This window comes from Cupressus sempervirens, chromosome 6, assembly GCF_028749045.1.
Source record: "Cupressus sempervirens isolate cs-2001-9-10 chromosome 6, ASM2874904v1, whole genome shotgun sequence".
Classification (NCBI taxonomy): Eukaryota; Viridiplantae; Streptophyta; class Pinopsida; order Cupressales; family Cupressaceae; genus Cupressus; species Cupressus sempervirens.
The window spans coordinates 302,662,836-302,807,014 of NC_143123.1; the positions used below are offsets into that span (position 1 = coordinate 302,662,836).

The window sequence follows — 144,179 nt, forward strand, 5'->3', positions numbered from 1 at the left end:
AGAATTAATTAAATCAACCTAAAATCATATATTTAAGGGGATAGGACATTGTTGAAAAAAATTGATTAATTGTATATTATCTTTGATATTACACAAAATGTCATATCATTGTCAGTCAGTGTATGTCGATCTCACTTGGGCATTGGAGATAGTTTCTTGTGGTTGCCAAGCATTTCAAAGTTTCCCTAGTTTAGAAGTCAGTATCTATTGATTTAACTCAGTTGTTAGAAGAAAGTTTGTAGAAGTTGAGTGTTAACCAAGCTCACTCAATTAATGAAGGAAATATTGGATGGAACTAGTGTTGACCAAGCTCACTTGGTTACCAAAGGAACTTTGTGAATATGTAGTGTAAACCGAGTTCACTTGGTTAACATAGGAAAATCACTTTGAGTTAGTATCTACTAAGTAGAGTTAGCTAACAAAATATTTTCTTTTTTTGGCATATTGAGTTCAATTGAATTGTTTGTTAGTTCTAGCCGACTGAGGAGATGAATATTAATTATTCTAATTGTATTTAAGCTAACTTGACAATGTGTAAGATATAAATATAAGGTCAAGTTGAGGATTGAATGTATGGAACATAATCGAAGATTTGATAATGCTTAGAGGAAGAAAATTAGAAGGATAAGCATAATATCCTTATTGAGCTACAAAGAAACATTTGATTGGGAAGGATCAAGTATACAAGCCAAAATTAAGATCTGTATTCAACAATTCAATTGCACTAAAAATTAGGTCATATCATTATTACTTTCTAATCATTGTAGCAGTGATCTAAATCTCTTAACAGACTTGTCTTAACAAATATTTGTAAATCCTCTAACAAGGTGGCATTTCTAGATTGAATTTTCTAAAGACCTCTAACAAGGCCACTCCTAATAGGGTGATTAAATCCTCTAATAGGATCACACCTAACAGTGTGTTTTGTAACCTTTAATAGGGTTGGCTCTAAATAGGGCTCACTTTAGAAGAGTAAAAATCAATAACTAGTTGAAATTGGTGGTTTTTCCCAAATTGGGTTTCCATGCTAAATCTTGGTGTCAATTGTGTTCATGCTATTTCTTTTATGTGCATGAAACTAGGTTAAGTAAGATTAATCACAAATAATATCTTAAAGATTTTAATGTTAAGTAGATAATGAGTTATTTCAGTGTTTACTAAGTTACAATATTTTCTAGTGTAAACTGAGTGCATGTGTGTTTGTCGAGTTACATCATAATATGGTTTAATTAGAGTTTTGATTTGTATTGACATCTAAGGGATCTAGGATTCATTTTAGTGGTAACTGATTCACCCCTCCCTTCTTAGTTAATCCTCTTATATTTCCAACAAACATAAAAAAACCAAGTTGAAGATGATGGTATTGTATATCATGAAAGACAAGTATCCACCAAAGGGCTTATAATCTAGAATATTACCTATAAGGTGATTGTATTCTACATTATTAAGGATGAGTTTATCTCTAGTGGATAATATTTGAGAGTAATAATCGTTGAAAAAAGAAATATATTTTGATTTCCTTATCAAGCACATCTTTGTTTATCCAAGCTATGTGGATCTAGAAAATTGTAATTATATTTTTTTCCTATTGTTTTGAGTGTTAGAATGTTAATTCTAGGCATTGATAACCAACATGAATATTGAATGTAAATAATATGCTATGATACAAATGGTTAGCTATTATGGATTTTGTCATAAGTTTTCCCAAAGCTCACAATAATCATGGTGACATTGTAGTGGTTATAGAGAAATTAATAAAGATAACACACTCCAAGAGAGTTTATAAAAGATATAGATTTCATAGAATACCTAAAATAATAATTTGTTAATAAGGACACACTATTAGCATCTAGATTCTTGACCACTATGTTATTAGTTGTTGGTTCCAAATTCAACTTATCATGACCTACTACTAGGAATTGATGAGCTAACTGGAGGGGTTAATTAAATTCTAATGTTATATTATAAAAAAAAGACCTTCTAATCTTACTTGATGATTAAAAATTATAGATATCAATCTATTCAATACAAAACTAAATATTTTTCTTTGAATCATCATTGGATCGTAATTTTGTACTAGCCTCTGTGGTAAAAGGTTTACTACAATATCTCATTTGGAAATTTTACAACAAATTTTGGTAGCTTCTTTTGAGAAATGAAGGCTCCATTGTTATTTTCAAATTTGTTACAAGTCATAATGTTGGGGCATAAATCTGATTATATCTATTCAATTATGTAGCTATTTGTTCTTGAACTAATTTTTGTCAACACATACAAGGAGAATTCACTAGCTTAAAGAATTATTTATGGAAAGTATTGCAGTTGTACAAATGATAGAAATACATCTCCTCTTTGAAGCTAACACTAAAAAATGTATTTTTGAATTCCAATTGATGAGTCAAGTTTATGGGATGTTTTTTTTAATGATTTTCTAAGTATAGACTTGAATATCTTATAGTTTTTCATAAACATGATACAATCTTTTATGTTTATAAGTGTTAACTATATGTATTTTTGATGCTTATGGAATATATATATATATATATATATATATATATATATATATATATATATATATATATATATATATATATATATATATATGAATGTCATGGTAAACCTGGTATTTTTCTTCTCTAGTTTTAATGGGTAGACCTCCTGTAGTTGTGTGATAAGGCTATGTCAAAATAGGGAAAAATTATTATGATCTATGCCTTGGATTTTTGTTTTGGATTTTGTTGTGTTAAATTTTTGTAGGAAGAAAAAGTCAAGTGAAGAGTGTAGACTAAAGGATGAGTGGGTCTTTCAAGGTTGGTAATTGTTTCAGAGTTCATTATAGCTCCACTCCTTCCATCACTTTGTGGTTGCTGATTTAGTCCAAGATAATCTAGTTGCTGAGCATTCCTATATTTCTAAAGCATTGAATGTAGCTTATCTTCTTGCATAAATGATGCTGTCACTCCTGAAACTAAAATTTTGTTAGCATGATGTTGATGCTATGGGGGAGTATTGTAGAACATTGATATGATGTATAACTATGTTTTTCATTGATGACAACATAGTAATAAGTTAGTAAAAAATTGGCAGAGCAACAGACTGTAATTTTTGTATTAAGGACAATACATTGTGTATTCACTTATGCATAGTTACTAGCATATAATAAAACATGTATGTGACATGTGGGAAATTACACAAAACCTAAATCGATAGCATATAGATGATATTGATAATTTACAAAGAACCACAAGGAAACAAAGTATTGAGAAAATAGTTTCTATTGTATGATCGATATAACACATTGTATTTGGAATGAAGGGTTGTATAGTTAACTAGAGGTAGTAGAGTAATCACTAATGATGTCAACAAGTGTGTAGGTATGAAAATAACATGTGTGAAAGTTTGTGTATAACTGTAAGCTGACAACATTAATTAAATGTGTATTTCATTTAATTGACTTATAATAAAGTATGGAGCCAACTCAAGGAATTAATGTTGAGTGTGGTATAAAGGAAAGATGTTTTCTAAGTTTTAGATATCATCATTGGAAATTAAAAAGTAGAGAAGACTTACGCATTGAAAATTAGAGGAGCATAGTAATATGCTAATGCATGACCTTAAGGGTTACTATTGATGGGTTCAGAGTTCCAAATCTGATTGCATGATCTGAAGGTGAAGAAGTTTGACGTACTAGATAGAGGAAGAAGCAAAATATTATCTCACATATATTATTTAAAAAGGAATAGTACCAAGATCAATTAGATAGTGGGTTAATTGATTTGATCCTAAAGTTGTTTGGACAGTGGGTTAAGCTACCTTCTACAACTCCTAACAGGGTTGAAATCTACTAACAGGGATATAAAGTTTCCTAACAGGGACTCTTTGCACTAAGTGTTGTAACAGACTCCTAACATGGTCCATCCTCTAATGAGGAATATTTATATTAGTATAGTATTTTGTGGTTGTCATTCCCACTAGGGTTTTCCCTTTGATCAAGGGTTTCCCTAGTCAACATATCTGGTGTAATTGTGTATGCGCATTTCTTTATGATTGCTATTTACTTTGGTTGAATAATTAAGAATTATTCAAGATTCATATATACTAATTCACCCCCCCTTTTAGTTATATTGGTGGTCTAATATTTATAACAATTGATATCAGAGCTTCAAGTCCTTAAAGGGAAGTTTAACAACTTTGGGAAATCCATGGTGAATCTATTCAGAAAAGAAAGTCCTAGATTTGATGGCACAAACTATGATAGCTGGAAGGATAAAATGAAGACTCATATCTTGTGCATGGGTATAGGATATTGGCTTGTAACCAAGACATCTTAAAATATTGTAGAAGAAGAAAATCTTGAAACCTGTACTGAGGAATAGAGAGAAGTGGTTATGTGCAACATAAAGGAAAGAGAAGCAATACTATCAGTGTTACCTGAAAGTGAGTACAGTCAGGTAAAACTACTCAAAACATCTCATGAAATTTGGAAAACTTTAAAGGCTAATTATGAGGGTGATACACATACAAAAAGGGTTAGATTGCAAAAATTTGTATTGCACTTTCTAAGATGCTAGAATGATGGAAGATGAATCTGTAAGAAGCTATGTTGGGAGAATATTTGAGATTGTTGTAGGAATCACATCTTATGATGGAAAGAAGTTTGATGATAAAGTGATATGGAAGATTTTGAAAATTATAACACCACCTTTCAAGATAGTAGCACAAATGATTCAACTAATGATATCCTATACTACTAATTTCACTAGAGAGACATTGCTTGGTAGATTGGAAGTTGTAGAATTTGATCTAAAATAGTCTAGAGAATTGGCAAAAGTTGAGACAACATCTAGTGCACTAAATATCAAACCTAGTTTAACAAGGAACAGAAAAGTGCAGGGAGACATTGCCAGTAGTAGCAAGTCCATTGAAGAAAAGATCCAAGAGGGAGTATCTATTCTTGTGGAAAGAGAAAGATATGGTAAGAATATCTTCAAATGTTAGACATGTAATGAATATGGCCATTATGAATCTAAGTGTCCTAAAAGAGAAAGAAAGTACAAGGGAAGGTTCAAGTCTAGAAGACCTAGAAATTGTTTATATGCTAAAGAAGAAGAGGAATCTAATCAAAACATGAGTGAAGATGAATTAGGGTTTGTAGCTATAAGGGAGGATGATTTTGATAGAGAAATTAGAGAAGAAAATGCATTGATCTCACAAGTTGAAAAGAAAGATTGGATCATTGATAGTGGTTGTTCACATCACATGACTGGTGATATGAGCAAGTTTGTCAAATTTAGAAGCCATGATGGAGGAATTGTTAGAATAGGGAACAACATAGCTTGTCATATTATAGGAATTGGATCTATCACACGAGATGGTAAAACATACACTGATGATGTTTACTTTGTTGATGGACTAAAGTATAACCTATTGAGTGATAGACAACTTATGGAGAAAGGTTACCAATTGTAGTTTGGTAATAACACATTCATTATCAAAAATAAGGAAGGAAAACTACTTGGTACTAGCACAAGAACTAGAGCTAATGTATTTTAGTTAAAATCCACTGAAATAACATATTTGGTAGCTAAGATTGACAACATTGGCTATGACATATAATATTTTGTCACATTAACTTTGATAACATTGTGAAGGCTAGTAATACACTTGCTATAAGAGATTTACCTAAGATCACTAAGCCAACTAATACTATTTCTAAGGAATGTGTTTTGGCTAAGTAGAAGAGAGTCTCATTTCCTAGCAAGAAGTTTTGTACTACACAAAAGCTAGAACTGATTCATACAGATCTGAATGGTCCTGCAAGAACAAGAGGATACTATGGAGAAAGGTACTTTATGATTTTTGTTGATGATTTCACTAGAATGATGTGGGTATATTTTCTTAAAGAAAAATTAGAAGCATTTAAGAAATTCAAGATATTTAAGAACAAAGTTGATAATGAATCTGGAGTCAAAATCAAGAGCTTAAGATCAAATAGAGGAGAATTCACCTCTAGAGAATTCAATATCTATTATGAAGAGCATGGTATTAAGAGACAATTATCTTCACCCCATACACTTGAGTAGAATGAGATTGCTAAAAGATGAAACAAATCAATTGCTAAAGCAACAAGGGCTATGTTATTTGAGAATGATGTACCAAAGACCTTCTAGAGAGAAGCAATCAATATAGAAGTATACACACTAAACAAAGTGCAGATTAGGAAAGGTATGAAAAAAACACCTTATGAGTTATGGTTTGGTCACTCACTATCTATCAAGTACTTTAGGATATTTGGAAGCAAATGTTACACCAAAAGAGATGATGATATTGGTAAGTTTGATTCAAGGAGTGATGAAGGTATGTATCTTGGCTATTCATTAAAAAGTAAAGCTTACATATGTTTCAACTATAGAAAAAAAACTATAGTAGAGTGCACAAATGTTAAAATTGATGAAAAGTTTGGCACCAAGGAAATCAGAATGGATTATAACTCTAATGGAGATGATTACTCTAGAATGACTAATAGAAGTAATGAATTATTTCTCAAGACTAATAATGACTTATAGAATAATGTGCAAATTGAAGATGTAAGAGAAGAACAAAGCACGGTGCTTGAAATAAGAGTTGAAGTAGCAACTCCTACCCCAAATAGGAGCATGATGAGATATCATCCTGTTGACCAGATAATAGGAAGTAAAGAAAATGGAGTAATTGCAAGGAGTAATATTAAAGAAGAACTATGTTTGATATCTCAAGTAGAACCAAGAAGCATAGATGAAGCAATCAAAGATGATCATTGGATAAGAGCAATGGAGGAAGAACTCCAACAAATAATTAAAAATGACACATGGGAATTAGTTCCTAGACCTAAGGACAAAAATGTGATTGGCACAAAATGGGTATTCTAAAATAAAATGAATTAACAAGGAGAAGTAATAAGAAATAAAGCAAGATTTGTATGCAAAAGCTACTCTTAGCAAGAAGGAATTGATTATGAGAAAACATATGCACCTGTAGCAAGGATGGAAGCAATTAGAATGTTCCTAGCATATGTAGCAAACAAGAATTTTAAGGTATATCAGATGGATGTTAAGTCAACATTCTTGAATGGATAACTTGAAGAAGAAGTTTACATTGAACAACCAGAGGGTTTTCCTTTAACAAAAGAGAAGGATATGGTTTACAGACTAAAGGAAGCATTGTATGGATTAAAGCAAGCACCAAGAACTTGGCATGCAAGGTTGGACAAATACTTAGCAAAGCTTGAATTTGCTAAAGGAATAGTAGATAGTAACTTGTACTTAAAGAAAATAGAAGATGGTTTGCTAATAATCATTGTATTTATTGATGACATCATTTTTGGTTGAAATGGTGAAGCTAGTAACAAATTCTTAGAAAACATGAAGAATGAGTTTGAGATGAGCATGATAGGAGAAATAAAAGTTTCGTTGGGATTGCAGATTGTTTAGAACTAAGAGGGTATCTTTATCTCTCAGACCAAGTACTTAAAATATTTGCTAAAAATATTTTGTCTAGAAAATTGTAAATCTGTTGGAACTCTTATGGTAATTGGTCATAAGTTATCAAGCAAGGATGAGACACCTACTGTTGAACAAAAGAAGTACAAATCTATGATTGGAGGATTATAGTATCCGACTCATAGAAAACTAGATATAGCTAATGTAGTTGGAATTATGGCCAAATTTCAAGGTGATCCTAAAGAATATCACTATGCAGTAGTAAAAAGGATATTCATATATCTGAAAGGAACGTCAGATTATGACATTTGGTATGATAGAAGCAATGAATTTACTCTTTTTACTTATACAAATGCTAATTGAGTTGGAGATAGGGATGATAGAAAAAGCACTAGTGGAGGAGCATTTTTCCTTGGAGGAAGAGTAGTTTCTTGGCTCAGCAAGAAGCAAGATTGTACCTCACAAAGTATTGCAAAGGCAGAGTATGTTGCAATAGCAAAGAACTATAATCAAGTCATATGGATGAAGCAGATGATGAAGGATATTGGAATTACATTCACAAAAATTTTTATCATTTACTGTGATAACACAAGTATTATTAACATGTCTAAGAATCCTGTTTCACATTCTAAGACTAAACACATTGCCATAAAATATCACATGTTGAGAGAGAAATTTGCTGAGAAAGAAATCAGACTGGAGTACATTAATACTAAGTAACAAATTGTAGACATTTTCACAAAGCCTTGCCAAAGGATACATTTGAGTACCTGAGAGGTATGCTTGGGGTTATGCCCCTACCTAGCTTAGAATAGAAGATACGAAAAGTGCATCAGTCTAGGGTATATAGAACCATTGTTACATTGGACTATATGCTAATGCTTCCTCAATGGGGGAGTATCTATGATGAACAAAGTCAGTTAAGGACTCTTGGAAATAGGTAATTAGTGTGCAATAGTGTCTTTAGACACTTGTATTGTTTATAAAACTATATGTAAAAGTTGTAAAGCAATAGACAGGCTTGTGATCATGTTGATAGATTATTGTATGTTCAATTTTTGTACCATCTTTGACATTGATGTCAATGGGGGAGAGAGTGACATGAAAAATATTAGAGAGATTTTGTACTATGGGGGAGAAGTGTTGCAATAAAAGATTTTCATGAAGCAAGATTTGAGTGATGAAGAAACTTGTTGGTATTCTTGGAACTAGATGTTTTTCATCTATGTTGCCATCAATACCAAAGGGGGAGATTTTTCGCATGTATGTTGATGCTATGGTGGAGTATTGTAGAACATTGATATGATGTATAACTGTGTTTGTCATTGATGATAACATAGTAATAAGTTAGTAAAAATTTGGCAGAGTAGCAGACTATGATTTTTGAATTAAGGACAATACATTGCATATCTACTTATGTGCAGTTACTAGCATATACTATAGCATGTATGTGACATGTGGGAAATTCTAAAAAACTTGAATTGATAGCATATGGAAGATATTGATAATTTACAGATAACTGTAGGGAAATAGAGCATTGGGAAAACAATTTCTATTGTATGATCGATATAGCACATTGTATTTGGAATGAAGGGTTGCACAGTTAACTAGAGGTAGTACATTGACCACTGATGACATTAGTGAGTGTGTAGGTATGGAAGTCATATGTGTGAAAGTTTTTGTATAACTGTGAGCCAACAACATTAATTAAATGTGTACTTCATTTAATTAACCTATAATAAAGTATGGAGCTGACTCAAGGAATTAATGTTGAGTGTGGTATAAAGGAAAGATGTTTTCCAAGTTTTAGATATCATCATTGGAAATTAAGAAGTAGAGAAGAATTGCAAATTGCAAAGTATAGGAGCAGAGTAATCTGCTAATGTGTGACCTCAAGGGTTACTATTGATGGGTTTAGAGTTCTAGATCTGATTGCATGATTTGAAGGTGAAGAAGTCTGATGTACTAGATAGAGGAAGAAGAAAAATATTATCTAACATCTATTATTATGAAAGGAATAGTACTGAGATCAATTGGATAGTGGGTTCATTGATATGATCTTGAAGTTTTTTGGACAATGGGTTCAGTTGCCTTCTACAACTCCTAATAGGGTTGGATTCTCCTAATAGGGATTCAAAGTCTCCTAAAAGGGATTCTTTGTACTAAGTGTTGTAATAGACACCTAATAGGGTCCATCCTCTAAAAGGGAATATTTAGATTAGTACATTATTTTGTGGGCATCATTCCCACTAGGGTTTTCCCTTTGATCAAGGGTTTCCCTAATCAACATATATGGTGTAATAGTGTATGCACATTTCTTTATGATTGTTATTTACTTTGGTTGAATAATTAAGAATTGTTCAAAATTAATATATAACTGATTCACCAACACACCCCCCCCCTCTCAGTTATATTGGTGGTCTACTATTTCTAACAAAGTTGTTATGCTATGTAATGGAAGAACTAGTTTGTAGGCATTCTATTTTTCCTAGTTTCCTTTAAATAAGTTGGAACTTATGTTTCTAAGAGAGTTAGATGTTTTGATAAATTCATGTTGTAATCCAATAGTAGAGTTAAGCATCTTGATATTCTATATTATGTCCATGTTTTATTAAATGAATACATGACAATTTTTCACTTTAATCTCTAAGTTAAAATTTATTCATACTTCCATAAGGGCCCACACAGAAGGTGAATTCTTTGTTCGTGCTTAAGTAGAATTTATTTAAGTTTCTTTTGAGTTGTTAAGTACTATTGTTTTTATAGTCACTGGTAGTAGAACCATTGATTGTATCCTACAGAATAGGTTTATTTCTAGAGCATTATTTATTTACTATTATGTTTTTCCTTCAAGATGAGAATTAATCTATAAGTTCAGTTTCTAGTATAAGTTTCCTATAGCAACTACTTTTACCTTAGTAGTGATGACTATTGAGAAGAACTAAAGCATAAACTTTGTAGTCACTATCTCAAGTTCATGTTCCTAGATTGATACATTAAATGAGTCTAGCATGATTTTATAAGTAGAAACATGATGAATTTTAGAAATGAATCATTGTTTAAGGATGTCAAATACTTGTGTTACTTGGATATTGTTCTAACTAGTCATTTGTGGTGCCATTTCTAAGGATGGTGTCAATTTAGTTTGAACCAAAAGTCATTAAGTTAGTTTGCATTTTGCTTTATTTTTGCATGCATAGGCATAAGGACCATCTTGGGTGATTCCTATCTAATCTTAATTAGGAAGAACCATTTGAGGTTTTCAATCTAGCACTTGAGGAAACCCAATTAGAAATTCCACAAGAAGAAGAACCATTTGAGAACATGTTTGCTGATGCTAATGACCAATTGCCTTTACCATAGTCATCTAAAGAATATATGTCTTAACTATTCTAGAGCTATTGTCAAGGAAGGAAGAGGCTTGAGAGCCTTGCCTCACAAGTCTAATGGTGGAGGTGTTTCCAAAATGGAGTTATCCAATATGTTGTCAGACTTCAAACAAGACATCATTAACAAAGTTTCTACTCAATTGGATAAAATACAAGCAAGGAGAAAGAAAGATGAATCTGATGTTGGTAGAATATTGTCCACATTATAGGGAGAAGAAAAAGAATTTTTGGTGAAAGTTTGTTGCAAGCCTAGAATCTCAACCTATTTCTACTAAGTTCAAAGCCATTGATGAGAATGGAGAGGTCCTCTACATTTCCTAGCAAAGGGCATGGGCTTCGAGACCAAGTAATCCCCAAGATCCTCTTCAAAATTTTAATAGTAATAATGCATGGCAAAACCAACAACATAGTGGATCTAATGGATATAATAGTTGGAAACAACTTCAACAGGGGTGGCAATAATCACACAATTGGTATAACAAATCAAGCCAACAAGCTTTGATGCCACCACCTCAATAGCAAGCTTTGATGCCTCCTCCTACTGCCAATATTACTTCCCCTAAATAGACTCAGTTTCTTGCTTAACCTACTCCTAATCCCAACAATTCCAAGACAATAATGTAGCAATAGAGCTATGCAATTTCCATAAATAACATCCATTTAAGATCTAGAACAACTCTTCCTCCACACAATAGCCTATTATTACCAAAGTTGAGGACACTTCAGTAGAGCCAACTAAGATACTAATCCAACCTGCTACTTCTATTGCTCCTATAGCACAAGAACCCCCATTTCCTCATAGGTTGAAGGAACACATTGAGTTGGTGGAAAATTAGGTGTAATTGGATTCACTTACCCAATTGAAGCAAATGACAGTAAGGATTCCTTTGTTAGGTGCCATAATAGAAGTACCTACATATACTAAAGCTATCAATGAAGCTTGCATAAAGTAGCCTAGAAGAAAGAGAAAAGATCCTAAAACCATTCATGACCTACGTTAGTTATCTAATCTCATGTTGGATAAACTGAAAACTCTAAAGTATTCTAAACTTGGTAGTCTCGTGGTAACAATCACTATTCATAGAGTTCAAGTCCACAATGCCCTAGTTGACTTAGGTGCTTCCTTGTTAAATATAACTCTTAGGAATATAGTCAAGAATGAGTTGTAGAAGTTGTTAAAAGATGGATTCATCTATCCAATTTTAGATAGTCAATGGGTCTCTCCTCTTTTTTAAGTACCTATTAAAGGAGGAAAGTGGAGAGTTTGTGTCGACTATAATGAGCTTAATAAAAAGGACCACTTTCCCTTACCATTCATAGATCAAGTCCTTGATAAGATTGCTAACTAAAAAGGGCTTTAATTATTCATGGATTTCTAGATTCTTGTTTTACACTAGTCCTAACCAAGTCGCTAGAAGATGCATAAGAGAAGATTAGACTTATGATATCCTCAAGGCATGTCATGATGAACCTTGCAGTGGACATTTTGTTGCCAAAAGGACAACATTGAAGATCTTAACTAAAGGTTACTATTGGCCTAGTTTACATAAGGATGCTACTTAGTACACTAAATAGTGTAACAAATTCCACTGCATGGGATGCCCCACCAAGATAGATGAAATGCACCTGCAACCATAGGTCATTGTTGCACCATTTGATAAATGGGGGATTGATTTTATTGGTTCTATTGATCCATCCTCAAAAGGTAAATCCTATATCCTTGTCTGCACTGATTATGTTACAAATTTGGCTAAGAGGAAACTTATGAAGCACCCAAGAGATGACAATGTTGTGAAGTTCCTTTATGAATTCATCTTCACTAGATTTGGTGTACCAAGGGAGATTCAATCTAACCAAGGCCATTTGATTACTTCTAATCCAATTACTACTCTAATGGAGGAATACAACATCAAACATGGTAAATCTCCACCTTATCACCCTCAAGATAATAGGCAAGTTGAAGTTACCAATCAAGTGTTGGAGTTTATTCTCACTAAAATAGTATCCATTCATAAGAAAGATTATGCTATCTGAATTCCTAAAGCACTTTGGGCTTACCACACCACATGGAAGTCTACAACTAGTTTTACACTATTTTAGCTTGTTTATGGACATATTGCAGTTATACTGATAGAGTTGGAACATAAGACACTAAGCACAAGCCTTGATCTTGGGATGGATCTCACTATTGCACAACAAGAAAGGATACTAAATTTAAATGGTCTTGATGAATGACACAAATCTACCTTGCAAAACATAGAATTGATACAAAACCAACACAAGAAATGGCATGATAAGTATGTTCATGAATTTTTTTTCTATTGGTGACTAGGCACTCCTTTATAACTCTAGGTATCAACATAATCCTAGGAAATTCTAAACCAAATGGTTAGGGCTCTATGAAATTATTGTAGTCTTTCCAACTGGAGTGGTCCAACTCTCCATTATGGATTAGGTTCAGTTCAAATTATTGGTCAATGGTTAAAGGTTAAAATTATATCACAAACCAAAGAGTAAGGAGGATTTCCTACAACAATTCTCTTTTGCTACTAGTGTTGTAGTTCCTCTACCATCTCCTAATGAGATTTTTTCTCATTTGCCTTCCTCACTCTAGTTGTTCTTGTCACTATAATAATAAACACTTTCATAGTGAAAGTTGATTCTCCATAATAAATTTTTGCTTCATTTCTAGTTTACCACCCATCCATCTCATCATTTCTTTCATTTGTGGATAGCAACTATCACCTCACCGGCACTTCCAGTTAGCACACATTCCAAGGCATGCGATATTAATTTGTTTTTCCAATGTTGTTTTTGTATACCTTGTCACTGTTACCAGTGTGGGACCACTTGCACTATTTTAGGTGGGGGAGGGAGCTATATTAGTTTTATCTATATTTATACAATCTTTTTAATTATTCTTTTCCCTTGTCATACTTGCATTTTTTGCCAATGATTTGACATTTTTGAAAATCCTTCTACTGTGTGTTATTTTTCACATGTATAAACTAAGGTGGCAAGATATGTTGTGTAAAATTTCTAAGGGACCTATTTATGAGTAATCATGAAATGATAACATAGAGATTTGCATTTATTTTACTCATAAGTTCTTATTTCTCAAGCTTCATTACTCTAGAAATTTCATCCTATAACCTACTATTTCAAGTTTTCTTGTCCAAATTTGTGGTTGTTTGTTATTCTTTCCTGCAAATTTTTTTGGGTACCTTGCAAATTAGATGATGGGAGGAGACCTAATTCAAAGAGAGCCTACTATGAATAATACATTACTCAAAGACCAGAATTGTAGGTTATATCTTCAATCAAGGGGATGGACAGATTATGTTCAGAAGCTAACTAGTTGGCATGATGACATTGCATTTCAATTTCTCAACTCCTTAAAGAATGAAGTGGCAACAATTAAAGGATTGAAGGTGCCATTTTCTTAGATAGTTTTGGTAGAAGTTATGGGACTACCATTGGAAGGTGAGCAATTTATAGAGAATCTTGACTCAACTTCTACCAGAGCTCAGTTCACTCTACACGAAGATCCAAAGCTTGATATTAATAAGAAACAATGAACTGTTAGACTATCTCTTCTTGAGCTATTTCTAAAATGTGCAATTTTTATCATTAAGTATTTCACTTGTGAAGGGCGATATTCATTTTTGTATGTTGTTCATTTCAAATTCTTGAGTTGTTTAAGGCATGATATAAGAGCTATTAATGTCCTTAGTTTTGTATTTGGCATTTTGTCAAAACAAGCCATACTAGTACAAGAGGGTAGATGAAACTCTATCTCCCACCATTACTTAATTAAGCTAATAGTGGAAAAATCTTTAAAGGAGTAGTTAGATATTTCCTGGGAGGAATTTCTACTACAAGGGTTTAAGGAGCCTATCCCAAGACTAGCTGGGTGTAGAGTAGGTTAGAGGGTTAAAACTGCTAAAGGAATTCAAAATTAGACAATGTTCTTTGTCCAAAAAGAAAAAAAGGAAGCTAAGGTTAGAAGCCCTAATTCCTCTGACTTCACTAATTCTACTAGTTCCTCTACCTTAAAAATTGTTTATGAAGAGGAATTGGAGACTCCTATAGAGAAGGTTGAAGTTTCCCCTGTAGTAGAAATAATTTCCCCAGAGTGTAAGAAAAAAATTAACCCTATTACTAGTTGGAAGGCTAAGGCATCTCCTGCAGCCAAGATCACTTCCAAAAAAAGGAAAGCCCCAGAAAAGGAGGAAACTCCATTAAGGAGAAGTGCTAGGCAAAGAACATAACCAAGGAGATTCTAGATAATGAACCTTAGGTAACCCAAGATTCTAAGATGAAGGAAGAAGAAAATGAAAATATCCAACAAGAGGCTTATTTACAGCCTAAAATTTCTTAGCAAGATGAGCAATGGATTGAAGATATGCAATAGAGCACATTTGAGGAATTTCATGATGAAAAAATGGAGAAGGTTCTTGATAAGCCCAAGAATGCATAAGTCATTACAGTCAAAGATGGCTCTAGCTCAAAGGAGTAGGCTTATATATTTCAAGGACCAACCTCTAGGAATTTTTAGGGAGATGATTCAAGAAGTGATGATTCTAATAGTTATATCAAGGACATAGATTAACCACCATTTTCTCCTACAACAAAATCTCCTATGGTAGAGAAGGATCCCTATGAAGAAAATCTAGTTGTTGATATGGACCTTCTCAATAATGTGGTTGAACAAATTTCAAATGAAGGATTAGAAACATTAGCTTCAGCAGCTCAATAATGCTCTAATCTTGAGAAAGCTATGATTATTTGGATAGATCCTTTAAAACGGACAAGTGCTAACAAGGGTAAGTCATCTGTTCCTCAAGTAGTAGATAATTCACACCATAGTTTGATATTAGATCAATCTAGTCCAACATTTTTGTTAGATGTTATTTTCTTGTTGGCTACACAATTAAATTTTGAGAGGGAAAAATGGAAACAAAAAAGGAAAGAGCTGAATAAAATCATAGATAGTCATTATTAGGAAAAACTTGTTCAAAAGGAAAAGGTAGAATAGTTAAGTGTAAAGCTTGACAAAATTACATCCTTAATCCCTAACTTAATGGGTTGTAGATCCCCATCACCTATCTATGCTTTGTTTCTTAAATAATAATTGTTGAACTATCAAATGACTTGCATTATCTAGGATAGGACTCCCTCATTACAAGAGCCTACCTAGTTTTTCCAAGCTTTCCATAAATGTCCTAAATTCATTAATTTTTTTTAATGTGAACTTTATCTTCACAATCTTGCAGTTCCAGATGACCCAGTTTAGAATCCTTTACTTTATGTTGGGGATATTCAACTTAGAAACTTCATGTCTTGGATATAGAATGAAATTAGTTGGAAAACTCAAGCTAAAGTGTATAGAAATTTGGAAATAGACATTCCCCCATTTTTAAGGCTAAAGCCAAGGATCCTCAAACTCTCTATTATAATTGGTTAAGGATATCCCCTCTAAATTAAGTAGTGAGATCATCTATCCAATGAGGAAGGAAGAATTTAACACATATGAAAAGATGGTGAATACTAAACTACCTGAGGCTAGAAATGCCATACATTGGCATTGGAACAATTTATATAAGGAGATGAGAAAGAGAGAACCACATTCACCTCTCAATTTTGCTATGGCAACCCAACATGCTCCTTGGTACATCTCTTTGGGAAGAGAGAGAGAAATTTTTTGGATTCCATTAACCTTTCACCCTCCATTGCTAATGTCTCCATTACTTGCAAATTCAGAAAGATTGGATGGTTTTATCATTTAGGAGGAAGAGGGAAGGTGTAAGAAACACAAAAAAATAGAAGGATTCTACTAGAGTTTTGCAAAGGGAGGATCTAGACAGTGCATAAATGTTGACTATAGGATGACACCCAAGTTAAAGAATTTATTTTTTGTGGACCTAGCAAATAGCTAAGTTGGTGGAATGATGAGTCAAGTTTATGGGATGTTTTGTTTATGATTTTCTAAGTACAAACTTGAATAACTTATAGTTTTTTGTAAACAAGATACAATATTTTATGTTTATAAGTGTTAACTATATGTATATTTGATGCTTATGGAACTTAAAGACAATACTAAATATATATGTCTAGATTAATGAATGTCATGGTAAACCTGGTATATTTCTTCTCTAGCTTTGATGGGTAGACGTCCTATAGTTATGTGACAAGGCTACATCAAAATAGGGAAAACTATTTTGAAGTTTGTTGTGTTAACCTTTTGTAGGAAGAATAAGTCAAGCAAGGAGCATAGACTTAAGGATGAGTGGGTCTTTTAAGGCAAGTGATTGTTTTAGAGTTTATTATAGCTCTACCCCTTCCATCACTTTGTAGTTGCTATTTAGTCCAAGACAATCTAGTTGCTGAGTGTTCCTATATTTCTAAAGCATGTGGCTTATCTTCTTGCATAAATGATGTTGTCACTCCTAAAACTAAAAGTTGTTATGCTATGTAATAGAGGACCTAGTTTGTAGGCATTCTAGTTTTCCTAGTTTCCTTTAAATAAGTTGGAACTTATGTTTCTAAGAGAGTTAGATGTTTTGAGAAATTCATGTTGTAATCAAACAGTAGAGTAAAGAATCTTGATATTCTATATTGTGCCCATGTTTTATTGAATGAATACATGAAACTTTTTCACTTCAATCTCTGAGTTATAATTCATTCACACTTTTGTTGGGGCCCACAGAGAAGGTGCATTTTCTATTCATGCTTAAGTAGAATTCAGTTAAGTTTCCTTTGAGTTGTTGAGTATTTTTGTTTTTGTAGTCACTAGTAGTAGAACCATTGATTGTATCCTGCAAAATAGGTTTATTTCCAAAGCATTATTTTTTTACTATTATGTTTTTCCTTCAAGATGAGAATTAATTTATAAATTTAGTTTCTAGTATAAGTTTCTTGTAGCAACTACTTTTACCTTAGTAGTGATGACTATTGAGAAAAACCAAAGCATAAAATTTTGTGGTCACTATCTCAAGTTTGCATTCCCAAATTGATACATTAAATGAGTCTAGCATGATGTTCTAAGTAGAAACATGATGAATTTCAACAATGAATCATTATTCAAGGATGTCCAATCCCCATGTTACTAGGATATTGTTCTAACCAGTCACCAATGACAATATTTTTATTAAGAATTATGACATAAGGGTTTAGATCAAGGCTTTTTTATTAATCTAGTGAGGTGAACATCAATGTCTTAGTTCTAGGCTTGTGGAGCTTACTTTTACTAATAAAAATCTTCAATGACTTTCATTAGATGGTTTCTCTTTAAAAATGGCATATATACCTATATACCTTTTTTCAAGTCATTGTTGAAGATAAAAACTCTTTTTTTTACCATTTGACAAAGTTTATAGCCGAACCTTAATAGCAATGACTATAATGGAATCATGACATAATATGAAAGTATTTTCTAATTTTAAAGGTATATACTAGGCGAGAAATTTATGTATATGCACTAGGATTAATATAGTGGCCATTTATGGAAATTTAAATAGTGTGTTCTAGATTTGGACACATTTTTTCATAATAGGGCACATGATTTGAACACTAATGGATAAAATTCACATGTATACAATGTGTGAGAGGCCTCAACAAGAAGTTTCATTTCTTTGAATGACCAAATAACAAGGATGATCTCATCAAGCTCAAAATCCCACATCCCTCAAAGATTTTGGTTATTCCAAAATAGAAAAAAAATCTCCCAATGATTTTTTTTTTTTGTTGCATCTTAGCAACTATAGATGAGCTATAAACACAAGGATGTTTAGAATTTGTAAAGGCTTATAATATCTCTAGTTCTCTTTTAAAGTATGTTGGGTTTTATAATTATTCTTTGATATGGATTCAAGAAAAACCTAAAACTTAATTTTCTACTATGTAGGTATTTGTTGTGGCCTCACAATGCACGCCCCATTTTGACTAGAAATGGGGACCCCATACTTTTTTTTTTCACTTTTGAGATCCCCAGTTTGGGGTTGAAGTTTTTTATGGTTTTGTGGTCTAAGCGTGGATCCTAACTGGAAAACCAAGTTGATAAAAAATAGAGATTTTGAATGGAGAATTTTTTTTGCAAAAAAGAAGGGCACACTAATGCACCTCATCAGGTGTGCTAGTGTGCCAAAACTCAAAAAGAGAGAGACATTTGTGATGTGCAGCTGTGCACCTATGTAGCACAAAAGAATGTGGGGTCTATATAACTCGCTCCACCCCCCTTCTCCTTCACACTTCTTCTAGTATTCATTTCCATTCTCTAGAGCTTTGAAGCCATGTCCCCACACCTCCATAGGTGGACCTTCCTAAAAGATCTATACAAAACTTCAAAACACATTAATCTAACAAATGCACATCAGTGCACCTACCTAGGTGCACTGATGCATACATTTTGCTTCAAAAAATGAAAAAACTTTAAAAATATTAATACATAAAGTGCAAGGGGTGCGCAGTAGCACACCTAAGTAGGTGAGGTACTGACTTGAGAAACCAACAAAGAACTTTGCACTAAGTAAATGGGTGTGTACTAGTACACCCCATGAGGTGCACTAATGTGCACCCATACATTTAAAATATTACTTATAAAAGGTACACTAGGTACAACTGCTGCACCCCCTTCTCTTTGCAATTTAGGGTAAAAATAGTTTTTCTAGTGTTTTTTAATAATTAGGTTTTTAGGTTATTGTGTGAGTCACCTCTAAGGCTTCATCAATCTATATTTCTTCAACTTTGAACTAATGCACATGGTTTTGTGTAGATTCAATGACATCCTCATCATCCTCCCTTCCTAAAAAAATGGCACCAAGATTAGTAGTGTTCAAGTTTCAAGGTGTTCCTACTAAATCACGATTTTAGGATGAGTATTTAGAGATTCAAGACATAGATTTGGGCAAGTTGTTAAAACTATGCAACAAACCAAATGACAGGTCTTAGATGATATCTGCATTGATTTGATTAGGACTTATTAGTACAACATCACACCCAGTGTCAATACAATCCTTAGAATTGATCATGACACTCACAGAGCATTTTGTTCCTAAAGAAAGGGTAGTCAAGAGCATTAAAAGAGAGATCATTCTCAATATTTGACCCAAAAACATTGAAAAAGTGTTTAATCTCCCAAGGGCAGATCAGTTCATTAGACTAACCTATGAGCAAGTAGAGAGATGGTATAGAGAACATATTGATGAGGCTTTACAGAAAAGACTTCTCTAGGAAAGAAAGTGGAAAAAGTAGACATGACAAGAGGATACATGAAGGAAGACATAAGACATTCAATTATAATTTTGAGTAGAGTTATGGGTTTTTCAGTAGTTGGACACTTGAATATTTTTATAGTGCACTTTATCGAGACAATCAAGAAAGCAAAGATGCCAATGGATTAGGCTTCTACCCTCAGTCAAAATTTTGGTGAGTAGCTAATAGTAGTGAAGAATAATAGGAAATTTTATATGACTTCATATTTGGTATACTTTTTAGCTACAAGAGCAATAGATTATCCAGGGCTCTATGAGAGGGGGTAGCATGTAGGATTCAAATGCATGGCCCTATATTGTATACCCTTAGCTGATCAAAAAGAATCTTTCAGAGAAAAGAAAGGAGTACAAGATAGTGAATGATGCTTTCATATTTGCAATAATCTAGTTCATAGAAGGGATTATGTGAAGAGAATATTAGAGAAGGCAGCTACACAAATATCACTAGTCAAGGTTTATTATATCTAGTTCTGGACATTTACATATTTGAGGGTAGTGGGTAGAACTATCAACACTAAGAAGCTCCCTAGGTATCCTAGTGATAGAATTATTCTCCTAGAGATATCCCAACAACACCTATCTACATATGACATAGTTAGAAATTAGCACAGAACATGTTGGGTGTGGCCTATGATGATAGGACCTCTTCAAGTGGATTGAAGATAATACATTTCATCTTTTGAATGTGAATGGGATCAATATCCCTTAGAAGAGTATAATTCTTCATGGCCTTATTTTGAGAACATCAGGAGAGTGCAATACTTAGTTGGTAAAACATTCCAACATGAGGAAGCAATTGAATATTACTAGATGAATGCAACAGATGACTACAATATCCACATAAGAGATTATTGCAGGATGACTTTGTATCTAGTAGAGAGGAATTCAAAGATAAAGATCCCATTAAACATTATGCAACAAGAATCAAAGGAGCTGCTTGACCCATTGTTTAATAGGGATGGGATTGGATGATAGGCCTATCATGAATGTTGAGATAGATAGAGAAGAAAACTCAGAAATCAACCATAGGGTGAGGCACATCATCAAATTGACATAGGATTGGATCAAGAAACCATTCAAACTTGATTCAGTTCCTTAGATAATAGTCTTTCATTCTCAATCCTTCCCACTCAAAGGTTGGGGAGCAAAGGTCATGGTGCCTACATTTATAGCCCACTCACAACTAAGACCAGAAATGGTGCACCAACTTGATAGGCTAGTTGGTTATTATCAAGCACAAAAAGATAAAGACAAAGGCAAAAGGAAGAGGGATTCTCCTCAACAAGCTGAACTAGAAGAGGGTGAAATTTAGGCACCTCCATAGTAGGAAGGGGAAAATATATAAGGGCCAAAGAATGTAGAAGCTACATAAGCCTTGGAGGATCTTGAAGTGCCACCAGTCACACAAAGCCAAGGAGAAGAAAAAATTGAGGTACAAGAGGTTTCCTCACCTCAACAGATAGAGCAAGTCTCCCCCTCTACACCTAAAAGAAGGAATATTAAGACTCTAGTAAAGAGGAGGCAAAATGTGATCAAGAAAATAATTCCTTTCCCATCAATCCCCAAACCTATTCTAGAAGAGGTAGAAGAAAAGGATGGTGAGGATGAAGAGGATAATTGAGTCAGAGGAGTCAGATGGCTAGAGCCACAAAGGAGAAGCTCTATAGTTACATTGCCATCTATCCTTGATGAACCCATTCAAACTACAATATCAAAAGATGAGATGCAACAATGGATAGATGAGCAACATGTGGTAGGCATTGATATCTTTTAGATGTCAGATTTTGACTTTATGCCTATGGGTATTGAGTTGGTTAGGGATAAGATAAGAGACACTCCAACTAATCAACCTCAATAGGACAATTGGAGTCAAATGCCCCCCAAATCACAAGCATCCAAGGTAGTTCCTACATCCCAAGTAAAAGTCACATTCTACATAGACAAGGGATTAGTGATCCCTCTTCCTCTAGGTACAGAAGCCAAATGGGTCCAATCAGAACATGAAGAAGATCCATAACAAGTATCCACTAATGAAGTGTTAGAAGAAGTGTAGATAAGTGAATGACCTCAGCAAACTTCCCAAGGCACAGAGGTGGGAATTGTGGGTTCCATAGATACAAAGACTCCCAGTGTAGATTTATTACAAAGGGAGAAGATTCCAAAAAGGATTGATAAGGGGAAGGGCATTGCCAAGTTAATTCCTTCATCCTCAAAAGGAAAATCCATGGAACAACACATCCCAAGGTGGCTGAAGAAAGAGGTGATAAGAAATAAGAAACAACAATTCATCACTGAAGAGGAGGATATAATGGAGTTGATAGAAGTTCTAAGGAAATATGAATCACCACCAAGGGATGCATGAGCTTTAGCCTCCATCATGAGTGATTAGAGCCATGACTTGTTTTCTCATGTAGCTATCCCTCCTCTACAATCAAATTTTGAAGAATTGACCCCAAGGTATTATTAGATCCCAAAAGTTATGCTTGGGAATCCAAACTTGGAAACTAAAAAGTTGATGATTACAACATGGATGAAGGAGGTATTCAGGAGTTTAGAGTCAGATGGGGAAAAATTGATAACACTTCGGTGAAAAACCAAAATCTTGAAGGGATATTTGAGAAAAGTTGTTGGTCCTTTGGATCCCACAAACCTCGACGAAACCTTAAATGTGAAAATTAATAGAAGAGATAGGGTTGCAGTATAGTTGGACCCATTTTTGAGAGCTTGTTAGTAATGGCAAGAAAGTTTTGAAGAGAAAGGTGTATCAATTATTCAAGGACACCTAAAGTTATTACATGTTTTATAGGATAATGTGGACAAGCTAGCTATTTTGAATCAAGATTTTTGTCTAATGAATGAAGTGCATACTTGGGGGAAAGACTTGCAGGCATTACAAGTAATCAAAGGCCAAAGGTATCAGATGCTAATGGATATATACACAACTAAGAAGTTAGATAAAATAGATCATTGGATTAAAAAAATTGAAAATAGTGATATAGTAATGGAATCATACATGTGAAGATTCATAGGCTCAAGGACCAAGCCCAAGAGAAAATTTTGGAAGCTGAGAAACATTATAGTGATGCATTTCTGGACATTTTTGAGGATGATGCATGGGAAAAGCTAATACTAGTAGATAGTAGTTGTGAAATTTTGGAAAACTTTTTATGAAGTTTCTAATGATGAGGATATCTAACAAGCATTCAAAATGGAAGAAGCTTTATTAGGTCTTGATGGGAAACTTGGAAATTTTGCTGAGACTTGTATCGAAGTGACAACTACAGGCAGAAAGTGAAAGATAAATATAATGCCTTAGATTTTCTAGATGTAGCTCAAATCATTGAGATAATAGAGAAATTCAAGGGAAAATATCTAGACATAGCTCTAGTATAAATGGGAATGAAACCCAAATGTCAAAATTTCAATTTTGACACTTAGTGAAATTTTGCATTTTTTTGGAGCTTGCTTCTGAGGTGCACTACTGCGTTGCTGTACTAGGTGCACTTTTTTAGTAGTGATCTAAGAGATTTTAACGAGCTTAGAGGTGTACTGATAGTTAACTATTAGTTCTAAAATTAGAGCTTTCCATGCATCGAAAAACCATTTTGACGATAGTGTAACTCCTACAGACACCTAGTGAAGTTTGAGCTTCTATTTTTGCCACTTCCAGTCACTCCTACATCAACTAAAGGATTTATTTTTCTTATTTTCTCATGCTTCCTTCTTTTATGACATGTAAAGGCTCATGCATCCAATTAATGATATAAAAATGGATGGACTCCTACTTAGCACTAGTTAGATAGATAGTTTGTACATAAATAGATTTGTTTTATTAGTTTAAGAGAATATGATTGCAAAAAGATATCTCTCTTAGCAAAAATTGAGTGGAATATTTCTTATAAATTCTAGATTATAATATTTAATCAAGGCCACCATTATTTTGCAATAATATATGCTTTTGGTGTTCGCATTTTGAGTGTAGTGATTCTTGCCTAAGTGTGTTATATTTTGTGAATGTATGTTCATGGGATGTAATTGAGCCAAAATTTTATTACGTTGTTTTTGGTTGTGCAATCTTTTAATTCTAGTGTTTTCTATGGTTCTACAAATTCTACTAACATACTTAGTTCAATAAGAGATCATCATATCATTCTTGCATAAATTTTTTCTCCCATGAGCACACTTTCCATGGCCTTGTGATTTGATGAAAAGTGAAACATGTTATGGTTACTGAATTCCCATCAATGATTGCATCAATGGAATTAAGGAAGTGCTGCTCCTATTTTAATTGGTTACCCACCAATATTTTTGAAAGCTTAACTCACAGACATGTTGTTACCATGGTTTTGTCTATCAAGATTTACTTTCATGTTATTTGCTTAAACTTCTTGTCACCCTATCTTCATTATTTTCTTTACTAACCCCTTGGTTAATTTAGGAATTCATATAGTTTCATTGTTATTCTTTTGATAGTACGACGATTCTACACCTTATCCAAAGTTTTCAAACCAGCAAAGGCCTCCTCATGAACATTCAAATTTATCTTCAACTGAGTGGATTCTAGTAAGTTGTAAGACCACCTAGAACCTTGGACTTGATCCTTGGATTAGATTTTCTAAAGAGGAGTTCAAAAGGATTCTTGTCATTAAGCATCGTGAAAAAGGACAACTCAATAGTATTCTATTTGGGGGAAATAATTACATGGATGATGAAAATGAGGTGAGCTATCCATTGGTTAATAGTTTGTCTTCCTTGATATTTTGACTTATACTTTGACTATTTGACTAACCAATGGCCTATGGAAAAAAAAGGAGTTAACAACATAATGGGTCAAAGTAGTAATCTATCAAAGACCCTTGAATCAAAAGTTAAAACTCCCTTATGAGTGCAAGACATGCAATGAATTTGTCTTTCAGATTTTGAGGGTATACTCTTAACCAAAGAGTAGAAAGGGTAAAAACCACATATAATTCGCTCTACCCCTAATTTGAAGAAAATTGCACAAACAAACTAGGGTTTGTGACTCCAAATTATGGCTTCAAAAATCCTTCGAACAAGAAGCAACAGGGAGGCTCTAATACCATGGATAACATGGGACCAAGCCTCCTTAGGAGTCATATGTTGAAGTGTCTTATGAGGCATCTGATTCTAAATGTAGTTGGCACAATTGACTGCCTCTGTCCAAAAACATGAATTGATGGACCTACACTGAATCATGTAGTTTGTCATCTCCCGAAGGGTTCTATTCTTCCTCTTGGCCACACCATTCTGCTAAGGAGTGTAGGGCACTGAAAGCTGATGTTGAAGACCATGCTTAGAATAGAAATCTCTAAAAGCCTGGTTCACATACTCCCCCCCATTATCTGTGTGTATGCACCCAATAAAAAGTCCAAACTACTTCTCTAAAAATGCCTTGAAAACTTGAAATGAGTCAAAGGCATCAGACTTGTACTTAAGAAAGTACACCCATGTGCATCTGGAGAAGTCATCAATGAATGTAAGAACATATCTAGCACCTGAAAAAAAAGGAGTAGAGGTCACTATGAATCAACTCCAAAGGTCCTAAAGCATGAGTGGTTCGTCCATGTGGAAAAGAATCCCTATGTTGCTTGCCAAGTGGACATCCCTGACAAACACCATCTGGATAGGAAATTTGGGGAAGCCCAAGAACAAGTGCCTGTGTGCTCATCTGCTGAAGATATCTAATTGACATGCCCAAAATGTTCATGCCAAAGTATGCTTATTGAATCTACATATGCAACTAAGCATGAACTTGTGTCATCTGAAGACTCAAATCCATCAAATCTATAGAGGCATGATGTAGAGTCAACACTCCTAGTGGCCACGATCATCTCCAAATCATGCAAGTCTCGAATAACCACATCATGTGGTGAGAACTCAACTATCTTCCTAGAGCCAGAGTGGAAAATTTGATAGATAGATAGAAGGTTCATCAAAATATTAGGAACACAAAGTACATACTGTAGAGAACCCTCGACCAAAGCAACAGTGCCAAAACCCAAAACTAAAAGTTGTGACAAGTTCCCAACTGCAATCTATGTGGTGGCACAAGGAGCAAGTGAAGTAAGCAACTTAGGAGTGTTTTTTAAGTGGTGAGAAGTCCTGGAATCAAGAATCCATAAAGGTGCTGAAGTTGTAGCTCATGCAGAAAGAGCATGACCTTTCCCTGCAGATGGAGATGAAGATTGAGGAGCTGAAATGTGATGCTCCTACATGGCTTCCTCTAAAGCCTCTAATCATTTCCAACACCTAGAAACTGAATGTCCATCTTTCCCACAAAAGTTGCAATTCTCACTCAATTTCTTCTTGGTCTTGGAGGTAGAATCACCCGACTTTGAAGAATCTTTACCCTTGGGAGGGTTTTTTGAAGGATTAGCTAGAGGCTTAGGATTAGTGTCTTTCTTCAATTTTCCTTTCTTCTTTGATTTTCCCTTAGAATTTTGAGCAACCAATGGTTGGCTGGAAGAGCCAGATCCATCCACCTGCTGGATCTTTGTTTGTTCCCTACTCAACCTATGAAAAAATGTCTCAAATGTAGGCATCCTATGTTTATCTCAAATGTAGGCATCCTATGTCTATCTCCAAGGGCATCCATGTGGAGTAGAAAGTAGAAGAAAAGACTTGATACTGCCCCTTTAGCTTTGAGAGTATCAAAAATATGCACTCATTATCTATTTTGTTCTTCTCACATCCCTGTAAAACTACACATAGGGATTTGAACTTCATCAGAAAGTCCTCGATGGTGGGAAAGTTGCTTGGTGACAAAGAAATTAATTTTGCATCCAACTAAAGTGCTCAAAACTCATTCACCTATCCAAATAAAGTTTGAAATTTTTGCCAATAAGGTCGTGGAGTAGTCAAACCATCTAGGTGAAATAGAAAACTGTCTGAAATGTTGAGTGCAATCAACCCCCTGGCTTTATCCATCTTGTTCCTGTGCTGTAGAACCTCAAAAGGTTGCATAAGAGCAGGCTAATTCTCATCCAGACAAGACCATAAAACTCTTGACATGAGAAGTCTAGTCATTTGTGCCTTCCAAGTGTGGTAGTTGTGTGGTGTGAGATGGGTTATAGATGAATTCGCCATTGAGAGAAAGAAGAAGATGAAAGTAGAAGGGTCTTAACTGAAGTAAATTATAGAAAAGAAAGACACCCCCCCACAAACGTACAAGAATATCTCCCAAATAGCACAAAAATAACTATGGAAAGCAAAAAAATTGGAAAAGAACTTGGATTCGTGGATGCAGAATAGGAGGAAACAAAAAGCTTCAACTTTGACGACAAAAATGGAAGGTCAAATGAACTCAGCATCTTACAAAACTAGCACCAATGTCTCCATCTCTGAGTTAGCTTTTTGACACTTCTTTTGGATTGGAAAAAGACCTTCGTATGCTCAAGTTATAGCCAAAAAATTGACTGTTGCTCCAAAAATGCACCTTGCTGGAAAATTACAGGCACTAGCTTAAATTTGACGACCATATGGCCGTCACGAGATCGTCCCTTAAAAATGATGTCACCGTCAAAATGATGACATCAGCATGACAAAAAATGACATCAGCACCGGTGTATGGAAAAATGATGTAATCGGTCGAAATGATGACATCAACATGCAAAAAGATGATGTCACCTATCAGGAAATGACATCAGCAAAGGTTGCAGGTGCCATGTATCAGCAAGTGATTTGACTTGGTGCATGAGTGAAGAATGCCAATGGTGGTGCCACCCAAGAGGTAAACCCGATGGTGCCGCTGGCGGAAGTGGGTCTCCAGTGGCGCGTGGGAGGCGCACAGGTAGTGCGTTGACTGCGCTCGGGTGGCGGGGACCTCCGATGGCACTACGGTGGGAGTTGCTGGTGGAGCGGCATGTCTATGGTGGACTGGTGGTGTGTGGGTGGTCCCACAGTGGTGCATTGGTGTTACTATAGTGGCGCCCGAAAATAAATTTATTTTTTTCGCTCTGTTCATCCGTACGGCTACCTGTGAGGCCGAAAAAAATTCCAAAAAAATGCCTAAAGCCAAAAATGAAAAGTTTTATATGAATCTTATCTATAAATGACATTTTACATTCAATGGTAGTGTCCATTTGGGCTGAAAATGCTTCAAAAATTTGCTCTACCCTCAATTTGAAGAAAAAATTCACAAACAAACTAGGGTTTGTGACTCCAAATTATGGCTTCAAAAATCCTTCAAACAAGAAGTAGTAGGGAGGCTCTGATACCATGTAGGAATTGAGAATCCAACTTTGATAATGTGCCAGGATCACCTGCAGTGCAAATAGCTTGCTGAAGAGAAACCAAGGGGGCAAAGAGCTTCACGCAAATACCACACAAGAATATTTCATAATAGGAAATTAGAATTGCTATGTGAAAATGTAAAATGGAATGAATTTACAATGAGTAAGAGACTACTTATAAAGGCCTAATGGAAGCTTGTAGAACAAGCTGGAATGAGGTAGAAGATAAGGTTGACAACTCAGCACACATCCACAAAAGGTGGAAAAGATAAGTATGCTAAAGGGAAAAAACTCCCGTGTTGTCAACAACTAACCTCAACTACATGCATTAACTTAAGCAAGCTTAAGCAATAGAATAAATAATTAACAATTAATTAATTATTTACTCTAACAAATATGCAATGGATTTGTCTTTCAGATTTTGAGGGTATGCTCTTAACCAAAGAGTAGAAGGGGTAAAAACCAAGTTGCTCAACACTTTGAACAACGTAGGAAAAGGGGGGAATATACTCACAAACTAAAATCTATTATAACCTAAATACAATAAAAAAAACATGCAAAAGTAACTATGACAACATGAAGGAAGAGATAGTGAAATAAGTAATTCAAATATTACGCAATTAGCTAATATTTTGATAATACATGGTTTGTCTATCCCTTAGCTACTCCACACTTTAGTTTCTGGCTTCCTTATGTAATAAACTAAACACAACACATAGACCACAACAAATAGTAGAGAGAATAGAAGACATGCTTATGATGAAGAGAGTAAGACATAAAATCTATTGAATGAAGGAAATAAATCCAAGTTCATTTACATTTATTCAATTTTCAACGTTAACACATCAATTCCATGTAATCAATTCTAAACTAAATGAACAACAAAACTTAAAAATGAACTTAGAGTCACACATAATAGTCCCAACTACAGGGGTTTTCCCAAAGTTCCCAATCATATTAACTTCATCAAAGATTACATTTATAGGCCTTCTCAAAATTAGTTACATTGGATGATTTCCTTGCAAAGCATCTCTGAATGGAATAATCTAAAAATAGGACAAGCATGAATCATTGTCTATTGCAGAGACTAACAAAATGCCATGAATGATGACAAAAGAAAGAGGATGGAAAGAACGACAGATGTCTGGAAAAGCATCAAAATATCATGTCTTCTTAGAAGTAATTGATTTATCTCTATAGGATTTCATAGCTTTGGTTACTTTATCTAGCTCTATGAAACTTGGAATGAGGATATTGTTAGCTCAAATCATCAAGTAGTCATGCATTTCTATTAGTTCATCAATTCTGGTCACCCTTGACTAGAATTTCTCCTCTTCCTACTTTATGATTGCATCCTTTGTTGACAATTCTTAGATCTTGGACACTTGGAAGTTGAGCAGGTCAATGACTTCATCAAAAAAATCCAAGAACTTGGATTTCATTCTTTTGATGTCCACTAGCTTGTCATTAGTAGACACGAAGGACTTTGTGTGCAAGATCTTCAAAGAGTGAAATAAGTTTTCAATGATGCACCAAGCAGTGCACATCCTTGAGTTCATTTGTAGATATCATGGAGCTTTTTATGACAAACTCCAAGGATTTCTTCTAGTGGAATAGTGACTCCTTGTGAGTCTTTAGAATCTTGTGAGAAATGGCCACATTGGTCTTCATGTCTATCACTTCTTATAGAAGGGCCAGTTGCTCTCCCAACTTGTCCATTTTTTATAGTTGTTTGATGATTTGAAGCCACTTCCTTGAGCTTATGAGCATCTAATAATAGGCTTCCAAAGTTTTCAACTAGTGGGGGACCTTAAGCCTTCATTTAATCTACCCATTCTCAGCCTACTTGCCCAAATTTCCTTTCTTATTGTAGCTTTAGGAGTAAGTTCTTACTCTCCTCTGCATTTTGGTCAAATTGACTAAAAGAAGTCCTTTTGAATGTAGACTTTATGTAATCCACTAGCTCTCTATTTAAGGCCTTCAATTTCTCCTTCTCCACTTTAAGATCTTCTAGCTTATCCTTGATTTTATCATTAGTTGACTTCTACATGTTTACCATGGAATCATGAACATAGATGCCAAGATCAATTGTCTTGATCTAGAAATCATCCTTTGAAAGCTCATGACATCTACCCTCTTTCTGTGGCTCAATAATCTCAAATAGCTTGTGGCTAGTTGTTGAATCTATTGCTAGTGCAATAATTATCTTCTTCTTCTTTGTCTTCTTGAATGGCTAAGAGGAGGTGACTTGTGTGGTCAAGTCCTTTGATGGGGTTGCATCCTCATATCTCCTTTTCTTCCTATTAATGGTCTCTTCGATCCAAGAATCTATAGAGAGCACATTGATAGTGGATTGTAATGCAATGGGGTCAAACAACTTCCTTGGTATTAATAGAGTTGGCTTTCTCTAGGAAGCAACTGGGAAGGTAACCACCTTGGTTATCGAAAGGGCTAAAGTATTCCACTGTTGAGATGCTTCCTATTCTTTTCCATCCATGGGGTTAGTATCACCATCCAAATTGATGACTTGAATAGGGGAATATGGCTTGGCAACTAATTTTTCTTGTTCCTTCCCCTTATCCTTACCATCATCCTTCTCCCTAGTATTCTTGATGATGGGAAGAGGGCCAAATCCATAGGTAGGGGTGAGTGGCACATTCTTTTTTGAAGGCTAGTCTCCACCTTAGCCAATAGATTGTAATGGCCCCATAGATGTTGATGTAGTGCTTGTAGTGGTTCTAGCTATGGCTGATTGGGCAGATCCAACTGATACTCAACCTATAGAACTAGTGCTTTTGGTCTTTTTATTCCTTTCTCATGTTCACTCCACCCATTTGTTTGTTCTTTTGATTATAACCTAAATGAGAACCTCCATGGTGTTAATGATTGGTTCTACAAGTGGGGTAGATAGAATTGGTGTACCCTTGATCTTCTCATAAGAAGTGGGGTGCATGTAGACTCCATCATCTATAAGGTCAGAAACATTAACATAATCATTATACAATTGTATTTAATAAATGGTTAGCCTTGACCAAAATCTCTCTTGAGTTTGGTACTTGTTGAGACACCCAGACCAAAAATCTTCAATATCTGGATTATGCCTATAGGTATATCCCAAATTTAGATGATCCCTTACAAAATTAACTAGATCATATTAAGGCCTGAAAATCTCATAGTATAAAAACTTAATCTTGGTCTCAAAAATATTTACTAAATAATAAGCATCTAATCTAGAGACACATGAATATGGGCCTACCACTATAGGGAATGGAATCCTAATGATCTTCTTTACATTGGAACATAGGGTGTTAACTTCAAGTATCAATTGACATAGTTCAACTAGGACCACCTTGTCTTTAGGATACTCCAACAACCTCTTAGGGAATCTATCATAAGCTCCTATTCACAAATAGAGAAACTTGAAAACTAGATGAATAAGCATCCAAACTAGCTTATAGATGAAATTGCCTATGGTGAGAATCTCCTTTCTAGGAACCCTTACATTTTTCAACACAACCTTATTGTAAAAGCATCACTAACAACTACATACGCCTCATAGCTCTTTTGTAAATGTAGATGTGGGTATAATTCATAGAATTTGGTGGACTCATCATAATTTGGGATGCTAGGGAGATTGGGCCACAAGTGGTGAGTAGCCAAAGCATAGATCAAATAAGAGGATATGTAGAATTACTTAAATCCTTTGGCCAACTTCAACCATGAGGTGACCTCATCACAGATGATTTGTGCAAATTCTCAACATAAATTTCTTGTACTAGGAAGAAGTGTTGCTCAATGAACTCCAAAATATCCTCTCTTCTTTGAGTGAGTAGTCTAGAACTAGGTTCTTTGCATGTCCTCCCATCTAAGGGCCTTCACCCCAAATAAATATCACAATATTTCTCCTTTGGAGGGATACAAAATACAGAGTGCATCAATGCCTTGTTAATTGATATGAGAATGGACTGGTCAAGAAAAAAAATCTTCTTTATCTTTGGGTTTTATCTATCTATGCACTCCTTCACTAACTCAGGTACATAAACTACCATTGGAAAATTGGCTGCTCCTACTGATATGCTCTCTTTAAGTATCTAAGTGATTGGGTGAATGGGCTGAGAAATAAGCCTCTTATAAAGATCACCCAAATTGTAGAATTTGAAAAATGTATCTGTAAAATATTTTAACTAACTCTCTAAGCCAATTGATTGATCATAACCAATAGCTCTAATTGCAATGCATTGCAATTGCACAAGCTACAGTTCTTGATAAATATCCATTTAAATATACTTGAAGAAACCAATTGTATGCATTTCCCATGAAATAGCTTTAGGAATTAGAGTGTTGGCACCACATGAATGAAATTAAGTTTGGCCAATGATCATAATGACATGATTTGCATTTAATTCCATGAGTAAGAACTATTCAAACTTCCATTCATTTGCACATAAAATACTAAGTTCTTGAAAGCACTCTTACTTTACTTAAAGTAAAGTGATATGACTAAGAATAACTTAATAGTGTAATCACCTAAAGATGGTCATCTAGATTGTTAGCCCTCTTCTTAGCATTTTGGCTAATTTAATTTATCATTTACCTAGACCAAATTGTTAATAATCAATTAATTTGATTATAACCTATGATTTGAGTATTCTATCCTAAGTTCATTATTTGATTAAAAGAACACATCCCATTTTAATTAAATAAAAAGACCCCATTCTTCTAACCCACTTAAAGTGCGCACATAAAGTTCTTTTCTATTTTTGAAATTAAAAGAAAAAACTTATGAGACTTTTGTCTTATATGATAAGTCAACTCATTTTCTATTGGCTAACTTGTGTGTGCACATGGATCCCTCTCCTTTTCAATTTCAACCATTGATCATCCACCCTATAAATCTTGATTTCTACTGTCTGTACGGCTTTAAAAAGAAGAGGGTTTCTCCCCTCAAAGGTTCCACACTCTTGAGTATTGTTATGCTACATGATTTTCATTTGCGTGCTTGAGAAATTTTGTGGAGAGAATCATCCTCTTGTCTTCATTCTTTGCATTCATGGCATTTTGTTTACATGGCATCCTAGCTTAGTTTGCACATAGTGTAGTTATTTTGCAAGTAGCTTAGATCACATAGTCTAATTAGGATAGCTACAGTACTTTCATTTGTATAGCTTCGTTGCATTGTGAATCCCATTTTAGCATAGTTGCATTCTTGCATTGCATGCATCAAGTTCTTTGACACTAGCATTCTTGCTCTTGCTCAAGGAATCTCCCATTTCATGGTTTACTGGCAAGGGCTCTATCTCTAAGGCTCAGCTAAGAGCCATTTTATGCTTATTTGTAAGCTTTTTCACTCCATGACTAGGGAGTCTTAAGCCAACATTCAAGCTTTACAATCTATGGAAAACCTTGGATAGAACGGTTTAGAGAAGTGCACTCTTTTTAGTGTACATTTTTGGCACCCACCATGGGGAAAAACAATAGTTTTGTCCTTATTTTTTCTATTTTCATCACCATTTTCATTTTTTGTTCCACATTTTCTTTTTTTAACAGTCACAATTCTAGGCGATATTTTTTCAATTTCGTACAATAGTTCACATTACTATTGTGCGATACATTTTTTGAAAATAGTGTCACTTGGCTATACTAAATTATATCACCTTTGTATACAAACTTTTTTCACCTAGATTAAGAACATATATAACATACAGAAGTTCTGTCGCATGGATATACTGTGAAGTATCATACGATAGTCTTGCAGTGAAAACTATTGCCTGACAATGATTTGCTTGTTGTTTGAGGTGTCTTGGCTAGTTTTTGATTGTTTTTGGATGGTTGTTGGTTTTTACAGGTCTCTAAATAGTTTTACAGAAGTCCATTTATAGATTTATCTTTTTTTTTTTGGTAGCTAACCCGTGGTGCTACTAGTTGTGGTTGCAAGTTGCCATTTTTGAAAATTTGAAACATTGCTTAAAAGAATGCACGTCAAAGCTCCAAATGCAAAAGGGCTACTAACAATTGTTTACAGGGGTACTTGATGCATAAAAACCAAAAAATTTTTTGTTCTTTTTATTTCATGTGTGGCATTTACTAGTTGTTCATTTTGTAGGCACATTAAAACTTGTAATTGGGATTCCTTGGTGATAGGAGAGTATGCTCTTTACCCTTGCGGTGAATCAAAAATCTTGACCTACCTATGGATTTCAAATGCAAGTGGATAATTTACTCTTCTTGGTGTGTTTGGGTGATGTGATTGGAATAGGAGAGTATGCTCTTCACCCTTGAGGTGAATCAAAAATCTTGACCTCCAAAAGTTGATCTGCTCAATGTTTAGTTAGGATCCTTTAGCGAGCTTACTCTTAGTTAACCTAAGAGGAATGACCCAAGTGGGGACAAGAAAATTACCCAACTCTTCCAACCCACTATAAACTCAAGGCTATCAAGGACACAAAACCTTGGTAGATGTAGTGTTTGTCTTCACTTAGTGTGATCGCTTATGGGATTTTGAACATAGGGAGATCACTAGGCAAGAATGCTTAAGGTGCTCTTGTGGCTACAAGGTCTATTACCCACCACAAGGTGGGGTGTCTCATAATTGGGAGCAAGAGGAACACTATGAGTGAAAGCCCTATCTAGAGACCCTAGGTTAGTATCCACCCTATTTTTTTGCTCAACTTCTTGGTGCAAGGATCAATCCTAGTGGACTACCCAGATCACCCCAAGATTTACACTCACCATATGTGTTCCCTTAGTTGAGCTTATGGGACTTCTATGACAAAGCCAATATCTCTTGCAAGTAACCACTTGGTGTGAGGTGAAGGAGCATCAAGCGTGGGCCAATTTGTTGAGTAATGAACCGTGACCTTAAGGTAGATTGTTGGGCTACTATTTTTGAATGTGTTGACCAATGTTAATGTTCTTGCACATCAAAAAATTGAAATAATATTCATAGAAAGGCTGTTATCATATCACAAGTGTGTGTTGGAAAGGTTTTTTTTACCCTTGTTCAACTATTTGAAGACATGTTAAAACACTTACTATTTGCAAACCTTACTGATAACTAACACAAACTAGAAATACACATTGTCTGATTTGAAAAATCACTTGATTGTCAAGACTAAAACACAAATTTTGGAGTCAAAACTAGTCTTTTCTACAAAAACTAGCACTTTATTGCCTAGTCTCTGAATAGTTATCATGTGACTTTAATTTTCCAAAATTGTATCACCTATCCATTGAGTTATATTTCCCTTGGTACTAAGTTCTATCGTATCACCTTATGCAAACTATCACTTTCAAGAAAGTATCATCCTCCTATTCTAAATAGTATTGCATGATATTTTATGTTATCCCACTATTGCTTGATAATTGAGAAATTATCACCTAAGGTTATTTCTTTCCAAAACAACATTTGCATTCTAGTCTTTCTAGTCTAGGGTGTGTCACTACTATTCCCTGAATTCTAGTTACATATCTGTATCTTAGGAAACTATTCAAGATTGAAAAGATGGGTCTAGTCTATCAGATGTAAGTCTTCAAATGTCACTAATAAATCACTTGTCAAAATCTAGTTACCATTCCTTTTAGCTACTTGCTATTGAGCTTCTTTCTCACTTGCTCAGCTTGAGTCACCAATGCTATAAATTCTTGAGCATTGCTTGATAGGCCATCTATCATACTTTGACAAGTGACTAATCTTGATTGTGAAAGTTTCAATTTTGACTCACTTTTCTCATTCTATTAAACACGGACAAGTCTTTACATGCTGGTTACAACTAGATTTAAAATTGGGAGTGGTAATCATACCCCTTTTGTTTTCAAACAATTAGAAACCCCACCTAGATGTCCTCGTGGACAACCCTGTGTGGAAGACCCTAAGCCAATTGAAACACAAACAACTAATGTTAGGCATAATCTACTTTATAGTTTTGAAAATTCATTTGGAAAATCTTGTGAGATGCCTAAGGGTGAAAATGGTTTGGTCACCATTGTGCACCCCAGTGAAGTCAAACATTGTTTAGAGGAACAAGTGCATGAAAATCAAAGGATCTTTGAAGCCATGTATGCTAGGCAAAAAGGACATCAACAAGCTAAAAACAATAACCATACCCACCATGAAGGGAACAAGGGGACTTGTTCTTAAAATTCTCTTGATGGTAATGATGGAAAAAACACACCACCAAGAACTCCTAGAGTCACCATGGGTGCATGCCCTTCTCATCATGACAGTGATGAAGAAGTAACTAGCAAAGATGTAATAAAGTTCCAACAAGACGATTTTGCTCAAAAATTGATGCTTAGAGCTTTAGAGGAAAATGAAGACCAATACTTTCGATACATGGAAACAAGAGGATGGAAACTTTCCCAAGATTTTGATATAGAGTGCATCATTCCAAAATGGGAACCCACTGAAGCTGAGATATTAAGGGAAGAAATAAAAGAACTAAGGAAACAAATTACAAAACTGCAAGTTTCAAAAGAACCACCTAAGACCTCATTTATGTTCCATTTGATAGGAGTCTCTACATGCCACCATTTCCTAAGGATATATAGGTTACTATGTATGAAAAATACAATGGAAATGGTGATCTACATGATCATGTGAGGCATTTTTATGCTCTTAGCATGGACTTTATGCATGAAGACACCTTTCTTATGAGGTCATTTCCTAGGAGTCTAAGAGGGCAAGCTATGGAATGGTCCACTAAGTTGAGTCCTCCCATTAAGACATTTGATGAGCTTGCACAAAATTTTATTGAAAAATACTCTTATAATATTCAACATCCTATAATAGTGCTAGACTTATGCAATATCAAACGAAAACCAGGAGAGCCTTTTGCAACATATCTTCAATGATAGAGGTCATTATACTCTCAGTATCCCCAACAAGTTCCTAGGGCTGAAAAAATCAATATCTTTGTCAATAATCTTGTACCAGAATTATACTTTGATTTAAGGAAACAACTATTGACATCTTTTAATGTCATGTTTGAGAGTGCATATCATATTGAAGATGTTGCTATCAAAACAGGTGATATTGTCATAAACAAAGATAAGAACAACAATGGAAATGGTAAAGACAAAGGTAAACCTTGGAATAAAAAAAAGTATGTTGTCAATGATGGAGTAGTGGATACTCCTAAGACCAAGGAACCTGTGTTTAACCTTTCCACTTCCATCTACACCACAAAGCAACAAGAAAATGTGAAACCAAAAATATCTGACAAAAGCTCTAAGTTTACTAAGCAATGACATGTTTACACACCAATGGTTGAGCCCTATGAAACGGTCTTAGAATCTTTAATTGCAAATAACTTGATTACTTTGCCAGATAATTCCCACCCCTATGACCCACCTGTCAAACCCCCATGGTGGAGAGAGGATCATATTTGTAGCTATCATCGAAGCAAGGGTCATAATGCTGAAAATTGTTTCAAGCTCAAAGAGGTGATTCAAGATCTTATTGAGGAAGGAAAAGTTGTCACAGATGGTCTCACCAAAAATGCTAATCACAAAGCTTTGAAGTAACCCTTACTAGAATATGAGAAGGGTAAAACCTCCAAAGCTACTAAAAAGAATCATGATGCTAAGATCAGCTATGCTATTATTGACATAGACAATGTCATAGGTATGCTTGAGCCCGTTGAGTATTTATGCATGAAAATTCTAATGATGACAATCGATATGTAGATGAATGACCTAAAGTTGTCTTAAAAATATGTGATGTTTCTCAATACCATAATGACTCTTGACCTAAGGTGGTGCTCTAGGCAACCTATTCTTTTTCATCACAAAGTAAACCACTTAATGTTGTTACTAGGGGGTAATCTAAGGTTGTTCTAAAAGTTTCCCATGATTCCAAGAATGCTTCATCTTTTAAAAAACCAACCACTTCCAAGATCTCAGACTATGACTTTTTCAATCAATTACAACATACCCTAGCTCAAATTTCTATTTTTAAGTTGTTAGAGTTATCTCCCTTGCACAAGGATATCCTTGAAAAAGCTTTACACTCTGCCAATGTTCCCACAGATATTGATGTGGAATGATTCCAAGCTATGGTGAATCATATCTCTTCACCTTATCACCTCACCTTTCTTGAAGAAGATGACCGGGCTCCTAGTCATCCCCACAACCTTTCTCTCCATATCAAAGTCCAAATCTTCCATACTCGTGTTTGTTGAGTCTTGATAGACAATGGTGTAGGGTAAAACATTATCTCCTTTAACATCATCCAGCAGTTGGGCATGTCAGAATTTGCTATTGATCCTAGCCGTAAGATCACCATAAAAGCTTATGACAAAGTTGAAAGACCTTCCAAGGGTCTAATTGTGCTACCAATTAGAGTTGGTCTAGTAGAAAAGGATGTTGTTTTCCAAGTCCTAGATATACCCCTTGCATATAATCTACTGTTGGGATGACCATGGATTCACAACATAAAAGTGGTGCCTTCTACATATCATCAGTGCATCAAGTTCACTTTTAATGGCACTGAAGTAGTTGTCCTTTGTGACAACTCAATGTCCATCAACACATTATCTATTGATGAAACACTAGTTCCCAATAATCACTCTTCTCATGAGCCAACACCATCTCTTACAGAGCGTGAAAAGAAAATGAAAATGACGAGTCTTGGTATGGGAGAATACACTTTAGACTCTATTGTTGCCCTATCAATTTCCTCTCAGTCTTATGGGAAGCCATCCACCAAAAAGAAACCTTCTACATCTACCATGAATCTTTTTGGCACTTTTGTCCAGTCCTCAGTTCCTCTGGAAGTGGAAAAAGAACAAGCTATTAAAGACTGGATATATAGGGGAGAGGAAAATGAAGGGGATGTTACAGTTACCACTCCCATTTCTCCCAAACAATATGGAAAAGGATATAAGATGCTTGCAAATATGGGCTATCAAGGTCATGGGTCTTTAACTAGTAACAAAAAAGATTTAGCTGAACCTTTAAGTCATACCCAAGATCATGATGCTTGAGACACTATTGGCTTAGGATTTGGGCTAGAGAATAATATGCTAAAGTCTACTCAAAATGCACCCATATCTAGTGAACCAAAGGATGATGATCCTCCCTTTATTTCTATAGCTTTGTAGGATGAAGACTTTGTGCCTACAACTTCTCTTCTTTGGGGGAAAGACACTCAAAATACTACAGATGATGTTGAAGCTTCCACTTCTTGATAACTAGAACAAGATGAATATGACCATGAGGACATGAATAGAGGCTTGATTAGACAAAATATTGCTCATCTAATTGCTAGAGATTAGAGTACATACTCTCAAGAGTATGAATGGGAAAGTTTATCGGATGTCTCTTATGAACTCAAAGTTTATCAAAAAGTTTATTCATGCCTATGTAACTCAACCAAATGTAGTCGATGAGTCTAGTGTAGGGTTAGATGAGTTTGGCTCACAATATGCTTTAGTGGATCATGCTAGTTCCTCTAGGACTATTCCTGATTTGGATACCTTTGCAACATTCAATATAGGCTCATCTTTGCATTGTTGGTCTTAGAATGGTTTTGACATTTGAGTATCAACACACTTAACCACTTTCTACATAGAAGCTGAGTACACTATGTATGCCAAGCTACAGTATGTGCCAAGCTAGGATTCCAATAGGTGCTGGGCATTATATAGGTGTCGAGTGATATATAGGTGCTGAGTCACATTTGATGTCGATTAAGTTAGAATGATTTATGTGCCAAGTAAGCTAGAACTATATAGGTACTGAGCAAGATAAAATGTAATAGGTGCCAAGCAAACCAAAATCAAACATGTGCTGAGCACCAGTAATCTAGTATGTGTCGAGTAACACAGAATCAACATATGAGTTTGTGGCTTCAGAAACTCAGATATAAACCATTTTTGAGCTGACATAGAAGGATCTCAAAGGATAATAAGGATAAAAATGAATCTTTTATATTTCCTATGCAATTAACATGCAACCAATAAGAAAAATGGAGAAGGCATGCAACTAATGAGAAAAGTGCAAGGAATGAGTGGGAATTAAAGATTCAATATGGATCATAGATCCATACCTAACCCTAAGTCTTTGTAATCTTTAAAAGGAGGATGAAATTCCCATTATATGAGATGATAAACATCAGAGTATGGAAAAACTATAGAAAAATTCAGTGGGAAGTCTAAAAGACTTAGAGGAATAGAGCAACAATTTTCTAGCCAGTTGATCTGAATAGAACAAGGGCTACAAATAGATATCAGATCAAGTGCCTAAAATCAGCAATTGAAAATTGTAAGAAATCAAGTCAAAGATGTCTAATACTGTCTAGCAATTGTATTTTAATAGTGGTAAATCCTATGTTGATAGGTTAGCTTAACAACTATTTTATAGATCCTTTGAAGAAGTGACTAAATCCTTTAATAGGGTGACACTTCATGTAAGTGTTTTAAATCCTTTAATTAGGTCACTATTGACATAGTGTAAAGCCTTTAATATGGTAGACCATTAGAAATGGTCAAACAATTATTGTTGTAGTGATTTTGTGGGTATCATCCCCACCCCAGTTTTACCTTCTTATTCTTGGAGGGTTTCTAGGTTACCAAACTTTTGGTGTTATGTGTTGATGCATGTGTTTACTTTATGTTTATTTAATATGTTTACATACATGCAGTTTACTTTTAGTTATTTGTTTTAAAGGATTTGAAAAGATTAAAGTGTGGTATTTTTGATTCACCCCCCCCCCCCCCCCCCCCCCCCTTAGAAGTACTCTTCTCATTTGAATATTCCAACAATTGGTATCAGAGCAAGGTTCTCACAAGGAGAAGCCTAACAGCTTAGAGAAAAGATTTGAAGATGGAATTCTTCAAACTTGGGAAGATTATAGAGAATCAAGTGATTGATGTGCAACTTTCCCTACACAAATTGGAGGAAGCCAGAGAAGAATTGAGAAAGTCCTTGAAAAGAAGGAAGGATATAGCCATAGTTGAAAATGACACACACTACAAGGAGATTGACACCACACATGTGTTTTCCAATGGATATTCCAAGGAATTTGATGCAATAATAGCTGAATTGATGAAAAAGAACAGAGCTCAAGTAGAAGAAATTAGAATAGTCAAGCTTGAACAAGAATCACAAGCCATAATGCTTTGTGAAGTAACTGAATAGAAGAAGAGAACCATTGAAGACAAGGTTATGATAGAAGATGACAAGAGAAATCTTACCAATATACTGGAGGAAAAGATAACTGAGTTTGAAAGAATCTCAAACATTCAACTAGACACCTTAAGCTAAATGATGAATGCACACCATGAGCTGAATATGAAAGACATTGAGATCTCTACATTGAAGATACAAAATAATCAACTACAAAATGACTTGAAAAGAGAGAAGGTAGTTGCAAAAAGCTTCAACAAACCCAATGAGGCTATTAAGTGCTTTGAGCAGCTACTAAAATCACCAAGGGCCACTAATGATACTTCAAGACTTGGTTACAGTAGCACTGAACAAGGAGAATCATCCAAGACTGTAGAAGAAATGAGTAACAAAGGTAAGAACACTAAACCTACTTGTCATTTCTGTGGTAAAAAGGAACACATTGCTAATGTATGTAGGAGTAAGAAGAACAATCAACATGATAAGTCTAAGAATGCAAGCTACTATCATAAGTGCAAAAAGCAAGACCATCAAGCACAAGAATGCAGGATTAGGACTATTAAAACACCAAGATTTGAGGGTCACTACTACAACTGCAAGAAATATGGACATAGAGCATTTGAGTGTAGATCAAAGCCTATGTGGACACCTAACCAGTCTACAAGGAGAAACAACCATGCACACCACTACAACTCAGATTACAATACCAAGTATAGCTATTACTACTATCAAGAATATGGACACATTCCTAAAAATTGCATAAGGACACATTTCAGAGGGAACTACAATAGGTGGTTGAGTAAAACCACATGTTTTAGTTGCTTGAAGACTAGTCATATCAGTAGGTATTGCCCAACAAGGACCAACACACCCAAGTTAGAAGTCAACAAAGGAAAAGAGAAAGTAGATGTTGAAAAAATTAGAGGATAAATGAATAAGACATGGAAGAGAAAGGATGGAGGTAGCACATCAAATGAAGGGATCACTTCACCCAAGAGGTCAGGTGGTCACACCTCACCCAACTAAGAATGAATAGGTGTATGGGATTGATATACAAAGTTATATCATACATTAGTCCCAAGACAAAGAAGTACTACCAAGAAGAAATCAACATGAGCAAAGATGCCAAGTCAAAATTTGAAGTTTTTGCAAATACTACCAAATTGTCCTCAGATGCTGAGTAAAGCTCCAGCACATGCCAAGTTGCTAGTAGCAACTGAGTTGATGGTTGATGATGAGTTGAGAAATGTCAATGGAATATGAGTGAACAAAGTCCAATGGAAGTTGAGTCATGTTGAAACCTTCAAGTGTCGAGTGTACAACTATATGCATTATGCATTTAATGCTAGGTTTTGAAAGATATAATGTTGAATTTTGATCATTTTTATGCCATTTGAATGTAGAGAAAAGATGAAAAGAGTGTAGAAGTGATGAAACAACAACCTTGAAGCATTTTGCATTGATTTCAACAATGATTCAACATAAATTTTGTCAATCTAAGGTATTTATCAAGTGTCAAGCTACATAATGTTAAAGTTTTAATATATTGAAACCCTAGATTAGTATAATGGCTTCTAGTTCTAAGAACCCCAAGGGAAAGGAAAGTCATGAGGTCCATCTAGTTAGTAATGAAGTAAAACAACCTCATTTTAGACCCATTCCTGAGGTAGCCTACAAGAATGACCCTGCCAACGTGTTGTCCATAATTCCACCCAAGGTTGTCATGGTGTAGGATGTAAGGAAGTGTTACAACTAGAAGATAGGGCCTATAGGTGACCTTGAGATATTCCAAGTCTATGAAAAGCTGTGTGACAATAGGATTCTAAAGGATGAGTTTTAGATAGTTGAGAAGAAGGGTTTAACAAATGTCCTAGTTTATCCTATAGGTTTCAAAATAGAATGGATACAAATTGTCTTGAGCAGAATGCACAATGGCTGTCTATGGCTAGAAATAGGACCAGTTGAGATTACCAAGAGGATTGTACATAAGGTTACAGGTTTCCCAACCCTAGATTGGCCTAAGACCCTAAGAAGTGATTCAAAAGAAGTTATTGAAAGAAACACATGGGCTAAGTGGAATAAGAGGGGTATGACAATTGATACTGTAATAGATCCTCTTCTAGATTTTACAGTGCGAGTGATATCTCACAAATTTTACCAATCTAATAGATTAAACAATGTACCATGTATTGTTGTTGATATAGCCTAAAAACTTGTGAAGAAAGAACATACATATGATTTGTCAGAACTAATGTTGCAACAGATAAATGAGAACCTAGGAGCAATAAGAAGGTCAAAAGGTGCTCAACGCAAGTTTGATTCAGTTCTTGTGTGCATATTTTTCTATGTCATGGAAGAGTTTCCTTCAATTGGAAAGGTGAACTAGAATCCAAACAAAACTAAAATCACTCAAATCAATGAGTACATTGAACAGATGGGTGACAACTTTGAAGCCCAAATGACAAGCTATTTTGAGGATTTGAAGAAATCCATGAAGCAAAGCATTAGGATACCAATTTCCCTAGTGGAAAAACATATCAATGACATATGTTTCCTAGTAGACATTGACTACACTTATATCCAAGTAGCAATTCCAAGAGTGAGATGGCTAAGGCCATTAGGTTATGAACTAGATATGGATGAAGCATCATCAACAATCACTACATTGCTTGCAGAAGAGATTGATAAGGAGGCTCCTCACTTTGGAACATATGATGTTGTGCATTCCAAGGTAGATATGGAACTAAAAACAACCTCCACCTTAAAGAAGAAGGATAAACTAGTGAAGAAGATAAAGAAGAAATTTGGTGCAAAAATTAAAGGGGCAACAAAGGAAGAAGAAGAAGGTGAGAATGAAGAAGAAGAGCAAGGGAAAGGCCCTATGGAATTAACCCAGGGCTTAGGAGAAGACAAGGAGGAAGGTATCGAGGAAGAAGAAGCCAAGGAAGCACCTACACAAGCCAAGTCAAAGAAGAGAAAGGCTAAAACTTAGCCTCCAGCCCAGCTAAAAGAGAAAAAGAAGGCTACAAAAAAAACTCAAGCCAAACCAACACTTGTAACAAGAGCTACCACAAGGGCCTCTACTCAAAAGGCCAAGGAGCAATTAAAAGAGAAGAAAAAGGCCACTAAATAGACTGGTGAAGTGCAAAAGAAAGAAAGAAAGTATGTAGCATAGCTAGACATTGATGACTAGGAGAGAACAAAATCAAAGGATATCAGCCAATTCAGAGTGGTAAGCCATCCTCGCAAATCTTCCATAGATAAAATTTATGAAAACATTAAGAATGTAGATTTGACTAATTTGAAAAGCCTTAAATTTAATAAGTTAAGTAGAGAAGAACAAAATAAGATAGAGGAATCTGTATATGCCATGATGGCTAAATTTAAGAACGCACCTCTAGAGCTAGACAATACCATGCCTAGGGAGTTATATGAGGTAGTTGAAAAAATGGCATTATTGTCTCAAAACAGAGAAGGAGATCAAAGAATCAACATTGGCACAAGTGATGCTTGATTTGACAAAAGGTAAAATTACTAAGGCTACTAAGAAACATGGTGGAAAATTTGCACCTAAATATAGAGCCTTCAACATCCGACAAAATAAGATTGAGGATGTAGTAAATAAATCCACAAAATTGTGGAAGTCAATATAAAAATTGACCAATGATAAAAATGAAGCAGAGGGATAGGATAAGCATGTAAACAAGGCTAAAGCTAGTGAGAAGGAAAAGGAAGCCAAAGTAGTGGAGAAGGAAAATAAAATAGAAGAGAAGGTAGAAGAGGAGAAAACAAAAAAAGGAGAAGAAGATAAGAAAAAGGAAGAGGATAAGGAAAAAGAGGAGGAGGAAACAGAAAAGGGAGAAGACATGGCAATAGTTGAGCAGTAGCAACAATAAAAAAGTGTGCAAGACACACAAATGCCACCTCTTAGACCTCCTCATGTAAATATCACACCTATAGACACTATAACAATCAAGGATGTTACTAACAAATCATGTCATAACATCAATCCCCTAACTGTAGAGGATCTCTCCAAAATCCTTCACCAATTAATGCTACAAGCACAATTATGCACAAATCTAGTATTGGTGAGTGTGGATGAGCTACAGAAGACAATAGCAACACTAATAAGAGATTATATGAAACCATAAGAACTACCTTCCATCTCTACAACTACTAGCACTCAAATCCTAATGCTCTCACCACCAATTGCACTAGTTATAATTGACACAATTTAGATACCAAATGCAGAAGGTGGAAAGTACACGTCAATAGAGAAAAAAAGATAGATTTCTACCTCTAATCCTATAGTATAGACAATAGGTACACCCCCACTAATTGTTGTCATTGATCAAGAGAAAGAAGACAAGGAGGAAACATTAAAAGAAGAGGAGTAGGCCACAATACAAAAATTGGTAGAGTTACCAAAAACAAGTACTCCTACAAAAAATCTTCAAAAGCTGAGCACTGAAGCCATACCTTTTCAAATCTCCACACTAGGCTTGAGTTTTACAAAGGTTACTAGGGTACTTCACTATGGAGACCCTGAGCTAGATGAAGAGATAGTCATACCTTCCTATGACTCTAAGACTATTAGTATTGAACAGATTACAGAAATGCAGAATGCATTAGATAGAAGAAAGAAGCAAGAAATACTTAGAAAGTAGTATAAGCACAAGTAAGCACTACTTGAGATAAAGGACATCTTTATGGATGCCTTTAGCTTGCAATCACTAGATGAGTCAAAGCCTATAATGGAATAATTATTAGATATAGTTGACCAGGTGACAAGTGAGGACGAAGACACAAATGTCAAACTTATGGAGTGGTCTAAAAGGAAATTTTAGGGAAAGGTAAATGAGAAAATATCCAATGAAATAGCACTTTCACAGGTAGAATTGGCCAAGAAAATTGAAAAGGTCAAAACTATACTTGAGAACATTTTCTCACTATACAAAAAGCTGTGTGATTTTTCCAATTTCACACAAGAGATAGGCCAGAGAATATTGAGCTTGGAGAGAAATCTTAAGATTTCTAGCATGCAATTACCAAGAGATCTAGCTCAAAGTGAGAAGCATTTTTCTCAATCACTTCACACTCAAAGAAAATCAGCTACACTTACAAGTGAAGAGGCCAATATTAAGGCCAAATTAATGTAGATTCAATCATCCATAATCTAACATTTGGAGGCCCTCCATAAAGAGCAAGCCTATGCAGAGAATGTTCTCAAGAAAGATACCAATCTTTCTACACTTGATGGGCTTGTACATCTTGCTACAAAGATTGCCATTCAACATAAGTCACTTGAAATTGCTTTGGAAAATTGGGATGTAGCTCTAAAAATGATAATGGAGGTAAACAATATGTTTTTGGCTAAATATGGTATTACTTCTTAGAACCCTTTGACATAAGTGTCAAAAAGGGGGAGAAATAACAATAAGGGAGATAAGACATATATATATATATATATATATTTAATAAGGAAGATATAACTAAGGGGGAGAATACTAAGCATTTTGATTACATTCTTTCATTCATTCTTTTGAAGAATAAAGGGGGACAGATTGTAGATAGCCAAAAGAAAGAACAACTCAACACATAGGTATAGATTACAGAAATAGGGAAAAGGCAAAGAATATTAGGTACATTTAGCACATCAGCTCAGGGGGAGTTATAAGGTATTTTGAACAAATTTTGAAATTTTGTACATATGTAGAGTAGAATGATTAATGTACTCATAAGGTCAAATCAATAATGCTTAGTTAAGTGTTTTTGACACTCATGTCAAAGGGGGAGATTTTTGGTCTTAGAATGGTTTTGACATTTGAGTGTCAACATACTTAACCACTTTCTACATAGAAGCTAAGTACACTATGTATGGCGAGCTACAATATGTGCCAAGCCAAAATTTGAACAGTTGTCAAGTGACTTTAGGTATCGAGCATTATACAGGTGCCGAGTGATATATAGGTGCTGAGTCACAGTTGATGTTAAGCAAGTCAAAATGCTTCATGTGGGAAGTAAGCCAGAACTATATAGGTGCCAAGCAAGATAGAATGTAATAGGTGTCAAGAAAACCAGGGTCAAACATGTGCTGAGCACTAGTAATCCAATATGTACTGAGTAACACCGAATCAACATATGAGTTTGTGACTTCACAAACTTAGATATAAACCATTTTTGAGCAACATAGAATGATCTTTAAGGATAATAAGGATAAAAATCAATCTTTTATATTTCCTATGCAATCAACATGTAACCAATAAGAAAAATGGAGAAGGCATGCAACCAATGAGAAAAGTGCAAGGAATGAGTGAGAATTAAAGATCCATACCTAACCCTAAGTCTTCATAGTATTTAAAAGCAGGACAAAATTCCCATTGTATGAGATGATGAAGAGTAGAGTATGGGAAAATTATAGCAAAATTCAATGGCAAGTGTGAAAGACTTAGAGGAATAGAGCAACAATTATCTATCCAATTGATCAGAATAGAACAAGGGCTATGAACAGATATTAGATCAAGAAAGGATCACATTAGAGTGACTAGATCAAGTGCCTAAAATCAACAATTGAAGATTGTAAGCAATCAGGTCAAAAATTTCTAATACTTTGTAGCAATTGTATTAGATAGTGGTAAATCCTATGTTGATAGGTTAGCATAACAACTATTTTGTAGATCCTTTGAAGAGGTGACTAAATCCTTTAATAGGGTGACACTTCATGTAAAGTGTTTTAAATCTTTTAAATAGGTCACTATTAACATAGTGTAAAGCCTTTAATAGGGAAAATCATCAAAAGTGGTCAAACAATTATTGCTACATTGATTTTGTGGGTATCATCCCCACCCTAGTTTTACCTTCTTATTCCTGGAGGGTTTCTGGGTTAAATTTTTTTTGGTGTTATATGTGTTGATGCATGTCTTTACTTTATTTTTATTTAATATTTTTACATGCATGCAATTTACTTTTAGTTATTTGTTTTAAAGGATTTGAAAGATTAAAGTGTGGTACTTTTTATTCACCCCCCCTCTCAGAAGTACTCTTCCCATTTGAATATTCCAACATGCATGTCACTAGAGATGACTTGTTTTGCATCAATCACCTTGAAGCTTTTACCTTACTCTCATTGATCCATCATGATCTCATAGATTGGTCCATTCAATATCAAACACTAGAAATATTGTCTTTCTACAATGACTATGAGATTGCTTGTTACCTAAATGCCATTGAACCTGTCACTTCTTCCACCGATGAATCCATGATTCATATGATAGAATTAGATATCAAGTACCTTAGTCATAAAATCAAAGGAAAAAACAAATGGTCTGATGGCAAAAACTGTTGAGATAATGGGTGTTACACATATTGCATAATATTGTTATTTTATTATTTTATTTTTTATTATGTAATGTTGTACCTAGATGGATGAGCAACATGTAAAGATTCCCATGGAATATTCTTGATGAGTTGTATTGTAACATTGTGATAATATTTTATGTAATTATTTAATATTGGAGAAAAGAATTAAATGCCCAATATTAAATGTGGGGTCAGTGGGTTAGGTAGCACATGGTTTTAGCACATGGTTTGTGTAATACCACTTGGTGCTTTTGTGGGATTTGCTACTATATAAGTAGCCACAAGGGTAGTTTTTGTATAGAGAGAGAGTGACAAGGAGAAGACAAAAGGCAAGAGTCAAGCGGGACAAGGCTTGATAGGTTAGCCAAGGGAGCATTTGTGAAGGTTGAAAGCATGGCATGGGATGTGTGGATTCATGCTTGTTCACATAGTTTGCTTGGTTGTGGCTATGGCCATGAAGGCTTCCATGGTTGTATGGCAATGGTATTTTTTGCTGAATAATACATGGTGATGGATGCTTTTGGAGGCTGGGTTTTTCCCTCAATGAGGGTTTCCCAAGGTATATCTTGTGTCACAATTCTATGGGTATGTTGTCTATTCTCTTGCATGTGGATTTTAATTCCGTGTTTATTTCAGATCTATTATGGGTTATGTAGAAACGGTTATATTTTTTGTTGCCAAGTTTCCTTACAAGTGGTATCAGAGCTATGGTTTTATTATTGTAACCCTAGATTGAATCCATGAGAATGCATGAGAAGATAAAAGAAAAGGGCAAGATATATGAATAATTATTGTAGATCTGAGGGCTTTGGATTTGCTGTTATGATGGGATGTTAATATATTTGGGCATGTGAAATTGTTGGACAAAAAGATTTTTTTGGATGTTTCATTTAAATGAGGGTTTTGGGGGGTAGCTTGCAGAAATGACCTACTGGGTAAAAACAGACCTCACCATTGGATCCGGGTCAACATTTCCATAAATTTTGATATATAATATGCCCTAGTTTGGCCATGTTCAGAGGAAATGAAAGAATTTTTTGGTTTCAATCCATGATGGCCGTCAAATTTAATCCCGTTGGAATTTTCGTCACTGAAAAAATTTAAAAATGAAAAATCGTACTAAAAATGGTAAAAAGACTGTCTTAGTAAAATGGCCATAACTTTCTCTCAGAATATCAGATTTTAGAGTTCTTGTACGCGTTGGAAAGCTAATTCAAAGCACTACAAGATGGTGTAGGTTTGGTTCTATGATTTTGAGATTTTGTTAGGTTTTAAGAGCCCCAAAGTCAGATGTTATTTATTTTTAGCACGAATTGGGGCATAACTTGTGCATACAGAGTCGAATTTTGGACTTCAAGTAGTCAACGAAAAGCTCTTGGAGGGCTCTACACATTAGTTTAGATTTGGTGCAAGTTTGGTATGATTTATTTGTTAATATATTGATCTGAACAGTTTATAGGTATATTTTGACTATGGTAACATTATGAGTTTATGGCATTGGAGATTTAAGATTTGATGTCATTATATAATTAGTTCATATTTTAGATTGGTCTCACGATGATATGGTTATCAGTGTTTGGTTTGGATATGCATGATGACTTGTTGGGTCTACAAGTTGTGCAGTGTTGTAAGCGGTCTATACTTACAGGTTGCATTTATAGCTTGGTTATGGGTTGTCTTTGCCCATTGATCTTTCATTATTGGTGCATATTCAGATTGGTGACTTGGATTTGGGTTGTCTATGCCCTAAGTCACATGATTTACTATTTATCATCATGTAGAAGGGATGAGATGTTGTTACCAGGTACAGTCATGGTGGAGGATTGTGGTTGACTATGCTGACAGGTTGGACATATTGAGAGCCAAATGCTTGGTTCATGGATGTGATCATGGTGTCATGGATTTTGGCATGACATGATTGGTTATACAGGTACATCCTTGATGTTCATTAGCTTGGATTTCTGATTCAATTATGGTGGTATATCTTCTTGGTTGAGGATCATGGTTATTTGGTTTCTTTTGAGGAGCTCATGATGTACACTTTGAGTTCTTTGATGGTTTAATGCCTTGGTTGATTCTCATGGTTAGAGGATGAGTTTTCATCATGATGTCATGGATAGCTTGGATACACGGTTTAGTGGGAGCTTGTGACAGTGCAAGATTAGTTCCTAGTTTGATTTGGATCTTCATATAGGAGATGGATTTTATGATGCCACAGGTGACTTGGTACCACGGTTGAGTGGGAGTTGTTGGCATTGATATATTTATTGAGTGTTTGCAGATGTTGAAGGTTTGTCTTAGACCCTGTTGCTGCAGAAGCATCTTTGACATTTGCATGGTGCACTTGTTATCTTCATAGTGTTTGAAGATGGTTAGATCTTGAGGACTCATGTAGTTCTTGGTTATCTTCATGGTATGTGGAGATGGTTCTTCTTGGTATGTGGAGATGGTTTTCTTCATGGTGTGTGGAGATGGTTGCATCTTGAGGACTCACAGGGTTCTTGGAAAAGGTGTGGTTTATGCTTTTATCCTTGGTGTGAGGATGGTTTCATTATTATGTCATGGTATACTCTTGATATGCGTTTAGAGTTGTGACATGTTATAGTGTGTTCATGTGGAGTATGTTATCTCTTTAGTTGAGATGGTAAGATCATGTTGTCATGTTTATGTTCCTGAGGCCATGGTTGGAACTTTGACATTGATCTTGGTTTAGTTTCTTGGTATTGAGTACACTGATCATAAGCTGGATACTTCATGATATTGCTATGTTGCATTTGGAGTTGGAATGGATTGATTGGTTACAGGTGCTCATGGATACTTAGAGACGGTGGTGACGTTGATTTCTCTTGGATTAGAGAAGTATTTGTTGGGACGATTGATGGTTTCAGCAAGAAGTACGAGGGGCAGTCACCTGATATGGACTTGAGAGGAGATTTTTCTTAGATGAGTCTTGGTTGGAGACTTGGGTATCTTGATGAGCATTCTCATTCCCCACTCTTGGTCTACTCGGCAGTTTGCTACTTGAGAGGTATAGCCCATTGTTTCTCTTAGTTGCATTATATTTATGCTTGTCTTTCATGGATATGGATCTTGAGCTATGGTACATGAGTTAGTTCTAGAGGGTTCATTTGAGAGATGGTTTAGTATTGGTTATCTCCATGTTCATATGTTGTTATGCTGGTTGAGTTTGAGAGATGGTTTTATATTGGGCATTTTCCTTGGATTAGGAATGGTTATTCTTTGGTTTAGGAATGGTTTTATTGAGTTTGATCTTCTTGTGAGAGGCTTACATCCATGATTAGTTATATGGTATGGTTTGGGTGTTGTTGAGGCTTCTTGTTGGGGTTTTATGGAGGAGACCATACTTGCACAGTTTACATCTAGAGGTGTGTGTAGAAGGACATGATACAGGTTATGATTTGCATGGTTTCTCTGGTCTTGGTTATTCCTTTATCTCTTTCCTTTGTTGGTTGTGGTGAACTTGGGAGAGCATTGGAGACTTGTTATGAGAGTTGTTCTTGCAAGATATTAGTTTATGTATTGTGGATGTCCTTGATACTACATGGATTCACTTCTTTGAGATGTTGTGAGTGGATTGGTTATAGATTTGACATTATCTTTTGCAGTGGGAGCTTCTTGGTATATATGTGGTAGGTATTGCTCTTGAGGCTTGTGATTGCTGGTTATAGATTGGATATGTTGGTGATATGAGATTCACTTATTATACCTTTGAGGTATGGATAGTTGGATGGATTTGGCACTTTGTTGTGGGTGTTATTTTTAGTTATGGATATATTTTGACAACTACGGATACATGTGATTGCTTTTGGATTAGGTTATTTGTGCTTGGAATTTTAGTTGGTACAAGATTTTATGATCTTCTAATGCGACAAGTTGGGTGGTTTTCTCTTTGGATGGCTTCTATGTATGTCCAGTGGGAGTGGCATAATAGGAGGTGAGATCATTCATGTTTGAGATGCTGGATACTTTGATTTTGTTGCGGGTACTAGGATGGAGCACTTGGTGTATTTTGGTCCATGATGGTGGATGTGCTGGGAGGGATTGTTCCCTTGTTCATTTATGTGGCTACGGATTGACCCTATGCAATGTATACAACAAGTGGGAGATTGTTGAGATAATGGGTGTTGCACACATTGCATAATATTGTTATTTTATTATTTTATTTTTTATTATGTAATGTTGTACCTAGATGGATGTGCAACATGTAAAGATTCCCATGGAATATTCTTGATGAGTTGTATTGTAACATTGTGATAATATTTTATGTAATTATTTAATATTGGAGAAAAGAATTAAATGCCCAATATTAAATGTGGGGTCAGTGGGTTAGGTAGCACATGGTTTGTGTAATACCACTTTGTGGTTTTGTGGGATTTGCTACTATATAAGAAGCCACAAGGGTAGTTGTTGTATAGAGAGAGAGTGACAAGGAGAAGACAAAAGGCAAGAGTCGAGCGGGACAAGGCTTGACAGGTTAGCCAAGGGAGCATTTGTGAAGGTTGAAAGCATGGCATAGGATGTGTGGATTCATGTTTGTTCACATAGTTTGCTCGGTTGTGGCTATGGCCATGAAGGCTTCCATGGTTGTATGGCAATGGTATTTTTTGCTGAATAATACATGGTGATGGATGCTTTTGGAGGCTGGGTTTTTCCCTCAATGAGGGTTTCCCAGGGTATATCTTGTGTCACAATTCTGTAGGTATGTTGTCTATTCTCTTGCATGTGGATTTTAATTTCGTGTTTATTTCAGATCTATTATGGGTTATGTGGAAACGGTTATATTCTTTGTTGCCAAGTTTCCTTACAAAAACCACATTGTGGTGGTATCTAAACCTAAAAATAGTAAAAATAAAGATGTATCTAATGGTGACAACCTCTCTAAGGCACTTGTAGATGAGGTACTTGGTAGCCTTCCAAGCTATTTTAAAGATAGATCATCAGTTCTTATTGAGCCTATGCAGCTAATTAACTTGGGGACAAAGGAATCTCCTAAAATTATTCATGTAGCTCAATCATTGTCAGCTGAAGAAAAGGAGTAGTTTGCCCAATTTTTTCAAGATAATTGATCAATTTTGCATGGACATAATCAAACATGCTTGGGCTTGACATAGATCTTATCATGCATTATTTGTCTATTTCTCCTCATATCAAGCCTGTTAAACAAAAATTGAGGAAGATGCATCCACATGTAGCTTTGTTCACAAAAGGAGTTGGAGAAACTTTTGAGTGCAAACTTTATTAGAGCAATTGACTATGCGGAATGGATCTCCAACATTGTACTTATACCCAAGCATGACAAAACCATTTGAGTTTGTACTAACTTCAAAGATCTTAACAAAGCATGCCCCAAGGATGATTTCTCACTACCAAACATTGATATGATCTTAGACATGACTACATGATATGAAATGTACTCCCTTATGGATGGGTTTTCTGGGTATAACCAAATTAAGATAGCTCTAACTGATCAAGAGAAGACAACTTTCGCATGTGCATGGGGTACTTTCTATTCAAACATCATGCCTTTTGGGCTCAAGAATGTCGGTGCTACCTACCAAAGAGCAATGACCACCATATTCCATGATATGATGCATAAAAATATGGAAGAATATGTTGAAAACACATTAACAAAATCTACAACAAGAGATAGACATCTCAAAGACCTTAGTTTGATACTAGATCATATGGAACAATTCCAACTTAGGCTAAATCTAAATAAGTGTGCCTTTGGTGTCACTTTGGGAATGTTGCTACGCCACATGATCTTAGCAAAAGGTATTGAGGTCAATCCTAAAAATATCCAGGCCATCATGGATATGCTTCCTCTAAAAAATATCAATCAACTTAGAAGTTTACAAGGATATTTACAATCCATAAGAAGTTTTATTTCTCAATTGGTTGATAAAGCTCAACCTTTCAACAAGAATTTGCACAAAGGTTCTACTCATATCTGGAATGATGAATGTCAACAAAGTCTAGATCAAATCAAAGGGTACTTGGCAAAACCTCCAATTTTGATGTCACCTATCCCAGGAAAACCTTTGATCTTGTATATCTTAGCTACAAGTTCACCCAAGTTCATCATTATAGCAACTGAGTATTTCACTAAATGGGTCAAAGTTGTGTCATTATTTGCTACTACAGGAAAACATGTTTCCCTATTCATACTAAATCACATCATTTGTTGATATGGCATTCCTTTCTCTATTGTCATTGATAATGGAGGTTAGTTCATAAATAAGGACCTAAGACAACTATGCAAGAAGTTTAGGATCAAACAACACTAGTCTTCTATTTATTACCCTCAAGGGAATGGTCAAGCAAAGGCCTCCAACAAAAGATTGCTGAAAATCCTGCATCACACCGTTCATAAGTATGGAAGAGATTGGCACCTATAGATAAATCCAACACTTTGGGCCTACAAAACTACTATTTGTACTCCTACAAGGGCCATGCCCTTTTCTTTAGTCGATGGTTTCGAGGTTGTTCTCCCATTAGAAGTAGAGATCCCCTCCTTGCAAGCCTCTTTGCATGGGTTGATAATTGATGAAGACCATAGAGCTATGCAAATACAAGAATTAGAGACCCTTGATGAGTACCATAAAGTAGCTTTTGATCACATGAAGGCTTATCAAAAGTGCATGTCTACTTAGTATAACAAAAAGGTTCATCCACATGAGTTTCAAGTTAGTGACCTCGTGCTTAGAGAAAATCCAAAGAATCAACAACATAGAGAGTAGAAGGGAAAGTTTGAACCTAATTGGTTAGGCCCATCCATTATCACAATGGCATTTGGGTCTGGTGCTTATCAGTTGTCTACTCTTGAAGGTGAAGAGCTTATAGAGCCTATCAATATCCTACACTTGAAAAATTTCTATGCTTAAAGGCCTACTGCTCAACTATCTTGTACATATTTATGATCCTAAAAAAAGTCCTAAAAATCAAAAAATGTCCTTAAAAAAATCATCTTAGTGAAAACCTAGCAATAGGCACTTTGATGTATCACCAAAAAAATAAATAAAAAATTGCCAAGTGGTAAAAACTTGGAAATAGGTGCTACTTGAGACCTTTGCACCTATGCCTATTAGTCTCTATCACCCATCTTGCTACACATTTCCTAGCTTGGATGTGTTTCTTATCCTCATCTCAAGGGCATAACTACTTAGCCTATTTGAGGTTTCCTTGTGCATTAGGGTTTCTTGGCAACTCCCAAAATAGTGTTTCTCAACACTACCCCCAACTTGACATTAAGTGTTTCTCAACACTTTTTAGATAGTTTACCTATGGTCTCTAATGTCATGATATTTCTCACTATCAGAATCAAGTCTTGAAGAAATGGCAAAGTAACTTACAAACATGTGTTTAAGCACTTAAATGATTGAGCTATGTTGATCTTTATTTACTTTTTGTGCTATCTATGATGATTTCTTTACCATGTGTTCCCTCCCTAATAAGTCTTTCGAGGATATCATGGACTAGAAGATGATGGGCATGGGGCACATTTTCTTGATTTTTGCTTGTGGGTATACTTTATTTGTCTATAGTGTTTCAAGCATTTTATGCTTGTCCTATCTGACACTTGGACTTATAAACATATCATCCTTGACTTTTTTTTTCACAAGACTACATTCAAGGGTTATCCTGGCACTTATGCCTTGATACAGGTGTAATCTTGCTATATTAAACTTAGGGAATCTGATCTTGTATCATCTTGACTTCTATGTCTTTAATGCTTAGATTAGATTCCCACATACCTATCTAATATTGATCATATTCATATCCTCATAGTTATACTAGTGATGGTTATATGATCTCATGATGTCCCTAATAAATGGTCAATGATGAAATAAGAGTCTAAATGTTATGTGTCCCTTGTCGGTAAACCACTTTGCATATTAGCTTGCATTTTAGGTTCATTTTTCTAGTCTAGTCTTGCATTCCTACATATGGGGAGAACTCTCTCTTCATCCTTTTTGTGGACCTATCAACTAACTACTTTCATGTTCTTCTTTTCTTTCTTTATCATGTCTATCACCTTCTTGATCTTTCATTTCATATCTATCTTGCTATCATGTCATCACAAGGGGTTAGTATAAACATCCATTCAATCTATCCAAGTGTCACATATTTTGAGAAACATAAAAGTCTATATCATACACATGAGAGTTAAAAACATCATACATAAGAGAGAGACATGAGCATAAGTATCCACCCAAATGCATACATAAGCAAGAAATAGAAATTAAAACATCACAGGAGAAATTAAAATGCTAAAACATCCATTTGAGACAAGTACACAAGATTGCCAATAAAATCCAGTATCTCATATATCTATATCTCAATATGTCATAGTACATATACAAAAAATGAGATCCAAAATTTGGATATCTATCTCAAAAATGCATGATGTACAATCAAAATGTCAAACCATCAACCTCAACCTATGACTTACTCCCACCCTCTACAGTAGGTGGTCCTGGTGGTAGAGCCTATCTCCTATTTGGTGGCTATACTACACCCTTTGATCTACCTGCCTGCTCTGAGTGTCAGGTGGTCCCTGCCCTAGTGGCACCACACTCCTATAAGAAACATAATAGTATGCAACATGGGCACTATGATGAGCCACCTCTCACCATGCAACATTTTTCTCACTGTGGAGCTCATCTCCTCATGCTCACTCATCCATGAGTTGCTAATCTTGCACTGCAATGGTAACTTGAGCTATCTACAACTCTACCTCTAAAGTGTGGATCCTAGCATCCCACTTGTCATCACCCCCACTAGTCGGCTGATCTATCTCTACCTTTTCCCTCCTTGCTCATTGTCACCTCAGTGGTACCTCCTCCTCCTCCTCCTCCATCTCCCTCGTAGCCTGTGCCTGCCTCCTCCTCCTCCCTGATCAGGATCCCTCTCCAACCTCCATCTACCTCACACCCCTACCTTCACCTCCACCTTTTCCTCCACTACCTCTAAGTCCCCCTCGTATAGGTAGTGCATCAGGCTCTATGAATCATGGAAATGGGTACCTCTACCTCTCATATAAGTAGGTAGGATTTGCCCCTGCATCTACCACATCTAGGCGATAAATCCTAGTGAGTCAGTACTAGAGCTAATGTATCCCATACTATTGTGTGATAATCCAACATCAACAACCATCCTTGTACCTCATTTGACTAATCCAAACATAGGTGGTAGTCTCCATCGATATCACTTGTTACTCTACAAACTGTCACCATACCTAGTTGATCACAAATTGCTCCACCACATCTGTCATCCTCCCTACTAGTGGCCTACTATATCTCATATAGTCTAGCTCCCATGCATCAAATTATCTATGGCACTCTCAGTAAGGCCACCATGTGAATGTCGTCAGCTCATCAAAGACCTACCAACAATAGGTCACATCCCCACTATGTGTCTAGGGGATAAATCCTCTACAACCAAAGATATACGGCTAGCTCTACTCTTGTGGTTGCGATTGTGGCCAAATCATTGCAATGTGCTCCCAAGCCCAGATCTGTGCCACCATTGCATCACATGCCCATGAGTAGCCCTCATGATACACTATCTCATGTAACTCATGATACATCTCTACCAGTGTTGTAGGTCCCCATGCCATCTTGTGTGGTCATGTAATCAGGTCAAATACCAATCAACCCCATCCCAATGGGAAGCACTTTTGGCCTCTGTTTGTAACCAAAGCCTAAGCCACCAATGAACATATTAAGCTAGGAAGATGGAAATCTACTCCATACTTGAAAATCAACTACTCCCAACCCAAATTCTGGTCTAAGATGGTGGCATCATGAAAAAACTATTGCATCATAGCTTGCCCCTCTATCAGGGTTTGATCATAGTACACCTACAACATCACCAAGGTTAACATCAGTCTCTCTCACATTAGTATTTGCAACACATGACAATAGCAATCAATCAAACAACTTACTGGATCACCATGGCATGGCACTTGAAGAATGTGATAGATGTCCTCCAATGTAATAGAGGCTTCACTAGTCAACAGATGATAGGTGTTATGCTCGTTGTGCCACTACTCAGCCAACACTGTCAACAATCCATGGTTTGCCCATATATGGGGCATCCGTATAGCCCATCGCAAACCCATCACAGATATGTTTTTATGCTCATCATCACTCAAATACTACATAACATGCAACCCCGCCACTTTGGGGGCTCTGATTAGTAGTGCTGGGAATACCTCCTATCAACACACAACATGTACTTGTCAATAATGCATAAAAATGTAATCATAATGTAAAAATCCCACAAAACAATGCTAACACACAACTGTGCAATACTTTTTCATACTGTAGGTGACATAATTTGATGATAGAGTATCATGCAATACTCTTTCTAAAGCTATGTGACACAATTCTATTGTGTGACATTTCACACTGGTTCATGTGACATATGGGTATGTCCCATACAATAGATTACATAGCACGTACACGATACATTTTGGGTAAAAATCTATCACACAATATTTATCAAAGTAATTGTGTGATACTTTTAAATACCACACAATATTCTACAAAAAACCCTAAAACTATATGAAAAACACCACAAAAAGCTCAAAAAGGTGACAAAGTTGTTACTTACTAGTGCCTCGTACTGCTCGGGCTAGTTGTATAACTGGTTGCACTCGAAATGGTGTTGGTGAAGTGAAATGTTTTCCAAAGCCATCAGCATCTCTCAACCACTCACAAACTCTCATAAAATCACAAAAACAAAATGAATTTGAAAATGACACTTGGGCCCCTTTTATAGCTTCCGCCCTCATTTTGACCTAATTTTCAAACTTCTTAGAATTGCATGAAAATTGCACCCTTGGCTAATTTTGACATCTTGAATCCATTTTTGGGATCAAAATCAAAATCTAAGTTCATCTTGATGGTCAAAATCACATTTGAAGATTCTACCTTCTTTCGAGCAGTTAACTAACCTTCTGAGGTCTAATCTCTAAATCATCGCTAGGGCATATTTATTTCTTCATGTCTTCACCATTTCTATGCTTAATAGCTCCTTATATTCACCTTTTTCATGCTTAAAATTACTTTTCTATTCGATTTGATCTAGTTTTTATGCTTTATCCTTTGTGGTCAACTCTGATCAAATTGGGGCATTCTATCACTTTGTACTAGTCATTCTTTTGTTCTAATCATTGATCTATTATCTTGGAAATTGCTATAACTTGATTTATTCATATCTAGCTCATTTTTGCATTCTCCTTACCTCATTTCAATTTCAATCCTAAGGGGGCAGACATACTTTATCACCAGTTGTCTATTTCTTAGGAGCATATGATTGATCTTTTCACGTGCTCCTAATCTATCTACTTTGCTAGATGTTAGAATTCTTCTTGGATTTTGACATCATCTTTCTTTTCCTAATGTTCAGTACTACTACTATTAGGTTGTACATTTAAGATTTTCTATCTCTTTCTATATTTCGTTCTTTAAAATTAGATATCTATGTCTATTGCTGCCTACTTGGCTTCTATTTTCTTTGATATAATGTGTTCTTAGATTGATCACACATTAGGAAATAGGGGCAAATGTAATAATCTAAAGATGGTCATCTAGACTATTAGCCCCCTTCTTAGCATTTTGGCTAATTTAATTTATCATTTACCTAGACCAAATTGTTAATAATCAATTAATTTGATTATAACCTATGGTTTGACTATTCTATCCTAAGTTCATTATTTGATTAAAAGAACATGTCCCATTTTAATTAAATAAAAAGACCCCATTATTCTAACCCACTTAAAGTGCACACATAAAGTTCTTTTCTATTTTTAAAATTAAAAGAAAAAGCTTATGAAACTTTTGTCTTATATGATAAGTCAAGTCATTTTCTATTGGCTGACTTGTGTGTGTGCACAGATCCTTCCCATTTTCAATTTCAACCATTGATCATCCAACCTCTCAATCTTGATCTCTACCATCTATATAGCTTTAAAAAGAAGAGTGTTTCTCCCCTAAAAGGATCCACACTCTTGAGTATTGCTATGTTGTAGCATTTTCATTTGAGTGCTTGAGAGCTTTTGTGGAGAGCATCAATCTCTTGTCTTCATTCTTTGCATTCATGACATTTTGTTTACATGGCATCCTAGATTAGTTTCCACATAGTGTAGTTATTTTTCAAGTAGCTTATATCACATAGTCTAATTGGGCTGTAATACTTTCATTTGTGTAGCTTAGTTGCATTGTGCATCCCATTTTAGCATAGTTGCATTATTGCATTGCATACATCAAGAATTCTTTGACACTATCATTCTTGCTCTTGCTCAAAGAATCTCCCATTTCATGGTTTACTAGCAAGGGCTGCATCTCTAAGGCTCAATTGAGATCCATTTTATACTTATTTGTATGCTTTTGCACTCCATGACTAGGGAGCCCTAAGCCGACATTCAATCTTTCCAATTGATGGAAAACCTTGGATAGAAGGGTTTAGGGAAGTGCACTCTTTTTAGTGTACAAATACTACAAATAATTTAGCTTTATGAGAAGTGCCTTACTTCACTTCAAAATCTAGAATACAAATAAACTTAATAATATTAACATGTACAAGCGAGAGAGACACTTAACTTTTTCACAAGTCCATTATTCTTTTATTCAGAATTGTAGCACGAGGAGTAATCCTTTGGCTAGCTTGTGAACTCCCCTCTTCCACTTTCCACCTAAGGCTTTTAATTTTTCTTTTTCTTTATATTGGGTTCACATTTCCATTACTAACTTCTCTAAAAGTATCCTCTAAGAATCTCCAAGGGATATTCATGTTCAAGAGTGGTTTGAATTTATTTTCTTAAATCATCGAGAGAAGTGACCCTTTTCATTTTCTTGGGGAAGAAAACTCCTTTCTTAGCAACATTTCCTAGACTAAGGTGCAACAAAAAAAAATCAACCTTTTATTTCAAACCAATGACCTAAAAGCTAGATCTCGAAGATGACTTACTAGTTATAAGCCTTTAAATGGTTCTTTTAAGCATTGTGCTAGCACAATTTGATCATTGGGCTTGAGATTCTGCTCAAGTTCATAAAACTTTTGAAATAGAACTAAAAAAATTCATTTTCATGAATATGCAATAGAAAAACCATAGTCTTATGTTACCTCATAGTTCTTGATCTTATCTGCCCAAATTTTAATGAGACACACTCTAGCTTTTATCTATAGCTTTGTAGTTCTTTAGGTATTGATAAAATCATATTCACAACCTATCAATCACTATCATAGCTCTATGCCTTAGATTTGCACTTGATGTAGATTGCTCAAGGGGAAAATCAACTCAAAAGCTTAGAAACTATGGGACATGAAATGTTAGGGCAAGAAAGTAGAGAATGAAATACAAAACACTTAATTCTCATTAGGAGGATGCCAGAACACATCCCAACCATGCCTTAATCACCTAAACCCTATGTGCACTAGAAAATTGTAGGAAATGTGCTTGGAAAGATTAGGTAAAGGCAATACAAAGGGAGACCTAGAAAATAAAGAAAGTAGAGGACTTCAAGAAAGATGAGAAGTAAGTGACCTAAAACATACTTAGACACATCTCATTTTAAATACGCTCACCTCAACCAATGACATCAAACTTTAAAAAGGTAAGACTAAAACTTGGAAACACTATCTAACATCTTCACTGATTTGATCTTCATGGAATATTCCTTAGAGTGTAAAATCTTATGTTGTCTCAGCTTCACACTTAGATGAAAATTTTACTTTTCTTGGGAATTTTATAAGGGAAAATTTTATTCTAATTATTGAGTAGACAATAATTTATTTATTTTTATTTTTACCCCTAGTTCCTTTTAAGGATTCAAATTAGAAATAATTGTTCCTAGTGTGCATTTGACAATTTGGCTTCTTCATATTTATTGTAGATTTAGATTATTTTATTGCATTTCTTATGATTTCAAAATTAACCATTTGTGTAATGTTCCTTGTTCAGCTAGATTGGAGTATTGAGACAAGGTTCTATTTTCATTTGCAATAGACTTATTTCTATTTAAAATCTTTACTCACAAATATTTTCATGAAACTATGTGATAAATAGAAAACCAATAGATGGAATGTGACTGTAATATCCCTTAATTATTTACAATTGACAATCCCACTTACTTCTAAATTATTTCATTAGACAGTTTGCATGATCTCAAGGTTGAGAGAAATTTAATTTGGATATTCATTGTGACATTTTGTTTTAGGCCTTCCTAGTTTGATTACCATATATCTACATAATACTATCCCATATTGGAGAGGTACTATGAATAGACCTAAGTTTATACCCATCTTGTCTGAAACATCATATTCTACTATAGTTTTGAAATTACACATCTTAACCATTCATGAAATATTCCTCTTGACTCATCTTTTTGTTGCATTTTTTATTGTAGGATATCACATTTGGATGCAAAGTACCAATGACAATAGTAATACTATACTTTCTAACTATAATGATCAATGTAAGAATATTGTTTTCAGTTCTATCTTAATATTTATAATATAAATCACTATTGTAATAAATGTGTCATCTTAGGGGATTGTAATCATCATCTCTAATAGCCAACCATGGTGGTTTACACCTATCTTATCTTGCATATACTAATGATGAAGGCTTTAAAAAGTAGACTCACTCTAAATAGTGGCCATCTAGTGTATAATCTATAGTATAAATTGCAGTTATGGGAGTTGGTTGTAACTTGAATTAGCATAGGTACTTCTATAGTAGTCTTCACAAATAGAGTCACCAATGCTATAAAACTCTAATGCTTTTGTACAAAAATGTTTGACTAAGGAATAAGTCCACTTGTGTTCCATGACATGTTTAAGGAAAAGTGGACTATGACCAAAATCAATATGTTTGATAGCCTACCCAGAATAATGAACAAATAAAGCAATAGGTTAATGAGAGAGACATATTCATAGTGAGGGATAAAACCAAAAAGAAGAGAAAATATAATAAAAGGAGTATTTATGATGTTAGATGGGACACATATATGGAAGGGAACTTCAAATAATACTAATACATTACATGTGATAGAAGGAAGTACCACTGATAATTGGGGACATAACAAGTTTGCAAAGTCTTTAGCCTTTCATATCATGCCAATGATTCTCATTTCTAAATAGATCAAATTTCTATTGGAGCATAACTATTTTACAAAAAAATGAGTGCTAACTACATATCACACCCGATGTTGGTATTTATAGACTTGTGAAATTATATATTTTGACACTACACTGAAGTTGACAAGTTGATCACCATGGTCCATTGAGATTTTCAAAATATTGATATAGTGTTGAGTCTACAAGGGAGAAGCTATTGTAATAAGAAATTCTAGAAATGATACCTTTTTATTGATGCAAATCTACAAGTGAAAAAAATTCACTAACTTAGACCTGAGCCTAAATAGGTTATTAAAAATTGGTGTTCACCAATACTAACATACAACCATGGTATAAAAGTGTGTCATGATTCACTTCCCTATTCTTTAATTTTTGAGGAATTCTATTATATTTCTTAGACAAGGATAATGAGGATTTCCCATTTTCCTCCAATTCATATTGTCAGTGTTAATGTTGAACCTTAGAAGTCATAATGGAATATGTGGGTACCATGATCAACTATCAAATCATGGTCCTGGGTACATTACTACCTACCCCTCACATCACTAATAATTATCTTTATCCTTAAAAAACCTAATTAAACTTTCCATAATTAAATTTTGAATGATCTTTAAGGTTTCCAATGTAAACAATCCAAATAATAATAGCAAGGCACTGCAATGCATGCGGGGAACAAAGACCTCTACTAAGAACCACATTTAAGATTCTAATATCAAATACTATGGGTTTAAGTTCAACTCTCTTTTATTAAAGTGCCCAATCCTCCTCCTTTGCATCTTTTAATTTTTCCTTATGAGAATTAATATCTTTCTCAATAGTTTTTAATGAATTTATCAAGGGATAGTTAGGACATGATATCACTTGTCAATCATTAGTTTAATTTGCATATACAACTTATATTGTTGTGATTCTCCTGAACCAAGCAACATAAGATGAAACTTGTTGACTAAGACTACATTGAGTTTAGGACCATCTCACAAAATGATTTTGACCATTAGGTCTTCATCATTGATTGACTCTCCTCCTAGGAAATCTCTCCTTGGAGCATTAGAAATCAAGTCTAAGTTTTCTTTAAGAGGAAGGTAACCCATACTTGGTGCTCAACAACTCCAAGGAATCTCATTTCCATTAACCAACATATCATAAATTTTTCTAATTGTAAGGGAAACCCAACCTTTAGTAGAACATGCTAAGCTTAGATTGGTTTTGACATATGAGTGACTACACACTTATTCATATTCATAAAGTGCACGCTAGGTAAGTATTGTTATGCCAAGCATAAGTTGTTAGATAATGCAAGCTGAAAAACATATAGTATGTGTCGAGAAAAAAGTTAGTACCAAGTCACTCCAGTGATGAGAAAGTTAGTATATGCCAAGTGATTCAGATGTCAAGTAAACAGTGGACAATTTTGAGTCATTCATGATAAGATACTTTGAAGACTTTAAGAAGTCTATTAAAAAAAGATTGAGGATACCAGTGTCAAGAGTAGAGAAATATTATGATGATGTTTGTTGTCTAGTAGATGCTAATTTTACATATGTACAAGAAACTATTCCTAGGGTTAGATGGCTCAAGCCATTGGCCTATGAAATCAATGTGGATGAGGCATCAACAACCATCAAAAATTTACTTATAGAAGAGAAGTGGACAAAGGTGCAACCTCATTTGGAAACTATGAGGAAGCCAAATCTAGAATCGCAATAGATTTGAAGACAACTTCTATGGTGAGAAAGAAGAACAAGATTGTGAAGAATCTTAAAGAAATATTTAGTGAAGGGGGAGAAGAAGAAGAAGAAGATGATGAGGATGAAGAAGATGAGAAACCTACTCAATTCCCTCTTGCACTAACACAAGGTCAAGGAGAGGACCAAGAAGAAGAGGAAGTAGAACATGATGAAGGTGTCAAGGGAGAAGAAGACAGTGAAGTACCTAAGCCTATAGAAAAGAAGAAGAGAAAAGCCAAGGATCCAACAAAAAAGAAACCTAAGAAGGTTGTAAAACCAAGACAAAAAAAGCCAATAGTACCTATCACCAGGGCTAGCACAAGGGCTAATGCAAAGAAAAAATGGGAATCTAACAAACCCAAAGGCAAAAGACCAATTATTACTAAAAAGTAGAATCAACAAGAAAAACCAAAGATGATAAAGTATATTACTCCAGATGAATCAAATGAGGAGAGGACCAAGTTAGATGATAATAGTCAATTCCAAATGGTAAGATACAATCCTTCTTCTAATTTAGACAACTTGTGTGATAATATTAATAAAATGTAGATTTGTTAGGGTTCACACATGTTGAGTTTGACAAACGTGGAAAAGTAGAAATGAATAAGGTTGAGTTTTCCAACATTTTACCCAAAATTCTATATGACATAATTGAGCAAAGGTGGCAATACAATTTAACTACTGAAAGGAATATTAGGGAGACTATTCTTGCCAAAGTAATTCTAGATTTGGACAAGTCATCTATGACTAAGGCCATCAACAAATACAAGGGGAGATTTTCTCCCAAATATAGAGCCTTCAACATTTTATAGAATAACATTGAGGAGGTTGTCAAACAAAGCACCCAAATATGGAAAGTTATCTATGGGTTGCAAATAGAAAAGGTTATTGAGAAAGAAACTAAGGAGGTAGGTAAGGACAAAGATGACCAAGAGATACTTGAGGTTACAAAGGATGGATCTATTAAGAATGGTCATGAGGGAGAAATAGAAAATGAAACATAGGTAGAGGTAACAAGATCAGAATGTACTTGGGGTACATATGTTGAGTGTGAGTCCCTCTCACATGGAACAACTTAGTCAACAAGAAAAAATAAAGATCAAGGATGTTTATGATAACACTATGTAGAACATGAATCCTTTGACAAAGGCTAGTTTGAAGAGGATTCTATAGGATTCAAATTTAGCTGCTAAAATTTGCACTAATCCTATATTAATCCGTACAAATGAAATTAACAAAGCATCAGTAGGGGAGGAACTAAACACTAACACATCTAGTGTGTCCCTTACACTTACAGAGATAAGAGGTCCAGAAGCACAACTGGGTGTCACCGCTAGCACTCAAGTTCCAGTGCCCATTGTGGTGTACCAAAGAAAGGACCCAATGACATCAAATGTTAACACATCAGTGCCAAATGATTTAGTGCAAATAGTTTTAAGAGTTGAGAAGATTGGGAGATAAGTCCAAATAGGTCAAGAAGGTAGTCCTACACCTAAATCATAGATTCAAAGTGAAGAAACCACAAAGAAGGAGAATAATAGAACTACTGAGTTAGTCTTGACTATGAAACTAGAGGAACATATTACAATATAGACATTGGTTACTCCACCAAGTTTTGCATCTCTTATTCCTAGTCAAACTCTTAAATTGATGAGTGCCAATGCTACACCATTGTAGTTATAAAGGCCTAGTCTTGATACATCTAAGGTTGGAGAAGGTAAATCTTATGGAGATGTCAACTTAAATGAGGTAATTGAACTTCCAAAGTTTGATTTAGTAACAATCACCATAGAACATACATGAGCATATTATAAGAAGCTCCAACAAGGAAAAATAATCAAGAGTTACTTAGGAGGGAGCACAAGCAAAGACAAGTGCTATATGACATCAAAGACATATTTCTTGATGCATTCATCCTATCAGAGCCAAATATAGATAAAGCTATTCCTGAACAACTAGTGAATATGGTGGAGAAGATCACTGATGTAGACCTAGACACAAACACCAAACTTTTAGAATGGTTTGAGAAGAAATTTTTAACAAAGGTTTATGTAAATATTTCTTGTGTCATTGCACTCAAATAGGTTGACTTAGAAACCAAAATGGAAGATGTGAAAAAGGCGTTAGAGAATATATTTTCTCTATATACAAAGCTTTGTGATATGAACTTATTCACATAAGAAGCACAGAGGGCTATTGACTGGCTATAGGGAGACTTAAAGACAACATGTAATATTCTTTAGTTGTCTCCTGGTCATAGTTAGACTCATTTTGAGAGGTTATTATATACTCAAGGTCAGCTCACTGCATTACATGTACAAGATGCAAATACCAAGGCTACCTTGATAAATATTCAAGCCATATTGACCCCACACATGGAGATGTTGATGACAAAAGCTGCTCATCTTTCTATGAATGAAGGCTTAGTGGACCTTACTATTGAGCTACATGTACAAATTCAATCTCTAGAGGTGGTGTGCAACAATTGGGATGCAACACTAAATATTATAATGGAGGTCCATCAAATGTTTTGGACAAACATAATATTCATGTACCATGCATGACATAAGTGTCAAACAAGGGGGAATTGAGATAGAAAAGGTGAACATACCCAAAGAGGGAGCATATGTAGAAACAAAGTAAGCCCATCAATTGAATAAAATTTAATCATTAGGAGTATCAAATTTGGATACAACATAGCACAATCAACTCAAGGGGAGTTATGAAGTTTTGAGGTATGATTGATAAGTCATCAATTTTGCAAAATTTTGAAAATTTGAATATTTTTTTATGTGAGCCAAGTAAAGATCATAGATTATTTGAGTTATGCTAAGTTAATTATATATATGCATGAGAAAGTATTTTTTTCACTCATGTCAAAGGGGGAGATTATTAATCTCATATTAATTTTGACATATGAGTGACTACACACTAAGTCATATTCATAAAGTGCATGCCAAGTAAGTAGTGTATGCCAAGCTTAAGTTGTCAGATAATGCAAGTTGAGTAGAATATATAGTATGTGCTGAGCCCCAGTATGTGTTGAGCAAATAGTTAGTGTTGAGTCACTCTAGTGACAAGAAAGTTAGTAAATGTCAAGTGATTCAGATGCTGGTAAGCAATGGACACTGAGTCATTCAGAAGATAAGTTACAACATTGAAGATATAGTGGATGCTAAGCATTAGAGGCTTTAAGTGCCGAGTAAATAGTTTTGGACATAATTGTTTGTAATGGAAAAAATTTCTATGTAAACCATTTTTGGGCTGACTTAATGATTTTTTTGTGATTCTAGATGATAAGAATGAATCCATATTGAGAATCCCTATGTAGTAAATGCAACCAATTAGATTGAGGGATGTTATAAGTAAAAAAAAGGGTGAATCACAATCATTGATTCTTACCTAACCCTAAGTCACCTAGGTCTTCTTAAGGAAGGAAAACCCTAAAGATGCCAGAGAGTGAAGAGAGAAGTTTTCATGCATAGAAAAAGCATTCATGGTGATTAAGGAGTTATGAATTGAGATATGCATTGTAGAATTAGTTAAAGAGAACAAAGGAAAATAGAGAGGACAAAAGTGATACATCTAATTAGAGAGAATCAAGTATACATTAGGAAAGAGATGATATGTTATGTAGCAAAGGTGTGCTAACCAAAGGATCAAGACTAAGACATTCTAACTAGTGAATTAGTAAAATCTCTTAACAGAGTAGCCTTAACAGGTTTCAAGTTGTAACAACATTTTATGTAATTCTCTTAACCAAGTGCTTACTTCATTGTAAGTTGAATTCCTTTAACCAAGCATACTTCTATTTAATAGGGTAAGATCTAACAATATTTGTAAGCCTTTTATAAGGAAAACCTTTCACACGCTAGATCATACTTTATGATAAAAAATTGTAACCTTCATTGGATACACTTTACAATTTCCATAGTGAAGATTTGTGGGTATCATCCCCACCCTAGTTTTAGCTTCTCATTGGAGGGTTTTTTGGGTAACCAAATATCTTGTGTCATATGTGATGAATGTTTATTGTTTTCATGCTATGGATGAACATGATTAGTTTGGTATTTCAGTTTATAAGAAAACTATGAGATGGATGTATGGTGAATGTTTTATTGGATAAAGTTTTGAAGAACTAATTCACCCCCCACCCCTCCATAAGAAGCATAGAGGGCTATTGACTAGCTATAGGGAGACTTAAACATAATAGGTAATATTCTTTAGTTATCTCCTAGTCATAGTTAGACTCATTTTTAGAGGTTATTGTCTACTCATGGTTAGATAGTTGCATTACATGTATAAGATGCAAATACTAGGGTTACCTTGATTAATATTCAATCCATGTTGACCCCACAAATGGAGGTTTTGCACAAGGAAATAGCTTTTGCAAAAATTGTGATGTACAAATTCAATCACTAGAGGTGGCGTACAAGAATTGGGATGTAGCACTAAAGACTATATTGGAGGTCCATCAAATAGTTTTGGACAAACACACTATTTGTGTACCACCTAGGACATAAGTGTCAAAAAAGGGGAAATAAAAACAAGGGGGATAGTGAAGAAAAAGGGGAATTGAGATAGAAATGATGAACATACCCAATGGGGGAGTAGAACAGAAACAAAGAAAGCCAACAGTTGAAGCAAATTTATTTAACATGAGTATCAGATTGAGATACAACATAGAACAATCAACTCAGGGGGAGTTATGATGTTTTGAGGTATGACTAATAAGTCATCAGTTTTGCAAAATTTTGAAAATTTGAAATTTTGTATGTGAGCTGAGTAAACATTAGATTATCTAAGTTATGCTTAAGTTAAGTATATATATACATGAAAAAGTGTTTTTGCCACTCATCTCAAAGGGGGAGATTGTTAATCTCAGATTGGTTTTGACATATGAGTGACTACATACTTAGTCATATTCTAAAAGTGCATGCTGAGTAAGTAGTGTATGCTAAGCATAAGGTATCAGATAATGCAAGCTAAGTAGTATATATAGTATGTGCCGAGAAGATAGTGCCAAGTCACTCTAGTGCCAAGTGATTCAGATGCCAAGTGAATAGTGGATGTTGAGTCATTCAAGAGATGAGTTACAACATTGAAGATATAGTAGATGCTTAGCATCAGAGGCATTAAGTGCTAGGTAAATAATTTTGGACATAGTTGTTTATAATGGCACAAACTTCTATGTAAACTATTTTTGGACCAACTTAAGGATTTTTTTGCTATTCTAGATAATAAGAAAATATCTATATTAAGAATCCCTATGCAGTACATGCAAACGATCAAATTGAGTGATGTTCTAAGTGGAAAAATGGATGAATTAAAATCGTCGATTCTTACCTAACCCTAAGTCACCTAGGTATTCTTAAGGAAGGAAAAACCTAAAGAGATGAGGAGTGAAAAGAGAAGTTTGCATGCATAGATAGAGTATTTTTCATGGTGACTAAGGAGTTGTGAATTGAGATATGCATTACAAAATCAATTAGAGAGAACAAAGGAAAGTAGAGAGAACATAAGTGATACATCAAATCAAGTACACATTGGGATAGAGGTGATTTTTCATCTAGAAAATGAATACTAACCGAAGGATCAAGGCTGAGATATTCTAACATGTGAATCAATAAAATTTCTAAATAGAGTATCCTTAATAGGTTTCAAGTTCTGGCAGACTTTTGTGTAAATCTCTTGATTGTGTGCTTACTTCATTGTAAGTTGAATTCCTTTAACCAAGCACACTTTTAATAGGGTGTTGAAATCATTTAACAAGGTAAGATCTAACAATCTTTGTAATCCTTTAACAGGGTAGACCTTTCATAGGGTAGATCATATTTTATGATCAAACATTGTAACCTTCATTGGATACACTTTACAATAGTAGTAGTGAATATTTGTGAGTGTCATCCCCACCCTAGTTTTACCTTTGACTCATTGGAGGGTCTTTGAGAAACCAAATATCTTGTGTCATATGTGATGAATGCTTATTTGTTTTCATGCTATGGATGAACATGCTTAGCTTGGTATTTTAGTTTATTTGCAAATTATAAGATGGATGTGTGGTGAATGTTTTAGTGGATAAAGGTTTGAAGGAATGATTCACAATCCCCCCCCCCCACCCCCGAGTTTACTTTCCCTATTGTATCTCTAACAAGATGTACAAGAAGTAAGTGCCAAGGTTAAACAAAGAGAACTTTCTTGCATGGAAAATTCTGATGAGGCTACATCTAGTAGGAATTAGTGATGGTAAAATAAATTTTCTAGAGAATGCATATGTGGAAATAACAATTCTTCCACCTATAGCTTAAAAACTAAAAGAGAAGCAAGAACACAACCAAGCTATGTTGGAGATTTACTTAGCCCTAAGCTATACTAAGTTTGATAGCATAAAAGGATGCAAGACAATCAAGGAAATGTGGAACGCAATGCAAAACATCTATGGAGTAGACAAGAATGCCTTGAGGGAAAAATCAGAGAGCTTGAGAGATAAGTTTGATGAAATGAGTGGTCTGCCTTATAATAGTAGTATAATAATCATGCCAAAGGCCATACTTAGGAATAGTGTATTCAATCTAAGGACTATTTTTCCCCACCATGAGGTGCATATAATTTTGTCAACCCAAGGACGTATACTTGAAATGGTTAGCATAGTATGTGCACTAGGTTTCTTAATGAGACATTATTCTTATGCTACAAGAAAGTAAAATGCAAGGAAAGAACCTACACTAGTGCTGCAGGAAAATAACACACTTAACTCTTTACTAAAATGAATACTAGAAATGCAAATAAATACCAAGATATATTCCAACTTAATTTATCTACTATAACTATTCGTATAGATGTTGTAGCAACACTCACAAAGTATGATGCTACAAGAAGGAACTTATAACTTCTACTTGCAATACTAAAGATGTTTGAAAACAAATCTATACTACTATTATCTAATCCACCTCCCAAGTGGGCCCCCTTGGATGGTTTCTATTAATCTACTAACACAGAATGTAAACTAGGAGCTATATCATTATGTAAAATTGAGGCTATAGTGAGAAGTTTCTTAACCTGTAGGAAGGCTTCATTACATTCTGATGTCCAAATGAACTTAGTTTCTTTGGTCAATAATGCATACAAGGGACTAACTATTTTATTGAAGTCTTTTATGAAACATCTATAATATCCAGCATGACCTAGAAAAGATCTTACATCTTTTGGTTTTGTGGGTATGGGCAATGTTTAAATTACCTCTATCTTAGCTAGATCCACTTGTATTCCTGTAGTTGATATGAAATGACCAAGTGCCATACCTTCCTGCATGAGCATGAAAATTTTTTCACTATTAAGTGCCAGATTATGTTCTTGACACCTTATCAAAACTTTTTCAAGATTTATCATTTCCTCTTCAAAGGTGACTCCAAATTTTGTGAAGTTTTCCATATATATTTCCATACAATCATGTGATATATCAGCAAAGATGCTAATAACAACGTGTTGGAATGTTGCATGAGCATTACATAGACCAAATGGAAAAATAGAGTATGCAAAAGTTCCCCATGGGCATGTGAATGTGGTTTTATTTTATATTGGTCTTTAGGAGAAATATTGATTTGATTATAACCACTATACCCATCTGGAAAAGAGAAATACTTCTTTCTAGCTAGAGTGTCTAGAACTTGATCTATGAATGGTATAGGAAAGTGATCCTTTTTGGTGGCTTTGTTCAATTCTCTATAATCTACACAAATCTACCATTTCCCTTCCTTTTTAGGCACTATGACCAGGGGTGACACCCATCTACTATCAGATATAGGATAAATAAAACCAATGTCAAGCAATTTTTGCAATTCAGTTTTAACTATTTCTCTAAGGCTTAGACTTATCCTTCTTTGGGGTTGATAGAGTGGTAGACACCCTTCATTGATGTATATTCTATGAGTGCATAATGTAGGACTCAACCCTTTCATATCACCATAATCCCATGCAAAAGCCTTTTCATGCTTTTCAAGTAGCTTTGTTAACTGTTCCATTTGTGTGGATGATAATTTGGGGTTAACATGAAGATTATGACCTTTGGACAGCTCAACAATAGTGGTAGACTCTATCATAACAGCTTCAGATATTAGACTTGTATCTAATTCACATGGTAAAAGTTGATGAAGAATGTCTAGTTCTTTGAGAAAAGTACAATTCTCATCACATTTCTCATATGTGGTTAATTCTACATGAAACTTTTAGATACATCTTTTTCCACCACACAATTGTTAGGAAGAATACTCTAAAATACTAAATCCTCTTCTTGCAGCTTGAGAAAGGATTGTCTACGTAACATCATAAGGTGTGCTATAGAGTTTAATTTTTCTTCTTCATCCCCTAAATCTGGCTAGACAGATGTTTTTAAACTTGGTAATGGTTGTGTTGGAGGATACAAATCAAATTTCTTTGTTGCTCGACCATTTGATATGGTCATATTTCCTGATCTACAACTTATATTTGCATTAGTTTTAGCTAACCATGGTCATCCTAAGATGACAAGGTAACTAAATAAATTAACTTTGGGAGATAGGATCATGAAATCTACAGCATATTCTAGAGAGTCTAAGGTTACAACTATGTTTTCTATCATCCTATCAGGAGTGATAGTAGAACTATCTGCAAGTTGCAAAATTGTTGGAGTAGCCCTTAATCCTTCTATATTAAACTTCTTCATAGTATCCTTAGTCATTAAATTTATAGTAGCACCAAGATCTATTAAAGCATTTTTAACAAACTGACTATTTATACTCACATTCACAACTGGACTACTTGGATCAGAATATTTTGGAGTGACCAACTTTCCTAACATAATGTCAGCCAATTGTCCCACAACATGGATTGTAGTTGGGTCCTTTTTCTTCCTCCCAGTCTTCTTTAGACATGCTTCTCTAATGGATTTTCCATAGATAAGAACATATTTAATAGCTAGGAATAGGGGTATTTGGACATGCATGTTCTTCAATCGGTCAACAATATCAAAAGATTGTTCTTCTATGTGTACAGGTTTACTTTGTACAAGCTTCTCTAGAAAAGGAGGTTCTACTGCTGGCTGAGCTTGGGCTGAGATAGTGACATTGGTTGGTTCAACCACTTTAGAGATTGGGGTTTTGATGTTGTAAGAGTATCTAGTATTTTAGTTATAAGAGGCAGTTTAGGTGTTGGTAAAGTTGTACCAGATCTTAGATGTATATTGGCAACATTTAGAGCATAAGCATGATATTGTTGAGCATCAGCAATACACATGGGTTGTTGTGGCTGCTAGTTATTTGGATTTGGCTAAGGTTGTGTAGGTAATTGTGTCTTCTTTTGAGGTCTAGAATTTATAGGTGGTGGCATTAGTGTAGTTTGTTGAGCTAGGGGTCGTAATTGTGGAGTACTATTATTTTGGTTAGCCCACTATTGAGGTCCCCTCCATTGGTTTGTAGACTGCCAATTCCCCTGGGATGGTTGCCATTGGTTCTGCTAGTTGGGCCAAGATGGTTGGGAGTTCTAAGGCCATTGGGGTTGTTGTAGATTATTTTTCCAAGCATCACTCCAATTAGGTTGATTATATCGTGGGGGGCCTTGGAGACTATGGTTTTTCCATTGGTTATGGTTTTTCCATTGATTATCATATAAATTTGGATTTTGCAAAGGGTCCTAAGGCATACCTTGATGTTTGACCCATGGTCAGCATTGAGAAACAAAGAATACTTTCTCATCATCTCCATCTATCTTGATGTACTCTATTGGAAGATGTTACCAATTTGCATTGGCAATCCTTCTTTTGCTTCCGATAATGAGGGCAGTATTTAGCTAGTTGTAATTCAACTTTTGCATGCTTCTTCTTTGTAGTCATTGTGTCAAGATGTGAAGTGACATCATTTATGATGTCCTACTTGAAATTTGATAATAGGTTAGATATCTTGAGCTTTGAAATACTGTGACTAATTCCTTTAGTGACTATGGAACAAGGTCCTTGACCTTTCTTCATAGTTGACCTTGAACAGTTTTGACAAATTTTTTTGAGGTTATCCTAGGAAGCTTGATATACATCACCACCAACCATCAAGTCTAGTGCTTCTAGACAATTATCATTCACACCTCTTAAAAAGACTAGCTTTTGAGAATCCTCAAACAACACATGCTAAGGATTCTTTTGCAGTGTATACAAAAAATGTGAAACATAGTCTTCCAATATTTCTTCCTCCTTTTGTGATATCCTAAAGACATCATCTCCTCTTGAACTAGATGCTTTGCAATACTCTTTGTATTATTCTAGAAACAGAGTTTGCATTTCATTCCAAGTTCCTATTGCATTGGCTCCTAAGCCCATGAACCATTGTAAAGCTAACTCTTTCAATGTTGTTGGAAATAATTTGAGCTTATGGGCATCAATTTTGTAGTCAAAACTATGATAGAGTATGTCAAATTCAAATAAGAAAGTATCAGGGTCTTCGGTTGCAAGGCCATAGAACTTTGGAAGAGCAGTTGTAGGTATATTCTTGAGATTATCAATATTTATGAGGCTTGGGAGAGGAAATGGAAAAGTAGGTTGTGTCATTATTGGAGGTATTAGATTATGAGGTTGTTGCTGAAAAGGAACATTGGGTACTAGATTATTAACAACTGGTGGATTTAGAGCAGTATTATCAAGAAAACTGGCCAAAATTTCAGAAAAAGGTTGAAGACCACTCATATCTATAGGTTGTGCTCTTGAGGATGATTTTGTAGGAAAAATAGGTCTTGCATCTTCAAAAGGCAACTTAACTTCTTCTTCTTCAATTTCTTCATTCAAATTAATAGACTACAGTGGAAGAAATCTGCCATATTCATCTCATCATCTTCCTCTTCAATGCATGCAATTTAATTCTTCACACTGGTGAAGAAAGCTTTAAGACTATAAATTTCTAGAAAAACTTAACTAAGAACTATGACTCAAGAATGCTTCTAGCTTGACACCATCCTTGGCAATAGCACCCAAAAATGGTCCACCTCACAATAGGTGTATAATAATCATGCCAAAGGCCATACTTAGGAATAGTGTATTCAATCTAAGGATTGTTTTCCCCCACCATGAGGTGCATTTTATTTTGTCAACCCAGGGATGTATACTTGAAATGGTCGGCATAGTATGTGCACTAGGTTTCTAAATGAGTCATTATTCTTATGCTGCAAGAAACTAACACACTTAACTCTTTACTAAAATGAATACTAGAAATGAAATTAAATACCAAGATATATTCCAACTCAGTTCATCTACTATAACTATTCTTACAGATGTTGCAGGAACACTCGCAAAGTATGATGCTACAAGAGGGAACGTATAACTTCTACGTGCAATACTAAAGATGCTTGAAAATAAATCCATACTACTCTAATCTAATCCACCTCCCAAGTGGGCCCCCTTGGTTGGCTTTTTCTAATCTACTAACATAGAATGTAATCCAGGAGTTATTTCATTATGTTCCAAAAATTCATTACATGAGAACAATACATAGAACTGTAGAAAACAACTCACTGCAAGAATCAACAATTTCTTGTCATAAACTTTCTTCTAACTTTTTAACACTATTGGTCTAATCTCTATAAATAGAAGATCGACACTTATTTTGAAACATAAAAGAAAAATAAACTAACTTCAAATCTACTAGAGAAGAAAGAAGAAAAGATACCAACTCAAGGCGGGAATAATAAAGTCTGGACAACCGCTTTGTCACAATAATAAATGCAGAGAAATATAACAGTTCTTCATAGCTCCTCCACTATGGCTTAGCGTCTTTTCTCCCTGAATGCTATTGTTTGTCTTCAACATTTCCCTTTGAATTCTTTCAACCATATTCAACTCCCTTTGCTAATAGGTTAGTTATCATGTAGAGATATTTGCAAATAAGCATTATTAAATTAAATTCAACTATGAGAACACACATTCTAATGGTTATATAAAATACTACATTATATATATAATATTGGCAAAATATAACATACTATCTACCCATAGGTTAATCATTAGCTCTAGTAAACATGAGTTCACAAATGTCTTGGTGGAGTAAAAATAGAGTGTTTAAAATTATCATAAAATAGAGGCAATAATTAGCCTCATCAATGAGAATGATGGAAGGTGAGATTATTGTTTAGTATTGTGGAAGAATCAAAGATGTTGTTAATGCTATAAGAGAAGCCAATTAGTAGACTGATGATGGAATTGTGATCAACAAGGTATTGAAGACTCTACTTCGTATTTATGCTATTAAAGTTTTTGCAATACAATAATTGAGATGTACTCCTAGTAATAACCTAACTCTAGAAGGTGTGACTGGTAGGCTTAATACTTTTGAGATGTAAAATTTTGATAATTTCACTCCCAACACTATTTCACTCCACCACTATTGAATCTTCTTTTAAATCACAATTAGTTCTTTGTAAGAAAGGAAAAGGAAAATGTGTGAAATGTGATACTGATGTTTTCGATGATGAACTTGATGAGCTTGAAGCACTGATGGCTAGAAGACTTCCAAGAGGTAGAGGTAAATACAAAGGTAAACTTCCTATAAAATGTTTTTCATGTAGCAAACACAAGTATAAGTGACTAAATACATGACTAATTTGGTCATTAGGTAAAATAAGAAGGTTAGAAAAATAAAATTGATTAAATAAATAACCAAATAATTAGTCACCCAAATAAAAATGACTAAATGAATGAATGATTATTAGTTCTTCATGCATGCGATATATGTATTGACTATCTTATGATGCAAAGTAATGTATGAAGATAGATGCATGTGCCCTAATGAATTTTTAGTGCAATTGAATTATGGATGTAAGAATTATATGTGATCTATACATGTATTTATGTGATATATCAGATTACAAAATGTAAGAAGACATTAAATTTTATACAAATGTATGAAATTTGAAAATAAAATTAAATGCATGGTGCAAACATTATATTAAAATGTGTAGCAAAATACAAAAAATGTGATGCATGATAAGAAATGAATTAATAAGATAACAAGTGCCACACACTTGCTAAGTACTTCTTGTGAATATTATAATAAAATAAAAATATTATAGAATAAGTATAATTTTTATTAATATTATTATAGGAGATCATTGGAGGAAAGAATAAATACAAGTAAATATTTTATTGAATAGTTTATATGCATGAAAAATAATTTAATGTTAGTAAGTTATATGAAATAAAATGAATATTCAATAATTTTGTTGAATATTCACAGAAAATTGGAACTAAAAAGGCTAAATTTATGAAGTACAGAAGTACTAATAAAATGGATATGTTAAGGATATGATGCAATAAATTGTGCTATATGATGATATGACTAAAACTAAATAAATATGTAAGAAATGTGGATAATGTAAATGACGTAATAAGTAGAATGAAAATGTGCAATGGAAATAAAAACACAACTAATATGAAGTGAAAAATAAATCTAATGAGTCTAATGAATGTGATAATAAAATGAATATATTTAGATATAATTATTTTTTATTTTTAGATATCTTAGATAATTCACTTGATAGTATGACGAGTTTGGTTTGAATTATTGAAGTGAGGGTTAAAAAGATATTTCAAGTGACTATTATTTTTTACTAATAAACTAAAAAATAGGTAATTTAGGCATCTATTTGGATGTAATTTTTGACTCCTTTTTTCTAACTAATTAACACATAATATTATAATTTCCTCTCAAAAATATTATAGTTCAATATTGATATTTAGTTTTAACAATTAAAAAAAAGAATTTTTTAATTTTTAATTGATTGAAGGAGGGGAAATATTTTTCTATTAAAAATTATAATATTTTAAGCATTATAATAATTCAAAAAATAAAAGATACCTCCCTTCCTTCATTTTGTCTCATTTGTATTTATTTTCATTTTGTTTTTTGTGGAGAAAGAAGATTCTTTTGTTCATGAGGTGTAGGATGAGGTGGAGAACTATGGCAGTAGTTTACATAGTTAAAGAATTAGAAGGTGTGGCTTACCCTTGGTTTGGATGGGAGGTTGTGGAACTCCATTGAATAACTAGGATATGTCTAGGGTTGATACTTGGCCAACAGTGGTTTTTGGAACAAAGTGATTCGACCTTAAGATCTAAGGGCTCTCCAAACAACACTACTCTAGTTTTGTAGGTTGGTGGATATGGATAGCATGAGCAATGAGCTAATCTCCTAAGGGGCATCACAGTGTAACCAAGAATGAATGAACTATCCATCATGATTTTCTTAGGCTTAGATGCACAACATCGAACTCATAGTTGTAAGATTTTTGAAACCCTCATATTTTGGTTTTAGAAACATAAAATTATAGCTTGAAATGAGAATAATATTTAGAAACTCTAATTTCATAGCTTAAAATATTTAATCAATGATCAAAAATTCATTTCATATGTCAATACCATAGAATATATCTTGAATCTCTATAATATTCATTAAAACCCTAGACTCTAGTATGAAAATTTGACTAGCAATTATGATCTACACAGTTGAGGCATTATGAATTGGAGGATATGGGCATTTTTTTCCTTTCTAGAATTTGGTGCATCCTCACTTTTTTGTGGGCTACCTTTTGTCCTAGTTGTCTTAACTTTGTAGTTTTTATTACTCTCTTAATTACATCTTAGAAAATCTAAAATATTACACACAAATTATAGTTGAATTCCATACAGTTAAAATTGATTTCTTTTTATTGATTGATTAATGTCAATTTGGATTTAATTGGATGGTAAAATAAATTAATTTTATAATGTGATGAAGTGAGGATAGTTTTAATTGGAGGAAAAATGAATTTCTTTTTGCAATAGTCTTGTGTGTTAAATAGCGACCTACAATTAGTTTGTGACGTGTCAAATCTCTTTAATTGACTCAAAATGTTAGTATAACCCTAGAAGAAAGATTTTCATCTTAAGTTCTATATGTCAAAAGAGTTCATTATTCTACTTCTACCATTCATTAGTATGTGCATAATGAAAATATAGATTCTTATTCAATAAGAAGATTCATAATAATATTTCATTAGAGCTTATATCAATCTATAAACAATAAGATTTTGCATAATCTACCTTACCTTGCAAATTTACAATAGAACTATCATCATAAATATAATTTTGGGCTGAGATCGACACATTTTGGTGTGAAGAAATAGGTGGTGATCCTAGCCTGCCTTTAATTTCTATAATTTTTTTCACTTTCATTCTCATTATGTAACTCAATTTTGGTTCTAACATCAACACATTTGGAGCTATTTTCCAAGGCACATTCTTTTTAGAGATAGTCATTATTTCCCTTGGCATATTATTTTTAGAGATAGTTGTTTCCTAGGGCATATGCTTTTCAGAACTAGCTGATTTTTCCATAGGATTATGCCTTTCAAAGCATGCCTAATGTTGGAAACTTCTATTTGTTGTAGATAAAGAATTATTATTTTAAATATTAATAAATTGTGCCTCTTGAATTGTTACAAAATAACTTACAATAACATCCTCAGATATGGTTGGGAAAAAACTTATGTTAGTAGGGGTATTAGTAAATTATCAAGGGTTAGTCTTTGGACAAGGCAAATCAGATGTGAATAAAGAACTCGATGCTCTACTACACATGCCACCAACTAGTTGTAGAGTGGATGTGGCTTGCTCAATAGACATTTGATTAGTAGTAGATGTTAATATTGAAGGTACTAATAATATGGGATCACTCATTTAAGGTTTCATATATAAATTTGATTGAAAATTTTGTAATGCCTCTATAATAGATGGGGCAATTTGAGACTTAAAATTTCATTTGCTAGTAAGAACATATAGGTTAGATGGAGAAGTGCCACTACTTTGTGCTTGAGAAACACCAAAACTTTCCAAATCTTGTTTTGATGACAAAGGTATTCATTTTATTAGATTAACCCCAAAAGATTGGGCAATTGATGGGGTAGTTGTTGTAGCTTTTGATGTATGACCCTTTAATTGTGAAGAAGGAAATATCTGAACACTTGACATTAACCTATTTAAGAAGAGGATGTGAGACTAATCTAGTTCAAATGTAATGCACATTTGAAGCCCTCATATAACTACCAATAATACATGATCACTTGCACTATTATTACTAGACCTAATATTATCTGGTGTCCCACATACAGTCCATGCTTGAGTAGCATATCCTAATTTTTCCAAATCAGCTCCTCCCAATATAAAATGCACAACATTCCCAAATTGTGCAGCTTTAAATAAAGAGGCAACAATTGACGGAGGAGATATTTGTGCTCCAAATACAATTGTGTAGCTTGGACCAATGGATAAGAACCACTCAGTGGTATCTCCTAATGCTTCACTTATACCAAATTAAGTGGCTAGATTGTTCTCATATCCTCTAAAACTAGTGCTTGTAAAAGATATGGACACTGTTGTTTTTGCTGGAGTTGAAACTAATGACATGGCTATAGTTGTGGTTAGATGTGGTATAGGATGAATCATGTGACTTGTACTTGATTTATTAACTATTTATTTTTTCTCTTAGGTATAAAATTTATGGAGAGAAGTGTGAAATAGATACTTGGAGAACCAAAAATTACATTAAGAGGTCCTTGTTCTAGGTCTTGATAACCTTGAGATAAATACAATGTAGTGTTTTATGATGTTACTAGAGAAATTGAAAGGATTGAAGATCTCCCTAACCTAGTTGAAGTAATATACATTATAAATGAGATGGAAGGTATTTTGATAGTTGTTGTGCTAGTTGTGTTTCTAGTGACAACAATTGTTGGACCAATAGTCATAGTCATGCTAGTGCTCGATGTTATGCTTATAGCTACTAGAACAACCTGAGATATAGAATGTTGTAGATCTATAGGTTTGGACAAAGTTCTTGAATTTCAAAGATCACTTTGTAGTGCCTCTCCCATTTGACTTTTGTAAGTCATCTTGATGGATGCAACCTTGTTGATCTTTTGTTGTGATGGGAATCATGATTGTGACCCTGAGTGGTCTACACTATTGAGGTGTTTGGATTTATGTTTCTTTATCAGTTGCTTTGATTATGCTTTTGACTGATCTTTGAGATTATGATGTGATTTTTGGTTCACTGAGGTTTGTGCCAGTGGTTACCAGGATCGATGTGGTATCATGAGGTTGTTCCATGATTACCTTGAGATGTGTGCAAAGATTGCACTATGTTCTATTACCATGCTACATTGGACTAGGTTCCTGTAGCAATGGTTAGTCATGTTTATGACTGTGTTTGCTTATGTGTTTTAAGTGCCTTTTTTAATGTAGAGTAATCAATCATTATTAAATGCATAAGTAATTAAATAGATTGTTCTTGTGAGATTATTTGGTTATGTGTTGCGGACATTACCTTGTTATATTTCTGATTAAAGAGATAATTGTTACTCACGTTATGTTTACATTTGAGAGGACCTGAGGGTCAGATATTACACCTTGATTCCAGTATCATAGATTTTAGACTACTATGATGTGCAGTTGATCATATTGCATGACGATGCCTTTTTTTGTGATGACAGTGTGTTTTATGATGATATCTGGTTATCTGGTATTTGGACATACCTTTGATTTTGTTATGTGATGGAATTAATGCTATGGTTATTTACTTCATTCCTTCATTGTTATGCTTTATGCGAACGTGAGTGATGTAAATAGATTATTTTAATATAATTAAAAAAATGGTTAAATTAGGTGATCTAATGCATTATTGCTTCGGCTATGTTATTATATGTAATTGCACTTGATCGTGTTGTTTAGTGTATAGGATTTATATCCCTGGCAGTGGCACATGGAGTTAGTGATTCATCCTTTCATATTTTACCAATGTCGTCCTGGTATGGTCAACGTATCCTTAATTAAGTGTTTAAATTAAACCTTTCGGTGATTATTAAATCCAATCTCATTTGCATTATGTGATTAGACCAGTAAGCATGTCTGTGCATTTAGAGGTTCGCATTGTCACGAAAGTTATTAACGAGATTTATGTGTTTTTGGATTTTTGGGCTTTTTAATTGATTTATTTTAATTTCTGGTAGCTTTGCCATAGATGAATTTCTATTTATAGGAATAGCCTATTTTCGTTTGGGTCGATTTGGGGTTTAACTAGGTTGGCTGGTTATTTTCCCTAATCGATTATTTACGCAAAAAGTGAATAAGTATCCAAAGAGGAATTTAATTCCTCACTTCTCACTTTCAAATTGGAAAGTTGGAGAGTAAAACCCCAAATCCTCTTCATGAGTATTGACTGTTTTGTTCATTGTGGGAGCTATGGGCGTGGGATCATTGCGAGGTTGGGCTTGTTGGATCCAGCTCAGGGAAACCTTGGATTGCCACGATTTTCAACTACTTCTACGAGATATTTATTTTATGGTTTAGATTCCCATTTTGCCCTTTTGACTGCAAGGTAGGGCTTTCCTGTTTTATTGTTTCTGCTCCGTTTCTGCTTTTGTTTTTGGTAGCCGTTTGTTTGGAGGCTGAGAACTAGTGTTCCCCTCCATTTTTGTATGCTAGTTCTACTCGGTTGGGCGGGTATGAACATTTCCTTATTTTTGGGATGAGGGTTTGGGATTTTACATCGTTATGCTGGCCCTTTTTTGCATACGGTGTCTGATTCCATTTATTTTTGGATTTTTAGGGTTTTTGAACCCAAAGGTCAAATGGGTTTTAGTTTTGGAATTTTTCTAAAATTTGGAGTTTTTACATCATTTTGCGTGCCACCCTATTTTTTCGAGTTTTCTTGGCACAATGTGGGTTGTGGACTTGGATGATTTGTTTGGATATTAGTCAGACCACTTCTGCACTTTTATGTTGCATTGGGATGCATGTTGCATCCGTACTCCCGACATTGTGTTCGATTGAGTGATTTTATACTTGTTGTTATTGTCTCTTTTGGACCTTTGCTTTTGTTTTGTGAACGCTAGGATTCATGTAGAATCCATACTCTCGGATTGAGGCTGGTTGAGTGGGTTCATGATGTTTGGTCTCATCACATCATTGGGATTCATGTAGAATCTAAACTCTTAGATTGAGGCCGATTGAGTGATTTCATGATGTATGGTTTTATTGGCTTTGAGATTCATGTAGAATCTATCCTTGTTGTGTTGCTTTTAGTTGGGTTTTTTCTTTGCATTGTGTTCTCATTTTTGTCCTTGTGTTATGATCTTCATGATGGTGGTGCACCACACACAAGTACGTCCACGTACATTTGTCGAGTGACTTGCGAGGCTCAATCTTCTGTGGTACTTCCAAAATTTATGATCATTGGGGTTGGGATGGGAGTATGCATGCCCATGGGCACTTGTTGTAGGATGAGCATGGGTAGGGTAGGGTAGCATATGGAGGGGCTTCTATCCTACAACCTGGTGACTATTCCCTAGTTGGCAGAAGAAGTTTTATATAAGTGATAATTAAATTAAAACATTGGGTGGTGATAAATACAAGATAATAAAATGTGTGGGTTGTGCACCTTCTATTGAGGAGAGTAGCTGCCCTGGGTTGTGCGCCTTTCATCGTGAAGAGTTGCTGCCTTAGGTTGTGCACCTTCTGTCGAGAAGAGTAGATGCCTATACTAGCTTGGGCTTTTGGATGCCAAGCAACTCTCCATGATGTCAGCCCCTACTTAGTAGCCTATTGAGTGTCTGACCAGGACCTGTACTCCTTGCATTGTCTTAGGTTCTTGGTTGCAGCCATCATACTATCTGGCGTGAGTGTTAGCCTTGGATGTTGTGCTTTATGTTTGTTTGTGGTTGGATCTTTATCTCCATCACCATGGTGGGTGTGGACCTATGGGTGCCACATGGTTGGGAGGCGTAGCTACCTTCACCATTTCTAGGGATCGATGTACATAGATGATCTTTTGTCCTAGTGCAACTGTTGCTGGATGTTTTCACTTGGTACTTTGGGTTCTGGAGTATGCTTTCTTGTGATTTATGCTTTCATTGAGATGCTTGTATATCATGTTTAGATGATGTTATTTTATTTGACGCATTCCCTTACTATGATGTTTAGCATATGATTAGATGCTGTGAATTGTTGTATTAGCATATTTGTTGCTTATTGTTGTTTAGCATGTGATAGGTGATGTTATCTACTGTAGGATTATCTTATGCTTTTCTACTAGCATGTTAGATTTTCTTATGCTTATATTGTTGCATGTTTTTAGTAGTGACATCCCTATTATGACAGTACCGACGATCTGGTCAGTGGCTTGGGATGTTACATGTGGGGGATGGCTAGGACCCATGATGGTCTTATGATGCTATAGACGGATGGGAGGAACTGCGCACTTAGTTTGGTTGTTCAATTCCTATGATGTTTATTTCAGTGTGTTCTTTGGTGCTGTAGTTTAGATGGATAGATGTTCTTCTTTCTGTTATATTCTTGCACTCAAGTGTTCATTCCTTGAGCCTTTGTGGATTCAGTACTCCCTGGTGTGGAGGTTCTTTACTCTATTTTTTTTGGTCCTTTTTGCTTCTGGGAGTGTTTTCGTGTTTCTATGGGCAACATTTTGTTAGCATTGTGCGACATAAAAATGTATCACACACCCATACAAACTGTGTCATACAATACTATAAAGTATCGCATGCCTTCTTGAGAAATGTCGCACGACACTAGAATAGTGTCGCACGCCTTAAGGAGAAGTGTTGCCTCCCTTAGTAAAAAGTGTCACACGATTTTTGTAAAAAACTTGCGTGTGCCATGAGCGAGCACTTTTCTTCATGATCCAAACTTTTTGAGAGTTGATTTGGATACCCTTTTGGGCGTTCTTCGACCCTATCTTGTTGCATTTTGAATTCTGTCAGTTTCTCTTGAAATCCAATTTTTGTGTTTCTATTTTTATCTCTTGGGGTTTAAAATATATCATTTAAGTATAAGTTGATGTATATTTAATTTCTTAAGTTGACTTATATTTAATTTCTTAAGTTGACGTATATTTTTTAATATATGTTTAATATAAGTTGATGTATAAGTTGACATATATTTAATATATGTCAACTTAAGAAATTAAATATACGTCAACTTATACTTAAGATATATTTTAATATATGCGATGAATCTTTTGAGATAGGTTTCAGACCTCTTAGAGATAAGTTATGGATTCTAGGAAATTTCAGGGCTTCAAAAATCCAGATTTAGCCAATTTTTAGGGCTTTAGGGTTTCAGGCTTAGCCGAATTTCAGGTTTTTTCATTTTACCCTAGCTTGGTGTTTTGTTGATGAGTGGTTGTTTCTTGTGCCCTCATCAAGTGCATTGTCATTGTTGGCTTTGTTTGTGTGTGTTAGTTTGGTAGTAGCATTTGGAGATTCGTTGGTTGCCGGGATGATGGTGAAGTCTTCCATTGCAATCATTGTGATCCCTGTATGATGTTGTCATGTGCATTCATACTTGTAAAAAAAAAAAATTCTTGGCTTGTATTTCATCCTTTTTTCCAAGGATCTTCGAGCGGGGCATTACATACTTTGACTTGAAACAACATTGAGCTTTTGGTAAGAGACCATCTTTGTGATGGTTGAGACACTATTTGATCATGCTTAAAGCCTAATTTTAGAATGCTTGACCTATTTCCTTCACCACATTTTTTGGATTGCAGAAATGAGCTATTTTTCCTCATCTATAGTACACACTTTTCTCTTCCTTCTTGGTGGATTTACAAACCTCGTTGATACATTTCCATCAATATCATTTGAGGAAGATACTACTAGAAAATATTGCTTTTGGATGGAAACTAGAACACTAATTTTCTTGTGTACAAATCATTTATTTCTAATTGTTTGTATGGAAGTTAGGACAATAATCAAGCTAGGTATGTTAAAAGATAATGGAGCTTTTATAATAGAATGACTTGGTTGAATAGAAAGTTTTGGAATCTAAAATGCTTCTAGTTGTGACTCAAGTTGTAGCCTCTAGCAAAGCCTCAATAAAAATAGGAGGAGAGGGGTCAATCTCAAAATCTAAACCACTATAATCCAAGGGATCAACACCATATTCATACTTGTTAGGAATTATTATGTGGTAGGCTAGATGATGCCATAATATTTGATATTCCTATGCATTAGTAATGCTAGTGGTAGTGTTCTTTATAAGAGTATTCTAATTAATCTTCGCATTAGCAAGTTTGGCAACTTCTTCTAAGAGGGGTAGAACTATTATAGTATTATACTTGTGTAAAATAGATTCCACATCCCTTACTATTATGTTTCCCTTTTTATTCATTTCTATCTTTTTGGTTTGTTATCTCTTACATTGACACACTACTTGGAATTGATAGCTTTAGATGATGCTAATCACTATTGCATTGACTTGTTTCTAGCAATTTTTTTGTGAATAGAGTCCTTATTAATGATCAAGAAATTATTTTGAAGATATTAGAGGCCTCTATGGATACATGAAAGGACACTATAAGCCCCCCAAAAATTTTCAAATCTATCCTCCTCTTAATTAATAAGTTACAAAGATGAAGTTTCTCTATAACATTAATTATGTAATAAGCATGGATTTTTTCATTTGTAATTTCATGTGATGACATAAAATAGATAATGTTAAATTTTGATGCACTATCCATATATCATATGTGAAAAGATTCCAATTAAAGAAGTAATTAATTTTATAATTAAATCAAATTCATCACTTGTAAGACTATTGCTCATATTGCTTTTGAACATACAATATTTGATCGCATGTAATGCATAATACTCTAAGTAAATAATAAACCATGAACATTCCCAGATGATCTTTATACCAACATTCACAAATTATAACAAGAGACTTTTATCCTTAGCATGTGATAAACATTGAAAAACCATTCTACTAGAAATAATGAATCAATATATCTATCAACCTTTGGGTTAGAACTATTATATGGAAAATAAAAAACCTACTATAGTAATTCTTATTAGGCACTACTCAATGAATATTTCTTATTGATAATTGGAAATGATAACAAGGATTTTCAAGTCTTTCTTTATCTGAATTGAGTCATAGCTCCTACCCCTGCCATGTATATGCTCTATTGCATTTACAAAATTATCACGTTATAGTCGAATAATTGGAAGATACACTAATGGTGTACTGACTATAGTGATTCTGAATAATCCTTTAGGTTTTCAAGTTACCTTGTCTAACAAACTTAGAATATTTCCAATACACATGGATAATTTTATCACCATTTCAATTCTAGCACAATTCAACCGACTTTAGGGTTGTTCATTTACCTTCTCTAACTTTCTTAGAAATACCCTTATTATAGAAACTTCCTATCATATTTTGGAGGAACTTTTTTATGTTGGTCTTCTTGCACCATTAGATAGCTTTTGCTTCTATAATTTATATCTCAACACATTCTAGATCTTGCAACTCTGCATCTTTTTATTTTATTTTTGGTTTTATAAGGAGCACTAGGGCCATTAATTAATTATAATGCTTAGATTTAGTCATCTAACATGTGTTATTTTTAGCTTGAAGTGGTGTCACTAGTAAATTTAGCCCTAAATTTTGATGAGAAAAGGTTGAAATTGTGACTAGAGTTGGTCAAATAGATGAGTAAAATTGTCATCGATCTTTTTTAGTTAGTTTTTCATCACAATAATTGTGCATTGAAATTTTGACTCAAAAAAGGTCAACTTACCGATGTGAGTTTCATCGATTTCCTTAGTCCACCTTGAACTCTTATTTCCTCATTTGCATCCATCACTAGTCAAAATTTCAATGTACACCCCTTGACTTTTTTGATGGTAAAGCCAAATGTTCGATGGAAAAAAAGACCAACCGTCGTCGAAATTGTGACCAAGATCCCTTTCAACTGTTGTCAAAATTGTGACCTAGACCCCTTAATTTTCTATGACAGTACCATATATGCGATAGAAAAGGGAAGACATGTTGGTTGAAATTGAGACCAACACTTGGTAGAAATTTAGATGAGCTATGCCAATTATTGCAAAAGCTTTGCTCTCATAGGAGCCTTCTAAACTACACAAACTTGGATTCTAAAGCAAAATTGCTCGGTGTGAGACTCAGGGTATTATGCACATTTCTACCTCCACACTGTTGTTTCATTCATATCACATGATTTATTTCATACAAAATAATGGGAAGGAGGAAGAAATGTGCACAATATCCTGAGTCTCCATCGAGAAATTATGCTTTAGAATCAAATTTTGTGCAGTTTAAATGGCTCCTATGAGAGCAAAGCCTTTGCAATAATTGGCACAACCTATCTAAATTTTGGTTCTTGAGACACCATTGCTTGTGAAGACTGTAGGGAAAAATAAAATTAGGAAAGAATTATTTATTAGGAATGAAAGCCAATAACACTAATTAATCTCTATTTTTCAAATAGATAAATGTGACAAAAAAACTTACAATCCCAATAACATCATCATAAGAGCACATATATAGCTATAACCCCTTATTTGGTTGCTTGTTGATCAATTTCTTGGCAAGAGCATCCAGGACATAATATTAAAACACAATCAATCACTGAGCCTATTTCTAGAAATTAAACTATACTATAGAAACAAAAATTGCCTTAAAATTGACACCTCACTAGTTTTAGTTCATTTGCATATGTAATGGCTTCATAAAAGTTGAAAGCTTACCATTTTTCAAGAACACAAAAGGCACTTGTAGTTTAGCTACATCAATAAAAGTAAAGTTATTTGAATGTTCAAAAAATGTGAAACTTCCACTTAATAGCTAGAAAAGCCATAATTCCTCAGTATACATCATCTTTGATGGAATGTTCATAAGTGAATGATTTTCTCTAAAAGATCAAACTTATGCATAAAGAAGCACCATGCTCTTGAAGATATATATACAAGTTAAAAGACTGATATATCAAAAGGAGCATGGTAAGGGCAAGAGACTATCATCAATATTAATTGTGGAGTTGCAAATAGGTAAGTGATAAACATAAAAAGGTAGTACAAGACACCATTTTCCATGTTCTAATATGATGAAATACATTGGAGCTAGTTCTAAACATTTATTTCTTAATGTTGGATTTGATCCAACGGTACCATTATTTGGAGGAGGTCCCACACCCCACTTTCCTACTAATTCTGAAGGGTCAATGACATAAACTCCTTCATCAATCATTTCAAGACTGAACTGATTTGAGTCAGATGGATGCGATGTAATTACTAGAGGATAGACATTGCATGAATAATCAAACGATACATTTTGAGTTAAATTATAAAATATGAGAAGGCTATCGCATGAATATACCACACTTGAAATGGGAGTAGATAGAGAATCATGAGGTGTCTAGTATAGTACAAATAAATGTGATATCAGTTTACACTCATATAGAGAAGGTAGCTTATATCATTATCACTTACTAAATTTGAATTCTAAATTGCTGACAAAGACTTACATAATGAAAATGGTCAAACTTAGAAGCATCATAAATAGAAATTTGGCTCTCGTGAACAACCAACAAGTGAACTTGATCATTATGGAACTATGCTCTTGTATCCCCGATCAGTGGTGATGATCTTCCTATCTACACTTGTAAAATTTTTGACTTTCACTTCTCCCATCTATCAATGCTCCAGAAATAGAGCTGCCAGAACATTGGCAAAACATGTAGTAATTTGAATCTATAAACATGTGAATGTACAAAATGAGATGGCAATGGATATACAAAATGAAGAAAAACCTAGGCATTGGCCCCAGAAGATACCAATACATTCAAAGTGTGTGAAAATGCCAAGCCTATAATTTTCTTTTGGTGGCCTTTAAGCTTCATTTTTACCTAGTTAGTTTAAACAAATTTTGAAAAGACACAAGTTAGAATGCCATCATATTGAACAATGTCATCATATTGAATGATCCCAAATACTCTTCCTATAAAATAAACACAAAAAAAAAAAAAAATAGAATGAGGAAAGTTCACTTTGACCATGTATAACATTTTTGCATCAACTTTGCAATTCATATTTTAGAATCTATAATCTAGACAGTGAATTAGTGAAAAAGAGAACTACCATGATGTATCATTTAGTATAGTGAGCTCGAAAAGAAACAAAAATTCATGCTAGATCATAAATATAATTTTAGAGATACTTGCAATCAAGTCTACAAGCTTTCCAATTTAAGATACAAATTAAGACTTTTTCATATGAGTGTGGCCAGGTTTATAATGGATCAGACAAGATAATGAGCTAGAAAAGAGAAGAGTTACGATGATAGATAAAGTTGTGATTTCTAATTCTGAGTTTACAAAAATACACAATCAACTCAAAAAATGAAAATTCAAAGTGAATAAAGATTTTTTTTATAAGTAATTTACTTAGTGAACACTATTTTTCTTAGAATTTAATGAATCTCAAAGATTTTGATATGACTTCAAAAATCTCTTTTGCGTCAATATTTATGAATTTATTAACAAGACATTATGGAAATGGTGCATACTCCATTATCTATCATGATCAAGATAGGAAGTTAGAGAACATGAAATTTGTGATGGTAGATCATAGAACATGATCTAAAATATTGAGAGGAAAAAATGATAAAAATAACTGAATCTGAAAACAAATTAGGTAGTCTTACTTTCTTGGTCTATAATAAAGATTTTCAAAGAGTTCAAACACCCATCAATATAATGAATTAAAATAATAATAATAATCCTAACGATGGATTGTAAGAATATGGATCATACGCTATAATGCATTATTGAAACAATGATCTAGAAAAGACAAGGTGATAATGGATCATAGAAAATGTTGACACAAATAAAATATATGCAAAAAATTTCAAGAGCATTCAAATTCAAAATAAATTTGTCAGTCATACTCTATAGATCTAGATTAAAGACCTTAAATATTTGAATTATTATCTATATTGAAGATACTAAGCTAGATAAGAAAAGTTTGATACATAGATCACATAATTTTGACAGCATACGTTGTGATGCATCAAAATAATAAATCACAAAGGAAGAAAGCTACACTAATAGATCGCAATAACGAAATCTAGAAACCTCTCAAAAAGAAATAAAATAACACATCTAACATTTCTCCATTCAAGCACTCTTACAACTAATGAGAGACAGTATCAAAATAGGAAAAGTTGAGTGAATTATTTCATTGATCCAACCTGTTGGACTCCAAGACAAGAGAGAATTAAAAGTAACTGTAATAAGCCAACCACCAAACAAAGCAACAAAAGACACCAAGCTGCTAGTGTTGCCCTTCATATTTATAGGAAATATTTGCATCAAACCAAACACAGATAAATCTAAAAATTATGAAATTCATATAAATTGATTATCAATATAAATAAACCATTGATTATTGATATAATTGCTTTAAATATTTGGAAGGTTGGGTTCAGTTTTGACTAATGTGACCTAAAGACTAAAGTTTAATTACCAGAATTTCATTGTAGAATTGTCTTTTTAGTCTATATTAGTGGTGTAAAACTTTTGGAGAACACTTGCAAGCTCCAAAACTAATTGGTTTACTAAATTGCTTTATCTATTTCATAGTTAAGGATTTGTTTTAAATTAATGTGGCCTAGGGATTAAGTTATAACCCATGTTTCAAATCTCAACTATTGATAGAGAGATTCTATAGTGGCAGGGTACATGCAATTTTAGCCAAGGGAAGGCATTCCTAATGATCCATGGATTACACTAGGGTGTTGAGAATGATTGAAGTGGGATATTAACATTAAATGCCTTAGAGAATGAAGAGTTTGAATGAAAGAACGATTTAGAAGAAAAGATCTCTAGATATTTTCAAGGTGGGTGAGGATGAGGGTGTACAGAGGAACTAATCTATAAGACATTGGGTCTTCTCATTAAAGAAAAGTCTCTTTATAATGATCATGAGGTCCTTTCTTCTCAAGAATAATGTGTAGCCTCCGGTAATCAAAAGAGTTGGGTACTAAATTCAAAAGAAATGATAAGGTAGGAAGTTTTGATTCATTAGTGTTTAGTAATAGATTGACTTCATCTCTAGATTTTCTTCTTAACCAAATCAATTCACTTTTCTAATGAGAACTAACCTCAAACATTATAACCCATGGAATTCTGCCAACCCCTAATGAAAATGTTGCAATATGGGCCTGTACAACATAAATACAAGAAGATGTTATAAACAATAATTTTTATCAGAAATGGATACTAAATTATTGAGATTTGAATAAAATATTGCCTCATTAATGATGTAATTCTCACCAATGGACCAATTAGAGCTAGCCTACTCCCAATCAACTGTAAAACAGATTGTGTAGAGTGTTCTGGTAGAACAAGGTAGACCAAAATAATTCAAAATAAACATCATAATTTTGATGTTCTATCTAATTATCATTTTTTTAAATTTATGTATTTGGTAATTATGTTGAAAAATTGGCTGCCAACTTGTGGACTAAAGTAACATTATAACTCAATTATCAAATAAAAAATATATGCTTGTCAATAATAGTTCCATTTTTAAACACATTGACACAACAATGGCGTTCCCTTTATAGTCTTAGATGATTTAACAAGAGAAATGGCTACTTTCTTTTGCATGAACATTAGGTAAATGAAATTAAATCCCATTAAATTATATATGGAATGCAAGATTGTCAACAGAAGGAGTGACAATGTCTGTAGTCAATTGACTGTTTGCAAAAAGGGTGATAATCAGACACAATATAAATAATGGTAATTATAAATAACATATGTTTTAATCATTAGAATTGAAAAAAATAAATATGTAATCATATTTCTTGCATATGTTAATCATTTATCTTAAGTTAGCAAAAAATTACATGATACACATATGCTAGAAATAACTTAGAAGACAACATGAACAATATGCAACATCGTAAACATGAACAAATTTACCTTATATATGAAATGCAAGATCATCAATAGAAGGGGTGTCGATGTCTGTAGTTATTGATTATCTTCTTCATCATCATCCTCCTCATCATCATCATCATCATCATCATCATTGCCATCATCACCATCATCATCGCCATCATCACCATCATCATCACCATCATCATCGCCATCATCACCATCATCATCGCCATCATCACCATCACCATCATCATCATCATCATCATCATATCATCATCATCATCATCATCACCATCATCATCATCACCATCATCTTGATCTTCATCATCTGCTTCTTCATCATCTTCAATATCTTCTTCTTCCATAACATTATACTTTATTGACCTTCCTCTTGGATCATGTCTAACAACAAATGACCAACCCTATTTATGTGGAACCTCTAAGTAAAAAACTTGCTCACATTGACTTGGAAGAACATAGGGCTCATCTCCAACTGGCTCAAATGACCTTGTATTAATCATTGTAAATCCATTATCATGTTGAATAATCATTCTATTTGGATAATTTTGATTTAGTCGTAACCTGTACCATTTGACAATGAATAGAACTACTTTGAAGGAGTTAAAGTCACACTTAATTATATCATCCAAGATGCCACAGTATTGATTTTGAGATTGTTGATGATGTATGTCATTTCTAGATGATATATTGGTGACCTCAAAAATTGCAGTGATCCCAAAATCACAAGTTTTCTTTGTGTCACCAACTTTTTTATGCAAAATTTGTGGCCATGATAGTACATCACTTTGTGATGCTTGACCTGCAATTTTTGAAGTGTGTGTAAATTATTTGCATCATGAGTTGATACGAAACATACATCAAATTATGATCATTAATAAATTTCTACATACCTCTCTACCTCTTAAACCCTTTACTAGATCAACTACCATCGGCGTAACGTTGGAATTTCCATTAAAATGAGCTTCTGTAACCAATGAAGAAACACCTTACCATGTTAATGAGCAACCATTTTTTTTACATCATTTAATCCATACTATCTTCCAATCAAGATTGTTTGCAAAATACAAATGTATTGCATCCCACTCTTGACCACTTGTATAAAAAAAAATACACCAATTATAAATAACTTATATTGAAGATTTATAAGAATTAATTAACTACCATAACATCTTAGATTTACGTCTCACTTTCCTTGATCTACCTTTGCCCATCAAGTACTCCCCTTCAAAGTTGTTAATTGAGTTGGGATTCCAAATACAATCTACATGGATCTTTGCTACAAACTTAGGAAGGTATTCATTAATGTACACCATGGTCTGGTATACCATATATCCCTCCACCATAGAACCCTTAGGATGTGCTCTTTGTCGAACCAAGCCTTTCAAAAATTTCAAGTGCCTCTCAACCATCCATATTGACCTGGTTGGTATAGGTTCACACAATTCAATCTCCTCAACTTGATGTATGAGGTAGTGTTCTTGTGCATTGAAAAAACTTGGAGGTAGACACTTTTGCATTTCACACATAAGAAGAGGAATTTTTCTCTTCCAATATTTTATATCTTCTTTATTGATTTCTTTAAATGATAACCACCTCATGTATTTTTCAAGATCATATATAACTTGTTTGACATTGTTGGCAAAGTGATGTGGGAGAGATAGAGGTAGAACATACTGCAATATTTGTAAAATGATCTTGTCAATATTTTATAAAAGAATGCAATTAAAACTACATGTAGTATACAAATATATAATGAATACAAAATAATATGAATTACCTTAATAAATGTATGCCAATTATTTGTTTTCAACCCTGGCCCAAATTCACGTTTCTTTGATATGAGATTGTTTATCTTCACAGCAAATCCTGTGGGAAATCATATTTTCTTATGACTTCTTTTATAGCATTGCTCTGCTGCTCTGACAATAACCAACTAAGGGCACTTGTATCAATCTGGTCTCCATTGTTATTTGATCAAATGCCATTTTTCATTGCATGGTTGGATTCTTCAATGTCACTACAAGTTTTGACAATTTGGTCTTTGTCATGCTTTCCATCCAAGATTTTCCATAATGTCTCTATTACATTCTTTCCACTATGCATAGGATCAAACAAATGCACAATTGGGAGTTTCTCATAGTACGACAACCTAGTAAATTGCATAGGATAAATTTTTAGTCCTTTTGGAAGTTGGTCATTGATGCCTTGACGACCTTCACAAGCATCAATTACATCATTAGTAAAAAAAACACAATATCAAAATATAAATTTGGAACAAAAACCATCATTTGTGGCTTTGACGTAGTCTCTTCTTTTCCATTGAAAAGATGTTTTTCGGTAATTCGATACTTATGATTTATGTGCATAAAGTGTCTATTCTCATCGAACACTTGCTTTCTTAAACTTTTTGAATGACGATATTTTGTCTTTGGACCACAAACTAGACATGAAAATTTTCCCTTTGTCTAAAGACCTACAAGATCATGTATAATTGGATTAAATGTGTTAACTTTGTGTTGTCACTATAACATACAAAAAAAGAGGTGTTAAGAAGAGAACATACTACAAAAATGTGTTAGCCTAGGGGCATCATGTATTGTCCATACAAGCATTGCATGAAATTGAAATTGTCTTTGTACTATTGGTCTATAGATGTCATACATAGTAACCCCATCCCATAACACCATCAACTCATTGATAAGGGGTTCAATATATACATTGATATATTTAACTTGGTACTTACCTAGTTGAATAAACAAAAACATTACATAATTATTATGACCATTTTGATAGATTAGTAATAATAAATTAATTTAGATGACCATTAAATCAAAAATAGTCAGAACAATTAGTGTCAACATTATGTTCTCTCTCTTTACAGAAAACCAAGGAGGTATGTTATTGTTGATAACAAAAATAAGCCACACTAAGTAAGTAGATCTCATCTCTCCAAAAGGATTGACACTGTCTGTTGCCAATGAAAGATTGAGACTATGAGGTTCTTCTTTAAAGTGTGGCCATTTTTCCTCTATTTTCTTAAATTTCAAACCATCTATAGGCATTCGCATAATGTTATCTTGACTTATATTGCGTTCATAGTAATCCATAAATTGTGCCAAGCTATTGCACCTGAATAATCATTGCAGATGTGGAATAATGTGAATATGCTGAAGAACCTTGCGAGGCGCCTTTTTTGTTAATCGATCTGATTGATATCTACTAGTCTGACAAATAGGGCATTGTGTTGCAAATTCATGATGTTTATGATATATAATATGATCATTTAGACATACATGTATTGTTTGATACTCCATTCCAATATCTTTTATGATGGTAGATAATTCTCAGTACAAGCGAGGTAGAATGTTTGATGGTGGTAACAAACTCTCACCTATCAACCTACGACCAAAAAATAATTTGTTAATTTCAAGAATATTAATTGCTACACGAACCCAATGTTAATTGTAAGGGAACTATGAGTAAAATAATGAAATAATATGACATAACATATGTGTCATTGCTACATTAGATAATCCATTCATAACCTTCAAGCTCACCAACAATAATGCAGCGGAAAGAAGAGTTGCTTTAGAGCTTCATATAGGGACTCATGTGCCTTCTCAAGTATAGGTACATCAAGCTCTATGTCAACATCATCATCATCATCATCATCATCATCATCATGATCTTCATCATCATGGTCTTCTTCCATGGTATCATTACCTTGTACTTCAATATTCACACCTCCATGTTCCCTCATTTGGAAATCCACACTCTCTGAATTGTCATGGTCCATAACATGAAACTCAGGAATGTTGACCTATATGAAAATGATGAACTTATATTAGCCATGACCATGATGTCATCATCAAATCATGTATTATGTAATTTATAAATTATTAAAATACATACCAATGGATGATATTCATTTCCCCCTTCAATGTGACCATGTTTCCTACAATGTTCCTTAGCTATTTTGATTAGTCATCTTTTAGTCTTTAAGCCCTTACAATTTTTGTAAGGACAATAAAATTTTCCATCGCCTTTTCTTTTTAAGTTAGACCATAGTCTAGTAATTGTCTCCCTATTTTTTTTGCCTTGATATCATCAGACATGGTCTTTCTTGAATGGAATGACTGTTTGGTGAAAGAATAATGATTTGTTTGCAACTTGCAAATGGAGTAGTAAGAGGAAGACACATATAGAAATGAATATTAAAGCGACACAGATAGAAAGAGGTATAGATAGAGAGATAGATTGATAAAGAGATAAAGAAATATAAAAAATGAAAAGAAACAAATAATTAGTTGACCTTCCATAACTCTACCTCTACATATTGCACTTGCTACATACAAGCACTTCTTGAGAAAATGGGTAGTAGCAGCCAAGAAGGGAATAGGAGAGTCCATTTGGCTCAAGAGGAGGATGCACAAAGTGACCAAGGGGCAAGAGGAAATGCTGATCTAGAGAGAGGAGAGTCTCTAGTGTTCAATAGAACCCTACTGAAGACTATCACAGAGCAAGAACCTCCTCAAAGAAAACATTATTTAGAACTCTCTGCAAGGTAAGAGGTAAGGTCTACAAAGTTATTGTAGATTCCAGTTCAACTAATAATATAGCCTCAGTAGAAATGGTAGAGAAGCTTGGATTGAAGAAGTTGCCACATCCTAACCCTTATAAGGTTTCATGGCTAATAAGGAGCAGTAGGTCATAGTAAATGAACAAGTTCATGTTCAATTTCAAATAGGGGAGTACAAAGACAATATTGTCTATGATGTTGCATAAATGGATGCTTTTCACCTATTGTTAGGTAGGCCCTAGCAATTAGATGTCAATTCTAAGCATGATGGAAGGAGAAATGTTTACATCATCTCCAAAAATAGGAAGGAATACACCTTGAGACCATTGCTAGAAGATAGGAAGGAGATCCAACATGCATCTAATGTGATGATGGTTGGAGAGAGGGAGTTTTTGAAGACCCTCAAGGTGAAAAGCACCCCTTTCTTTGCCATACTAGTAAAGCCAAAACTTGGAGAAAAAGGAAAGGAGTTAGGTCTGTGAACCAAGTACAAGTTAGGACATGCTAGAGTGGGGTCAGCCTAACATATTTTGGAATATTCAAGAACTTGGTAAAGGGTATCTAGAAAGGTGAAAATAAACAAGTATTTTTATAGCTACAAAGGAGGAATTGAGAGCATTATAAATAATGAAGAAGAAACTTAAATCCATACGACTTCACCTCTATTTACAATTTGACCTTTCTGAATGTGAAATATAACAATATACAAAATTTCCAATCACATTTTCACTTTAAAAAGAACACCAAATATACCTTTAGTACAATATCTTCTTCAGATTCTTCAGAATTGCAAGCTCTTGTGCAGAAAAAAGATCAGATGTACTAAGTAATTTTTGATGGGCAATATTTAAACAAATCAACTGTCAATTTTTTTTTTTTTATGAAATTCAACTGCTTTATTATGTACTAAAGACTTGGCTTAACCATGGAGTACCTCATCATAAGACTCATCCTCACTTGATTCTTCTTTACCATTTTTAAAATCTGCAACTAACCCATTCTTTACTACAACTAAGTTATTCTTTCCCAAAGCACTTGATTTTTTATTTGTTTCTTGTAATGCACTTTGAATAATATTAAACAAAAATTTCTTATCTCTCTTTCAAAAAGTACAAAAAAAATTATAAAATGAAAAATGTCACAATAGTATAGCAATATTTAAAGATAAAAAACAAATATCTATTAATGTTATGCTAGAAAAGTACAATGAATGTCTTCATCATTTAGAGAGCACCAATTTTTTTAATTTTTTTTTCAATTTGAAATAAGGCATTTCAATTAACCATTTGTTCACTATTGAACATAAAAATTCTATAAGCTTGTGATTCCACTGAAACATGATTCTGTTCTATAGATAATTATCCACAACAAAATGACTAACCTCCTCAGAAGAAGAATCCTCATGCTAGAATCTTTTGCTGGTAGATTCTTTGTGATGGCAAGATTTTTTCTTACAGGATGCTTCACCTTTATCTATAGAGTATTAACACAAAAATGAGTACCATAAAGTCAAAATATATGTTATATTACCAATATGATCCCAAAAAGCAACAAAATAACTAGCATTCTTCAAATCTGGTATTTTTTTCAACATAAATGTTCTAGTTCACTCATTTAAAATCTCAGTAGGAGGGGTCTCAAAATAGTTAGATATGTTATTGAAACCAAACTCGACACTTTAGGAGTGATCATGACTTTCCAAGTCATCAAAGTGAAAAAATTACAAAAATTATCAATGACAACTTTGATAGCAATATTATAAAATCACCAAGAAATGGTTGGGGATCAATGAAGAAAGTTGGTACTTGGACAATAGAGTTATATAAGCTCATTTGAAATCATTTTGAGGGATTGGAGTTCCCAATGTATGAAATATTGACTAATAAAGAAAGTGTTTGATGAATCATTCCAAGAAATTTCTTAGTGCATTAATTAAGTTCCCATTTTATGTTTTTGTAGTTGTAAATAAAAAAATTCTTCTTGGCTAGTTCACTGGCCTAGGTAGAGTAGTTGGTGCAGGAGCCCCACACACAACCAAGCCAATGGTGTAGCTTATGAAGACCACAAAGATAGCTAGAGGAAATCAGGGAATTAATTGGCAAGTTATAAGAATTAGACTAATATAATGATTCAAATATTTGTAATGTCCTTAATAGGACTACATGAAATTCTAATGAACTATCATTGTCCAAGCACAAATAACATTGGAGTGTTTAGAGTCTAGGAATGTTAGTTATCATAAAAGATCAAAATTTGGTTAATGGTCTTTTTGTTTAAAGGGATTCCATAAAATATAAGTCGACATTAGTTTGAGTTTGTTTTATTTTAAAACCAAACGATTTAACTAACCGATGATAGTTGTATTGGTTTTGAGTTAGTTTTACGCATTTTTATATTTTTGTTTTGAGTCTCTATTATAAGAGAGATAGTCAAGTGTATGGACAGAGGAGAAAGACAACAATAAGAAAACTCTATTCTTTGCAATTGATTTCCATTACTTTGGATCTCCAATAGATTGGTTTGTATTCAAAATACTTTGACAAGGTTTTATGCATGAACTACTATGTTTTATTGATACATTTCATAACATTGTAGGCTTGTTGTCATACCAGTCTTGACTTAAAATAGTTACTCTTGATTTCAATTTGTTGTTGCAGTAACACCTTAGGTAGAATAAGGATCATACCATGAATGTAGAGGCCTAACCTTCATGGGATGAAATTGTTAACATGTATTATAAATTGCTAACAATGAATATGCAATTTTGTGGGGTGTAGAAGTGATCACAGGTTGAAGATATATTGGAATTGAAAGCCGTATATAAAAAGGAATATTCTTCTCAAATGTGGAGTGAATCCTATGTTGGAAAAACATATAACATATTGAATTTGTGTGTGGAGGTAAGAGTTTGAGGGAACTCTAGTCAAATCGGGTTTGAGTCAAGATTCAAGGACTATGGTGTTGCAGGGCCTGAGAGGTCAATCATTTATGAAATTTGATCATTTGTAGTCATCTCATGAATCTAGTGTGAGTTTGGAGAGAGAAGGATAGCAGGTGTGATGTCCCTTATTAAATTGATGAATTGTCATGCAAAGATGTGGGGTATCCTATTGGTCTATGGTAACCATATACAATCCTTTGATATGTTATAAAAATCTTTAAAAAGGGTATTAGGAAGTGTCTTTAGATTGTCAAACATTTTGAGGAAAACCATTGTTGTCCCCATTCGAAACATGCATCTGGACTATTAGGTAGGGTATTGTGCATTTGAGCCAAATTTATAGAAGTATGGTATTGTCTTAGAGTCTTAAAGATCTGTATGCCAATTAATTGGGTGTTTAAGAAACCAAGTCAGCATCTAGGAATATTGTGATAGACTTAAACAAGTTAACTCTTTGAAGAATTTGAAGTTGTCAATAGGCACAAGTATCTAAGTCTCTTAAGTTTGCAACTATTATTGTGTATTTAATACCAACCACCCTTGCTCTGCATCAATAGTTATCATAGAAATTGCTCTAATTTGATTTCTAATTGTTGGAACACAACAAAATTTAGGAATCTATTAGGGAACTATAAATAACTTGGGGTCAATATGAAATGGTCTTCTATTTTTGGAATCAATCCCTAGGTGGATTCAAGCATACTTGACAAGGTGACTTGATGGTTATAGGGTTTGGATAGAGGAGTAGTTTGATTAGTTTGTGCCAATCAAGGATTAGAGTATGTATAGAAATATCTAAAGGTATAGTTTCCAAGAACTAAGAAGGATTCAAATCTTTTTGTGTTCCTTTTGAATCTTTGTAAGGCCCATCAACAAGTAAAGTCTTAAAACCCTTATAAGTAGGCTATTTTATAGGAATGAGTTGTATGGAGGGATTGAAGAACTAAAACCTTGAAAATATTCAAGCTCTCTATAACCATAACTTAATTGGTATCTTCTTGAGTTTTTTTTGAAATATTTTCAAAATGGAAAATTTGGAGGCCTAATTAGGGAAAAAGGCTACTAGCCCTAAAATAAGGGTTTGAGGAGATCGGTAAGAAACCATGGAATTTTGTGAGAAAGAACATTTTGAACCTAATCAAATAGACTTGTATGGGATCCCTCCATCCTACTACAACACTAGTGAAGTCCTTGCTAAGTTGAATGAATCATGATGCTTTGAGTCTTGCATCTTGTTAAAGTGGAATATTGAAGTAGGAAATTGGTAGAGATATCCTTGGAAAGAATAGGAGGATTAAGTAAAGAATTATCCTAGTGTGGGGTCTTGGAGTAAACCCTAATAAGACTTATTAGTGAGCCTTGTGAGGTCCTAGTAAAGGTTAATTAGTATCTACTTACCATTATGACAAGTTGACAACTATAAACTTCTGAAAACATTCCATACATTTTTTTGGCCCTAATTCATAGTTGTCAAATTATTTTTGTAAAAAGAGAAGCAATCAATTTGTTTAGCAAGAGAAGAGAGTTAACTAATTTAATTCATTTCTTTACATTATTTATAAAGATTGTAACTTCCAGATATATATGAGATTGTTAATTTCTTAAGCTTTAATTTTGTTGCTTTATGTGAACTCTACTTTGCAGATTCTCAAATATGATAATAAAAGCATTCAAATTCGATATGTGCTTCAATATTTTAGTGAAGCTTTCAATACTTACCTCATAGCTGCTAGAGGCTTTAAAGGTCTTTGAGCTCCCATTTCTATCTTTTGCTATTTTAAACCTTACAAAGACAGTGCAAATGTATACACTTCAGAGAAGTTGATGGAAGTCATCTGAATTATCAAATTCCTATTAAAATGGAGTTCAATTTATTACGATATAAGGTAGTTGACTTCATGTAAAAAATGCATCTATGATGAAAATAAAATAGTTAAGAAGAATTCATTACATGCAGTAATATAAGAAAGACAATAAACTTATAAAGTATAAATCTCATATCAACTATAGATTATACTTACTAAATAGTGCAGAGACAATTCTTCTATAAATTGGGCAGAGCAAGCTTTTGAATAAATTATACTTTGAAACAAGGAATCATCATTTGGCCTACAATATACACCAAGCATCATGCACTTTTTGAATTTAACATAGAGTTTAGTAGAGCAAAAGCACTACAAAGGAAAAATAATAATTCCATAGTAATTGCATAATACTTACTACCTAGCACAGAGGAAGCTCTTCTAGAAAAGTTCCACAAACCTCAATTAAAACTTTGTGAATGGCCCATTTCCTACTACATAGACTCCTTCAAATTAAAAGGTAATCAGCCAAGTTGATTTGATAAAATGCACCATCGATTATGTACAAATAAATATAAGCTTGAGATTTAATATAGAATATATACCTATTAATTTAATAAATATATTTACCCATTAGTGATCTACTTGTAAAGGGAAATTCCATATAAATCTTGGATCAACCTTCTTTGTAGGGCATTCATCAAGTTTTATACTAGTACATTACTATGCACCAGTCTATCAACTAGTTTCTCCTCTCTTGAATTCTTCATGTAATTGCACAAGGATCCATAGTTCATGCATGTTTTACCATATCTATGCAAATCTCCCTAGTAGAATTGGGATCTTCTCTATGGAGACTGAAACACTCAATACAAGCTTACGGGAGAGTACCAAAATCCCCAATGTGCATTTAGCTATGGGATTAAAATATGAGGACCTAGTTTTATAGGTTAACCATTTGTTGGAATATATTGTGTAATGGAGTTGGGGAAGGGGCCTATTTTATTCACCTCACAACTTGGTAAACTTGTTGGAATAAAAATTCTTACTACTTGGTGGACTATACTATTTCTCCCCCCACACATGTTAATTTATATTGGGGCAGACACCATTGAGGTAGTCATTGAAGAAATCGATGAGCTACTCTCCTTTTCTAAGGAACATATTTATAGAGACCTTTTACTACATTGGGATAAAGAAAGTTTTTGTTGATGGGGTTCTTCTTCCCATCCATCCCAAGGTTTGGAGTATTCATGTTCAAGGAAATGGGAGAAATATCATTGATTTTGGTACCACCTTGACCTATATTGTAGAGCCTACATACCAGATAATCCTTACAGTATTCAGAATGACTATTGTATCTGAGAATAAGACTTGTGCAGAGCTAATTTAATCTATGATTCAATACCTCAGGTATTGCCAGACTCTAATTACCAAAGCTTATAATTATTTTCAAGGGTGGCACAATATTTAATTCTCCTCCTTTAAATTATTTCATCAATGTTTTTAATGACAAGTGCCTAACATTATAGGGTGTCTCTTCTCCTACTATTTTATCTATTCTTGGTAAGATTTTGTAGCAGAAATTTTTTATCATGTATGATAGGGAATTTTCTAGACCTAATTTTTCTCATATTGATTGTCCCGCATCTTAGGATGTACATTTTTCTTGAGAATATTGTCATTTGGAGTGCTATCATTATAGATAAAAATTCAATTTCCTTTGATTCTGACTATGCTTCTTAATGTACATTTGCTAGCCATAGCATTCATTAGACAAGAAGCTTGTCTATTACACTTTATTTTCTAAGTGATTATATCTATATGCCAAGTTTGATGAAAAAGAAAACTAAGAATAATTTGGAGTATTGGAAAGAAAACCTTCACAGTGACTCAAGGATGATGACAAAGTGCAACACAAGGTTCTTAAACATAAGAGGACAAGTTTCAGAAGGCATTGTTTTCTTTTGCTTCAATGAAAAATAGACCTACATACACATTTTCTCAACTTAATTTTACCAATTCCAACAAAAGAATTATATATTACCTCTATTCAAATTTCAAAGGACCAATAACTTTCAATGTATTTCTTTGTTGAACATTACAAACTCTTTCTTTATTCCAAGGTTGAAACTATATAAAGATTTCTTTTATCCTTCTTAGTTTATTAATAGAAGAAAACCTATTATACAATGGAGGTGAGCCTACTTAGAAATTTTATGAAAATTAATATGTTAATCATCTGGGTAGGAATTAATGCTTTAACACTCATTTTGGGTGCTTTAATAGCTAATTCGATGTATCTTGAAAGATATTGGACCATTGTCTACTCCTATTTCAAAACTTATATGAATGTCTGCTCCTTCACCTTTGTAGTAGCTACACATAGTAGTTTATCCATTTCAAGCATTAATAATTTAATATGCATATTTATTTATATACTTTTCTATATCCAAATCAGATATTGATTCCTATTAATATAAACCTAAAATATAATCTACAATAGATATATATTTATATATATTAATATAATTATTTGTTATCAAACAATTATATTAATATGAATGATAGAAACAATCATGTCTAAAATGATCAAGAAGGGAAATCATCAGCAAACTAATCAAAATGCAATAATAACCATAAAAAATTTACGGATGCAGAGAACAACAAACTTCAGTAGTTTTAATATTACTAATGACATCAATAATGGGAGGGATATTTATTGAAGATACAACTTATTTATACAATTAATTCAAAACTTTTGTCAGAAAAATTTCATATTGCACAAGATATTAATCAATATAGTAAGCATTGACATCTAGAGAAAGACGTGAATTAGACAATTGTATAAAGAGCAACAACTGGTATATTCCAAAAGTTGCTACCGCTTACTTGTAAAGGATACATTATGAGATTTGATCTCACATTTGGAAGGTTATAATCAAATATTATTTTTTCTTATTTATCCATACTTTTATCACACAAAGTGAGTAGAGGCTCCCTTAAGGCAATCAGTTGAACATATTAAAACATTGAGAATGACACCAAGAGACATCACCATTTGAATTATTATATCAGACAAGAGATTTCTCTAAAGTAAGTGGTTTGATCAAACCAAAACTGTAGAAATCATTACACATTTCTAAAGGAATATTAGGAATGGTAATTATTGTTATGTAATCATGAGTGATGAGGAAGGGATTAGTTGTTTAATTTACATAGTAATGTCTGAGTGAGTATATATATATATATATATATATATATATATATATATATATATATACGTGATATCCTCAACCCTAACATTCTAAATTATTGTTTATATAAAAGTGCAACAAATCAAACCATTAGCTATGTAGTACCTAGATGTACCTAAAATTGGCACGAAGAAAATAAAATACTTGGATAAAGTACTACTGCCATTCATATATCAACCCAAAATGAAATGTTTAGAGACATCTCTTTACAATCTCCATGTGAAAATGATAATCATAGCTCCATATGACCAAATTAAAGCAAAATGTGGCAAAATTCACAAATCTTAAGATAAAAAAGACCAAGACTCAAGCCACTATCTATCTAAGTTAAGCACAAAACAAGTTCATGTAGAATCATTAGTCATCCAAGCCTCCATATTTGTTTCAAAATAATCACCAAAAAACAAAGACAAATTCTTAAATAAAGGGCTAATACACCATAAAATCCCTTACCGTGGATCCCGCTTTCAATTTATGTCTCAACTTACAAACCCTCCTATTTAGGCCCTCATAACTAGGGCTTCCTCAAACTATGGCTTCCCCCAATCAATCCCCAATCAATGATTTTTTAAACAAGAAGGTATCAACTCACCTATTCACCTATTCACCAGTTGCGACTTGAAGCCAGGCAAGTTTGTGTATGCTTGAATGACGACCGACAGTTCCAGTTTAGGGTTGCAGTAGATGGGTTTCCAAATGCTTCAAGGATGAATAATGTTGGAAATCCTCAAATTATCTGCAAATGATGCTCGACTGGTATGGTGCTCAAGTGAAATGCTCAACTGATGTGCCAACTTTTTTTTTGTCTTTATGTTGCCGTGTTGGTCACAATTGAGACCAACACAAAATAGAAAACATTGGTCGCAATTGTGACCAACATGGGCATGCATTAAAATAAAATAAAAAATCCTTTATAATAATGACCAACTAAGCCATTTAAATTTGTTGGTCAAAATTTTAGGTCAAAATTTAGGGTCAAATGTACTAGTGTGTAGTAATATTTCTAATTTTTACATTATTATCTTGCTATCTTATTGATAAAAATTCTTCTTATTTCATAATTATGAGTATAGATTTATATAATTGTCTAGCTATTTCAGTAGATCCATTACTTCACAATTATTTATATACTCTTTCTTAGTATTTTTTATTCATGTTTAAATTTGTTCTCAAATTTCATCAAGGGTTTATATATAATGAGACAAAGAGCTAATTACTTGTGCATATTAGTATACCTACATCTAATTTGTTAGATTGGAGTGAGAATGATTTCATTAATAGACATAAAATTGAGTAAATTATCATTAAAAACTATTTTAGATGCTTAATTGACAACTTATTCAATGTGATTGGTGTCCCCATTTAGGAAGTGATATAATATAAGAGTTGGAAATAGTTTAAATAAAATATGAAGAAATAAAAATATATTTTTTGTGAAGAAAATTGACTATGCTTTTTGGTAATAAAATGTTTATTCATGTAACGATATATTTGTGAAGAATAATATTATATATGGTTGGGGGATGGATATGCAACTAGGATATTGTGCCACGGTTTTAAGTTTTCTTCCTATCTCATCATTATTATTTTTTATTGTACTTGATTAGAGTAGTCTTGAATATTGTTTTGATGCCATATGACCTTTAGCTGGAATAGAGTTTTTTTTCATCATTTTTGTATTTGAATTTCTCATTAAAATGAGTATTTTCTCTTTCTGTTTCACAAACTACATATTGATTTCCATATTTCTTTTCAAAACATTTTAATATTTGTAGTCCATCAATATGAAAAGAGATCAAATATTTACTTTTCGTATACTAGAATGTGCTATCTTATTATATATGATTGTGTAAAATGTTTGAAAATATTGTAATTTATGTCTATCTTTTTTAAATACCTAATTATATTCAATATACTGGATAACAACATTCTTTCTTTACTTTACTTTTCTTCGTCAACATATATTGGACAGAGAGAGATGCTTACTTTGCTTCTATCATTAGTGGAACAAAGTTTTTTATTTTAATTTTAGAATGTGTTATCTTATTAAATATGATTGTGTAAAATGTTTGAAAAGGATGCAATTTATGTCTATCTTTTTTAAATACTTAATTATATTCAATATACTGGATAACAATATTCTTTGATATGCACACTGCCTCCACTTATCAAATTATTACTACTTCCATTTATTGCTTTAAATGGAATAGTTTCTATGCTTGCATATTTGTCAGGACTTCACACAAATTGTGGGTGCATTTTGGGCTTTGAAGAATTAATATGTTGAAACTTTCTTAGGCTATTTCTCTTAGCTCTCTTAGTCACATTTTGCAATGTGGGTTTTTTTCTATGATTATGGGAGGGGTGGTGAAAAAGTTGGAACCTGAGAAGTGCCACTACTGGAAAAAGAAGAAGGAAGTTTGGCACTAGCTCAAAAAAGAAAAGGTGACCAACTATATTGAAAAACTTCATGGTTACAAACCTCATGTGACAGACAATTTCTACAAAGCTTGGGTTGGTGACACAATGACACTCTATGGCAGATAAATTTCTCTTGAATGATGATTTCATTGCTAAGGTTACTAGGCTACCTAATGTAGGTATGAGATTTTTCAAGAAAAAAAAACATTTGGAAGAGGCAATCAAGCGCTTTCCCAAAAATGACTAGGAGGAAGCGAAATTGGTGAAGGTTGGTAACTTCTATGATCTTACTCAAATTAAGGACATTTGGTAGGAAATTCTTACTTGTGTGCAGATGTATTTCATTTTGGATGGTAGGGTTTCAAGGGTTCATCAATACCACTTTATTTTTCTAAATCACTTTATTATAAGAAAAGAATCTCCTTTCCTTGTTATTTGGCACACTCTCTCCTCAGCGGGCTCAAAGCCCATAAGCATAAGGATTCTAGATATTTCATCCATGAGGGTCTTATCCTACTTATCACTAAGTTTTGATGAGACAACACACTTATTCACTTTGTTTCTAGTAGCAAACAAAAAATGAAAGGGGATGATATGACTGTTAGTGGTTCTTTAATGAAAAACAAAAATAGTTACAAGTGGTCTTTGGCTATGGAAACAAATTTTGATCAAAGCTCAAATGATTTGAAGGATGACGCTACCCCCGTAGATGATGACTTGGCCCTTACTATGAGTAACAAGCATTCTTCAGAGACCAATGATACTACTTTTAGCCTAGATGATATCTTTGCCCATGATTCTCCACTTTCCTCCCTAGTACTATCATCAAGAGAGATAAGCCCTCTTCTAATAATGGTAAAGCTAAGGATAATATCCCTTCCTTGAAGTGTAAAATAAAAAATAGGACTAAAAATATCTTTGAGAAAAGGGGTATTATCATTAAAGAGGATAGTGGAAAGATGGTGAATATGGAGGTCCTGCATGATATAAATGATAGGAAGGAGAAGATTAATAATGACAAAGATGGAAAAATCAACTTGATTACCGAAATGCTAGATAAAGAATGTGCTAATAAATCCCCTGTTAATGTTACCCTTTCCCTTAATCCAGTGTCAGCAAATACTTCTTTGGACAAATGTGGTCATGAAGATATGAATTTTGGTATAAATAATTAGCCCGATTCCCAAAACTAGGACTTTAAGGAAAAGCGGGAAAAAATAATAATCCTAAGAATGATAATTATAAGGGTGATGTTATTGTTCTATAATTTATGAATAAAGCCAAAGAAAAAGCTAATATTAGGATGTTGATGGACAACTAGATGTATAATGAAATTAAAAAGCTTCACTTATCTATTTCTTCCTTGTAGGAGAAGTCCCTATTTTTAAAGGAAAAGCTGAATGAGGAAAGTAAGATGCATAGGGAGCTGGAATCTCTAGTTGGGAACATCCCAACCAAACTTAAGGATTAAGAAGCCTCCCTTAAAAAACTAATTAAGGACAATGAGATTGGTATGAAGGGTGTTACCTCATCCATCTTGGCTACTATTGCTTCTATTGAAAAAGTTTCTTTGAATGAAGCTAACTCGACTGGTCATGCACCACTATTGGCTAGTGCTCCAAGTAGAAGAACCAAAAAAGCACTAAGAAAGAAGACCTCCAACATCCTATGAAGAATATTCAAGACTCTCTCAAAGAGGTTGTTTTAGGCACATCTATTTCTGGTGCTATTAAAGAGTTGATCTAAGTTTTTTCTAGGTTTTTTCTAGACTTTTGATCCCTATTGTTTATTGTCTTATGTTGGTTCCTAGTCCCTATAAAACTAGCCTTTGAATTTTACTATGATATTCTAGGTTGCTAGTCCCTATTAAACCAACTCCTAACTTTGTTTCTTTTTTGTTTGGGGTTTTGAGCCCCCTTAAAACCTACAAAACATTCTTTCTTTAGTTTCTTAATCAACATATATTGGATAGAAAAAGGTGCTTACTTTTCTTTTTTCATTAGTGGAACTAAGTTTTTTATTTTCATTTGATTAAGTTAATATTTTTTTAATTTAATATAGTTAGTAATAGTAATACTTATGAAGAAGCCTTTTGTTCTTCATCAATAATGATCTAAATTAAAATTTAAAATTTAAATAAATAATGAAATCTTCTTGTAATAGGTACTTTGGCTACTCAGATACTTTAAATCTATTATTGTTTAGTTTTACTACAAAACTCCCACATGTCCATATTATAGTTGATAAGATTTTAGCCATTATTCCTCTGTGCTTTTCATTTAAATTTTTTTTTCTCTTAATTAATGACTCAATTTTTTTTTTGGGAGATCACATAAAATAAAGGGTTGTATGATACTGAATATGTTTTTTTGACAGGGAATACAATCATTAGGAGGGCCTTTAGTTGGTAACATTGATATTCTTTTCAAATTATTCCTTGGCCATGTTAATAAAGAACATGAATGTGAATAAAATGTGTTAACAAATATGTGCAAGTCATATTGATTGTTTCATCCAATGAAATAATGTATATAAAAAGAATTGATTTTATTTATTATGCTAAAAATGTGTACCAGCTTCTAAAACCTTTGCTTCAAGTTGGGCATTTTTCTCTACTTCAGCAATAGAACATGTTTCTCTACTTTAGCAGTAGGTTGGCTTTCACAAAAGTATAAATGTTTGGTATGTGAATTATTTTATATGCTATGATTACTTGATAATTAGTCATCTCCACTCAAATTAAAACAATTTAGGAATGCGGTTTTACAAATATTGGGAATGCATTGTATATCTTGGGATGCATATCATGTGTTGTGAAGCATAATGAGCTTGTTATTTAATGGGTGAGCCTAATACTAGGAAAATGACTCTTGTGCAAAACTTAACTACAAATCCCACTATGTCTCTAACATTTTTTGTATGTTCGTCAAGACTTTTTATCTTCATCCTTATTTCTATGCAACATAAGTTGGAAAGTGGAACTACTGACACTTTTTTTTTCTTTCTAGTAGAACCTAAGTAGGTGGAGTGATAACACAAACATTTTTTATTGATTTAAATCAATAGAATCTAAATTGCTAGAAATTCTTCTTGTGGAAGTTTTCAATCATTTATTCCATATAACATTTTCTTTGGAGGCGAATATACAAAAATTTGAATGTTTCTTTCCACAATAGCTAGCATAAGTAGAATTTAATATTTATACTTATTTAAGGGTTTCACACATTTATTCTTTTTAATATGACATAGTTGTAGCAAAAAGTGCATTTTCTTAGTATAATTACACAATTTGTGGAGAAAAAATGAGACAAGTTTCTAAAATCTTTTTAGATAGCTGTTGATAAAATAAAAAAAAGTTATGGAGTTAGAATTGTTTCAACATGTTGGAATCTCCTTGGCATTATCTCTAATGAATTGAACACGTAATATAATTTTGGGATTTTAATATAAAATTTTATTTTTGAAACTGTATTGCATTGTATTAAATGAGTTGGATGTGATATTTAACCAAAGTTGGAGGCTTAGATATATCATTTGATCATTTGAACCCATGACTATTTTTCAGTCTATGTTTCTCCATCAAGGTTTCTCCATATTGGCTAAAAATATAACCATTTAATCTTAATGGCCACAGAGAATGTATCTTATAATTTGAGGGTGCGGCTGGAACATTTTTGGAAAAAAATAGTAAGTAAAATGACCCCAATAGAAAATTAAGATTACACTTCTTGGAACCAAATTTGAGAATATCTTGGAAAGCTATTGAGAAAGCTTACAAATAATTATTAAATATGTATAGTGTTTTAAATAATGTATTGCTTCCATTTGCATATAAAAGTTTCCAGTATTTTGTTAATGATGATGCCTCTCCAAGTTCTTTAGCTAGGGATTTGTAGACTTCTTTGTAATCTACCATATTTAAATATCTTGGGCAAGAATGGAAAATTATGTGTTGAGATTAAATGTGCTAATATAAACTATGCATTTTCAATAGTTTTTTGTGAATATAATATGATGTGCATCACTTTTGTCCAATCTAGAATGCTACTTACTCTGTCTAGTCAAAACAAGCCAACATAAAAAATGGAGGATGAATCTATGAAAATCCCTTATCTACTCTCCATTGTAATGCATATCATTTTCAATAAGTTTGTTGTAATGTTCATATCCTAAAATCATGAAACAAAAACTTGGGATCAACATCCATATATGTGACTTTAATGCAATATATGGGTGTATATATTCATGGAATTTACTCTACACAATCTGGTTTAATAAAATTGTGATGGATCAAGATCTCAGTTGATGCATTGTGCAATAAATGGCATATTGATACATAATAATAGAGGGGGATTAATGGACACATTATAGTCATTACATGTGCCAAAAGGTGTTACTGAACTCGCTAAGGAAATTTTAAGGTACCTCACAACATATGTTTGCCTCCAAAAAAGGGATTAATAAGAACTACCACCCACATCTAAATGATAATAATTACTAGGCCTTGCATAGATAGAGGAATAGATTCCAAACACTGTTACCAATAGAATACCACTGGAAATAGGATTAGAATAATCATAGTGAGTTTGAGTGTGACCTCTACCAAAATCAACATATCTTGAATATCCATCTACTGCAGCCTATGTGCTCTTCATTACAAGATTTGGTCTAGGTCTTAAGAGGATGGAAATAAATGTCTACTTTATAGGGAAGCCCTTGCTCCAACATGTGACAAAATATTGTGTCTTGGCACATAACTAGACTTGGTGTGTTATTGGTTCGAGATCTCACAATTTTCTTAAATATTTCCCAATTTTCAACAATAAAATAGAGGGATTTGATATTTTCTTCAAAGGCATTTTGAACATCTTGAATAATTTTTTTGCATTCTTCTAGCCAATTTAAATGTATGTGTCATGAAGCTAATAAATCCCTGAACCTTTCATGCCCAAAAATCTAGGCCAAAACACACGAACAATTTTTTTTTAATTAATTAATTCACTATGCTATTACAAACTACACTAAATAGGTTATGGAAAGTTAAAAAAGGATTAAAAGTGAGTTTTAGTTATTTTCAATAAGATGTAGAGTTGACATTCCAACCATACTATACAAGTTCAAAACACTCAAATCAAGGTGTTATAGGAATATCGAGTTCGAGTTGACTAAACCCTAATTTTTGACTAAGTCAACCTTAATCTGACCATTCCATAAGTCACATTATTAAGTTCATAAAGTTTTATAAGTTCTATTAGGTTTTGAAGTTATCTTCTATTCATTTGGTGTGTTAGTTTTATCTCCTAGGTAAACTGGTTTCATCATTTAAGAAGTTTACTTATCACCTTACTACTTAATCTGGGTTTAAAATTCTAACTAAATTGATACTAATTAAAAATATATATATTAATCAATTAATCTTTTATAATATTTACTTTATCTTCAAAACAAATCCCTATACCACTATTTGGTTATCTACATAAGATTCCTTCAATAACTCTAGAATCTAAAACTTAGCAAATTTTTGATTAATTTAACCCATAATTAATTACACAAAATATTATAAATTTTTTAAAACAATAATATATTAAAAGATTTAATTAATTAACATAATTTACCTTTCTTGATAAAATGGCTTACCTAATAGTCTAACATAAGAAAATAAGCTAACACCCTAAGAAAAATCTATAAAGAAACTCTTTAACATAACATATGTTTCCTTTATTACAACCTATAATAGAATCTTTAACACTTTCAATTTAATATAATCAAATTTTTCAAATGAAAACAACCATTTTTATAATAACACCTATTTCAACACAAAACCCAAATGCAAAACTTATAAAATATAAATTATAATCTAACACTAACTCCTAAATTACTAATTTAACTTTAAACATAATAATTAAAATCTAAGACATCACATCCCATCCTAACTTTATTAATACTACTAAACTTGATTAAGTTCCAAACTAATATTAACCACTAATTAATTTTACTGACATAAACTAACTAACTCTTATCCTAACCTCTTAACCACCATTTAACTTCTAACCTTACTCCCTTACCACTTGACCTTGAGTGGATTCCACGTAGCCTTGGCATGTGTTCCCAACATATCTTTAGACATGGTAGACATTGACCATGATTTGAACAGGTGTAAAGTTTATTTCTCCTTTTTATTGTTTATTTCTCCAATTAATTGTAACTGCACACCTTTTGTAGGTTTGAAGAGGGATGAGGAGAAAGGTGTGTTGGAGGGTGGGAATTTATGGTTGATGTGACATGTGTTCAAGGCAAGGGTATTAAAGACTTTCAATGGATGAAAAAAGAGTGACATCAGCATAGGTGGACGCATAAACAAGGTAAGTGTAGTTATGTTTAAAAGTTATAGAATAAAGTTTAGTGGGTGAGGGGGACAAGATATAAGTGTAGGATAAAATAGGTTATTTTAATTGATTTCTATTTCAAAATTTATACATTTCTTATTTACTAAGGTTTCAAAAGGACTTTTAAAAAGGGAATCTTGCTGGAATATTTTTTGTTACTAGAGAATTAAAAAAATTCACGCAAAATCTACAGAGCATTTTTCTTCTAAAATAGATGAAATTTTTAAGGTTTCTTTTCTCATCCAAGTGTTAGTTTTTTTTGTTTATAGGCATAAGGTAATGATTTTTTGTTCATTTTCTTGAATGGATTATAGGAATGGTTTTTTTTCTTTTTGATGTTATATTTTGCACTCAAAATAGGAGTACTTTTAAATAGTTACTAAACAATGCAATATAAAGTAACATTCATTTGAATCAGAATTCCTCTAACACATAACTATAATCAAATTGAATAGCTTAATACAACATCAATGTCTATAACACAATTGATCATTTTGCATTCAGGACTAAATTTTCAAGGGTACAAAAAGTGTCACAAGAAATGATTTTTTTAATCAACTGTGGGCTAGCCTATATATATATATATATATATATATATATATATATATATATATATATATATATATAAACCTAATTCAAAGACACAATCATAAAAGAATCAACGAAGAAAACCTGATATCTTTGTCATTACATATATAGAGTTAGAAATGAATTGTGAAAGAATATATTTCTGCATTCATCCTATACCAATTGATTTTCAAGGGATTTACCATGAAATCCATTTAACATGTTCTTATTTCTACTATCAAATTTTATACATCAGGATCATATTTCCTCTTATTACAATAACAACTACATTAGAAAGATTGAAATCCAATAGATCCAATAAAAATACAACTTTATTTTTTAATAGCATATAGAAAGATTCAATGGAATCACCACAAGGAGAAGTTTGCATAATAATGAACTCAAGAACACCATGACGATTCAGAATCCAATTTTGCTCCATTCCAAGATACCATCCAAGAAATCTAAAAATACATAAGACAACCATGGAGATCTCACCTCCCAACTAAGGCCTTGATGTGAGGCCACACTTTGATCTTAGGAGAACCAATATCAATCGGGTGACAAACTAATACAATCACATTGATACACTCAACAAAAAAATCTCATCCAAGGTTTGTACAACCGATTCCATATTGAACCAAGACTAGGGAGAAGGTTTTTTTTTCCTTTTAGGAGATGTCACTTACAAACACAAATCATATGCCTCTTCTGAGGCTAGAAAATTATAATTAACTTCCATTCTTTCTCTCCTTATTTTCCAAAAACAAAGTCAGTTTATATTGATACAATATTATGATAAAGGAATGCATCAAGTAACATAATAATCATCATCTAAATATGATATCAAACATATCTAAAGTAAAACATAAATCACTAAAGAACATACTCTGGATACACCAAAGTGTTAAGTGAATATCCAACATCAACCTCAAACTGGAAATAGACCATCTATGTACACCAATCCCCAATAGTTATATAGGTAGCTACACCTCCCAACCATGTGGTACCTATAGGCCCACTCCCACCATAGTTATGGAGATAATGATTTGATGAGAGACTCTACAATGACCCAGAGTCCAACTAAAGCCCTCCTCCCATACATGGCCACTTTTTCCCTATTCAAGGTGAGTAATTCCAACACACCCTTCACAAAATTCTTGACAAAACCAAAAGCAAAACATGAAAGGAAAGGAAATAGAAAACCTACAAATACCCATTGTTCACATATTACAACACAAATACAAAATACACACATGCAAGAGATTTTCATAAGTAATGGACAAATCATGAAGAACATGACCATGAAGAATCCTACCTTCACAAAGGTTATAGAAATGGAGTTGAGATAAATCCTTCTTCATCCCAAATTCTAGGCTTGAGTTTCTCTAAATGTAGAGAATGGATGAACAACCTTCAACTCCCAAAATGACCACTAAATAGGCTTCTAAACTCACCCACCTAAAATGACAATAACTCCATACTTGACTTAATCCTTCTAGGGTCTTCCCACTTGTTCCTACCATCAAGGCAACCTTTTAGGAGAAGTAAAAACTTGACTAACCTCATGGAGATGTTAAATTTTTGCACTAAAGAGAAAATAAGATAATTAAGGGGTCATAAAGGTCAACAAAAGGATCTAGAAGGTTGGAAAATGTTCCTAGCCCACACACACACCTTGGGCACTTGGATTACATTAAATTTGGCCTCTAGGATCATTTTAGGACAATAGATGCTGACAAATGGTCTGCATCTACAATTTCATCATATTTTCATACTAACTCATTCCATTTTTCTCATTCCACTAACTATGATCTTTTGGCTAGCTTGATCATATCTCAATAGTGCCTATCATCATTTGTATCCTCCTTTACATCAATTTTATATCATTTCAAAACCATTTCAAATCAACTTGAAATCACCCCACATCAACTCGAGATCACCCAAAATCAATCTTAATCAACCCATAATGTGTCAAACATCTCAAATATATCATCACTTTTCCAATCCTATGCATTTTTGTGGCTTTCAATGCCTTGGAAGCCTATCGATCTATCAAATCTTATTAATCTAACCTTAGTACTGTCATGGCTCTCAATGCTAGGTGAAATTGTCATTTGCATCATCTGATCTTTGACATTGTTGAGTCTCTCAGTGTCAAATCATAGCATTTTCAACCATTTAATAACATTGATAGTGTCCTTTGATGTTATTTATCAACCATTCTTGATCTTGTAGCATTCTACAATGCCAGTTAAATGTTACGTGTCCTTAATTTATGCCATGTGTCCTTGGCATGTTATCAATTTCAATTAATCAATTAGTTTGACCATGGCTTTGGTCTATCCATCATCATCCTAGTCAATCTCCATTATTGTCACATTTAATCAAAGGATACTGTCGTATTTATCAAATCAAATTGGCCAATCATCTACTAACTCTCTTTATAGGATTAAATAACCCATAATTTAATCCTATGTCAATTCCAATCATCTTTCATTTTGCATTACTAATTATTCTTCTTAACTAACCCCATTAATTAATTGATTTGGCATTCACAAACTATGGAAATTCTCAATTTCCTAAGTCATATTTTCCACCATTAATTCTACTTTTTACTAATTTCTATTTGTGTGGAATAAGGGATTTTTAATTCAAATATTCTACATGATATTGACATCATTGTGACATATGTGTATGAAACATCATGGATTCTTCATTTACACTTGGATAAGATATGTCATAATCTATATATTCTTATTCTCTGATGCACATCCATATTTGGCTTCCATTGTCATAGATTCTTGGCTTTAAGTCGGTCGAGGTGTCACATGATGCGTCCTAGATCCTCTTCCATTTTTAGCCATGTTTGACTTCCAAGCATCATACAATCCTACATTTGGAATCTTGTGTCATGTGCATCATGGATTCTCAAAGGAATGTCTTGTCAAGTTGCATATCCAAGGTGACAAGTCCAATGCTCTCATCTTGTCAATTGATTATAAAATGAGCATTCTTCATCTCATTTTCGGTCCCCAAGTCATAAGTCCTTAAAGTCCCTAGGTTCTTAGTCTTTTGTCCTCTCAAACTGAAATCACTTCTTCTAGTATTCTCATAGCATTATCATTACCATAGGCTTTGCTTCCAAATTGTGTGCACTCTAGGAAATTGGAGCTATATCACATGGAGAAGAAAGAAGGACATGGGAGCTAGAAATGAAAGAGGGGGTTTTAACTTTGTGTTCTTCTTTTCATTTATTTTTCTTTCATGGTAGACTAGAGGGTGTCAATGTATGCTTATTGAGTTTGTGATTTTCTCATAGTATTTTAGGCATTAGCCCATTTTTTGGTTCTACAATTGGTGAACCCAATGTGAACATGCTCAACTAACTTGGGTTTCTTGTGTTTTTGCTTGTAGGTGCAAGGAAGGAGCTCACTTGGAAGGGTATAACAATTATCTACACTTCCTTATCCCACCTAGATTAATTAGGGGGTCCAAAAACATGGTTATATGCTCTTTTTTATTTATTTTGTTAACTTCTTGTCCTAGGGTGCACTTGGGACTCCTAGGAGGCAGTTTTAGGGGCCTAGGAGTCACCATAACCTCCATCTATTGTTCCTATCTTACTAACTATGCTTAGAAACCACCAACTACACCCTTCTGGGCCCCAACTACACCATGGGTGCAGTTTGCACTATTTGAGCACATTTGGGAGGGTAGAGTTCAAAATTTTAGTTTTTGGGTAATGTTTATGGCCCAATTCCCCACAATCTGCACCTGGTCTCCCAACTGTGCCTAGAAACTACCAACTGGGCCCTTCTAGGCCCCAAGTGCACCATGGCATAGTTAGCACTATCTGAGTGCACTTGGAGGCATCTTGGGTCATTTTGGCCTTTTGGAGCGTAGTCTGTTCTGTCAGAGCATAATTGGTTCATAGAAAAGCACATACTTCACTCAAAATTTGCATCTAGGGTTTGTGTTTCTTTCTAGGACCTAGATTAGATATTTTTAAGTAACTAATGGTCTATTTGTAGCATGTGACAACCATTGGATGAAGACTAATCATTAAAAAACTACTAATGCTTATTTGCAGGACGTTGTCAAAGACCCTATGTGCTTGTCAAAACAATGTGTGTGGATTTCTTAGATTATATAACACTTCATTTTGTGCATAAAATGAACTTTTTCTATTCTACTTGGTCTCTCTGTAGTGTTTAAAACCCTAGGAGTTACATGAACATATCCTCTCCCTTCACCATTTATGGATCTTAGGTGTAAGAGAAATCCATGTGACTTCTGTAGGAAGCCTGCCTTAGACCAAGATATCCAATATTGGATATGCTAGGGGATGTCTTTAGAGTGGTAATAGTTCAAAGCTAGGTCAACATTCCAGCCACTATATAAAACTTGATTATGGTGAAAGTTGTGTTGGTGGTATTGCTACGTGATAGCTCTCCTCCAGTACCCTTTTGGTGTGTCAAACCCTAGTTCTTGGGGTTGGGAGACCTTTTGAGGATGTTTATCATTCACTTTCTAAACTAAACACCCTTACTAAAAACCTTATTTTAGTGGCCAAAAACCTTTCTATCCACTGGCTCAAGGGGTCACCCATGCCCGTGAAGACATCCTACATTCTCGCGGTCCTTAATAGAGACAACAATCCCTTAAGAAGTCATGACCCTTGGGAAGCGGATCTTGCTAGCCCCGAGAAGTGAGTGCACTTTAAGGGAGAGCTTGTGGTGCCAAGATTCTAAATTGTCCACTCTACATAAGCATAGCTAAACTTTGGCTCAAGTAGGAATTCAATGGATACAATCCTAAAGCCTAGGTTGTGGTGTATCTTTTCACTTTTAACAATAGCTATTCCTGTCTTATTGTGTCTTTTGTGTGTGTAAAACATTAATCAAGATAAAATCCAACTTGCAAATTTACACCTTGGATACTACTAAACCTTGTCAAAACTTCAAACATTATCAAAACGTTACAACCTTTTATCAATCTTTGCAAACTTTGGTCCAAAAAACCTTCAAAGCTTTGAAAACATGGAAGACTACATCCCTAAGAATGCTTGGCATAACTTAGGTTTCATCTTTGCATAACACTCACTTACATTCACCATAGCTTGAGTCTCATACTTTCATCATCTAGGCTTCATCTTGTATCTTCTAGTACTCATTGTGCATCCCTCATCTTTCATATTGCATTTAGTAGTGTTTAGTTTGTATTCTTTAGTCTTTGCATTTCAACCCCAAAATATGTAGCTTGCATCTTCCATCTTACATCTTTGCATAACCAACCTTCATTTTGCACACTTTAACCCTCATTTTGCATGTCCTAAACATCATTTTGAGCCTTCATCTTGGTCTTGGCACTGTCCTCTACCCTTTGGCTCTTTGTAACATCAACATAGAAACCACAGAACCCCAAAATTGCCTTAGTTTTAGCCCAGTTTACCAACTACACCCTGAAACTACGAACTGCACTCTAACTGGCCCTAACTACACCATAGGCATATTTGGTATTATTTGAGTACACTTGGTAGTATAAGGACCCAGTTTGGACTTCCAAACAACATTTTGAGACATTAGAGGTGTCCTTAGGTACTTGGATAGGCCCCCCTATCTTAGCATGTCCTAATTTGCATTTTGCATCTCCTAATCTTCATTTTCATCATCTAGGGATTCATTCCTTAGGTCATAGCCTTAATTCTACATCGCCTACCCAATTGTAACATCATCCCTAGCATCCTAGCTCTTTGGTATATCAACCTAACATTCACCCAACTCAAAATCAAAAAACATTCAACCCAGCTTCCCAACTGCACCGTGAAACTACCAACTCCACCCAAACTAGCCCCAAACTACACCATAGGCATAGTTAGTACTATTGGAGCACACTTGGAGCTTTTAAAGCATAGTTGGGTACTTGCATGACCATTTTGGGCCTCCAAACTACATTTTGGGACCCTAAAACTGCATTTAGAAGCCTCAGTAGGTCCTCATTTTGCATACAACCCAAAACAACATCTTGTACCCAAAACTTCATTTTTTATCTTAGGAAATTTCCATATTTCATATTTAATCAGTATAACCATCATTTTGATCCACCTAAATGTCATTTTGAACCTAAAACCTTTGAATTTAGTCCAAAATTTGAACAAAAATATGAACCCTAGAGTATTTCATTGTGTCAATGGATAATGGATATTGACCGTGGTCATTTTTCATTTCTTTTATCATTTTCTTTTGTCAAACTCTATCTATGTCAAGGTGTATTTGACATTTTCATTTTGATCCTTTCACTTATATCTCTTTTTGGTCAAGATCTAAAGTCTATTGTCACAACATTAAGCTCTTAGGTTAATACCTTTCAAAGATTTCACCTAAGTTCAAAAAGTTGTGTACACCATTTTCATTAGTAGTATCACATTCCTAGTGTCCATAAATTTCATTTTGACTTACCCTAGTGGTATATCCCCTTCATCTTGCATTGGTCCAAACCCTAGCATCATTTCCACTATCAAACCATATCAACTTGTCTATCAACCAACTTGTCTTCTTGATCGCTTATCCTCATTTTGCATTACCCAAACATCATTAACAACCTTAGCACACCATCCCTTGCATACATCAACTTCCAACATCATTACCAAGTCAAAAATCTAACCCTAACCTTCATTTTACATACCCTAATCTTCATTTTGCATACCCTTTAGTCAAAATTCCAAAACGCCATTCACATTTCCATTTACATAATTTCCTAATACATTTGCACCTTGCATATCAAGAACCTAGTTCATTTGGCACTTCCCCACATTGCATAACATCCCTAAACACCTAAAAAGTTAAAAAAATATTCATATCTTGCATACCCACTTCCAGATTTCCAAGCTTTTCCCTATTTACCAACTGCACCCTTGTTTTGCCAACAACACACTTCAGGTGCACATTTGGTAGTTTTAGTGCATAGTTGGTAGTTTTAGAGTGCAATTGGTAATTAGGTATTTCATTCTAGGTTTTAGAACCCTAATCTAAAATTCCATAGCTTGCATTGCATCCCTAAACCTTAGAAAACACTAAAAATTACTCAAATCATTCATATTCTACATTTTAGTCATGCTAACACCTCTATTTACCAACTGCATACCTTATACTTACCAACTACTTACCTTTAGGGCCCCAAGTATACCAAGGGTGCACTTGGTACTATCTGAGTGCAATTGGTAGTTTAGGTGTGCAATTGGGAGGCAAGAGTCCATTTAGGTTCTCCTCCATTGCATCTACATCCTTAGGTATCATGCCAACACTCACTAGGACACAATCAGCGTAGAGACCCAAAGAACTTTATCAACCCTTGTTTTCTAAGGTGCCAATATAGCCAAAAACTTTTCCAAGACAAAAGAAGAGCAAGAAAACCCAACCAACATTTGATGAAGACCAAATTGAGGCATCACAACCATTACTTGTAGACCCCTTAAACATGTATCCATAAGATCACCATAATAGAGAGCAGACACAAAAAACCTTAAACAACACACCTACTATGAGGTTTCCTTCAAAAACTTCCCCTAAACATGGGATGGTTCAATGGAGTCCTAACTTTGAACCCATATTTGTATCAATACCGCTCGGAGGTGGAAGTGTACCAACCACACTTGAGGATGAACAAACACACTCCTTCAAATTTATAAAACCCAACACAAGTACCCTCAACCCTAACACATCAAACATACAACAAGGTACTATACACCTAAGTGATGACTCTGACACTGATTATGGCATCACTGACAAAGAACTAGCTAGGGCATGTCAAGACAAAAAAATTCACAAAAACTTTAAACTTTTGGTAGCCCAAGAAATTGTCAAATTCAACCCAAACTTGGAGGGGCCTAACTCCAAAAATCAAACCAATTCAACACTTGAAACCATAAAGCCTGTGATCAATTTGGACTTAGATAAGGGAAAAAAACCTTTAGAGTTTTTGAACACAATAATGGCATCTATAAGGTCCCATCAAGAATCAACCATCAAAATCCTCCAAAGTAGATTTGAACACATCAACATTAATCCATTGTTTGATGAACCACCACCAATAAAGGGAAACAAGACTCTTCCTAAATATCAAAAAAGGATGTCAAGACTTGACCTCAATCACATGATGTGACAAAAAAAATTCCTAAAGGGACTTGTACTCTAGGGATGCCAAACATACTTCCTTTGGAGAAAAATCAACAAAGTGCACCTTTGCTCATAACTCTATCAAATGTTATGACATCAAATGTTATGAAGCCTCCCATGAATACACCATGTGAAACATCAATTGCAACAATCCATATCAATGTACAAAGGAAAATTCCTATTGACATTACACCCATTCCCAAAAGGAACACATCACATCGTCAACTCAATATGATGTCCCAAGGAGAAACCTCTAACACACAAAGGTACCAAAAAAAACCCAAACATGATGATCAATTCTCAAGGACATAACCAACCCCCCTGACAACATCAACCTACAATAGTCTAATGACTTAATGTTTCCAACACACATTCAACATATAAATAGAAACATCAACCACAACAACAACAACCTCAAGTGGTGCAAGCATCCAATGTCCCTAACACATGATCCAATGTAAAGCCACTTGACTTACATGCAATGTACCAACAAAAATTCCAACAATAAGAAGTCATGTTTGCTAAACAATGAGAGCAACTCAAACAATAGTTGGAATACCAAAGATGCCTTGAGCAACAAATTTCATGTCAAAAACACTTGTTGGAACAATAGCATGTGCCATAGATACCTCTACAACAACAGCAAAATATATGGTCTCACATGCAACCAACGAAGGTATCTCAACAACAACCACAAAAAATGGCACAACAACTACCACAACAAGTGATGCAACAAAAACACATGGTACAACAATCACAGTCAATACCACATCAAATACCACAAGAATTACCCCAACATTTATCACAATATGGACCCTTTTGTCTTCGAGGTACTAACATACCTCCACCACCTAGTGACACATCACCTAACTCTTCAGAAACAAAAATGTTAGAATTGAGTAGACATATTTCTCACCGTAGCAAGTGATCTACTCATAGACACAAAATACTTGAAGAGAAAACTATTATGCAAAACCCTAATGAAGAATTACTACAACAATTCAAACAATTTTCCAAACAAGTTGAGGCGTTGGGAGTCCAGAGGAAAAAGGCTCTATATATAGAATGGGACTTATGTCCTAATCCATTTGATAAAAGTTTGTACATGCCTCCATTTCCAAAACACTTCAAGGCTCCAAGATTTGAAAAATATCATGGCAAAGGCAACCCTATTGATCACATTAGGGAATTTTATACCTGTTGTACCAAACTTAGTGACGAACCCACCTACCTCATGAGATTGTTCCCTCATTCTCTAGGTGGGCCCACACTTGAATGGTACTCCAAACTTCCTAGTACTATCAAATCTTGGTCAAAGCTGGAAGACAAATTCATCCCCCACTTTTCCTTTAACATTACAAATGAGGTGATAGTCTCCAATTTGTGCTCAACTAAACAAAAGACAAGAGAACCATTTATCACATTCTTACTACGCTAGAGAAGCTTAGTCATTCAATGCTCACTAGACATTCCTAAAGAGCAACAAGTTAACCTATGGATTGAAAATTTTGTCCTCGAATTAATGTATGAACTCAAAATAAAAATTCCAAGCACCATTTCTAAACTGATGAAAAAAAGGGGCTAGTATTGAAGATGCTCTTATTTGTAAGGGAATCCTGAAGATGAATAAGGAAAACACAAACACCAACTCCTCTAATGAAAAGGCAAAAAATTTCTCCAAACAAAAGAATGTGACCAATGATGGCATTTTGGATGCATGTACAATTAGCATAGCACAACCTCAACTGACTTTGAAAGGTGCAAACCCTACAAATTCACAAACTCCCAATCAAACACCACTTCCACAATAGAAAACTGAGACCTCCATGCAAGATAGACCTTGGAGACATCCTAGAACCAAAGATAGAAAATTCACAGCATTGGGGATACCTATTGAGATTTCACTTCAACAACTACTCAGTAATAACTTCTTATAGTTACCCCCAATCAAAGATGAGTCACTAACTAAAGCTTCTTGGTGGGATGACAAAAAATTCTATGATTACCACCACACCAAAGGGCATAAGACCTCATCATGTTTCTAGCTAAAACATGCAATACAAGATCTTATTGATGATGGTGTGATCACAATTGATCCATCATTCCTAGTATCCAATTTTGATCACACTATATTTAAAGATCCTTTGGGTAACAATGACGAGGAGAAGGCCTCCAGTTCAAACTCAAACTCACAAGCTAATGTGAATTACACATGCATGGGATATAACTACACCATAAACTATTTCAATGAGTTTGACTCCTGCATACCCACATTCACCTTAAAGGCTGAAGACCCTCATTACACAATCACTACATGCCATACCAATATCACCCTACTTGGAGCTCCATCTAGACCTACTACCTCTACTAGACCTACACCCCCTAGTAGACCTAATGCTCCTACTTCATATGATAATAGCCTTTTTCAACAACTCTACAAGGCCCCTATGCAAATATCCATCTTGGACTTACTATGTGCACCCCCCCAACATTAGAAGATCTTGGATCAAGCCCTTAAAGAGTCAGTAGTGCCATATAATATAGATGTTTCCCCATTCGCAGCCATGGTTGGGAACCTATATGCCTTACAACATATCAATACTTTTTCCCCTCTAGATATTTCTAAGGATGGACTCAACCACAATGACCCCCTTCATCTCAAAGTATTTATCCATAATGCCAAGGTCAAATATGTCTTAATAGATGGGGGAGCAAGGCTAAATATTTGTACCCTTAAAGTTTTCAAGGGTTTGGGTTATTCTAAGGATGATGTGGATCCCTCTCATAGAATCACAATAAAGGCCTATGATGATGGTGAACGCTTCTCCAAGGGCATCATCATATTACCCATTAAAGTTGGTCCAGCTACTAAAGACACATTATTCTAGGTCCTAAATATTGAAATGAACTGCAACATGATACTAGGACACCCTTAGATCCATGCTATGTAAGTGGTGCCCCCTACATATCATCAATGTCTAAATTTTTCCTACAACAATGTGGAGGTTGCCATCCCTGGTGATCAAAATTCTTTCCAGTTTTATGCTAATCTAAGAAATGCTACTACATACCAAGTCCCAACAAACAATAAAGCACAACCACAGATTCCTCTAAATATGTGGATGTTTATATACTCCTTAGTAAGGCCAAGGAAAAGATGAAGATTGAAGATAATGGATGTGGAGAATACTTTATGTCTCAAGTATCCCACATTAGGGAGTCACCAATTTCTCCCCAATCTTATGGTAAATCACAACTATTACAAGACCAACACTCTAAGATCAGTACACAAAATGCCACTTATATGGCATACTTCCATATGCATTGAGAAAGAAAAAGCAGAACAAAAACCCACTTTGGTATCTCTTAACAAGTATGGACCTGGGTTAATCATCATGCAAAAATAAGGCTATGATAGATGTAGTGGTCTTGGATGTCAGAAACAAGGAATAATTGAACCTATCACTACAAAAGGATGGCCTCCTAGTTTAGGCTTGGATTCAAACCATTATGAATAGGTCCTCTAAGTAGTACAATACCTACATGTGAGACTGTGAATGTTTCAAACGATGAAAAGGAATTTAAGGATACCCAACCTAAAACCAACAGTCCTCTAGCTTTTGAGCATGACCCCAATTATACAACTAAATCATATACCCGTTATCTACCTTTACCCAGAACCCATTTAACCCTGGTGATAACGTCCCTCAAATTATCTTGAACTAGTGGATTGAGACCAATGTGGACCACCAATTTTTGATTAATTCAAAAATGATGACACTCTTGCAATAGACTTTGAAATCTATGAAGGCATTAAAATTGGTGATCATAAAGAAGTAATTTCTCCTAAAGAGAACACATTGGCATATTTTGGGGAGTCAATTCCATCTTCCAAATGCAAAATTGAACACAAAGAAAAAAATGACAAGAATAGGTCTCTTGATGAAAACCAAAAGGTGCCATTAGACCATGAAAAATCAAAAGATAAGCATCTCCCAAGGATAAAAAATAAAAAAGATGATGCCATGAGTATTAGTGTTCTAGTTTTCAACACACCATGAAGTCTTTTTGAGTGCTCTCGATCAGCCTTCATGTGGGAAGATTTTGGTCTCAATCCTCCCAATCCTTCCTTATATCCAGTTGTTTATCCCCAAATCTAGCTACCTAATTTTCCCAACACCCAAGGTCAAATCTTTAGCCAAAAAACCTTTTCATATATCATCATATATGACATCCCATATAAAGAATCCTTTGATACATTTATCCTTAGATGCCTTGATTTGCAAGAGGTAGAAACTATCTTACATACGGTACACAATGGTATATCTCAAGGCCTTTCCAGTGGTTTGATCTTAGCTACAGACTTGAAATGACTCCTATGTATTTAAGGTTAGTTGTGGGTCCAGAGATTATATGTAGTAGCACCAATAGAAGATTTATTCTTAGCATTTTTCAGCAATGTTCTTGATTCTATCTTAAAGTCTTGAGAAAATATCAAAAAAAATAGAAAAAAGTCATGAAAAAAGAAACCAAAAAAAGTGAAAAAAGTCATGAAAAATTGGATGCCTTGATGAAAACTTGGTAAATAGGCATCTTGGCATGAAAATTTGAGTCAAGAGAAAATTTCTATCCACATGTGAAAACTTGGCAAACAAGCACTTTGGGCAAGTACCATGGTGAAAACCTAGCAAATAGGTGCCATGTGTAATCAATTGTTGCTCCTCCATCTATTAGGATTCCATCTAGTTTTGCCCTTTTGTCATTCCCTGATCATATCCTTCATATTGCAAGACATCCTTGGTCCTTGATCATGGCCTATGAACTTGTTAATGTCCATTGTTATTTTACCCAAGTGTCACTAGTCTATATATACTCTATCGTTGGCCTTTGTACATAGCCTGCATCTTTTTTGGGGGCATATTACCTACATGGTGCATGAGTTTGAACTTTACTTGGGGGTGTAGCCCTAATCACTTTTAATCCATTGGTCTTATCACATAAAAGATTGGAGCTAATACTTGCATATGGTTTTACTATCCTAAAAATCATAAAATGTCCTAAAAAAATCACTAAAAATCATATAATGTCCTGAACAAATTCATAGAAATAAAAAACTCACTAAAAATAATATAATGTGCTAAAAAAATCACTAAAAATCATAAAATGTCCTCAAGTAAAACCTAAAAATCATAAAATGTTCTAAAGAAACTAGTCATACAAAAAACATCAAATACCCTTGAAAACCCTAAAAATCACAAAACCCATCAAAAATTTCTAATAAACCTTGTATACAATCACCCTTTTGCATAAAAACTTGCACTTTCATAAATTGAAACTCAAAACACTATATTTCAATGACAATCACACTAACTGAGAAATGTGAACCAACAATCAATCCAACATGTCACTATGAACCTATCAACTAAATCCACAAATAGAACTAGCACATGATTAACCTATCAAACACTGTCTAAAGACTTAAAACACTAAAAAGAAAGTAATAATGCACAAGAATAGCTGTTGGCTCACACTATTTAGTAAGTGATTTATTTTTTCTTTGATCATGTTCCTATGCCACTCAATGATATAAACTGATCTATGAGAATGGTCAGTGTTAGTAAATATTTTTTCCCAGGTGATTTTATATGCAAAATAGAGAAAAATGTATACCAAAATATGAATTCCTATAAAGGACTAAGGAATTCTCTGCTCGAAGTTTCTTCAATAAAACAGGTGCAACTACCTTTATTGCAAATAGAGATTTTGTATCTCTAAACTCAACAGAAGGATCTTTCAGAATACAATCTGCTGACAATGTTGAACCAAATTATTCTATCTCATCAATATAAAATAGATTTTCATGCTAAAGAACCATTCAATTTTAACTATCAATATTATCCACATAATTTGAAAATTAAGAAATCAAGCAGGCAGATTCAATAAAACACACTTTCACGGCTTCCCAAATTTTGGTTTGACAACTTTAGAATTGATAACAAACACAACAAAGAGCTTTTATATAATACAAATAGTATCTTCAGAAATAATGGTTCAAACAAGTAGATAACAGTATCTATCTCCAAAGCTCTTAACAAAATCAAACTTTAGAATTTTCTTTGTATTTGTAGAATTCTGAAATGCTACTTCTAAAACTTGAGATAAAACCACAAACAAAAATAGTTTTGTCTATGGATCTATTGGAGATTAACCCTATGTCATACTAGTTATTACATATTTAAAAGGCATGGGGCCGGATAGTTGCCAAAATTACCCCACCAAAAGTAAAATATTCTTTTTGGTTAACACAACTATGCTAACCAAAATGCAAGAAAAAGTAAAACAAAAAAAGAACCACTAAGCAACTATATGTAACTATTTCTATTAATCAGGTAGAGTTGTCCCCACTGGCCATGTTTCTTGCCACTTTCCATGCTTTGTAGGAAATTGAGAATGCTAAAATAATGGATTGATGTGGCAAATCAATGTAGACAAGCCACTACTTCTAGATTTCTTTTTCTTTCTTCAATTCTGTTATTTTCTCTTCATGCATTTCCAAGTGCTTCAGATTAATTATTAGCATGGCTTCAGTGTGTGCTACATTTGAAAAAATCTTGCTTAGTTGGTGCTTTCTTGTCTTGAAGTTCTTGAAACTTCTTCTAAACTTCCTTGATCACCTCCTCAGATTGTGCAACGGAGTCTTCTTCTTTACCTATGAACTGCTTAACAAACCACTTAAGGTCTCCTTGAATAATTTGGTGTATGACCTTAAGTTCCTACAGTGTTTCCTTGATTTTAGTAACACCCTATATCAATGCTTCATTCCTCATTCAATATAGTCTTTGATCACATACAAGGCTTTTTAATCTAAAACTACCACAGGACATTTGGGTTGGAATTTCTGTAATCCAAACTCTTGGATATCTTCCAGCCATATTACTACCTTCGCCCAATTGTTTCTCTCCTTCTCATACCCTTCGTTACTCAGTTCCACCTTTTTAGTAATGGTTGATATTTATTTTGAAGCCTTTTCCTAGAGACCTATATGTTTCACGGTGCCATCATGGATGCCTTGCACCCATTCCCCTACTATCTTTGCAACTACTTTGCATTTGTGCAAGTTCTCAAGAGATTGCTAGTTGGTTGTAGAGGACACATCAATGATTGTTGACATTTCACTAATCGATTTTTCATTAGGATGAAGGATGGCATTGATATATTGCACCATACTCTTTATTGTCTCCTTCATCTCTTGTTTGTCCTATCCATCCTTCCATACCCTGTGTGCAACCTTCTTATTAGAGACTTCAAGGAATTCCATATCTACCTCATGGTTTCCTTTTCCTAAATCAACTTTGTTATCTGGTAGTCTTGAGGAGCCAAGGATTCACGTGAACTTCCATCTAGTGGTATGGCTATTTCAGCTAACCAATGCCCTAAATTCTTATCAAACTTGATCCTTGATTCAGCCCTTGCCTTCTTCACCTTAGGTGTTTTTCCCATACATTTACTGACTAAATCATCAATCAACATGGAAAGAGGAACCATGCTTCTCTTCTTCTCAATAGAAGTCTCCAACCATTTAGGTGTGACTGGTTATTTGTTAGTGGTAAGGGAAAATTTGGCCAAGGCAAGATTACTCTCTTGGCCTTCAGTATTTACTGGCAACTTTTGAGGTTTAGGTACACTATCTACCATAGGTAGTTCTTCTACAACCTCAAGATCAACTATTACTATACCCTTTCTTTTGGTTGTTGATTTCTTCCTTGTGCTTGAATGGGTCACCCTTTTAGTCTTAGAATTACTTTCTTGAACTTGAAGTTGAAGTGGCTCTGGAATTGCTTCAACTTCAACTTCAACTAGACCTGCAATAGGATCATGAATATCTTGATTAGTGATCTCTTTTTGCTTTTTGGGAGCCTTTTTACTTTTTCTTTTTGAAAAATTCCTAGTCAAGTCAGGGGTGGCAATAATTTTTTATTTTATCCAACTTATAGTCCTAGCCAACACATCCTTAGTGTGAGAGAAAACATCATCTTCTTCTCTCCTTCCCCAATCAATTTCAGGAATAAGCATGCACTCAATCTAGTCAATGTAGAATGGGTCAAGCACCTCTTCATAATCCTCTTATTTCATCCCACATGTATCAAGATCCACATTAAACATATTAATTTGTTTTACAGTTAGCCATGACCACAGTCTTTTCCTTACTTCAAATTCATTAGGGCAATTCACCCAATAGTCTTCTAACTGTAGAATATGAACCAGAGAGACTACATTCTTAACATTATTTCTAACAAAACCTATATAATCAAAATCTTCTTGAGGAGAAAAGGGTTTAAAGCATAGATGAGTCAATGATACCTTTGTTAGCATAGCTTGCTTTAGGCTAGGACATCTATAATGTCCAATTTCAATAGGAAAGAATATAGAAGAAGACCTCTTAGAAATCTCAAAAGACTCTACAATAGATACAAATTTTCTGCACATTTCAGATAAAACTATAGAGTCTAAGCAGTAACGAGGTAACTTCAATGGTTCACCAGAAAAACCATGTATCTTGATATATGTGAACCTAGGAAATTGAATATAAAAGCAGCCATAGACTTGTATAGCTTGCATGGCTTCTTCAAATAGTCTATCATTTTCATGACCTTGAAGTTCAAAGACCAACCTTCCCAGAAAGACATCATTTACCCTTCTGAACTCCTTACTGAAGATCACTGTAATACTGATAAATGGGCATTTCATCGGTCCAAGGTGAATGTAGGAGGTTTTCCCATTCTTTAGATGTTGCTAGGATATAAATCAAAAAGGAGGAAAAGAAAAATGGACCAAATTTTTTGACAGCCACTAAACCCTTGTGCAAATTCTCAACAATCAAGTTAGCCCAATCAATGAACTTATTTCCTTCAAAAATCTTTTGGATGAAGAAATACATCCAAGACTCCCAATGAAATTCATGTTCATTTCCCTTAATTCTATTCAATGGAAGTACAATGTCCATAATTTCCTTTATGAAATGCTCAATGGTTAAAGGTTTTTGGCAACCTAGAACCACCCTCTGCCAATTTCAAGAGCCAAAAATGGGCTACCTTATTATCATAATTTCTTTTTCTTTCAGCATATAGGCACTCTTCTTCCTCTAACATCCATGGTTCATAAGGTTTTTTGTGGGGAATTCTAAAGGCCGAATAGACACTATTTCTATTAATCTTAACTATTACTTCCCCTAAAACTTTCTTGTTCTAATCAGCCCTCACCCATCCCCCAAACTTTCAAACAACCAACTATAGAAAGATTGCAGTCGATAGTAATTTGTATTCGCTCCATCCTAAGGGAGAAGAGCATTGCCAACCCTTACACAAACAATAATTTGTTTAGGGGTGAGAAATTAGGGCTATAGGGCAACCCATATAATTGTAGGGCCACCCCCTATAATTCAGTTGGGGTTGAGGGAGAGCCCCATAGAATTGTAGGGCCAAGCACCAATTGAACAATCCTATCTTTCCTAATCTTTCCTCTGCATGCATACACACATGCACTAGCCCATACAATTGTAGGGCCTTCTGTGAAATGAGAGGGGTAGTCGATTGGGCAAAGGGGTTCTAGGGTCATAATGGTTTGCACACTCAATAACAAGCTCTAGGCATGCGATTGATGTGGGAAAGGTGGTGGTTTCAAGCAACCCACTATTAGCTAGCTTTTGATAAATGGGACCTAATTGGGTGTTTCTAGCTCTCCCAATGACATCAGTTAAGTTTTTATTAACTAGAAATGTGTCATAAATTTTAGGCAAAGAACTAAGTAGACATGGCTTTTCAAACTTGGGCATCTTGGGATGAAATAACATCATGACTTGCTATGGAAAGATAGGATCAAAAAGATACAAATTGAAATATTTCAAAACAAAGAAAGTGCAAATAAAATTACAAGGGGTTATTGCAACACACTTATAGTTTGACAAAGCTACAGCCTACGATTTGTTCTCCCTACTTGATGGTGCTGGAATTTCTTTTGCAAATGGAAAAATGAGTGATGAAAAGGCAAAATGAATGCATTTAAGGAATGACTTACAAAGGAAATCACAATATAGATATGGAAAGTAAATGCAATAATTACTATTCATATGTCATGCATCAGAAAAGACCCTTTGAGTAATTTGTTTTAAATGCCCATTAAATTTGCACGCCTATTAACACTCCATGTCATCATGAAATGAAAAATTTTCCTTTTTGCCAAATCTTGTCATATTTGAACATGTGTGATCTTAAAGTTCTTATTTATTATCTCTCATGCCTTGAGAAGTGTCTTTATTGGGACCCACCTCACTTTTTAACTCAAAAATTGAAAGCCAGCATGAAAACAAAGTGTTAGTATACAAAATTGACATCGACGTTGAAGTTGAAGTAGGGGTTAATTGGGCTTCAACTTCAACTTTGACTTCACCAAGACTGACTCGGGAAAAGGAAGTGGACTTCAACACATGGAAGATATATGGGAGCTTGAACTTAAACTTGAAGTCAGTCAAAACTTCAAGATCAAGTTGAGGATTAAGAAAAGACTCAAGGCTGAACCACCCTAGGACATGAGAAAAATATACGTGGTAATAATTAGCTCCAGCTGGGGAATGTGACTGGAAGGATCATGGATGAACTTGGGATCTTTGGCTTTGCAAACCAACTCAAAATGACAAAAAAACACAAAGAAAAAAACAAAGAAAAGAACAAAACCCAAAAAGATGGTATTTACAGTGAGACAAACAACAGACTTAAAATTGGTATAGCTTGAGGTCCTACCCATTATAGGACAGGGGAAGATCATCTCCATTAAGATATTGCAACTTGAAGGTATTTGAACCCAATTCCTCAGATATCACAAATGGACCTTTACATAAGCTCTAAAATTTTGTGTGAGCTCCTTTAGGTTCCTTCCTCTTGTCCCATAGTAGTACTTGATCTCCTTTCATGAATCTTCTTGGCCTTGCTTTTTGATCGAGAATTCTTTTGACCCTTTCTTGATGGTTGGTGATATGATCTACCATTTAGCTTCTTTCTCCTTCTATTTTTTGGAGATAGAGTATTCTCTTTTCTTCAATGGAGGAATGAAATACTTCATCTTCAATTACTTTTTGTAAATTTAGGGTAGCCGGTTCCAAAGACAAGGACAACTGTGCTTCAACTCCATATAATAGTTCAAAAAGTGTCATGTTGATGGCTCTTTTGGGAGAAGTTCTGTCAGCCCAAACTGCTTCCTATAACTTCTTATGCCAATCTTTCCCCTTTTCATCCATTAGCTTTTTCATAATATTCACCAAATTTTTGTTAGTGGACTCTACTTGTCCGTTGCCTTGAGGAAAATAATCTGAAGCATGAGACAGTTAGATACTATGATCATAATCATATAATTGAATCTCTTGAGAAGAAAAATTTTGTGCATTATCAATCACTATTTTTTTAGCTGTGCCAAAATAGGTCAAAATATTTTCCATTAAGAATTTACTCACTACTTGTGATGTAGTTGCTTTAACAGGAACTGCCTCAACCCATTTAGTAAAGTAATCAGTAGCAGTAAGGATGTGTGTATGTCCTGCACTTGAATTTGGGTTAATAGGTCCTATAAAATCCAACCCCCATTTTTGAAAGGGTACTTCTATAATCATAGGTTTTAGAGGAAGAGTAGCCAGTTGTGGTTTTCCAATAAAAAGTTTACATTTTTCACAATTTCTCACCCAATGGTAGGCAGCCCTGAACATCATTGGCCAGTAGTATTCGCTTCTTAAGATTTTGAAGGCTATCACTATTGATGCAAAATGTCCTCCACAGGCCCCATCATGGAAGGTTTTTAGTAGTTTCTCCTATTGGTCAGCATCAACACATCTTAGAAACATATTGTCCAAGCCCCTTTTGTACAAGATATCATCAATAATCACAAATTTGGCCACTCTAAGTTGAAGACTCCTTTGGTCCTTTCCTTTTAAATGATCATGACATCTCCCATATGTCAAGAAATAAGCTATGTCAGAAAACCATTCATTTTTCAAGCCAACAAACAAACAATTGGGATATGGTTCTTCTTTTCTCCTTCGACAATAAGTTTACACAGTCCTTTTCCTTGAACCAATTTAGTTGGTTAGATATCCAAGTCAAATTCTTGCACTTTTGCTACCCAAGTTGCACAATTATTTATTACTACATCTTGCTATGTGAGGATACTCTTGAATGCAGTAGATGGTACATAAACTAAAGAATGTGAATGCAAAATATAGTACCGAAAGTATTTCATTGCTTTCATAATAGAAAAGGCTTGTTTTTCAAACAATGAGTAATTCAGCTCATGTTTCTTTAGTGGGACACTTATAAAAGAGATAGGCATCTCTTCTCCTTTGTCATTCTTTTGAAGCAATATTCTTGACAAGGTATGTTCTAATGCATAGCAGTACATTATAAAATCTTTTTTGAAATCAGGATGAAAAAGCATTGGAACTTTAGCAATAGCTTCTTTTACCTCTTTGAATGCTTTACATGTTGGTTCATCCCATTTGAAATTTTTCTTCTCATTGAGCAACTTGGCCATTGGTTTGATAGTCTCTACAAAATTAGGTACAAATTTCCTTAAGAAATTGATCTGTCCAAAGAAGGATTTAACACCATTACGATTTATACAAAGACACAATTGTCCAATAGCTTTTACTCTGGATCAATTTTGATTCCTTCTTTTGAAACCATGTGCCTACATAACGTTCCCTCAGTAGCAGCAAAAATTGATTTCTTTGGGTTCAATGAAATTCCATGTTCCCTACATTTTTCAAGCACTTTCCTCAAATCTTTTAGGTGTTTCTTTCATCTTCTTGAAAACACTGCCATGTCATCAAGATACACTATGATACATCTATCTAGCAAATGACCAAATGTTGAATTCGTGGCTCACTGAAAGGTGGACCTGCATTTATTAAGCCGAAAGGCATCCTCTTAGAGGCAAAAGTGCCCTAGGGTGTTGTAAATGCATTTTTGTGTTGATATTCCTTAGTAACTTCTATCTAATTATAGCCTAATAAATCATCTAAAAAGGACATCATTTCTAAACCAGCAACTATTTGGAGAATTTGATCCATTATAGGTAAAGGAAAATTATCTTTTAGGCTTGCTTGATTAAGGTTTTGAAAGTCAACACAAATCCTTATTTCTCCATTCTTTTTTCTTACTTGTACTATGTTGGCCACCCAAGTAGAATGATGAATTGGAAAGATGATTCAAGCTTTAAGCATTTTATCTATTTCTTTGAAAATTGCATTAGAAACCTTCGAATTTTATGTTCTCAACTTTTTGCCTAAAAGGGGTAGTACTTGGTTTTAGAGTGATATGATGCTTGAATTGGCCATTTCTAAAAGTTTTTAAGTCTTCATAAGACCAAGAAAAGATTTCCATATATTCTATGAGAAGTTTGATGAACCTTTCTTTTTCATCTTCTCCACAATAGGTTCCTAGATTGACAGTTTTGGGATTATGTTTATCTCCCAAATTTACTTTTTCATAATCAGCATTTGGACCTTCTTTTGGTGATAAGTTTTGGGCTAGGAAAGTATCTCATTAGTCAAAAAAAAATTCAAGCTCTAATAAGCCTTTAGGTATTACATTTCCTTTTAATTGCAACACATCACTTTCATCAGTGAGATTAGGACAAAACTCTCTACATTCATAATCAGAGCCTTCAAAATAATTAGTAGAAAATTTTTCAATACTTTGTCAAAAAGAATTAACATGAGCATAATCCTTAAATAATTTCCATGAATTGTTATTGTCAAGGACACTTGGTCTATGGATGATCTCAGCTGAATATTTTTTATTTATGAAGTCTGGGTGAGGAATCAGTAAAGCGGTTGATATTGCTAGAGAATCTGCTTTATCATTTTGTTCTCTAGGGCTCGCTGAAAGGTGGCACCTACATTTATTAAGCCAAAAGGAATCCTCTTATAGGTGAAAGTGCCCAAGCATATTGTAAATGCAGTTTTGTGTTGATCTTCCTCAGCAACTTCTATCTGATTATAGCTTGAGAAACCATCTAAAAAGGACATCTTTTCTAAACTAGCAACTATTTGGAGAATTTGATCCATTATAGGTAAAGAAAAATTCTCTTTTAGGCTTTCTTGATTAAGGTTTTAAAATTTAACACAAATCCTTATTTCTCCATTATTTTTTCTTACTGGTACTATGTTGGCCACCCAGGTAGAATGATGAATTGGAAAGATGATGCAAGCTTTAAGTATTTTATCTATTTCTTTGAAAATTGCATCAAAAACCTTCGGATTGTATGTTCTCAACTTTTTCCTAAAAGGGGTAGTACTTGGGTTTAGAGTGATATGATGCTTGAATTAGCCATTTCTAAAAAAATTCAAGTCTTCATAAGACCAAGAAAAGATGTCCATATATTCTGTGAGAAGTTTGATGAAGCTTGCTTTTTTCATCTTCTCCACAAATAGGTTCCTAGATTGACAATTTTGGGATTATGTTTATCTCCCAAATTCACTTTTTCATAATTTTCATTTGGACCTTCTTTTGGTGATAAGTTTTGGGCCAATAAGGTATCTCATTTCTCACAAATTTTTTCAAGCTCTACTAAGCATTTAGGTATTACATTTCCTTGTAATTGCAACACATCACTTTCATCAGTGAGATTAGGACAAAACTCCCTACATTCATAATCGGAGCCTTCAAAATAATTAGTAGAGAATTTTTCAATACTTTGTCAAAAAGAATTAACATGAGCATCATCCTTAAATACTTGCAATGAATTGTAATTGTCAAGGACACTTGGTCTATGGATGATCTCAATTGAATATTTTTTATTTATGAAGTTTAGGTGAGGAATCAGTAAAGCGGTTGATACTGCTAGAGAATCTACTTTATCATTTTGTTCTCTGGGGATTTCTTCAATTGCAAAGGCTTCAAAATCTTCAATCTCATCCCACACATGATTCCTATAATGTTTTAGTCTTTGATTCTTTACCGAGAACATGTTTTTAACTTGCTTTACTATTAATTCAGCATCTCCCCTTTCTTTTAGTACCTTAATGTTTCTTCTCTTGGCTTCTTCTATTCCTAGCAATAAGGCTTCATATTCTATTGTATTATAGGTGTTTTCAAAAGAAAGCTTGTAAGAGGAAGGAAAATTTTGACCATCAGGAGATATTAACATTATGCCAACCCTAGATCCATTAGAGAAAAAGCTTCCATCAAACCCTAAGGTCCATAGTGAGTCTTTAGCTTATAATTTCTCACCTGTTTTCTCATTTTAAGACAAAATCAAATAGTTAGCAAAATTAGTCTCTTGATAAAAGATCTAAGATTTGGGATCATCAGATGGAAAGCCTGTATATTTGGATTTGGCTTCAAGTAATAAGGTTACTCTTTCTTTTCCAATAATTATAACAGCTTGAGAACAATCCATTTTAACTTTCCCTGCCAAATCTCAACAAAAATTTTGGCTAAGAAGCATACCGTAGTTGGTAGGGATATCTACCACTAAAATAGTAAGCTTAATTCCTTTCTGAGGATAAGCTGCTAGGGAAACTTGGGCATCTTTAATTTGACCTATTAAAGGGACATGCTTGGAATCCATGGAATAAAACTTACCAAAGGTTCTAGTCAAAGGAAGATCAAGAGCCTTGGCTACTGTAGCTGGCATTATGTTGTCAGAAGCACTTGAATCTATGATACAATTATTTAGCTTAAAACCATGAAGGAAGAGGGATACATAAAATGGATTAGGTTTCATAGGAAAAGGAGCCTCAGGGCTGACTTTGTCTTATTGAAGTATCCCTTCTTGGTTATCAGATGATTGGGTTTCCCTTTTCTTTGCTTGAGGAGTTTCACTTGTTTTATTAGCAAACATTTCATTGTTCTCTGAGACCTTAGTTTCATTTATTTGTTTAGTTGCTAAATTAGGGGAAGATTGATGAACATATTCAATCAGTTTATTGAGCTCTCCAGTGTTCATCCTTAGGTATTCAGCAGGGGAAATCTGTATTTTAGATGCTTTACAAAACTCAACAATGTCAAATGAGGAATCAAGATCAAACCTTTTTAGGATTTGAGGTGTCTTTAACTACATAGGCGATGACTTATTTTCATTTTCCCCTTTTGTTTTTAATTCCTTTACCTGAGTAGGGATTACATTATTTTTAGAATCATCTGCTTTAGTGGCTCTCTACCCACAAGTTAAGACTGAGCATGCAACTTATTCCAAGGTTAAAAGGATATCACCACTTCTTTTAGAATTAGATTCATATCCAAGATAATAGCTTATGGAGTCACCAGGTCCTCTAGAAGGTTCTTCCTCTATTTTTACATTAGTTGAGGCCGCTTTTTCTGCTTCAAGTTGTTGATATCTAATATCTTCAGGGAAAGAACTTCCCTCATGATCATTTGTAAGATAAAAAACACACATGTTATTTTTATTAAGTGGGGCTTCAATCTATGATCTTTGTTGATTTTGGGGTGAATTAATTTGTTTCCCATGAAAATTGCTTTGACCTAGATATTTTCTTGGAATATCTTGGTATTGAGTGCATCTTAGGAATTTTCTTCTTAATAGTCATCACATCATTCATGAAGTCTGCATTTCTTGTTTCCACTTTCCTATGGCTAAAAGGTCATCCTCTAATTCAATAGCTAATCTTTGAGTAGTATAAACATCTACTTTCCTATCTCTCCTTAAATGAAAATGGATATCTAGGGGCATTACATTAACAAAGAAACCTTTGCAATTCTCTGTATTAGGTCTTTTAGTAGCAAGAATTTTATACAATATTTATTGAACTTTGCTACAAAATATCTCATTGGCTCATGTAATTCCTTATTTAGTTGGAGTATGTTCATCATCAACAAATTTAAACCTATTTTCAAAAGCATTTCACATCTTACCCTAGGTGATGATGAACCCTTGTGAGAGATGGCAGAACCAATCAGCAGCATCATCAATTAAAGTTTGCACAAACAGCCTTACAGCTACATCTTCATGAGCAATAGCCACAACTACACATGTAATGTTAAAGGCATTGAGATGTGCATCAGTAGATTTCTTCCCATCTCCATTAAATTTGGGTAAAACTTCTCTAGCACCCTTAGAAAGAGGATTAGGGTTATCTGCAAGGGCTAGGGGACCTTTCTTTTTAACTCAAAGATTGAAAGCTTGCATGAAAACAAAACATTAGTATACAAAATTGACATCAAAATTGAAGTTGAAGTAGGGGTTGATCGAGCTTCAACTTCCACTTTGACTTCACCAAGACTGACTTGAGGAAATGAAGTGGACTTCAACACATGGAAGATAGATGGGAGCTCAAACTTGAACTTGAAGTCAGTCAAAACTTTAAGTTCAACTTCACAATTAAGAAAAGACTCAAGGCTAAAGCACCCTAGAACATGAGAAAAATATACGTGGTAACAATTAGGATGGTTCATGGTCATATTTTATTTTTTGTCTATTAAAATGTACCTTTGAGAGTCTAGAGCATGTATATATTCCTTAGGAAGGACAAGGTCATTTTTTGTGTTGCAAGGAAGGACAAGGTCCTTTATACCATGATGTGTTGCATTCCATTTTCCATATCAAAATAAAGCTCCATTTGATGTTTTAATCTGATTGAGAAATATTATTGTATGAAAGATATTGTTGCTACATAATGTGTTCAATCATTATTTTGTCACTAATGTCAAACCTTCTATTTGTTGGAATGGCAATTGCTTATAAAATCCAAGCACTATCACTTAGTTGATTGATGAAGAATCAATAAGATGTAACAAAAGAACCTAAGGGAAAGGTTGAGTTATGGTTTTGTAATGAAGTGCAAAGGTCAGTTAAGACAATGATAAAGTGATGTATTGATAATATACTTGAAGATGAAGAGGTTGGCTACACTTAGAAACTGTAGAAGAAGAAGTCGTAATATGACTGTCTACAAAGCTTGATTAAATTCATCAGAGGGAGTTGAGCAAGCTAGTTCAAGCCAAGAAAATTTTCAATAGGAGTTCAGTGAAGACCAAGTGTCGAGTGAAGATCAAGTGTTGAGTGAAGATCAATTGCCAAGTGAAGATCAAGTGTTGAGTTATATTCATGTGCCGAGCTGCTGCATTATTTGAAAAGTTGAAGATTTGCCAGATCTGAGCTAACATAGTTGTTATCTAGAATTTTGTGAACCAAATAGAAGATAAGAATGATGAGCTGGTGGCTCATAACTCTATGTAAAATGTTTTTGAGTGAATACAATTGGATTCTAGATGAAGTTTCTAGATAAAAATGAGATATGGGACAGATACATTGTATCCTACCTAATCTATTGAAACCCTAAAGTTGGAGAGGGAGAATCAAGAAGGAAAATTATTCCAATTTTTTATTTAATGATCCATAAGGTCATGAAGCAAAAAGGTTGGTCAAGTATGAAACCATGAAGTGTTGAAGAAGGTGCTAAGAAGGAAGAAAGCATAGAAACTCTATTTCGATAGGTGACCACAGAGATGATTGCATTGGTACGATGAGCAAGAAGACTCAATGAGATAAAGCTTGAGAGGAAGACAAGATGTCAGAGCCAGAGTGATTGAAGCCAAGCAAAGGATTGAACTGAAGTATGATTTGAAATCTACAAGATATGTTGTGAGTTGTATCAGATCAAAAGCCCTTATTGTTACTCTCTAGCAATTGTAATAGTTAGTATAAATCCTATGGACTTAGGTTGGTTTAATAGCCATGTTGTAAATCCTTTAATAGGGTGACATTCCAAGTGAATGTTCTAAAGTCCTTTGACCAGGCCCATTCCTAACAGTGTGGTGAAATCCTCTAACAAGGTCACATTTAACAGTGTGTTATAAGCCTTTAACAGGGCATCACTTCAGAAGAGTGAAAATTGAGTAGCATGTTACTGGTGGTTTTTCCCAAATTGGATTTTCACATAAATCACTATGTCATGTGTTGATCTTGCATGTTTTATTCCGACATGTTGATTTGTTGTAACTTGCTAAGATGGTTGTTTTAAGCTTGGATGCTTGAATAGTTTAATGAGCTCACTATAATTAGTGAAAAAGTATTATTAGGACATTTAGACCTTGGATAATTAATTCACCCCCCCACCCCCACACCGCCCCCCCTCCCCTCTTAATTATTCTAAAACATTTTCAACAATTAGTATTAGAGCCTTGCCACTGATTTAGTTTAAAGGAACTAGAAGCAAAAAAGATCAAAATGTCTAAGAGAGAAGTTCCCAAGCTCAACAAAGACAACTTTTTTGCATGGAAAATTTTGATGAAGCTACATCTTGGATCCATAGGTGATTATGCCCAAAATTTAATTTTTACTAAGCATGTTGATCCAACTAGTACTCTTACTGTAGAAGATTTGAAGAACAAACAAGAACATAATCAGACAATATTGGAGATTGCTTTTGCACTCAACTATGTTGAAT

General features: G+C 34.2%; 1 pseudogene; it reads left to right on the top strand.

Annotated features, from left to right (window-relative positions):
- The first annotated feature begins 27,852 nt into the window (after nucleotides 1–27,852).
- On the top strand, nucleotides 27,853–105,573 carry LOC149552407 (aspartyl protease family protein 2-like; annotated as a pseudogene).
- Nucleotides 105,574–144,179: the final 38,606 nt, after the last annotated feature.